The sequence below is a fragment of the Cryptotermes secundus genome, unplaced genomic scaffold (genome assembly GCF_002891405.2).
Source record: "Cryptotermes secundus unplaced genomic scaffold, Csec_1.0 scaffold325, whole genome shotgun sequence".
Taxonomy (NCBI): Eukaryota; Metazoa; Arthropoda; class Insecta; order Blattodea; family Kalotermitidae; genus Cryptotermes; species Cryptotermes secundus.
Window position 1 is genome coordinate 294,701 of NW_019735464.1, and position 128,630 is coordinate 423,330.

Genomic DNA, 128,630 nt, shown 5'->3' on the forward strand with positions numbered 1-128,630 from the left:
ACCGAAACTGAACTCCCAACGAACTACAATTTACGTTATCCTACAATGGGATTAACATTCTGTGTGCGGTAGTAGAAATGAAGGCAGGTGTTCCACAACATCAACAAACGTGAAAACATTTTTCACCTGGTGATGCCTTTTAGTCTGGTACAAGTTCAATGACGTTTCGGAGGAAATTGCTGCCCCCATCTTCTGGGTTTAAAAGTAAGTCACGGAAGCAGCCAGCAAGAATCAAGCAGTTAACTGTTAGTTGTTTGCTTTCTTGGCTTAATGTTCGACCGTGAAAATTGAGGTGGTATTTTCCTCCTAAGTGTCTGTCATTTTCTACCAGACTACACGAAGTCACATCCCAGAAGAGAATACTACCAAGGAAAGGCACTTTCCAACAATTACCCGTAGACTCAAATGGACTGATCGTCTGTATGATTCAGTTTTGTGTATCTGTTGTTGCAGGTGTACTTCCAGAGAGTGTTATCCAGCAAGACTGCAGGCAGAGCCCAGATACTGTCATATGTCGCAGCTTTGGGATGTATCTTCATGGCCATCCCTCCTGTCCTCATTGGTGCGATTGCCAAGGCCACCCGTAAGTTTCCACTTGCATGTCTCTTCGGTCTGCTTCTAGGGCGAGCTGTTTGGCATTCCCATATGAGATACTCTTCAGCATTACAAAATATGGACCGCCTCTGTGGTCTAGTGGTCAGAGTTCCTGGCTACAGATCCAGAGGTCCGGGTTCGACTCCCTGCGCCACCAGATTTTCTGAGAAGTAGTGGGTCTGGAACGGGGTCAACTCAGTCTCGTGAGGATAATTGAGGAGCTATTTCATGGAAATAGCGGCTCCGGTCTAGAAAGCCGAAATTAACGGTCGTGGGGATTCGTTGACGCGACACCCTCTATCCGCTAAAGTGGGGAAAAACTTCGCCGACAAGCGGCGGTCGCTCGGTCGCTATAGTTCGCTTTCGGACTACAGGCCACGGAGTTTGTTTTGTTTATTACAAAATACGGTTGCACAAAGTAACTTGTTCCTTTTTAGTTGAAGAAACGAATGAGTGGTTAAGTTGTGGGAGGGATGGATTCCTGGCGAATTACAAATTGATATGAGAAGCTAATAGATATCGTCACGTATTTAGGAGTGTGTGGCTATAGACGGAGAATGGATTGGATATTACGTTTATTTACAACTTTAACATACAATTTGTAACTAATTAACTATAACGCTGCCGCTAATCTCCACTCTTTACAAATCACTAGGACACGATAAGTCTTCTCAATCTTCACTAGTTGTATCCTGACAATGGGTTTATAAGTCTCACTGTAACTACACCACACATAAAAGTCTTCAAATCACATGCTAAGTCTTCTCGTCATAGGCTGACTTTCATATCCCAACTGACCTCGTTGCGGTCATCTTCGACTGCCGTATGGAAAGACTCCCTCATTTCTTATCTCAGCTGGCCTGGGATACCCGTTATATAGCCTCGAGGAGGACCCAACAGAAAGCACCGTTTCCGTCGTTATAGCTCAACAAAACTTCTATTGTTTCTTATGTATTCGTTGATGCGGGAACGTGTTTACCGAGCAGTTGCCTAGCAATGAATGTTTACTCTAGTTCCACTATTCCGGCCTTCAAGCGTCATGTCACAATATTAAGATTACGAAGTTTAAGATTAAGAAGTTTCTATTATACCCATTTTAAAGTATTTTATCTAGTTTTATCTTGAAAAGAGGACTAAAACGTGTGATTTTAACACGAACTAAGACAGTGTAGCAGTTTCAACACAATTTAATAAAATATTTGTAACATATCAAGACACATGAAGCTGGCCGTTTGGGGCCGAAACATGTAGTGTCAAGGTGTATAATGTTAAACTAAAATTGAGTGGTGAACGGAAGTGTTGCAATATTGACGGACGGTAAATACTGGACGTAAAGTTGAACAATTGCAACGGGAAGCTGAAATACAGAATCTATTGAAGCCTGTTACAAGACGTCCCGGCTTTCGTCTGGACAGGGAGAAGGAAAACAGAAAACCCCACGCAAGATTCGATGTAACATAAAGATAGAATTACTATAATTTAATATTCATCCCCCTTTGACACTAATGACGGAACCGGAACAAATTTCCGAAATGTAAAGGTAAAGTTGAGCCGGTGACGGTAGCCGAGCGGTCTAAGGCATGTACTGTCTTCGCTCGCTTGGAAACCGGGATCTTGGGTTCCAGTCCCACTCAGGGCATGGATGATTAGTTTGTGTGTGCGTTTTTCTGTGTCTGTGTACAGGTAGAGGCTTTGCGACGAGCTGATCACCCGCCCAAGGAGTCTTACCGAATGTGTAAGACTTAGAAAAACCGAAGTGAACGGAGAAGTTCATGGAGGTAGGCCTAGGCCCACTGGGGCTGTAGTGCCAAGGGGAAAAAAATGTAAAGTTCTCCCTGTGCTTAATTAATTAGACACCAGTTAATGAAGATTAATGGAGGCGCATTTCCACCATTCTTGACCTCAGCACTAGGTGGAGGTGAGCGGTCAGCTTCAAGGACCTGCCGTATTATGCCCAGGGAAATCACCCCCGGTTTCCTTTGGATATGAGGCTTGGTAGACTCCAGATTCAGTCTGGACGCTGTGGAAAACTTATTGAAAATTGTGAACAAAAATATACCTGACCCAATGGACAATATCGACCGAAATCTTTGTATAACTATTCAACCGTTGTCACAGATAATTAGATAATGAAGAATGTTACATTATTTGTTAAAACTCGTGTTTCAGCGTGGAACGAGACGGGGTACAAAGGGGTGTACCCTCTGACAACGGAAGAAACCAGCATGATACTCCCTATGGTTCTGCAATACCTCACACCAAGCTTCGTGTCTTTCTTCGGCTTGGGCGCCGTTTCGGCTGCTGTCATGTCGTCAGCGGATTCCAGCGTCCTCTCAGCGAGTTCTATGTTCGCAAGAAACGTCTACAAACTCATCTTTCGGCAGAGGGTTAGTGCTCATTATTCACCCGAAATACACAAATCGTATAAATACTCTTTATCCTCCTCACAGCAGGAAGTGTACACGTCTAGAAAATGTTAATAACTTATGAATAGAAATATTTCGACACGGAGCTTCAGACATCACATGATTTGTGGTCTGTAAGATGCAAAATGACTATTAACTATTATATATTTATACTATATGGGGCACGCGGTGGCGTAGTTGGTTGAGGCATTATGCTACAAGCCGGAAGGTTATGGGTTCGGGTCTCGATAAGATGGATTTATTTTTTTTCAATTTACCGAATCCTTCCAGCCGCAATATGACCCAAACAGAAATGAGCACCAGGAATCTTCCTGGGAGGTAAAGAGCGGCTGGCGTGTAAGGCTGACAACCTCACCGCCATCTGTGAACCGATGGTCTACAGAAGATGTGGGAGCCTCGACGTCTCACAACCCTATGGGCCTTCACGACCAGTTACAGGGATAACTTTACCTACGTATATTATATCTACCATTTCCCAATGTTAAATACTCTAATACATAGCCATCAGAAAGAATACAACAATAACCATACGCAGGGCCAAGTCTGGCATACACATACATACCAGTATGGTTGATATTGACCGCCGTATTCTGTACAAGATGCGACATGTCATATGGATTCCGTAAGGCCTCATAAACATCGTTCTCCATAAAGAAAGCAATCGGTTGGTTCGATGTCCGGCGAACACGGAGGCCAAAACGCAAGAAATTCAGAAGCGCAGCCAATCCAACTTACAGTGCCTTATAGGAGATGTTAGGTGAATTTATTATCGTTTTGTAACCGGCTTTCTTCTTTCCTATTGTTCTCTTGGGGCATTAGGTTACGATGTGATTGCATTCTTTTGCTGAAAAAGGCTGAATAACATATTTTGACAGCTGTGTGCTTCTCCGTAAATATTGTCGGATATATTCAAATGAGCTTCATTTTAATATTCTTGAAAGTAAAATCGGATCTGGCACTGAAATAAGCTGTATGAAGCGCTGTAACAATATAACCGTTAAGAAACAGGAAAAGTTATCGCTATATTTAAGTACCTGACACTGACATGTGTTGTAGCGCGGAGGTAGATATCCATGGATTTCTAACTATAGCCCTAGATTGATTCATATTTCCTGTTGATTCCTCTGGAGCATAGGACATATGTGAAATGCTCAGTCGATATAGTGGCGGGTTGGATATCTGGGGTTCAATTCCCGGCAATGGAAATAAATTTTCTGTTCTCTATAGGATCTTGAGAGGCTCTGTGATCCAGCTAGCCTCCTATATAATGGGTACGGCGGAGTCTTTCCCAAGAGTTAAAGCGGCACGGACGTGAAGCTGACCACTCACCTCCATCTAGTGCCGAAGCCAAATAATGGAACTATACCTCCACTCCTCATATGCCTTCAAGGCGTTTGTTGTTCAATGAATTAAGTATAGGAATATCTTTACCCTTTGGTAGGCGAGGGAGGTGAAACTAAAGTGAGTTTCGAACATTTATTCGTTTTAACTATCATAGACGTAACTTGTTCCTGCGCAAAAGTACCATGGCAAAACTGCGTATGGCACTTTTGCGCAAGAACAAGTTACGTCTGTGAATAGTTAAAATGAATTCCATTTTGACAACGGGCTGGATGCAACCTAGGACCGTTTCGGATGTGTTGCCTATGGCGTGAAGGTGTTCACGATCGCCCATCTCACGTAACTAACTGAGCTATTCCACATTACATTAATACAGAGTAAAGTTAAATTTGACCCTGTGATTAAATTAATTATAACGCCACGAAGATGTAGGGGGGAGTGAATTCATAGCTCCACCATTCTTGACCTCGCACTAGATGGAATTAATGGTCAGTTTCACGTCCTTGCCGCGTTATTCCATTGGATAGGAGGTTGGATGGGCCCCAGAGCCTGTCTGGACGCTATGAAGAAGAGAAAAAACTTGCATCTGCCGGAAATCAAACCCCGGCTGTACAGCTAGTAACATGTAGCTATACTGACTGAACTATTCCTCTATTAATGGAGATCATGAAACAAAAACATGTAGTTCCTAACATATGTAACCAATAGGATGGCATCTTTTAAAAGTTCTCAAATCTAGCAAGTGAAGAGATTTTCGATTAGTCGCACGTGTAAAAGTTTCGTTTCCACGGATAACAGAGTACAAACATTACAGAGTGTAATGAAATTTCTCCTTACAGGCTTCAGAGATGGAGATTATCTGGGTCATGAGGGTTTCAATCGTAATTGTTGGAGTGTTGGCAACAGTGATGGCTCTTACAATCCCTTCAATCTACGGTCTTTGGTATGTATCGTGCGGTATGCGCAAAAAGAATTGTTAATTTCATGTGCTCAGTACAACTCAGAGGTAATTTCTTTCAGAGCGCAAGAACTGAATATTGCAGATAATATTTGAGAAACTTCATAATCTGTACTCTTCATAAAATATTATGAAGGTGATGAAACCGATGACGACTCTGGATATGTAGAAAGAGAGGAGAGTTTTGCATAGATGTGAGAATTATATTAACACGGATCTTAAGAGAATATGTACTTAGATGCTGCCTAGATTCATCTAGTTCACGATAGTGTTCAGTGGGGCTGTTGTGAATACGGCAATGAACTATGGGTTCTATAAATGGAGGGTAATTTGTTGACTAATGAATGACTTACTGGGCAAGCGGTAGTGTAGTTGTTTGAGGTACTATGCTACAAGCAGGAAGGTCGCGGGTTCGATTGCCGATGAGGTTATTGGATTTTTCAATTTACCTTATCCTTCCAACCGCACTATGGCCCTGAGGTCGACTCAGCCTCTAACAGAAATGAGTACCAGGAATCTTCCTGGGTGTAAAGGGCTGCCGGTGCGTATGGCTGACAAGTCTCACAACCCTATGGACCTCCACGGCCCTTTACAGGGATAGCTTTGCCATTTTTACCTGAATGAGTGATTTAGTGTTAAGAAGACTCCAACTGCAACGAATTAGCTCGTACGATTTCAGATCATGAAAAGAATGGTGGGGGAATGTATTAGGAAGAATTTTAAATTACAGGCATCAAGGGGAATGAAATGCTTGTAAGAACATAAATTCTTCTCGAGCTATCAGCCGTTTCAGTGGTTTAAAAATTATCGATGTTTCAGGGGTCATCTCTGTCTCTCACATCATCATTGAAACGTGGGAAATTTTTGAACAACTGATATGACAATTAGCCCGGAAAGATTTTTTCAACTTTAGTTGCCGTGAAGGAGTCAAATCATCAGTTTGGAGAAATCATTAAGGCATCACCGAAGGAGACTTTAAGGGATACAAAGTGCAAACCTTCGTTTAAATTATGGAACGAAATTAAACATCGTACAAACGGAATGATGTAGCCAAAACGTATTCGGCAGCATTGGTGTTACTTTAGATTTCTAACCCCTAAGTAGGATACTTGTGTTGAGGCCAGCTACATAGGCGGCTACTTGATCTTGCGACATAACAATAGAGAAAAGTCCGTAAACATTCTCACGGCAACGAATACAGACAATAGAAACACTGCTTTTTCCATGTGACGGCCGTAAACGTGACAATATAGGGGAAACTGTTTTTTCTATGTGGTCCGCCCAAAGGAAACGCATGAGACAATAGGACGTCTATTTCCAGAAAACGACGCTGTAAACATGCATTCTTAAAAAAAAAGAAGACGGTTTTTTCCGTGGGATCCGTGCATAGTAGTTATCTTGAAGACAATCGGCGCTACGAGTCAGTCAGTTCTCGGTAGGAGATAGCCACGGGAAGTTCGTAGTTGAAGAAGAATTAGAAATCGGCCTGTGAAGGCTTAGCGTGTGATTAGAAGACTGTATGTGTGCTGTGGTACAGTGATATGTGTAGTGTTACAATTATAGTTAAAATCCGTTGCCAGGAAAGAGACAGTGAAAACTTTTGAGACGAATGACCATTGCTTAGATCTGTTACCTAACAACGACCAGTGTAAGCAGATATAGATGACTTCATTTATGTGTTATAATTATAGTCAACTTGAAAGTGTTAAATTATATGTAGTTACGACTAGTGAATATCCAATAAATCGACTTATCGATCCAAACCCGCGTCTCCAGTCACCATTCCCGCTCTCTTTCCATCTCGGTAGAACGCATCAGATTCTAGCTCTACCTTGGTTCTTGGCGGCGGAAACACAAATTGAAAAAGGGAGAATGGTACAAATTAAGCCATACAAAAAAAAAACAGAAAATATTAATACAATGTAATTCATAAGTTCTCCGGAAACCCAGACATATATACAATTTTTCATTGTATTGCAATAATCCTATTTGCTATAGCCTTAAATAATTCAAATTATCTTATTGTTTATAATATATTTAAATGAGTGGAAAAAAGTTTTACTTGTATCCGGTTCAAATCCCGCTCAGGGTACCTTTTGATATTTTCGTAGTTTTCCTCTGTCCCACCAAACCAACCGTCTAATGAACTATGAACGCTTACTTCAATGCTACTTTCTTAACTATTTATCACATATTCACTTCTCATTTGATGCACGATTTACTCGATCTCACGCCCATATCTCTGTCCTCAGGTCCATGTGTTCTGATCTGGTGTACGTTATACTGTTTCCACAACTGCTGATGGTCGTTCACTTCAAGCATCACTGCAATACGTACGGCAGTCTGTCAGCTTACATCATGGCCTTCTTCGTTAGAATGACTGGGGGAGAGCCACTGCTTGGGCTACCTCCCATGATCCACTATCCTGGCTGGGATGGTGAACGTCAGCTGTTTCCATTCCGGACTCTAGCCATGCTCATGTCCCTTGTTACGCTCATCTTAGTCTCCTGGGGCACCAAGTGAGTAGCCGTCTCTTATATTGTCAGTGCCTTATGACGACTGCCTTATGACAGGGCAGTGGCGAACAATATATTTGAAAGGATTGGGAGAGAAACAGTCGTGAAGTGATCGAAGTACCTGTCTGCAATTTGTCTGAAGGGAGTGCATAAAATCATGAAAAGTCTCAATTAGGATTGTAGATGTTTCGACTGAAAATCGAAGGAATCATTACTAGTAACCTGCTTGGTATATAAATGCTGAAAATTGGCATCGCATATATATATATATCGAACACACATACTCGTATATATAACAAAACGCCGGTCACGGTAGCCGAGCGGTCTAAGGCATGTAATGTCTTCGCTCGCTCGGAAGCCGGGATCGTTGATTCTAAACCCACACAAATCATGGATGTTTGGTAGATGTATGCGTTTATTCCGTGTTTGTGTTGTCCTGTGTTTAGGTAGAGGCCTTGCGACGAGCTGATCACTCGTCCAAGGAGTCATACCGTCTGTAATGATCATGAAAGTGAAAAATCAGAGGCCAGGGCCCAAGAGGCTGTAGAGTCAGTGAAAATATATATACAAAACAGAAATTTGAATTAAAGTGGTTGGTCTAGGAAAGGCAGATAAAGCTAACTATATGTACATGTCTCCTCGGATTTTATTTTTCAATGGCTCTTCCAGCCCATTCAGGGCCCAGGCCTCTTATTCAGTTCCATAACAATTTTCACAGACGGTAGGACTCCTTGAACGAGTGTTCAGTCCGTCGCAAGACCTCTACCTAAACACAGGACAACACAAAGATAGGATAAAGACAAACACACACCGAACATCCATGTCGTACTTGGGATTTGAACTCACGATCCCAGTGTCCGAGCGAGCGAAAACAATTCACGTTTTAGACCGCGCGGCTACTGTGACCGGCAGTCAGCTGAATGCAAAACAAAATTATAATATAGAAATAATTAACAATTGTGTCGGAACTCAAATATTTGCGAACGAAAGAAACAAATGAAAACTACAGTTAGGAGAAATTAAGACCAGCTGTAATTTAAGGAATGTTTCCTATCAATCAGAATATTATGTATTCCCTTCCCATACCTAGACCCAAATTTCAAAGGTTAAGATATAAAACGCATAATTTTACATGTTTCTTTTTCTACGTGTATATGGCGAGAAACTTAGTCTCATAACCTAAGAGATGAACACAGGCTGAGAACGTTTGAGACTAATATGCTGAGGAGAGTGTCTCAACCATAGAGAGAGAGGAAGGGCGAGAGAACTGTGTAATTAGGAGCTTCATGATTTGTAATTTCACCACATATTATTACGATCACACAATTTTTCTAGGCTTGTAGAACGCATGGGGGTGATGAGAAATGCAAACGAAATTTTAGACGGAAATTATGAAAGAAACACATCTTACAAACTGAGGCTTCGAGGAAGATTAAAATACAGATTATCTCAAAGAAATAGTTTGTGAGGATGTTACAGTATATGTGTGGTTTAGGGCAGTGTTCAGTGGCGGATCCTTGTGAACACGATAGTGATAATTCAGAGATCCATAATAAACAAACAAACCCTGTTGCCTGTAGTCCTCAAGGGAACTATACCGACAGAGCGACCGCCGCTTTTCGGAGAAGTTAGTGCCAACTTTAGCGGATAGAGGGTGTCACGTGTTACTCTCAGCTTTCTAGAAGGCCGGGACCTATAATAGGCTGCGAGTTGTTAGGACCGTTCTCCTCGGAGTTTGTTAGAATTTCTGTCGTCACAGTTTGTGTCAAGAGCTTGATAACTCGTGAATCTGCACACCTCTGTCTACAGGTGGGTGTTCGAGACAGGGAGACTGGCTCCAGGATACGATTTCTTCCGCTGCGTGGTCAACATTCCGGAAGACGTGGAGCGAGTTGGCGAGCCTGCCGAAAGCGGCAAGCAGATGTCTGTTATGATGAGCGCAATGCGGCAGTATGGTGCAGCAACAATGGTTGGTAAAGACGAGATGAACGGCCGTATCAACCCGGCGCTGGAACCCGACGACGACATGGACATGGCCGAGGTAGAGAAGACACGAGGGGTTCGACAACGAGGCTCCATCGGCATGGGGCCTGGGGGTGGGGGGAGTAGAGGGAACCCTTCAACGGCAATTCCCGTGACTGAAAATAGTAACAACCCTAAACAAGGCCAGACATCGCTCTAACGCTGAACTGACACTTTAGGAATAGTTTGCTTCAAGGCAGTATTCAAAGAATCCCCAATGATCCGTTTGCAAAATGAATTTTTTTGTGGTAAATTACCAGCAAAAACATCTAATCTAAAAAGAGTTATCTAAAAAAAAAGATAAAAGGTGTAGGGATATCTATCGAATGACATAGTGATCGGTAAATTGTCAAAATAAACATTTATAGAAATATATTTATGGACATTATATATATATTTTTTTCAGTTATTAATATGTTTGACGTGAGAATTGAAATTTATGTCGTAATAATTCCTAATTAAGCGGTAATGAGACAATTCGAAGTACTTATTTTCATCCTCAGGATAAGAGGTTTATGACTTCTGAAATTTGAAATAATAAGGCACGGAATCACGATCAGTATAATCGCTAGACCACGAGCTAGATGACCAGGGACTCGCGATTCAATTCCTTCAGGGGAAAGAGGGTTTTCTCTTTTCTGAAACGTTCAGACTGGCACTGGGGCCCACCTACTCTACCCATTGCTTACCAGGGGTAAAGTTACCGAAGCATGAAACTGACGACTCACCTCCATCTAATGCCGCGGCGAAGAATAAATGGAACTACACCTCCACGCATTCATACGTATTCACGGCGTGGCACTTAATTAAGCATACATACAATTTAATCTTTGCTTATAACATGAGTACACTGGATACATACAATATCATCTGGAAGTACATTTGTAATTCTGTAGTCAGAAAATTAATGACATGATATGAGTCAATAGATGATCATTTAAATGAACCGATAAGTGTAGCAGCATGATGGTTTGTGAACAGAAGAAAATTCTTACTAAATGATTTCTTCCGTCCGATTAGTAAAGGAACAAAACTCCGTGGCATGTAGTCTGCAAACGAAATATACCGACCGAGCGACCGCCGCTTGTCGGCGAAGTTAGTGCCAACTTTTGCGGATAGAGTGTGTCGTGTGGTCAGCGAGACGGATCCCCACGGCCGTTAATCTCGGTTTTCTAGAAAAGGAACATGAATGTAAAAGTGTATACTGTACAACTGACAGGAGGGTTCGGTAGAAGGAAATGAATAAGACTACGATAAATTCTTCCCTTATAACAAACAAGCATCGAATTCACAAACACCTGTTCTCTGTATTTGATTTGTTTCATTCTGGTCCGCCACACTAACAATATTATAAAAGATAAAACAACTCCGTCCAGTGTGACTGTTGAAGTTTTTACTACTTCAATTCTTAACACCCTTACATGTTTCGGTCCCTATAGACCATCATCAGAGGGACATCGATACCCTTTGGAAACCGCTATTACAATGGGTGCTCTGAATGTTAAAATATATACACATACAATGTTTGTAATTCACAATATATACAAAATCCAAAGTTTTCACAACTACAGCGGTTGTCTTGGTATATTAAAGGTTTTTAAAACTTTTGTTAAGTTAAAATTTATAAACCAAATGCTTCGTGTCCTTTCTCTTATCGCCTTTCTTGACGGGGGCCGAACTTGTGCCGCCTGTCGTTCTTGAGAAGGAGGTTCTTTGATATCGTCCTGTGTTTGTTCGTGACGTGCCGTGTTGTTTGAAGCAGTAAAAACTTCAACAGTCATACTGTACGGAGTTGTTTTATCTTTTATAACCTGTTCTCTGTCAGCGTATGTTACTAAAATTAGAGGTGGGAGTGCTCTGCCGGAGGAGCAATAGGCTCCGGACTGGATTCTCGTCAGGGGCAAGAATATTTATTTCTCTGGGTCCAGACCGGCTCTGGGGCCCACTCATCCTCCTATAAAATTGTTACTGCGGACTCTTTCCCCGGGGGGTAAATTCGGCGGTGTTTGAAGTTGACCACTCACATCCAATGCCGAGGTTAAGAATGGTGGAGCTATATCTCCACTCCCCATACGTGATTTAAGCACAGGGGAAACTTTACATCTGCTTACTCAAACTGTCGAGGAATCAAGTGTATACAGGACTCATGAATCAATAAAAATCAATATTAAAATTTCTATTTTTTCTTTTATTATGCACTTAAAAAGAAACTTAAGTGTATATAAGTTATTTTATACAGGCCTACGCTTCAAAGCCGTAATGTAATGGAGCACTATATTAACAGAACGAAACAAAGCTTATTTTACGGCAGTTCGAAGTCAATAAGGACTTTCTCTTATTGTTCTATTCTTAAACGCGGCTCTTCTCTGGGAGCCACGGTTGGTTGTTAAGTGCGGAGTTCGAAAATGTATCTATAATATCACATTTCTTCAATTATCCTCCCAAAGAGTAAGACTGTCAAATAAAATGTACTATATATAAATTATCCTGTTCATTCCTGCCAATCACAACAATTCACCGAATAATTCACTCACACTTTATCGCGTTCAATTGAGTTTTATTGGTCCAGAATACGATGTCGCTACATGTTTCGGCTCAAAGGGCCATCCTCAGGCGATAGAATTAACAAATGTTATTACCATTATATATAGCGAAATAGTATTCTGGACTAACAAGACTCAATTGTAGACGATAAAAATGTGAGTTATTTGGTGAATTGTTGTGTTTGACCCGAATTCATAGATAATTTATAACTAGTATAACACACAACAGGATGCATTTCTTAAACAAAATATACTACACACAAAACATGCATATCAATTTTCTCTACAATTGCTGCTGACAACATTTTTCTCTTCGACGAATATTTAGTTAAGATACGAGCAGAAATGCATGATGATTGTAATGTTAATCGTTGTTAAATATGTCCGCTCTAAATTAAATTGAAGAGGTTTAATAATTAATCGTAAAATTCTCCAATATTAAATTTCATTAAAACCCATCTAGTGGTTATAAGATGTTATGGGTATAAATGGACGGACTGAGCGAACCCAACAGGCGAACTTTTCTGAGAGGAGTGTCACTATGAGTTAGAGCGATGACATTGACGAATCTTGAGGGTAGTAAACGAACTTTAAGATTTATGAGGGGTGTATTTTGATATTTCAGAGTTTAGGTTAATAAGAATTTATGCATTTTGTTGTGAGAATTTCCAATGTTGTATTTGTTACAATATTAATTCGGTATTTTTGATTACTAAAAATGAGGACATAAAGAAACCAGTCGATACTGACAGGCACTGATATAGACCTTTACGAGAATCCTTGAATACATTACAATTCTAAGACAACCGAATTCCTGTCTTTTAGTTACGCATTTTCTGTAATATTTAATGATGAAACCTGAGATGAAGCCTCTGTAAAGACAACTACATTTTATCTATCCCGTTTCCGTTTATTGGGAAGTCTAGGAAGGTGGAAAATCAGAAATTACTACATTTAATTATACCTTACGTGGGAAAAATCCAAATTATTGCAATAACTGAATACTATTGTAAACAATAATCTTCCGTTTTTATGAAAGAGCCACAACTTAAATTTATTGAAGTACCAGAACCAAAAGTTAATATCGTAATACTGAAAAAAAAACAGTATTTGATTTGTGTTTAAGGCAATGTCAACATAAAACTAATTGCAGGTGTCGTTATTTCAGGAATAGACGTAAATCACTGAATAATGGAAACTGTATGTGGGTTTGTCTTCTAACGCTCTAATTTAAAAAAAAAGTGGAATCTAGAAATCTGAAACTTGATACGCGTACGTAAGGAAATGTGTTGGACTAAATTTACGTTTTTTTTGTTTACTTTTACATCCCTTATTTACGGTCTGCATTTAAAGCAATTTACAAATAAGCGACATTTTTTGTGCCAAAACAAGATGGCGACGACAATGTGTAGGTAACCATGGGAACTAAATGTGTTCATATTAGATTGTGGGACGTATTTTTATTTTTATACAATTTTTAAAATATTTTTTTTTGTAAGAAAAAACGTTAGATATTGAAGAGACTCCACAAAATATCAATGGCTGGTAAGAATAAATCACAGACAAAAGTTTCAGGGAATTCTACAACAAAAGAAGTGTACAGTATGGACAAATGATACAGGTGCTTATGTGCACTAATGCAGGCAGTTAAATTCACGTGTTCATAATGTACCGAAAAGTGCCGTAACAAAAAGCAGAAGGCTTCAGATTTCCTACGTCACACTGAGGTTCCAGCTAACTTCTTGTCATGACCTTAGACTCGATTCGCTGGAGACAAAATATTACCTAAATGCCTCACTGAATAAGGCAGTGTGCTTCATGCCAAGAATGAGACCGCAAGAGGGCTAAATTACAAAGACAACAAACAAAACTTCGAAGTTGATCGAGGTGTAAGGGTTGGTATAACCCACCCATTTAAGCCTTTGAATCACGAATTCCTTCTAAATAATATCTAAAAATTCAGCTCCTATCATAAAGGAAAGGAACTTCTTTTTCAAATCAGTTACTTAATACGGTTAATGAAATTTTCGCAGATTATTTTGAGAACCATAAGAAGAAAATATAAGCTGTGGGAAAAAATGTAGCTTCTTTAATGTTCAAACATGCTTAATTGGTATGGATTGGTTAATAATTTTATTGGCCACTTACAGGTAGTAACTACAAATAATTATTACACTATTGCTGATTTTTACACTACAAATCACTACATACTAAGTATTCTCAGTTTATTTCCACTATTCTTAGTAACAGCTGTCCACATTGGCTATTCCTCTGTCGTGTCTTCACTAGACATTTCCTGCTGACGAATCTTAGAGATGGAGATTCTTCCGCTTCCGGTGCCCGATTATTAACACTCCATAGCCGAATCCTCAACTCTCAACTCCTCGTAGCGTAGACTGTTTTCAAGACAACTCCTCGGCACGGACCCATCAGAAAACACAGCGTCTATTGTTGAAGTCTCTATTAGGGTTCCAACATGATCGCTACCCAGCCAATCCACTGGCGCAGTAGCTGCTGCCTAGCAACGGTCACGGGGTGAACCACATAGGAAACACTGTTCCCGGATTGTTGGTCGCGTGTTTGCTTGAACGTGTTTACCTAGCAACGGGGTTTTCTGGCTGTATAGCTTAATGCTTTGAGCAAATTCTTCACATTGTAGACACCCCTGTACTTCATACGGTTAATCTACAATCTTCGGATCCATCTTGTGATAAAATCCAGTGACTGCTCTTTGTATACATGGTATATATCAGGGATTTCCTGAGCTACTTTAGCAATCATCAGGTTTTCTAGGAATATGCTCCACGTATTTGCGACATTACGAACTTGAAATTGGTGATAAAGAGAACGTTAAGTTTGTTTTACAGAGGTTTCAGTCATCCGAAGAACTTTAGAAAGTTTCGCAGATATTTCTAAATTTGTTAAAAAATTCCTTCATTACCTACAGTTCCACCGTCTCCCCTCGCTAGCACAAGTAGTTAGCGATTATTTGTAGCGGCAATGTAAAGTATGTATTACAAATATAATTTATGTGTAGTACAATTCAACTGTTACGTCTTTACGATGTAAGAATACAGGCATAAACATTATTACATTTGCAAAGACGTTGGAATCGGCAACGTTATTTTGTAAACTTAGGCCTTGGTGTTGAAATATTTTTTTAAATTTAGTGTAGCGGTACAAATTAGTAATACTATTCTTGGTTAAATGTTTGGCAGGCTATAGACGTGCCAATATCCCGTGGCGAATCCATGCAAATGAAAACATTCCCCATCGTTTACTGATGATGACACACGGATCTAAAGCTCAACCCTTCACAGGAGGTTTTGAGAACCACCGGAAGCTGAGTTCGGCTTCAACTGGCTTTTAATTTTATTTACAGGGACTCAGAAGTCTTTATAATGTACACAAATAAACGTAGTGTTCAGCAAGTTTGTACTGTAAAGAACATATCACTGAAGTATTAGACAGAGAAACGCATAATACAAATTCCACCGTCAACGCAACTGTAATGTTTTAATTTATGTTCCACTGAATGGTGATTTGCCGGTCACGGTAGCCGAGCGGTCTAAGGCATGCACTGTCTTCGCTCGCTCGGAAGGCGGAATCGTGGGTTCGAACCCCACTCAGGGCATGGATGTTTGTGTGCGTTTTTCTGTGTTTGTCTACAGGTAGAGGCCTTGCGACGAGCTGATCACTCGCCCAAGGAGTCCTACCGAATGTGTAAGATCTAGAAAAACCGAAGTGAACGGAGTTCATGGAGGTAGGCCTAGGCCCACTGGGGCTGTAGTGCCAAAGAAAAAAAATGGTGATTTACACATTTTCATTCACAATTACACACATAAGCTTAAAATTACTATTTTATATGTACATTTATATTCTTACTGCTAGACGATTTACATTTCTACTAATTTTTAATTTTTAACTTTTAGTTTCATATATATATATATTGTATTTAAATCAACATGTAGCAGTTAAAATGTAAATGTACATAGAAAGTAGTCATTTCAAGCCCATGTATGAAATATGAATACATGCTTTACAATTCAGTAATGAATATGTGTAAATGACAACACATGAGGATGACCATATAAGAGTCGAAACATGCAGTGGAACATAATTTAATAAATTACAGTTGCGTTGACGGTGGAATCTGTATTATTAGTTATACTCAAGCAACAGGATGCAAATATTAAAAATAGAGAAATGCATTATTACAACCACGATACTATCCACTGGGAATGCTCATTGGTGTTCTGTTATTTGGGATTTGTTAAGTACATATATATAGAATTATCGGTGTATATTCTCATGTCACAAATGTGATATTCTAACATATCATCACATGTTTCTGATCTGTACATTGTTTTGAACAATCATAAAATCTGTTAAGGGGTCTCAGCTTCGGTTCACAAATATCAATGTTGATAAGAGCGATTTTTACAAACTTATATATGTAATGCTACTGTGAGGTGGCTTGTTACAGTCACTGATATAATATAATGTATAAAAAATACACTGTGCGAAGTGTGTTTCAATTAATATTTCATTTAAATTATAAAACAATTTTATACAAATATATTTATTCGCTGAATAATATTTGGATTTCGTTAATATAAGTAGAAAACACAGTGTTAAATTTTTATGTTTATTATGTGTGATACTTAAACTTGATTTACTCCCAATGTGTAACACAGTCATGTGCATTGCAATATTAAACATTAGAAGATTTTGTCTCATTAGGGTAGGTCGACACAGTACTGATCACTGATTCTCATGGCAGGAGGGCATTACATGACCAAATGCTGTGGCTGCATATGCAAATGTTCTCTCCACTATTAGAATAAAGTGAAATTACTTTATAAATCGGAATATATTTTGTGTTATATATTATAAAATAAACGTTGATATTATTGACACGCAATGCCACTGTTGTTACTCTTGTTGTTGTTGTTGTTGTAATGCTAGCACGCAGAAAGTAGACAATTGGTGATGTCACGGTAAGAGCAAACTGAGGATTTTATTTTAGTGGTTCTTGAACTGTCTAAGAAGAGGAGCGTTTCACATTTTTTTGGCGTCTTCCAAATTCTTAATTTGAGACACAATATCCACTGTATATCTACTACTATCTACTTACAGTTATTATGTTGGTAATATTAGTTTTAATTTTATACATTCTATTGCCATTCTTCTTTTATATTATAATGTATTTGACTCGAAAAAATTAAGATCATTTTTTAAGTTGTAATTTACTCAAATTAGAATATGCATACCGTATAGTAAAAATGTCTTAAAAGTTCTTCATAAAATAAAAATATCTCTCTGTTCAAGTGGTAGAATTACATGCAAAAATCTCCGTAATACTCAAATGGTTCAATGGTCGTAAAATTAATGTTATTTGCAAGGATATTGTATAAAGGTTCATTTATCTTTAATCTTGAATTTTCTATGGAGTACGTAAGCTACAGTTTAAGAATCGCTCAGGTACACGAAAATGACTAAAATACTTAAAGAAATAAATGAATATGATTATATATGCTATGTGCTAGGCTATAATTCGAAATGGTACGCGAGACATGAAGTAAGTAGAGCTAAGAGCAGGTAATAACAGACTGATACATTCTGATACAGGTGTGACATTACTGTTATGGTTTACTTGTAATAAGTATTACCTAAAGATAGGATTAAATAAAAATATATCTAGGTGGCATATATCTGTTACTGAAATTGACTGTCCTTGAGAGCTTCTGCATAGTATTATAGTTAACATTATAAATGGCATATAACCTTAAATGTTGATATATTATGATCGATTGGAACGTGTATATTTACCCAATAATTTCAAATGCCAATTTTTTGGAAGTGTATTAGCTGTCAGTACACCGAAATATTTTTTTCTTGAATGACAAGTGATTCCAAAGCAATTGTTACATGATGTACCCCGCCACCGATATTACAAATATAGCCTTACATATCAATATATCTACAGAGTAGTATAATAGCTTGTTATGTTGTTTGTGGACGTTATTATCACGTGCGTGAATTTTCTGTGTTAAGCTAAGTTTTGTTTTAAAAGAATTATCAAATGTTATAAACATAGTTAAGTAATGTTAAAATTTTATTCGCATAGTTTATAAAGTAATTTAATCCGTAAAATAATTGAAATGTTATAGGTTATATCATTCATATTAAAAATTACGTTCATCTATTGTAATGTTATAATAGGATATTAAAATATTTTATTTTTTCCATTATTCTGCACGCACACTATTCTGGTTCGCCATTTGTTTCTTCCTTCACAAGGATTACTATAAGCCTGAGTTACTTTTCCACTTAATACACGTATGTTCTTCAAGTTTCAACACTGTAATGACATTATTTATGTAAACATACACACAGACACACAACACACAACAAATAAACATTTAAAAAAAATGTGTCATCTTTCTGAGAAGTGTATTAGTTTCTTGTTCAGAATAGGGTAGCTAAGTCTCTACAGCGACCGGCTAAGACCTGAGAAACTGTGATTCGATTCCCAATAGGGGCTTGATTTGTTCTCCTTTCCATTGCGTTCAGAGAGGCTGGGGAACTCACCCAGTCTCATATACATTTGCTGATGTGAGGAGAGAAGAGCACAGAACATAAATCCCACTATTCAGCTCCGTCTAGTACGAGGTTAAGAATGCGACTTGAAGGCGGAGTGCTTCATTAAGCAAAGGGACAATTTTACATGTATCAAATTTTATGACTAAAACACCAGGTTTTCAGTTCTGATCCTTCATTATACTTATGGTAATCCCACAGTTGTGGAATGAAGTATTGTTTATTTATCTGTTAACAGTGTGTAAGTTGTAAAACAGATTTATCATTATTGACTTGATGTTATTCTCTCTCCGTTGCCCACACGAAAATCTTGTCGCTCGACCTACGCACCACGTCAGAGAATGTTCTAGTTAGCGTTGAGACAACTTCAAATGTAGCCAGTCCTGGAGGGAATAAAGTGAAACTTGAAGAAAGCAGTCTTCTGTGATTTGGCACCGTGTATATGTGGTGTTAACCGACGTTTCGGAGGAACGTATCGCCTCCATCTTCAGGGTAGAAGGAAAAATATAAGAAATCCGCAAGCGAAGAGACCGTGAGAACGGGTAAAAGCAGACTTGTCTGCTTTTACCGGATTTCTTATATTTTTCCTTCTACCCTGAAGATGGAGGCGATACGTTCCTCCGAAACGTCGGTTAACACCACATATACACGGTGCCAAATCACAGAAGACTGCTTTCTTCAAGATTCACTTTATTCCCTCCAGGACTGGCTACATTTGAAGTTGNAACTTCAGTTAATAATTTTTTATTCTGGTCCTAGTAAGAATTAATGTTTACGCGCTGACAAAAATATTTCCGATATTTCTCATGTTTTTAACTAGCTATTTGAACAGAAAATAAGTATAAAATATTAATGATGCGATTTTACTATAATTCAAATATCCCTGTTTTCAATTCAGAAACAAGAAAATGCATTATACTGCCACAATTTTATACAAAGTATGTATACAAGAGATTGCGTCAATAAAAATAACAGAATCATAATATCATCATTAAGTGTTAAGCCTTCACTTCCGCTAGACACTACGTTCCAAAAATGTCATGACGTTCGACGAGTAATTTATATCATACAGAGAAACTGTGTGTATAATACTAGTAGCTTAAACTGTCATATAACCATTTTGAGTATATACTNGCGACTTGAAGGCGGAGTGCTTCATTAAGCAAAGGGACAATTTTACATGTATCAAATTTTATGACTAAAACACCAGGTTTTCAGTTCTGATCCTTCATTATACTTATGGTAATCCCACAGTTGTGGAATGAAGTATTGTTTATTTATCTGTTAACAGTGTGTAAGTTGTAAAACAGATTTCTCCTTATTGACTTGATGTTATTCTCTCTCCGTTGCCCACACGAAAATCTTGTCGCTCGACCTACGCACCACGTCAGAGAATGTTCTAGTTAGCGTTGAGACAACTTCAAATGTAGCCAGTCCTGGAGGGAATAAAGTGAATCTTGAAGAAAGCAGTCTTCTGTGATTTGGCACCGTGTATATGTGGTGTTAACCGACGTTTCGGAGGAACGTATCGCCTCCATCTTCAGGGTAGAAGGAAAAATATAAGAAACCCGCAAGCGAAGAGACCGTGAGAACGGGTAAAAGCAGACTGNATATTTTTCCTTCTACCCTGAAGATGGAGGCGATACGTTCCTCCGAAACGTCGGTTAACACCACATATACACGGTGCCAAATCCCAGAAGACTGCTTTCTTCATAGTCACCGCCGTGAAAGCCTCAAATCTTACAAGGTGAAACTTCAGTTAATAATTTTTTATTCTGGTCCTAGTAAGAATTAATGTTTACGCGCTGACAAAAATATTTCCGATATTTGTCATGTTTTTAACTAGCTATTTGAACAGAAAATAAGTATAAAATATTAATGATGCGATTTTACTATAATTCAAATATCCCTGTTTTCAATTCAGAAACAAGAAAATGCATTATACTGCCACAATTTTATACAAAGTATGTATACAAGAGATTGCGCCAATAAAAATAACAGAATCATAATATCATCATTAAGTGTTAAGCCTTCACTTCCGCTAGACACTACGTTCCAAAAATGTCATGACGTTCGACGAGTAATTTATATCATACAGAGAAACTGTGTGTATAATACTAGTAGCTTAAACTGTCATATAACCATTTTGAGTATATACTGAATACTCGCGCATCCCTCACCTACGCACCCACACATACATACATATACACACATATAAATGACCACAGAAAAGCTAGAGTTGTGGCAGTAAATTGGTTCTGTTGCCTTACATTACATTCTAATTTTACGCGGGTGTCTAAATCATACGAAACCCATTTGTTACTAAGAATGACTTTCATTTGAAAAGGATTTGAGGTTCTCATGTCGATCAAGATTGACAATGGATTTTCTGGGTTATGACATCACTTAATCATGCTGGTTGTTATCAATTTTATAAATTCTACCCTGAAAAGGAGGCAGTAAATTACTCCAAATTTGGTAACCACATACCACACTACACATGAGTATAACCCACAAGACCACACAATGAATTTTGAAACGAATGTCTTATAAGGTTATCAGCTTCAAGAATTCGAGAAATACTATGTAACATTATAGAAGAAAATGTAAAGTTGTTCCTGTGCTTAACTGATTAAGCACTATGCCATGAAGGCGTATGGGGAATGGGTGCATGAATCCAAATTTTCTTGACCTCGGTACTACGCGGGAGCGTTGTTGGTTGAGGCACTATGCTACAAGCCGGAAGGTCGCGGGATCGAATCCCGATGAGGTCATTGGATTTTTTCAATTTACCTAATCCTTCCAGCCGCACTATGGCCCTGGGGTCGACTCAGCCTCTAACAAAAATGAGTACCAGGAATATTCTTGGGGGTAAAGGGCGGCCGGCGCGTAGGGCTGACAACCTTACCGCCATCTATTAGCCGACTGTGGGAACCTCAACATCTCACAACCCTATGGGCCTCCACGGCCTGGTACAGGGATACCGTTACTTTTTTTTACATTACGATACTATCTGGAGGTGGTCAGCTTCACGCCCCTGTCGAATTACCCCAGGGGAAATAGCCCCCGGTACCCCTTGGATACGAGACTGGATGCCCCAGAGCCGGTCTGAACGACGTGGAGAAGAAAACGTCTTGACCCTACTGGGCCTTAAACTCCGACCCCTAGGTCGTCCAACCCGTAGCCAGTCGCTATACTGACTTCGCTACCACGGCTCCTAACATAACAGAATATTAAATACTTGTATCCATGAGATATTCCTATTGTGACAATGCATCCTTCCTTTCTAGAGAAATCATTGAATAAACATAACAACTTATTCCATTGATTGGATAATACATCTTGAGCTCCAAAGTGCAATTTTGAATTTAAAATTTCCAAAAACATTGCAACATGTTCAGTGTCATAATACACAAGCAGACGTATATTACAATAACGTAAGAATATGTATTTTTTTCTAAATGATTTAAATTTAATCATAATGGCGGACCAGATGAAACATACTTTAATATAACTTGATATTTCTGTAATTTAATTACAATTATATTGTTGTATATTTATTGTGTTTTTATTATTTATGTTTCTTGTTAGCTTGACAAATTGATGTATACTGAAATTTCGATGCATATCATGTTGAACATATCATGCTAATATTCAAAGTGTTACTTATGAAATGAAATCTCGGTGTGATTTTTTGAAGTGATCTCTTTATCGGTAACGTTGGCGCAATGTACTGTTTATATGTTACCCAAAGTTTCTCTGAGATATGTACTTGAGAATTATGACGATATTGTAAAGTTTCACGAAGTAGAAGAAAATATATAAACATATCATATAGGGGCCTAAATCGAATCTCAGATTAAAAATGAAGATGATAATATTAAAAAGGATGAAAGTTGGCATATGTAAGAATAAACATGTGAAAGGAAGAAAACTGTGGATGTAGAATGCAATAAGTCATACCGACTCTATTTTATTTCGCTGTATAGGACAAGACAGAAAAAAAACATCCCTGCTAATAATTCTTAAGAAGCGAAGACAAATAATTAGAGGTTTACCACTTAATGATTGAAGTAGAAAATCAACAAATGTAACAATGTGAAAGTAGTCTGTGTACCATACTGTAACAATAAACTGTAAACATGTGTTTTAGAACTGGGCTGTTTGTTATAAACAGAAGAAATACAGAAATGATAATAAATCGTGGAGTGCATAGTTCATTTTTGGCGTCATTATTAATGACCTTGAAAAAGCATAACAGTTTATTTTGGAAGTCTGAAGATTTATTGGCCTTTCCACAAGATCTCACCATTGGTTTCTATCCTGAGCAAGCTGAATCCCAGTCCATATTCAAAGTCTAGTTCTTTAAATTGTAAAAGCTTTCGTAAAAACTATAGGCCTAACTGAAATGTAGTTGTCACTTGTAGGGTATTCCTGGTCTCATTTCATGCAAATGCACTTCGGTGTAGACCTCAACACCTGGCAGCAAAAGTATGGAGCCACAGAGGGTGGGGGTGGTGGGTGACATGATTAGTTATCAAGGAGGATGACGTAACGGTAACTTTCTATACGAGGAACTGAGAAGCACAAGTTCCTTTTCTGGTCCGGATTATCAGCCAACTTCACAGAGGTTTGTTACTATGTCTCAGTATTCTATGCAGCCATTTCAAGTTTTGGACCAGTCATGGTAGCCGAGCTCGCTCGCTTGCTCGGAAACCGGGATCGTGGGTTCGTATCCCACATAAGACATGGATGTTTGGTATGTGTATGTGTTTATTCTGTTAGTGTTGTCCTGTGTTTAGCTAGAGAACTTGTGCCGAGCTGATCACGCGCCCAAGGAGTCCTACCATCTCTAAAATGAACATGAAACTAAAAAAATCAGAGGCCAGGGCCCAAGGGGTGCTGTAGACCCAGTGAAAAATATTTAAATATTACTATCGCCTATTCCTATACTATGTTACACATTCACATTAACATCTGTTCATTCATTGTTTATCGCTACAGTACAGTTATGTTACATTATACACATAAATACCTCACTTGAAATGCGTAGGTTTCGAAACACTATTGTGACTTGTTCTGAATTTTAAAATAGATTTAAACAGCGTTCGAATCTCAGTAGTGTATACTGCAGTCATATTGGAAATGAAACCATGTGTGCAAATAAACCTTACTAACTTCCTCTCAACTTTACTGGCGATATGTATGTATATGGCACATTTCGGCAAGTTAGCTAACTACATCAAGAGTTATTAAGGGTAAAACACACACTTAATGACGTAAGGGTACAATAAACTTCACTTTACTTGTAAAATAAAGGGGAAAAGGAAAAATTACCCCTGTTTTTAAGCACCACACAAAGACGAGATATAGGGCATGGGAGGTAAAACTCTGTGAATTTTTAACTTCGGTATCATGTGAAGATTAATGGTGAAATTCATGTTCTGGTCGATTTTACTATAGAAAAAGAACATTGCTTATGAGACCATATCGGTCTCGGTGTCAGTTCGAGCATGGAGAAGAGAAATTCCTGTCCCTGCTGGGGATCAAACCATGGCTGTCCAAAACTTAGTCTTATCATTTTACTGATTCAGCTATGGATAATTATAGAATGATGAGAGAAAGGGTGCTTACACCAATAATAATAATAATAATAATAATAATAAAATAATTCACTTATTAAAATAATAAAGTCATTAAACCAAGAAAGAAGTAGAGATACAAATATATAAAAATGTTTATTGGGTTCACAATACATATGAAATATGACACAGTTAATACACTTTATTTACATACATATGAGAATGATAATTTATTATACAGAGAGATATTCTGATTATCCCGAGAATATACAAAAAAGTGAAAGTAGCTTGACACGTAAGTGTCTGAAATGAGCAATTCGTGTTCTTATGAACCTAATACCATGATATGCTCATCATGGAGAAGAGTAACATCTGCAGTTTGGAGATAAATATTTCGATGTTACAATTCCGTTTCGATGCTTAGTAAGTGCCTTCATGCACGACAGAAGAGTCTGGAGAAAAACATAAGAAATTTACGTGTATAAAAGTAAAACAAATTTAAGACCATACCTAGATATGAAAAGCGAACAAAACAAAACAAACTCTGTGGCCTGTAGTCCGCAAGCTAACTATACCGACCGAGCGACCGCCGCTTGTCGGCGAAGCTAGTGCCAACTTTAGCGGATAGAGGTTGTCACGTGGTTAGCACAACGGATCCCTATGGCCATTAATTTCGGTTTTTTAGACCGGAGTTGCTATTTCCTTGAAACAGCTCCTCAATTATCCTCACGAGGCTGAGTAGCCTTAGGTTCGTGCCAAGCACCTCTCAATGCACTACAGGAGCGTTAAGCCAGACTATCCTGCTTCGTGGTAATACTGTTGAAGATTGTAATACTGTATTTGGCGAAGCCTGCATTCTGCGAAGAAGGAAAAGAAAGTTATTATACGAACAGGATTTTGAGGTTAGGATGGACACTACATTGGCTAATTCGTAAAGACAAGATGACAGAGAAGATAAACTTGCTTAAGATTTACAGCCATCTTTAACTGCCACTAATAATATTAAAAATAGAAAGGTAATAAATTCTGTTACTAGAATAACAACCAATTACTTTAAGATGGGAGTAAAACCAACTTCTACGCGACGAAGAATGCCGTCTTCTGGGATGTGGCGCCGTGTAGATATTTCGTTAACCGACGTTTCGGAGGAACGTATCGCCTCCATTACAAAGACAAAACAACTACGTCCAGTGTGACTATTGGAGTTTTTTTACTTCTTGAAAACTCAACGCCTTTATATGTTTCGGTCCTTATAGACCATCATCAGCGGGAACATCGATACTTTTTTGGAAATCACTATCACAATGGGTGTTTTGAGTGTTAAAATACAAATACATACAATGCTTGTAATGCATCGCCTCCATCTTCAGGGTATAAATAATCCGAGAGAGATGAACAAGCGTGAGCAGGTGTCTACACACACCTGATATGATCCTCCGAAACGTCGGTTAACAAACTATCTATACGGCGCCACATCACAGAAGAAGGCATTCTTCAAAGTCACCGCTGTGGAAACCTCAGATTTTACAGCTTCTAGACAGTCGTGTAGACCTGTATCAAATGTACCTCTGATAGTTTGCAACGTCCAAAAAGACATTAGCAAAATAGAAAATAAGTAATTTAAATCAATATCCATTAACCAGTAGAACAAAACTCTTCATTCTTACTTATGTGCAGATGCATGCTTGTATCCACTCTGAAACGTGCATTAAACTATTTCATACATACTGCAAGTGAATGAGTAGCGGCATGTGCTTAGGGACTTCATATCAAATATCTCTTAGAAAATCTGCTTTTAAGAATTTTTGATAGCAACACACTCGAAGTTACGAGCTGAATTACAGAAAAGTCGGCTTTATTAATAAATAATTTAAGACAGAAACATCTTATCGTAATGTGTGTTTGAGTTCACATAAATACAGTGAATATGATCATATTTTAATAAACTCTGACAGTATTACATATTTCTTGCAGTTAATTTAAGGGGGGGTCATGATGATTAAATAGTAGATTAGTTTCCTATGCAAGTGTAAGAAAATGTCCCTGTGGACTGAACCACACGATTGCTCGAAGTACAATACTTGAGTTCATAAATTAAATAACAGAAATTAAGACATCAGTATTTAGTGATGTCCTTGCCTTGGTTACGATATTATAGTGTGAGGACTGTAACTGCTTAAAAATATGAGTTTTGCACATAAATTGTTATGGTCATTCTTAAATAAAGATAAAATCATATTCGTGCAGTCATAACGTGAATAGAAAACTGCGATCAATTACTGGACATATTAAACTTTCGAGATTCTAAATATATATATATATATGTGATTTAGTTAATATCTATGAAAGCGGCCTCCGTAGTCTAGGGGTAACGTTCCCACCTCATGACTCAAGGTACGCGGGTTCAAACCCGGCGGAGGTCGTGGAATTTTTAAGGGCGGAAAAATTCAGGGAACAAGTCCTCCGGGAGGGACTTTAAGCCGTGGGTCCCGTGTCGTAGATTTACGGCACGTAAAAGAACCTCATGTCTCTAGGAGGCCTCCGAGCTAAATTAGGCTAAACGTTTCCCGCCCAAATAGTTTCCAATGCCTCCGATAGATGGGGAAGTATTAGGTACCACTGCCAGAGGAGGGACGACCTCGCTGACAGAAAGGGACTAATTATTAGATACCACTGCCAAGTAGAGGGTAGAAACCTTGCTGGCAGAAAGGGGCTGATAGCGAGCACCAGTATCGGTAGGGGATGGAGACAGTAGATTTTAAAAGGGGGATGTACAATAGACTATCAGTCGCGGTGCATGGGGAAACCCACCCCCTCAATACTGAATCACTGACTGAATATATATGAAGAAAATATTTTAGTTATCTGCATGTAAATAAGAAATGATATTATCTGTAATGATATGGAACGTTCAGGTGCCACATATAACTTATACGTTAATAAGTTATGTACGTAGATTCTGTAATACTGAAAGGATAAAACACCAAATTCAGACCTTCATTCTATGAAATAGGACATTTATTTCAAATATGATATTACGGAAGCTGAGATAAACGTAACTTTGGATTCCAAGTCTGGAAAATACTGCCAATTCAATGGAAATTTATACCTACAAAATTAATATACATAACCCCCATTACTTGAGTAGCTTTGTCCTATGGTTGCTGGTACACCGTAACTCCTTGACGGTGCACTTCCTTGAGAAAATTTATTTGAAGAGCTGGAAACCCCCGCTGATCTTGATGACCCACGTGATTGTGCAGCCGATGGAGCCCCATAAATTTGAGACTGAGCTCCGAAAGATCCAGATGAAGCACTCGGTGCGCCGTAACTTGATGAAAGCAACGAAGGAACACCGTGTGTAGCAGCTGGCCCTGAAGGGGCCCCGTAACTCTGGGATAGCGAACCAGAAGAAAGGCTGGAAGCACCGAAAGTTGACGCAGGTGCAGCGTAACTACCGGATGCAGCAACTCCACTGCTGAAAGAACCTGCGCTCGGAGCTCCATAACTGCCTGATGGTCTGGAAGGTGCACCACCTCCGAACGATCCAGTTCCTCCAGGGGCGCCATGTATTTGTGAAGAATATCCTCCACCGAAAGAACCGGCCGAAGTAGGTGCACCATAGCCTGGTGAAGGCGCCGCAGGGGCTGCGTAACGATTTGATGTTGCTGAGGGATTTGAAGGCGCTCCATAATTTTGGGATGGTTCTCCCCCACCAAAGGATCCAGAGGAAAAGCTCGGAGAGGGTGCTCCATAACTTGTAGATGGAGGGGCCCCGTAATTTCCGGATGGATTAGATGGTCTCCCTGATGGCGCTCCAAGTCCGCTGTAGCTGGGAGATGGTGCTCCAAAGCTTGCAATTCCGGGCCTGTTCGATGACCCGAATGATGCTGACGGGGTTCCAAATGACGAGGACGGCGCACCGTAGCTCGACGAAGGAGCAGAAGGAGCGCGGTTACTGGTCGAAGGAATTATACCACCGCCTTCTTGTCCAACGCTTGGAGTTCCATAACTGGATGAAGGTGTCGCTGACGCGCCGAAACTCGAAGACGATACTCCAACACCGAATCCATTACTAGGAGCTCCATAACTGGATGAAGGTGTCGCTGATGCACCGAAACTCGAAGACGAAACACCAACACCGAGTCCACTACTAGGAGCTCCATAACTAGACGAAGGTGTCGCCTGTGCGCCGAAACTCGAAGTTGCACTTACACCGAATCCACTGTTAGGAGCTCCATAACCTGATGAAGGTGCCGCCTGTGCGCCGAATCTTGAAGTGGAGGTAGCTCCACCAAATCCACTACTAGGCGCTCCATAACTCGACGAAGGTGTCACTGACGCGCCGAAACTCGAAGATGCACTTACACCGAATCCACTGTTAGGAGCTCCATACCTCGACGACGGAGTTCCACCGTCTCCAAATCCACCACTAGGAGCACTGTAGCTAGACAAGACAGCACCACCTCTACTTCCAAATCCTCCATTGGCAGCCTTGTGACTGGATGAAGAACTGCTTCCTACAAAGGCACTACTAGGAGCACCACCTGCACCAAATCCGCCACCAGGAGCTCCATAACTCGACGAAAGTGTTCCGCCTCCTCCAAATCCTCCATTAGGAGCTCCATAACTCGACGAGGGAGTACCACCTCCACCAACTCCTCCTCTAGGAGATCCATTAATTGACGAAATAGTACCGCTTTGTCCAAATCCTCCATTAGGAGCTCCATAACTCGACGAGGGAGTACCACCTCCTCCAAATCCTCCACTAGGAGCTCCATTAATTGACGAAAGAGTACCGCTTTGACCAAATCCTCCATTAGGAGCTCCATAACTCGATGAGGGAGCACCACTTCCTCCAAATCCGCCACCAGGAGCTACATAACTCGAAGAGGGAGTACCACCTCCTCCAAATCCGCTACTAGGAGCTCCATAACTCAACGAGGGAGTACCACTTCCTCCAAAACCGCCACCAGAAGCTCCATGACTCGACACGGGAGTACCCCTTCCTCCAAATCCGCCACTAGGAGCTAAATAACTCGAAGAGGGGATACCACCTCCTCCAAATCCGCCACTAGGAGCTCCAGAACTCGACGAGGGAGCACCACCTCCTCCAAATCCGCCACTAGGAGCTCCATAACTCGAAGAGGGAGTACCACCTCCTCCAAATCCGCCACTAGGAGCTCCATAACTGGACGAAGGACTACCACCTCCTCCAAATCCGCCACTAGGAGCTCCATAACTCGACGAGGGAGCACCACCTCCTCCAAATCCGCCCACACCAGCAAGTGATACAGGACCTCCTGGAGTTCCGTTACTTGAAGGCGATGATGGTGCTCCGTAGCTACCGGAAAGACCAACTCCTCCGGCTGCCAAATCAGTAATGCAGTATATAACTTAACATGAAAACAATCTGACCGTTGTAAACATTAATCGTCATTGCTGGTGTCTGTTTTTTCGCGTTTACTTTCCTAGCAGCTTGAGAAGCAACAGAATTTATCCGTGTTTTGTAGTCGATTACACAGTGGTAACAGCGGCACTGCAGCTACTGATTTACAGTGACTTACCGTCTTCTTGGGCCGCGCCATAGCTCAAGCGGTTAGTCGTTGGCGTCCCACCGTGGCGGTCAGGGTTCGATCCTGGGTCTGGTCAAGTGGGATTCGTGGTGGACAAAGTGGCACTGGTGCAGGTTTGCTCCGAGTACTTCGCTTTCCCCTGGCAATCTTCATTCCACCAATTGCTCCATAATCACCCTCACCTATCATCTGGGGCTGGTACAATAGGCCAGAAGTGGCCACAGTACAAGGGCCTTAGTCCCGCCCTACTAGCAATAAAAAAATACCGTCTTCTTATGACAAGCTGGGGTCGTTGAAAATACAATTATCAACACATTTAACTTTGTTGAATTTAGTCTATCGGTCTAGACAGCCGCGCTGACCACGAGACACACTCTATCCGCAAAAGTTGGCACTAACTTCGCCGACAAGCGGCGGTCGCTCGGTCGGTATAGTTCGTTTGCGGACTACAGGCCACCGAGTTTGAAAAGTTAGCCTATGTTGAAAGGAACCAGCGTTCCACGGGCGATATTTCGTTTAGTCTCCATGATTATATTGCTGATGAATGGGAGTTTAAGGATAATAATATGAAATACATATTATTCTTATCAAGTTCATTAAAATTTGATTCTAGGTTTCTTCCATTTTTTGCATTGATTTTCATGAACTTGGTTTTGTTGGCTAGATTTGTAGGACAAACTTCTACCTCCTTTTCGATCCTAGTTCCGCCCATGTGCGTGCTTTATCACAATTTTTATTTCATATTTTCTTGTTATCTCCCTCTGAATTAGCCTGGTCTCAGGTGTGTAAATATTTGTAATGAATCTGACAGGGATTGTCCAGTGATTGAGGTTTGCTCATTCTAAGGGACTCTACAGAATAGGTGTCTTCCTCCCTCTCATCTGAGGACGGAAACGTTGTGTTTTCTAGTTTCTAGAATACCGGACGATGTACAAAGTCCAAACACCCAGTTATTTTGAGTAATTAAAAGTTATCAATAAAGAACTGAGTATACATTCAATTAATTATGTTCTCATTTTGATAACAGGATTAATAATGTACAGGTAGGTGTAGCATAAACTTTCTTGGTTCTCGGTTTGAATCTCGGCAAAGAATTAAATTGATTGTGTGTTTTCCGCTACTGAAAACCGTTCTGTAATATTACGTAAAAAATTTAAAAGATTAAAAAAATAAAATTTTTGAAATAAGATTTTAATAATACACAGGTCTAAAATAACATTGAATAAACAATTGGAAGTAACAAATCGTCTAAACAATGCTTAGAATTTAGTTTATATTTTACAAAAAACGTCGTGTCACCATTACAAAGACCAGTCAATCAACTTGTTTAGGGAAGTAGTCTCTGCTCATTCTGAGAATGATTCGAAAACTATATATGTACTTTGTGAGCAAAATGCATTGTGCATTAAAGGGTTAAATATTTACAGATGACTTATCCACTATTTCTAAAGAGTCACAGTTGTCACTGTTACTGTATCATTTACTTTTAGTATGGTTTGTTGTACGGATGCTGTTATGTTCTCTGGTACTGCAACACGTCACAGAAAGCAGCTGCCGCAATGCGAAGTTCTCTTTATAATTTCTTGCGAAATAAATATATAACTCTGTTCAGGACCAGAGAAAGATAACATGTAGCTCTGGCTTGAGCGCGAGAAGCTAAAGAATTTCCACTGTTAGATGCCATTTCCAGGAAACGGCTGATGAAGACACAGCACACAGGAAAAAGGCTTAGCGATTGCTGTGGTGATTTGTAAAGTGTGGAGTTCAGCGATAGCGCTCTAATTACGTGCAGTTCCGAGTGGTGTGTATAAGGGGTCAATTAATCCATTTGCCAATCCAAACCCCGTCTATAGTCATCCCTAAATCGTGTCAATGTTATCTACTAATAAACACCCAGGAGAATTTTAATGCCTTGGTTTTCTGTACCACCGGCTCGGTATAGAAGAATGTTTATACTCGTATACCGTGTACTGACGGGAAACACGAGACAACGAGTAGGAAATGTTAATTATACAGGCAACCTGCATTTATCTCAAATATATTTCTGTAATGATAGCACTTGTTAGTTACTGCCGCGTATGCACTTTTCTACAGAACAGATAATATCAAGGTTTCATGTTTACTTTATATTTTCAATTATTTTTACACCAGTAACTTATTCTGATATGGGGATACATGTGAAATGTTAAATATTATCATCATTTTCCTTATTATTATTATTATTATTACTACCGTAAGCATGTTACGTAGCACGCAAATTCATGTTTCGTGCAGCCATGAAGCGTGTGAAGCATAGAAACAAAGAGGTTTGTAAAAGCGTATATTTTACGAGCGCGTTGGGCAGGAGGAATCATAAATTAAATAATGACGACTACGAATATAATGAAGACATTAAATTCGCATAACCTACTCACTGATGGCCGCTAATATTCCAACTGGCGAGATCTTGCAACTATATAGGACTACTGGATGAAAAATCAAACAGTATTAAAAATTAAATATCTATAGTTATAAACAGGAGCCGGGATAGCACAGTCGTTATAGCGACTGGCTACTGGCTGGACGACCGAGGGGTCGGAATTCGAATCCCAGTACGGTCAAGGGTTTTCTGTTTTCCACGTAGTCCAGACCGACTCTGAGGTCCACTCAGTCTCGTAAACAAAGGGTACTGGGGGCTCTTTTCCTGGGGGTAACTTTACCATTACTCTTATAAACACTTTATTTTTTTTTCACTGGCGCTACAGTCCCAATTTGGGCCTTGGCCTACCTCCATGAAACTCTCCGTTTCACTTCGGTTTACTAGATCTTAGACATATGGTAGGACTCCTTGGGCGAGTGATCAGCTCGTCGCAAGGCCCCTCTACCTGTACACAAACACAGAAAAACGCACACAAACATCCATGCCCTGAGTGAGATTCGAACCCAAGATCCCGCCTTCCGAGCGAGTGAAGACAGATAAACACTTTATACCAAAACTAAATAGGAGTGTATACAAACTGTACAATGTGCCTTTAAGTGTCACCTAGTAACAGAAAGCCGCATTATAAAATACACCAAATTTTATTTTAAAGACATATATTTAAATTTAATAAAACTTTCTTTTTATTTACTGCAATTGTCTTTCCATAGGGGTAAAGCGGCTGGGGCGTGAAGCTGACCATTAATGTCCATCTAGTCCCGAGGCTAAGAATGATGGAACTATACCTCCACTCCCCCATAAGTCTTCATGGCGTAGTGCTTAATTAGTGAAGTAGAGGGACAACTTTACTTCACTTACTACAAACAATTTTTGATACACTATAAATGTATATTAGACTGGTTCAAGACAACAAACCTCCATATGGGAATTATTTATTCCAACGGATTAAACTCTTGATTTTAGTCAATTGAAAGCATATTCTTACCCTCTCGCTTGACTAGAGCAGTCGACTTATCAGCTAGTGTAGTTCCCAGGAGCCACCATGTTATCAGTGCACTCTGAAACAAAAGAAACAGACTTTTCTTAAGCGACTGATGACAGTCGCAAACAGATATTCCTACATTAAAACACCTTCATTATCAAGATGGCGAACATAAATGTTGAGATGGTCTACAAATAGTACTCTTGGGAGGAACGCCGTTTTATACATAAAGAGTAGCTTTAAACATTCCTGGAAATATACTTCTTAGGGGAACACGTCGAAAATTGGCGGGAAATATACGTATAAATGATAGGTTGCAGGGATATGGACTGTAAACGGATTCGGGATGCAGTTCAATGGCTAGCCTTTATGGTGACAGTATGGCCGCGCCATAGCTCAGGCGGTTAGTCGCTGGTTTCCCATCGTGGCGGCCCGGGTTCGAGCCCGGGTCTGGTCAAGTGGCATTTGTGGTGGACAAAGTGGCGCTGGGGCAGGTTTTCTCCGAGTACTTCGGTTTCCCCTGCCAATTTTCATTCCACCAATTGCTCCACAATCACCCTCACCTATCATCTGGGGCTGGTACAATAGGCCAGAAGTGGCCGCAGTACAAGGGACTTAGTCCCACCCCACTAGCAATAAAAAAAAATAAGGTGACAGTAAAGTGAAATGATCATTGTTTCGTGTAAAATTGAAGATTTACTTCGCGCTTCTCGAGTACTATGTTTTTAAGCATTCTTTCTAACCAGTCGAGAATTAAGCTGCATCTCTTAATGCTTATAATTAAATATGTCATTTAATTACGAGTCATCAGTTTGATGGTCACTCATAAACCGAATGAACTTTCGTGATTTTCTTATTGTGTTATGTTAACTTTCTCGGCAAAGACTTGTACACACTTAGGTGTCGGCTCTTACGAATGCATATAAATGACTCTGAAGCGCATTGTTTGGACAGACTTGCGTTTTCCTTCCGCTCACGACTGTGTGGTACTCTCATTCATGTCTAGAGAGGAAAATGAATGGTGGGGGTGCTGGGACAAAGCGCTGAGGAGTTTCTCTTGCAAGGCCATGCTCTCTCTGTTTTCCAAGCCCATATTTCTGCAATGAACGGGACTGTTTGCAGGGTATTCAAAAATCATATGCACCATATTCATTTATCATAGTCTGTGGCTCGAAAATAAATAAATAAATAAATAGCCTTCTGGTGCAGATTTCTTCTTGGGACACTAACAGTCACTCAGTCGAAAATTACTTCCTCTTTTACGGAATAAAGATTCGGCCACACAGAGCGCTACGCTATGTTCGCTACGTACGCTGTGTACACTCTGCGACGCAGCTAACATAGGGAACATAGCGTACGTAGCGTACGGAAGTCTGTGTGGCCAGTCACATTGGCAATAAAGGGAGATATTTTTCTGTTCGTATAGCGCACATAGCGTACGTAGCGCTCTGTGTGGCCGAGCCTTAAGAAAGTCATTTACCATGTTCGTAAGAACAGAGGAAGTAAATCAACAGCAACGTGTGTTACACTTACATTGCTATATAAAAATTAGAATTCAAATAGTTTACGGTCGGAAAATTTATTTAATTTTAATTAATTTAATTTACATATCTCTTAACGATTTTATTAAACGAATTTCTGACGTACATGCACTGCGTCACACAGTATGTTACTCAGGGTAATTAAGTCTGAAGCTAATTATCTGTTACAGGGCAATGAGTTTCAATGGCGTAGTGCTCAAACATTTGTTACTTTCCCTTTCACTTGTGCGTACAATGCGTAAACTTCTCCGACAATGCAGATATCCATTTCTTGACATTTATCATAAATTTACTTTAGTAATTCGTACAGAGAGCTTCGGGCCCAAATATTATTATTATGGCTCTACAGCCCTTTGTTGGGCCTTGACCGCTTTTACGTATAATTTCTTGATCCTATACACAGTCGGTAGGACTCCTTGGACGGGAGATCAGCCCGTCTCAAGGCCGCTACCTACACATAGAATAAACGCACACAGACATCCATGCCTCAAGTGGGATGTGAATCCACGATCCCAGCTTTCGAGCGGGCAAAGACAGTTGAGGCCTAGACCGCGGGACCAAAACGGATATCATACGAAATTAAACTGATTTCACAAGAATTTTCCATTATTTATCTCTATCATAAGGAAAACCACTTTAAAGTATTCACATTTTTGTAATTTTGTTCGGTTTTGTCACTCGATGATATGTTAGTGACAAAGTATACGGTGTTATATCCCAGGAGATAGGATTCTTTGAGAAATAGAGTTCTTAATGCACACTACTTGAGGTTCTTATCTTGCTCTAAAATATTTAAACTTTCCTTCATTTATGCAATCCAAATTTTTTTAACATATTCACAAGATCCTGCTACTGGTCCCTATCCTGACACAGAAGGATCAAGTCCACATCCCCACCACACGTATGATCAACTTTAATATTCCTCCTGTCCACACCCACGTCCTGGAGATGGGGTCTTTCCTTTCAGAGTTACACATTGAAATTCTCTAAGCATTTCTCATCTTCCTCATGCATGGTACATGTTCCATTCATCTCATCTTTCTTGATGTTATCCCCTCATAGCATTTGTTAACATACGCGGCTGTTACAGAATGCAAGATGAAACAGTTACCGATGCAATGCTTGACAACAGATTTCGTACATTTACCGATAATAATTTGAGAGGTATGTATTGAAACCATTGAATCAAATTCCACATTCATTACATATTCATTACACAGGTAAACGTAAATTTATCCCTGTAACAGACCGTGGAGGCTCATAGGTTTTTGTGAGACATCGAGACTCCCACATTTTCTAGATAATCGGCCCACGGTTGGCGGTGAGGTTGTTAGTCTTACGCGCCGGCAGCCCTTTACCCCGCAGGAAGATTCCTGGTATTCATTTCTGTTACGGGCTGAGTCGACCTCAGGGTCATAATGAGGCCGGAAGGATCAGATAAATCGAAAAATTCAACTACCGCATCGGGAATCGAACCCACGACTTTGCGGCTCGTAGCATAATGCCTGAACCAATTACGCTACCGCGTGTCCCCTTTCGTTACACAGAATAAAGCTAAGATAGCGGAAGTACTTACTAAGCGAATCAAATATGAAAAATATGAAAGCTATTGCATCAGCTTCGTATGCTCACAATCCAGTCACAGTATTTAGATTCGTAAAAAGTATAGTTAAGAAGAGGTTTTTTTTTTCTAAATCAGTATCTTTCATGAAAATGAGGATAGGTGAAGACAGAGAGACTACTGTTGGCATATCCACCAACAGAAAGAAACGGTACCATCTGCAACCGGCGTGTGAACACGTAACCTCAATCAGCACAATTACGATATTACCATGCAGACAAGTATGCCTTATAGTGTGTAAATATAGGTTTCATACCTTCAAATGTAGCAGCAATTTATTCACGCAAGGCATCAGTCAAAATTTACTAAAAATCATATTTTTTTTCTAAGCTTCAATAACTAAAGTAAAACTCCACAGAAAATTCAAGAGTTGAAAGACGTCTTAGACAGGAACACAGATATATATTTAAATGAATTATAAATGTTTCCACTTCTCGAACAAATGCATCCGAGCAATAATTTGAAATTACAAAATTTATTAAAATTTAAATTATTTTTTTGCGTTTTACAACTCACCACTTTGCAGTATGACACCATATTTAACGACGGGTCCCGAAAAGAACCTGAAAATACAAACAATTACTAATATACAACAGAAAATAAAAGACAATTTCTTCTTCGTGAGAGTAGGCACACTTCAAACCGACCACAACAAAATCTTTGCAGCTCCTGTCTGGTATATATCCGGTGATGTTGTGTTGATCGCTCTCTCTGCCACCTCGCACTTTATATATACTGGCAGACATCTTGAAAATGAGAATGTACGCATAGAACATTACGTTAGAGTCGGGCTGCAGTTTGGTTTACGTTCAAGAGAAAGTGTCGCTACTGCCACTGATAGTGACTCGGTGGAAGTGGAGATGGAAACTTGAGTAAGCCCACACACTGCTTGCAAGTGTTTGCTGATGGTTTGTGTTGCTGGCACTGCTGGAACCAATGAAGCTATCCATGTTACAGAAAGCTTAGCATGTCAACATCGTCTACTGCCTCACAAACATTATACTGACAGATATTTACAGGTCACAAACTTCATGAGAATATTCGGAAGTAAGAGAAGGCCAGGCCGGTCACGGTAGCCGAGCGGTCTAAGGCATGCACTGTCTTCGCTCGCTCGGAAGCCGAGATCGTGGGTTCCAATCCCACTCAGGGCATGGATGTTTGTGCGTTTTTCTGTGTTTGTCTACAGGTAGAGATCTTGCGACGGGCTGATCACTCGCCCAAGGAGTCCTACCGCATGTGTAAGATCTAGAAAAACCGAAGTGAACGAAGAAGTCGATGGAGGTAGGCCTAGGCCCACTGGGGCTGTAGTGCCAAGAAAAAAAAAAAGAAGAGAGGGCCAGAGTAAATTACGTGAGACTAACCAGGAGCTTCCAAATTTTTACACATCAACCGAATAAGCTAACTTAAGCGGCAAAAATTCTGTTATGATTTCAGGAGATGACTGATTCGAATCTCGGTTAGGGAGCCGGATATTTTGGCTGAAATATTTTGTGATTTAGTCCCATCAGGCAAATGAAAGGATCGTTCCTTAAACTAGTTCACGACAACTTCCTCACATATTACGTCATATTCAGTGCCACCATCATCCAATAATCCGAGCACAATAGATCACTGTAGGTGGCGATGCATGGGCCGAGAAGGCCCACCCATTATACGTTCATTATACATCATCCAATAATCAGATGTTACGTAACGTGAGCTATTGACAGTGTCGCTTAATAAGCAATAAAGTATTTTACATTTGTCAGGGCTCCTCTTTCCGTCTTGTATCTGAATAATATTGATTAAAACACAACAAAAATTACATAATTTTACTCGTTGTTTTGTATGGGACGTAACATGGTCTCTCTTCTCTCTTCGCAATACGGCACATTAAGGGTGCTTAAAGGCGGTGAGCCGAGGAGAATATTTTGACCTACGAGAGAAGAGCAAATGGGCGTGACACGTACCATCGTGAAGGTGAGAAATACACGGGATCAATACAGGGGCCGTGGCCTCTGTCGTGAACACGATAATGTTCCTTCTGGTTACATAAAGGACTGGACATTACTTGAATATATGAGCAACAACTCAGGTTGTCAGTGGGACTAAATAAAGGAAGATGAGATGGGATAGATGTGTAACACAAATGAAACAAATAAGGAATACGCAAACAACTCCAGCATCAGAGAACTGCAAAAGAAGGAAGCACTTGGAGACCTATTAGGGGCAATATTGCAATGGCTTTTGAAGAAGCAGAGCCTGACCTTGCTGCTCATTTGCTAGTGACAGAGTTATTTAATTTTACATTAACTGGCTGCAGCATTATGCGAAACAACTGGATTAATTAATGAATAATAAATACAATAAATAAAAAGAGATATCCCTGCAAGAGGACGTGAAGGCCTACAGTGTTGTAACACGTCGAGGTTTCCACATTTTCTAGAAAATCGGCTCACAAATGGCGGTGAGATTGTCAGTCTTACGAGCCGGCCGCCTTTTAATCTCCAGGAAGATTCCTGGTACTCATTTCTGCCAGAGGCTGAGTCGACCCTAGGGCCAGAGTGTGGCTGGAAGGATTAGGTCAATCTAAAAATCTAATGACCTCATCGGGAATCGAATCCGCGACCTTCCGGCTTGTAGCATAGTACTTCAATTAATTAGGTTACCGCGTGCCCGTAAATCGTTTAATTGGTATGCTGCACAATGACATGTCATTTGTCAAAGGGTGAAAAATGATGATGATTATGGTTGCTGGAACATACAGAACATTCCTAATGACACTGAATTAATAGTACAGTATTAGTTAGGAACGTGGCTGTCCAGCGGGTAGCAAACATGCTCCGCATTCGGGGGCTCCCAATGTTTACATTTTATCCTGTATTATTGGATGCAGTCGGTGTCTCAGATTGTACAGGACCGAATGGCAGGGCGATCGGTGAGTATGGAACTAGAACCGGTTTGGAAGGACACCTTTATGGTCTACTCGAGATGTGTATGCAAGGAGAGCCTGAAGAATACCATAGAAATGAGTCAGGATAGCCGATGTCGAGGCTGAGTACTGAATCGATTACATCCCAAATAAAAATCTACAGCTTTACCTAATATCTCGGATTTAGACCTGGCTTGGTGGCGGTTTGAGGTCCTCCTCGGTCCCTTCAGGCAAATGCTGCTATAGCAGCTCAAGTAAAGCAACGTACGCTTCGTATCGTTTCATAATCCGACCCTATAAAATCAGAATAATTGAAATCGTCGTAAAATAAACCAAGAATATGTAAAATATATATACACATAGACCTATCTGTATGAAGACATGTCAGTCACAGTGGCCGCGCGGTCTAACGGTCTTCGACCGCTCAAACACTAGGATCGTGGGTTCGAATACTACTCGAGGCATGAATGTCTGTGTGCGTTTATTCTGTGTATAGGTAGAGGCCTTTTGACGGGCTGATCCCCCGTCAAAGAGTCTTACCAACAGTGTATAGGATTAAGAAACTGAAAAGCAGCCAATATCCAAATGGCCGTATAGCCATAGACAGATATATATCATGAAGACATGTTTTGGCGTGGTCGTGGTTTTTTGTCTTTTACATAACAGACGATGGATGAAGTCCAAAACAAGCTAAAAGAAGTACAGTATACACCATCGTCAGAATCCTTTCAAGTCTATGTTCTGGCGAAGTAACTCAATGTTACGGCAAAACTAAATATTTGGTAATTATGAACAACAATTAATAATTACACAGAATTATGGGAAATATTAATACATGTGATGCTATCACTTTTATCGGTAACCATTACAATTATCCGTAATTTCCCCCATTCGCAAGTTGGTTAGAATAACTCCATCGTAACCCTGCGAGTCACAGAAGGCGAGGAATATGGAACCCAGCAACTGGGGGCATAACTGGACCACTCGGGGACATAAATAAACAGACGTGGTCTTCCAGGTTGGGGGTTGGAGGCAAGGCATAACTCAAAAACTGTTGTTGTGCCAATGATGATGATGTTGATGATTCATAATTATCGGTAAAAGTAATTATTAACATGATATTTATAACATTACTGGTAATTATGTATAATTACCGGTTTATTCGCATTCTTTTTCCTTGGCACTACAGCCCCAGTGGACCTAGGCCTACCTCCATGAACTTCTCCGTTCACTTCGGTTTTTCTAGATATTAAACATTCGGTAGGACCCCTTGGGCGGGTGATCAGCTCGTCGCAAGGCCTCTACCTGTACACAAACACAGAAAAACGCATACACACAAACTAAACATCCATACTCTGAGTGGGATTCGAACCCACAATCCCGGTTTCTAAACGAGCGAAGACAGTACATGTCTTAGACCGCTCGGCTACCGTGACCGGCTTATTCGCATTTACCGGAATATATATGTTACGACGGCAAAATTATTTATACAAACAAGCGATTTAAATTCTCCATGACGATTGTAAAACATATATTTAAGTATTCATATATGCGTCGTGCACTTGCAGGCATGTTCAACAACAGAACTTACATTCACATTTGCAATGCAAGGAAATAAACTGGAAAACAGGTCTGACTTAACAGTCCGGTAGGGAATATTTTCCACCTTCATCTGCGCCGTCTACAGTATCAACAGTTACGTAAGCTGTAACATTTGCCGTAAGACTACTGCGGTCCTCATTGGTATGGTCAGCGCCATATTTCTTGAGCATAAACTTTCTTCAGTAATGCAATGTGGAGAGTCAATTGTAGACTCTGTGTAGACACTTCCGTAATTACTGAAACAGTACTTATATAGATGGCATTATCTAAATATAGAAGCGCTATGTCGCATTTATTAAAACAAATTTCTGTATTAATTATCTTTACTTCTGGTGATAAGAAATTGAAAATTTTCCCACATTTCTGTATGTTAAATTTTCATTTAAATAATTGTATTCTGTTGGATTTGAGGTTCTCACCGTTCCATCTTACCAAGATATAACGCCGGGTAGTCTGATAAAAGTCACCGAACGTTTCGGAGGAGTATTTTGTTTCCGTCTTCAGGTTTGAAGATTGAGTCATGAGAAGAACCAGCATGAAGAAGACAGCCGATTTCTTGCTTTCCTGATATTCCAAACAGGAAGACGGACATATGTTCCTCCGAAAAGTCGGTTGACCTTCAGGACTACACGGCGTTACGTCCTATAATAGAGAACTCTTCAGTCGTGTCCTAAGTTGTTTTCGTTTTTTAGAATATCTTTTCTGGAATGTGTAATAAACACGCTTCCAGAATTAATATTTTCAATTTTTCGGTAATTTCAAACGGCTACTGACACGAGGTTAGAGAAAACTCCATAATGAGGCGTTCCATAACTTGTACTTTCCTTCAAATATAATTAGAAAGATCAAGTCAAGAAAGATGAGATGGGCAGGGCATGTAGCACGAATCGGGGAGAAAATGAATGCATATAGGACAATGATGGGAAAGCCAGAGGGAAAGAGACCACTGGGAAGACCAAGATGTAGGTGGGTGGGCAATATTAAAATGAATCTTAGAGAGTTAGGATGGTATGGATTGGATTGATTTGACTCAGGATAGGGACAAGTTGCGGGCTCTTGTGAACACGGTAATGAACCTTCTGCTTCCATAAAATGCTGGGAAGTTCTTGAGTAGCAGCACTATTCGCGGCTTCTAGAGAAGGGCTCAGCTCCATGAGCGAGTGAGTGATTATGCTAATTATGCTACACAGCATCTGGAAATCGAAGTTTGGTTTACTTAGCAACTTCCCATGCATATGGGTTATATAGGGACGGACACTAGGATGGGATGTGGGATTTTCATCTGTGAATATTACTATTACAGCCCTTTGGGATTTGACGTCGTGTAGTCTGGTAGATAAGCACCAATATTTGAGTAAAACCTGACCTCTTATTTTTAATGCAAAGACATGACTCCTCTGAATACCAAATGACAGGGAGTCACACCTCATAAGACCGTAATCTGGAGAACAGGATTATTGTGACATATGTAAAAGTGTGCGGCCAAGCCTAATACCAAGGTAATGCCCCAGGATTTGCCTGTATGAACAAAGGATTATTAAAAATGTTTTGGAATAACTGATGAAAGGATCTAAATTCGAGAACTGAAACCCCCGAACATGAAGCAGGAGTCCCGAATGCTAACCGTGACATTTCACTGCGCGGACATGTTTGCTGATTTTTGTAATGAATTAAAAAAAAATCTAATGGGACAGAATTTTTTCGGGCAATTCATAATCCTGCCGATCACGGTGGTCGCGTGGTCTAAGCCTTTAAGTGTCTTCGATCGCTCGTAAGCTGGGATCGTGAGTTCGAATCCCATTCGAAAGCATGGTTGTTTATGGGTATGTGTAATTTATTTGTGTTGTCCTGTGTGCAGACAGCGGCCTTGAAAAGGCTTATCACACGTCGAAGGAGTCCTACCATCTGTTTAAAAAAATTACGAAATTGAAAAAGAGGCCAGGGCCGAACAAAGAGCTGTAGAGCCATTGATGAATGAATGAATTAAATGAAATTTATGTTCCTAATAGGTCACGTCTGGATAATAGGTTTCTGCTGAATATGAAAATAGCATGGGATAATTGAAAGGACCATGAATGCCTTAAAGACTCTTATATTTGTTAATCTCTCTCTCGTTTAAGATTTCATAGCAGCGTTGCGATTTAATGGCTAGCAATACGAGTAGATGAATCATAATTTGTTAGGTAATGGAGCTCAGGTAGGACGCGGTCATGGTTGTTCTGAAGGTAACAGAACAGCGCTTGGCCAGAGAGATCGATAAAAACTGCAAGAACAATGAATATGGGATAAAAAAAGGGGAAAACGGTTCTACAAATTCAGGTATTTACTTTTTTTCAGAATTATTATCAAGATTTATCGGCATAATCTGGTTTCCATTTACAGTTGGTCTGTATTTTATCACTTATTTTTGGAATCCGCTTCTCTGCTTTCAGTAAAAGTAAAAAAAAAAAATCTGTTTTTCCTTTTGAGATTTGAGATTCTCACAACTACGAAGCTGGAGATTGTACTATCTTCTGATATGTGATGTTGTACAGTCTATTAGACTATTACATGTTGCCTCCGTAATCAAAGTAAATCTTCTACCGTGAAGATTGAGATAATGGGCTCTTCAGAAACGCCGGTAACGATCTATAAGAACAAACAGCCGAAATACCAGAAGAGAACGAATTCGATTTGTTTCTCAGTCTAACAATTATGTTACATGTTTTGTTCTTTTTGCATTGCTTTCATTCATATTTTGCTGCATGTCTCACGAAGTGAATCTCAGGTTGACGTGGTTCATGATATATTCGGCCAATACTGTCCATGTTTCACTATTATGGACTAAGAGGACTAAGAATTGACGTGTTAGAGATTTATTTTTTGTATTTTTCTCAAATTTTAATCGATAATATATGTTCAGATCGTGATCTTTCTAGGTTATGACACCTTTTAATTTTGACGTAAATACTAGCGTTTACGAGGAACATGCTGCCTCCATATTCAAGGATAATGATGGACATAGATCCATGTATTAAACCGTTATAGTCTCCTATTAACATCGAGGCAGACAGGACGGAAGGAAAGAGGAAGATAGAAGAATTCTGTATTAGAGATAATTCATATTAATTCTAGTATGAAATCTGTGCTTGGTGTAACTCAGTGCTGTCAAAAGTAACGCGGGCGTTAGGTAGTCGAGAATTTCCACCTGTCGCAGCGGCTCTCGCTTCCGTATTTACATCTACTTCAAAGTCATCGTGACTAAAGCACACTGAAATGAAAGTAGAACAACAGAGGAACCCAGTGCTCCAACAGTAAGATTTATGATACCGTGTTGATAACAGTTCTTCAGTTCATATTAACAGTATTCCTGTGCTCACGGACTCGGAATAAAGGCGTGCAAAAGTTACGGAGGGAGACCTTCAGTTATCCATAATTTCAATTCGCTTTCCACTGACTGACTACATATAGTACAGTGCCTCTATAGAAGTTACTATTCTCTTAGTCCGGATATTCTCCGCCTTGTATGGAATCCGATGGTCCACTATTATGCTCAAGAAAACTCTCAAATACACCCTAATAAATCGAGTCCATGACGTCAGTTTTCTAGGTCGGGTGAGACTGGGTCCACTCGGTACGCCCCCCACTATTTGGCCTATTGTACCAACCAAGGGCCTGTCACGGTAGCCGAGCGGTCTGAGGCATGAACTGTCTTCGCTCGCTCTGAAGCCGGGATCGTGGGTTCGAATCCCACACAAGGCATGGATATTTGGTGTGTGTATGCGTTTATTCTGTTTGTGTTGTCCTTTATTTAGGTAGAGGTCTTGCGACGGGCTGATCACCCGGCCAAGGAGTCCTACCGTCTGTAAAAATGATCACTGAAACTGATATATCAGCCTTATGCTCCAAAGTGGGAGCCAAGATGAAAATACAAACCAAACCAAAGATGACAGATGATGATGAGTGTGGAACAGTCGGTGGAACGAGAATTTGCAGGGGAAACGGAAGTACTCGGAGTAAACCTGCCCCAGTGTCGCGTTGTCCATCACAAATCCCACATGACATGACTTGTGATCGAACATGAGTCGCCGCGGTGGAAAGCCGGCAATTAACCGCCTGAGCTATGGCACGGCATTCCATACCGTATTACTTTAATACCTATTTTAATATTATCCTCCAATACATATGTACATCTCCAAAGTGACAGATCCTTTCGCGATTGTTCAAGTAAACTGCATGAATGTTGCATCTCCCCACACTTCCTGCATGTCCTACCTCCTTCATTTCAACAACACAATGATATTTTTCATTCTGTGTAAATTACGAAACTCCTCGTTTCGCTATTTTCTCCAACTTCCTGTTACTTTCCTTTTTTAAGGTATAAATTTTTCTCAATCGTTTCGTTCTTAAACAACCTCAAAATACGTTGTCCCCTTAAGGTCAGACATCAGGCCTCACATTGCGTATTTCGTGCTTTATGTCTTCTTATAACACCAATTTTTAAAATCACGTAAGAGGAGATTTCGAATTGTAGAAAGTTGTCATCCTTTAAAAATATCTGTGTGCATCGTTCTTATATAACAATTACTGGACCTGGATATTAAAAAAACCTTTTAATTTGAACTCCAGGTCAGGCCGACAGGTCTATGCCACATGTTGCAACTGCTGTGACATCTGAAACTGACATTAGTCAGCTGAGTTTCACAAAACATTATTTCGCTTTGCAGAGTAAAGATAATTAGGAAGAGGAAAGTTCAAACATTTACAGGAATGTAAAGATTTGGGACATCAAGATTGACTTTGAGAGAAAATAAGCACAGCTTAAATTTGCTACATAGCAGGGATCCAACGGAAATGAAATATAGATCGGTTTTTCAGTCATTTGATGACGTGTTTCAGCTGCACAAGTTTCGTAGGATGGTTTTTAAATGACGAATTGGAAAGGATGTGAATGAAAGTGGTCGTAATTTAATTTACGGTAACAGCCAAACATATGCCTGGATGGACTGAGGAAAACTACGAAAATTCTTAGTCATAATAAAGGATATCAAAATCGGGCGAGGTCGAGAGCTCCTGAGTAAAAGCTTTAGATGAAGAGTGTTTTAGATTTCGGCATTATGTGGTAACAAGTAAGTTCAACATATGTTTCGACCGCATTTTCAGTCGATTCACCAGAAAACTGAAAGATTTTTAGAATAGAACAATGTGGTAAAATTCAGGTGTAAAATGGTAAAGTTGTTCCTGTGCTTAATTAATTAAGCACTACGCCATGAAGGTGCACCGGGAAGTGGATGTATAGATCCACATTTTCTTGACCTCGGCACTAGCTGGAGGTGAGTGGTCACCTTCACGCCCCGGCCACTTTACCCCGGGGAAAGGGCCCCCGGCATCCATTGAATAGGAGGTTGGGTGGACCCAAGGGCTTGTCTGGACTACGTGGAGAAATGAAAATTCTTGACCCTATCGGGATTCGAATTCCGACCCTTCGGCCGTCCAGCCTGTAGCCAGTCGCTATACCGACTGCGCTATCCCAGCTCCGAAAATTCATACAATCGCGTTTTCGATCAGCAAATGCAAAATAGAGTCGAGTTCGGAGACAGGAAGTCCGAGAGAGTCCGACTATGAAAAAGGAGGTCCAGGGAGGCCCTAGGAGGCCAGCGGCAGACATGCAGCCTTAAGTCGGCGATTAGGAAGTGCAGTCCTCGAGCAGCAAGGGCATGAGGAAAAACCATTGTTAGAAGACTGTAACCAGGAAACGCATAACTGAGTTGTGAGATAGGCGACAGCCAGCGAGGATCGGAGCCGTGCAACAAGAAAGCTGAGGAACCTACAGCGTGGGCAGCCGTTACCATGCGACCACCAGTGAAGGCATATCAGACTGAGAAGACTTGGTGCGTCCTGTAGTGTGTGTAGATTCGTGAAACTGTTAATTGGAATTACGAGTTTCCAGATTGCAACAAATCCGCTCACCTATGCAAACCCCATGTATAATCATTAATTTTGGAATTTATTTTGCATTTATAGACTGGATTTCTTCTGAATAAAACGAACTCCATGGCCTGTAGTCCGCAAGGCTGCTGAATAATATTTAAAAATTAAATTCGTACCTCACAGGAAACACATTACGCCTCCGCTACAAAGATCATCCGATTAATGCTGTTAGAGAAAGAATCGCTGTTTATAACAAGAACCATAGGAAACAAATAAATACACCCTCTGCGTAGAATGCAGATGGTATATATAGTAACCACTGGGATTTGAAGGGTTATCACAGTGTGGATCCCATGTGGCGAACAATACGAAATTCATAGCCAGACTCATAAACATCCAGCAGTTGGGCCACATGCTATTAGGAAGACACACACACACGGACAACATGTGTCGTGGTATAAAGCTATTGTTTCCTGTTAGAAATTAAAAACAGGCTTTCATGATACCGGGAAGCAGATTTCGGATCGCGATGCAGGGAATTCCTCTTGGTCCAGTTACAAAAGCAACAGTCCACTATTTCAAGCACGGTTTTGTATGCAAGCTTCAGGCTATATGAGTATGCAGGTTAGTTTTACTGGGAACATAGCTAAAAGGAAATTACTTGAGGGGGGGGGGATTGAGCCCGCAGCTCAACATATTTACATGACAGAAATGTTCTCTCTATTGTACATAATTTGTTAACAGCTGCAGTGTCCCACACACGAGCCTATAAAAGGTCTGAATGTATCCAAATATAGAAAACTAGTTTAATGAAATATCTGTATGGGTGTGAAACTTGGTCTCTAACATTAAAGCAGGAACACAGACAGGGTGTTGAAGAGAACATTTGGACCGAAGAGGGCTGAAGTGAGAGGAGGTTGGAGAAAACGGCATAATGAGGAGTTTCATAACTTGTACTCTTCTCCAAGTAAGATTAGAATGATCAGGTCAAGGAGGATAAGTTTGGTAGGGCATGTAGCACGAATGGGGGCATTTCGTACACGGCGAATAACGTTTTGACTGTCTGGAATAGTGATATTTTTAATAAGAGTTCAGCTCCATGGAGTTAGTTCTTTGAAGTTTAATGGGAAAGAAAAAGCGCTGAAGTGAAATATTCAGTATTCCCAGAACTAACTCTCATTCTAGGGCCGCGCCATAGCTCAAGCGGTTAGTCGCTGGCTTCCCACCGCGGCGGCCCGGGTTCGATGCCGGGTCTGGTAAAGTGGGATTTGTGGTGGACAAAGTGGCGCTGGAGCAGGTTTTCTCCGAGTACTTCGGTTTCCCCTCCAATCTTCATTCTACCAATTGCTCCACAATCACCCTCACCTATCATCTGGGGCTGGTACAATAGGCCAGAAGTGGCCGCAGTACAAGGGACTTAGTCCCACCCCACTAGAAATAAACAAAAATCTTATTCTAAATGTTATATTCAAGCACCCTGTTACACTGCGTAGATCTGACTTTGCGTTTTACTTTTATGCCGTCTATGTGCAACGTCGGTTACTGTTCATTCGTCGTTTCTCTGTATTGACCCTAAACCTTTCTGCCTAACCGGCACAACAAACGATAGTGACAGCGGATCAACACAAAAAAAAAATCCTGCCTCAACAAGAAAATTCAAGACAGCCACAGCAAAGCAAAAAACAAGCAAACCATAAGACAAACACGTCCAACCCAAGGACACCAAAATTATAGCAGATGGTTAACCCACATAACCAGAATTAATCCGAGACAACCACAAAAGAAAAGCGGAACGGCATCACAGCAAAGCAGCGGATTCTTTCGTCACAACCTGCACACCTGATGATGGCCGGTTAGGCCGAAACATGTAGTGACAATGAAGAAGACCTACGAGTGATAGTAACCGGCCGGCCACGGTAGCCGAGCGGTCTAAGGCACGTACTGTCTTCGCTCGCTTGGAAACCGGGATCATGGGTTCGAATCCCACTCAGGGCATGGATGTCTAGTTTGTGTGTGTGTGTACAGGTAGAGGCCTTGCGACGAGCTGATCACCTGCCCAAGAAGTCCTACCTAATGTGTAAGATCTAGAAAAACCGAAGTGAACGGAGAAGTTCATGGAGGTAGGCCTAGGCCCACTGACGCTGTAGTGCCAAGGGGGGAAAAAATAGTAACCGACGTTGCATGTAGAAGGAAAAAAGTGGGTACGCAAAGTCAGATAACTCTTATTCACTGAACACAGAGAAAGGATGCTTTTCTCAGCGCGTTATGTGTAAGCTTATGGACTGGAATCCGAACAGCTTAGGAAATATTACTTTCAGACCTTGTCTATAGGTAAAGTAGCCCTATGCTTAACTAATTAAGACGTATGGGGGAGTGGATATATATAGATCCACATTTTCCTGACCTTGGCACTAGATGGAGTTAGACATCTGAATAAGACATTACCATTCAGGATATATGAAAGTACTTAAAATAAATGGAAAATATTTGTGTGTATTCTCTTTTTGTACAAATGATTCAGCTACTCAATCAATTCTTTTTCCACAAATTGCGCCACCTTCATCATCACCAACATCCAGGTCTGGTACAACAGACACAGTCCTGGGCGACCTACAAAGCGGATTCGGTCTCACCCCAACCCTCGAATAAAAAATGCATAAAAAGAAGGAAGACGGGAGAACTAAGCATAGATAGGAGTGTAATGTTAAAATGTATGCTATATATCCAAAAGTGTGAGGCTGTGGACTGGGTTTATGTGGTTCAGAACAGGGTCTCGTGAACACGGCTCAGAACCCTCGGTAGATAATTTCTTGATTAACTCAGAGACTGCTAGCTCTTCAAGAAGGTTTCTGCTCCGTGCACTTACTTGTTAGTTTTGTATTCTTGCTTCTGTAATCTGATGAAAGTAAGCGGAAGCATTGCCTTTTCCATAGCTCCATGCTTAATGGATTGTTCTGGGAGTTACTTAACACCTTCCTGTCGATTGTAGGTCTTAAGTAGATGCTAAAGAGATGAGAAGAAGATTATGAATAATATATCTAAGAGAATAGGGAAGGAATTTGCTGTAACCCACTTCCAAGCAAAATTAAGCTGGCGAAATGGAGGAAACATTTGAACACCTATGATTAGTTTACCAGCTCCTTAGGTTGAGATTCAAATATTTTATCTTCCATGAACAAATTTTCCGATCAAAGTGGCCGCGCGATATTACACTGGGACTGCGGGTTCGAATCCCACTCAAGGCATGAATGTTTGTCTGCGTTTCTTTTGTGTTTGTGTGTACGAAGCGACCTTGCGACGGGCTGATGACTCGTCCAAGGAGTCCTACAGACTGTTTTAGATTAAGGAACTGAAGTGAAACGAAGCGTTTCATGGAGGCTCTATGTTCGAAGTGGGAGCAACAGGAATATAGACAGATAGATAGATATATGCATAGAGTTAGACGTGCTACCGCTGAGACAGGATAAAGATGAACATGTTTATCCAAAAGAGAGCGTAGATTGGAAAGAAGCGTCTAGCCATATAAGGCTGACGTATTTTCCATTGACCTACAATGCCAAATACACTTACTCCGGTCACTGTCGTTCACGTCATCGTAGGATACGTCAGAGCGTTACGTCCCAATGCAGTCGTTTAGCATGGTGTATGACGACTGGCGAGTGACCTTTCAACTTTATCTTTCAAAGTTTTCCTTTCATCTTTTAATGAGTGATGGTTTTCAAGGTGATAAGACCTTTCGAAAGGACTCCCTAAAGAGCACACAGAGAAAGGTAAATGGAAGCATGATGCCATCAGCACACTAAATCGAATCACACACTTCAGGGATTGATTCCTTCTCTGGTTCTAGAAGGGGCGTGTGTCTGAGTGACCGAGTGTCCAGTCTGTTACCTTCGGTTTTTTTTATCCACCTCATGACATTTCGCTATGCACTGGATTCATGAGTAATGGAGGTATTACAAAATATGTACGTAATTCATTGAAGTTAACACAAATACAAAAACGGCATCTGCTCTTTCCACAGTGTGCATCCTGTTGTGTGCCACAAGCCTACGTTTATCCTAAGGTTATCCGTCAATATATATTTTTTTTCCCTTTTGGCGCTACAGCCCCAATTTCGGCCTTGGCCTACCTCCATGAAACTCTCCGTTTCACTTCGGTTTACTAGATCTTGGACATTCGGTAGGATTCCTTGGGATGGTGATCAGCTTGTCGCAAGGCCTCTATCTGTATACAAACACTAAACATTGATGACCTGAGTGGGATTCGAACCCAAGATCCCGGTTTTTGAGCGAGCGAAGACAGTACATGTCTCAGACCGCTCGGCTACAGTGACCGGCATTCGTCAATATATTACTCGGACTGAATTTATTTTCTTACCGCTAAATGTTTCGGTCCTCACGGAACCATCATCAGGCAGTGTTATATAATACGACTAAGGTTAACTGAACTCCCAATTTGGATCCATATTTTGGTGCAACGCGTCTATATTAAGGCATACATTTTATAATATGGACGCTTGCACCAAAATATGGATCCATATTGGGAGTTCAATAAACCTTAGTCGTAAGGTAAGGTTGTCTCTGTGCTTAACTAATTAAGCACTAAGCCATGAAGGTTTATGGTCAGCTTCACGCCCCGGCCGCTTTATCCCCGGGGAAAGAACCACCGATGTCCATTGGATAGGAGGTTGGGTGGACCCCAGAGCCGGTCTACACGATAAGGAGAAGTGAAAACTCTTGCTCCTACCGGGAATACAACCCCGAACTCTTGGTCGGTAAGCATGTAGCCAGTCTCTATACCGACTGAGCTATCATGGTTCATGTGATAAGTAGAAGAAGAATATTTAATGAGGCCTGTATATTACGTATCATTGGCTTCTCAAAAGCTTCGGCATAAGAGAACTTTGCTAATACAAATCAATGAACTAAGGTACTTTCCATTGCATGTATACACAAAACTAAACAAAGAACGTAAATCCCACAGCGAAATATATTGTCACGTAACAATTGTGACTATAGACGGCGGTATGGATTGATGACCGGATTTATTGGACTGTTATACATCTCGTGACTACACGTTAGATTACTGTCACACACAGACTAGGGTCCACAGTCATGTCTTTACTAGCCGTTGCTTGATAGAGGCTCCCAAAGACGGACGTTTCCCTTCTTCTGGCTTACCGAAATATTACCGGACTCAGCTACCAGCTTCTCACATCAACACCTCACAGCGACTGAACCCCAGCAGTCCTCTAACTCACTAACTCACCAAGCAACTCACTTCCTGATCCACTAACTCACCAACCAACTCCTCACTGGCTGACTGACTCCTCACCTTTCCCGCTTATAACGTCACGGAAAGGAACGCGTAGAAAACAGCGTTCCTCTATTTCAGTGTAATTGTTTCCATGGAATTAGTGCGATCGTTTCTAATGTGGAGCCGTTACCTAGCAACGTATGTTGTATAGTTGTTTATTTCACGGCCGTTTTATAGCAAACGCTTCACGTGCTACAGACGGATATACTGGTCTCTCGACTTTTTTTTATTATTGCTAGTGGGGTGGGACTAAGTCCCTTGTACTGCGGCCACTTCTGGCCTATTGTACAAGCCCCAGATGATAGGTGAAGGTGATTGTGGAGCAATTGGTGGAATGAAGATTGGCAGGGGAAACCGAAGTACTAGGAGGAAACCTGCCAGAGCGCCACTTTGTCCACCACAAATCCCAATTGTCCAGACCCGGGATCGAACCCGGGCCGCCGCAGTGGGAAGCCAGCGACTAACCGCTTGAGCTATGACGCGGCCCGGTCTCTAGACTTACTAACCTGACAGGCCGCGACGTCTAGAAGCTGAAATATATATTCTATTGTGTAATCCATTACGTTATGCTTTATGCTAATTATGCTAATAGCTCAGTCCTATTTCATTTATTTTAACCTGACTCATCAGTAATGAATAAAGGAGTGAAAGTAGAGACTCTCCAATTTACTGAACAGTATCTTGACTCGGAAACTACTTCTCCGACCGTAAAGTGGACAGACAGGCAGCGTGATATGGCAGCTCTCAGCTTTCAATTGTTCGTATAGTTTGCTTACTTGACGCTGAAAGTCAAAGTTTCTGGATGGAAATATGACATGCAAATATTACACTGGGACACCGTAATACATTTTTTTTAAAGTGGTGTATTATTACTACAATAGGAGCCAGGATGGCTCAGTCGGTATAGCGATGGACTATGGGCTCGCCGGCCGGAGTTCGGTTCCCTGAAGTGGAAACAGATTTTCTCTTCTCCACAGTGTGCAGATCGACTTTGGGATCCATCCAGCTTCTATCCAATGGGTACCGGGGGGCTTCATCTCCTAGGGATAAGCGGCTGGAGCATGAAGCTGACCACTCACATGTCTCCGAGGTAAAAAAAATGGTGGAGCTGTACGTCCATTTCTCCAATACGTCTTCATGGCGTGATGTTTAATTAACTGATTACAGGTACAACTATAACCTTCAAGACGGTTGGTTTCTACCTCCCCACTAAGCAAATTAGTTCTTTTTTCATATTTTTAATATGGGTATTGTTTCATGACTTAGTCATTCACAAACGCATGCCATCGCTACGAACAGTATCAGCTGATTTCTAGATGTTTCTAGTAAACATACTAGTTCCACTGAGGATCATTTTTCCTCTCCTAGTAACACTCAGTTGCAGAGCATGTAGCACGAATGGGGGAGACGAGGAATGCATATAGGATATTGGTGGGATAGCCAGAAGGAAAGAGACCACTGGGAAGACCAAGGCGTAGATGGGTGGACAATATTAAAATGGATCTTAGATATCGATTGGATTGATCTCAGAATAGGGACCAGTGTAGGGCTCTTGTGAACACGGCAATGAACCTTCGGGTTCCATAAAATGCTGGGAAATTCTTGAGTAGCTGCAGAATTGGTAGGTTCTCCAGAAGGGCTCAGCTCCATGAGTATTTTATTATTGCTTGTGGGGTGGGACTAAGTCCTTTGTACTGCGGCCACTTCTGGCCTATTGTACCAGCCCCAGATGATAGGTGAGGGTGATTGTGGAGCAATTGGTGGAATGAGATTGGCAGGGGAAACCGAAGTACTCGGAGAAAACCTGCCCCAGCGCCACTTTGTCCCTCACAAATCTCACTTGATCAGACTCGGGTTTGAACCCGGCCCGCCGCGGTGGGAAGCCAGCGACTAACCGCTTGAGCTATGGCGCGGCCTACTCCATGAGTAAGTAAGTAAGTACCACTCAGTTACCCTTGCTATTAATTTCTTTTAATTCGCATAGTGGGGGGTGGAGTCCAGTTGGGTCCACTCGGCACCGCGACCACTTCTCTCATTCTGTTGGTTGTTGGCAGGCACCAGTTAAATTAAGTTATTCTACTGATAAAGATTAACTTTATCCAATTAACCATAGTAACTTAGTGAAGTGAGTGGATGCAGGATAGACAATCAGGTTCGATACCCAGTTAGGGGGCGGGAATTAGCTCTGAGCACTCCTTTAAAGTAATGCTGACGTACGAAACGATGGAGAAACAACCACAAGAATAGTGAATTCGTGGGAAATTAGAAATTTTCGTTTCTCTTAATTCCGAACCATCAAATTGCGGACTGCTGCAAGCTATACTTGGTCACCCTCCCGGAAGACACGCATGTTATACTGTCACGTGACTCTGATTGCCAGGCTCGTGCCTCCTCTTAACCTGCAGCGACACACGCGGCCGGATTATGACTCCAAGGTCAATCGCCGCAGCAGAACACGCAATTGTATGCGTTCCCCACTTTCTCCTGCGTTGCTGACTCTTAGGAGCCATTTCCACTGTTGTTAGCTCACTTCACAGTTGTGTAACAGTTTGTCTATCGACTGTGCGTATAGTACAAATGTCAGTTTCCTCTTGTCGGTATAGTCTGCAATCTCTTTACTGACAACGACTGACACACTTCTTTCTTACTTCCTTTCCTGCTTCCTTCTGCAAGCTACTTTCCTCTCATTGACTTTCTTTCTTTCTTTCCATTTTCTGCCTTTCCTTCTTTCTTTATTAATTTATTCCTTGTTCTTACTCTGCCTCCTTTGATTCTTCCTTGCTTCTATCGTCATTCTTTGCCACTATCTTCATTCCTACCGCCTTCTCTGTTCTTTTCTCTTTTTATTCGTTTCCTCCTACCCCTATTTTTCTCTTCAGCTTTGGTTCTCTCCTTCGTCTTTATCTTTCATTATTTCATTCCTTCTTCTTTCCCTGTCTTTCTCACTTTCTTCATTCCTGCGCCCATTCTTTTAATTTTATTTTGCCTTTCAGTCTCTCGTCATTTCTTCCTACCCTCCTTATTCTGTTTCTCTTAGCTTCCCTTCACTTCTTTCTTCCTTGCCTTATTTTATTCCTTCCTGCTAGTATTTAATTTGTTGCTCTCTTTAATATTTGATTCTCTCTTAATTTTCTTTCACGTTCCTCTTTTTCCATCTTATACTTTTTTTCGCTCCCTCCTTCCTTGCCTCTCTTCATTATAACGCGTCTTTGTCTTACTCTATCATTTCCTCTCTTGCCTTTCCCTTCACATTCCTTTCCTTGTTCTGAAGAGGACGTATGAATAGTATCGACTACACGCGAGTGTCCACATATCGATCCCAGGATACAACATAACACATGGCTGTCCAGGGGACACTTATTCTGGGCATTTTCATTGCCGTCTTTCCCTTGTCAGGCGGATGTCATGACGTGAGACAGACCACGGCTGCATATTCTTTGCGGGCCAGTGTCTTCGGGGATGTGAAACCGCTTTCGTTTGTAGAAAGATATAAAGTTTCATAGGGCGCTTCTTCTCTCAGAATAATACTCACAATTCACCCGATCCTGACGTACTCTGCAGTAAGCACAGAGTGGTTAACTGAAACACGAATTGTTAAAACCAATCACAAGTAGCAAATTAGGAGAGCTGTATTTAGCCCTGCGTATCTCCACTATTTGAGGGTCGCAGATCGTCATGTGTTTACTGCAACAACAGTGCAAGAATGGCGAAACATAAAGATTATAACAAGAGAATAAGTGGAATGAAAGGAACTTCCGTTATGTCCGCCTGATTTCCCTCGAAATCAAAACCAAATAACTCAGAAGAAACAACTGTCCTTGAATTTGTTAATTTATATTTTCCATCGAAATGGAAATTAATTTAATCCATTAGAAACTTATATTTTTATCTTGTACGTCAAGAGATAAATATTTCATTCTGGTCAATGTCTGACACAATCTTCAGAACTCCTTGTCATTCCGTATCTCGCGAATTATTCAGCGCTGCAATAAAACGCACAAGAGCTCATGGAAAGTTACTGACTGTGTGGCTTCATGCCTTTTATTGTGTACACTAATGCGGAACTCCATTAAAACGTTGAAATATGCCAAGAGGAATATTTCGACCGATGAAATGTGATCCATGAACGAAACTGAAAGGAAAAGAAAGGAGTTACATGGCTTTATGTTCGTGTCCTCGTTTAATTAACGATGCTTTATCAACAGCATAGCTTAAGTAGTTTCAAATTACGTTATAATTGTTAATAAACCAGATATTAAACGTTACATCACAACACTCTGGGCAAAAGTTTCAAAACACTCAAACAAAATTATTTTTTTTAGAAGAAACACGTGTCCTACCCGAGCACTACATCAAGAAGATGTGTGGTGGCGTGGAGGTAAAGCTTCGAGTATTCTCCATTTCGGTACTGGACGGTTCTGAGAGGTTAACCTCGGTTTTCAGTCAGTTTTACATCTGTGAAAACTCCCAACGAAACGCGTTAAATAGACGCTAATTTGTCCAGACAGCATTTCTGCGCATGCTCGTTCCTTAATATATTTACAATCCCTTTTTTTTTTAATTCGCTTAGTGGAGGGTGGAGTCCAACTGGTTTCACTCGGCACGGCGGCCACTGATTGGCCTATTGTAGCCTGCCCCGGGTGAATTTGGTGGAATAAGATTGGCCGGGGAAACCAAAGTACTCGGAGAAAACCTACCCTAGAGCCACTTTGTCCACCACAAATCCCACTTGACCAGGCCCGGGATCGAACCCAGGCCGCCGAGGTGGGAAGCCAGCGACTAACCGCTTGAGCTATGGCGCGGCCTGGTTCAACATCCCTTTATCGACGGTTAAGGTTTTACAGTGCATAGTGGCCTACTGATTTGGGACAATGAGTAGGGAATTATTTGAAAATATATTCTCATAGCTCATTGTTAAGCGGGAATCAAGCAATTTTCTGGAAGGGCTCCAGAAGAACGTGAAGCGCGTGTCAGAATCACCGGCCCAGGCAAATCAAACCTGGAAACTTCGAATAAAAAGCAGCACTACTCATCACTCAATCACGACCTTGGATTGACCCGGACGGTGACTCGAAACAGTCTCTTCCGAGGATACAACACCGATTTTCGGCTTAAATATAACCACCATGGTTTCTATCTCCTGCAGGAAAAGAATATTAGCTAACAGTATGTCTTCGTGTTAGAGAGAATTTCAATTTAATTCATTCTCCTTGTAATAGGGGGCACACGGTAGCGTAGTTGGTTGAGGCACTATGCTACAAGCCGGAAGGTGGCGGGTTCAAGTCCCGATGAGGTCATTGCATTTTTCAATTGACCTAATCCTTCCGGCCGCATCATGGCCCTGGGGTCGACTCAGCCTCTAACAGAAATGAGTACCAGGAATTAATTAAATAATTTTCCTGTGGCGTAAAGCGCGGCCGGCGGGTAAGGCTGACAACCTTACCGCCATATTTGAGCCGATTGTCTAGATAATGTGGGAGCCTCAACGTCTCACAACCCTATGGGCCTTCACGGTCTGTAACAGGGATAGCTTTACTCTTTTTTTTTACTCCTTGTAATAGGATATTTTCATTCGGGTTGATTTCTCAACGGTTTCGAAATTCGGAGTTTAATGACATGCAGTAAGAACACAGGAGGATGAAACATGCAGGAATTTCTTAACTTTGCTAATAATCTTTATAATTTTTGGTCAAGATTCCCACAGTGAATTAAAGCCTCTATTTATGCTGTGTTTATTATTCAACTGCGTTCAGCTTTCCAGTCTTGATAGAACGCCAGTTACGTTTGGCAGGTACCTTAGATCTCATTCAACCAGTGTCGTGACATGAGGGTTACGTAACTCAAGATTCTCCCAGGAATTCTCTCAACTTTCGAACATGTTACTGTACTGTGCCCAATAACTGCTCTGTGACCAACGCATCGCAATGCCTTGGGAGGAAATGCTGTCATTACGTAAGCCAATAGACCGCATCCAGTGGAGTCCTGATAAGCAGGTGAATGCTAAAACAGCGGTTGCTACAGTGTGGTCTGCGTACAGAAAATGACTCCCAGAACACTTAAGAATAACCATAGAACTATCGTGTGAGAATCTCAAGTCCTGCAGTCATGATTTCAGATCATAATGATCCCGAAACCTGGTAAACCGCTAGAGAAAGCCAGCTCATACATGCCGATCAGCCTACTCCCAATAATGAGGAAAAACTTCGAAAAAAAGCTATGCTCAAGGGCTCATGCCAGGCACTAGAAGAAAACCGAACCCTCCCGGACCAGCAGTCTGGGATTCGACACAAACACTCTACCACAGAACAAGTATACCGAATTACAGAGATAATAAGAGGAAATACAATTGACAATTTTTCTTCACATTACTAATTAACGACGCTGTCAGTATGGAGACTTGTACGCCTCTCCGAGTATAATTAGAATGATCAAGTCAAGGAGTAACAGATGGGCAGGGCATATAGCACGAACGGGGGAGAACAGAAAAGTATATAGGATATTGGTGGGAAAGCCGGAAGGAAGGAGGCCACTTGAAAGACCAAGACGTAGGTAGGCGGACAATATTAAAATGGATCATACAGAGATAGGATGGGATGGTATCGAATGGCCTGATCTGGCTCAGGATAGGGACCAGTGGAGGGCTCTTGTGAACACAGTAATGAACCAACCGGTTCCGTAAAATGCTGGGAAGTTCTTGAGTAGCTGCACAATTGGCGGCTTCTCAAGAAGGGCCCAGCTCCATGAGTGAGTGAGTCATTATCGAGACGATACAGAGCAGACTGTGGCTTTCACGAATCAACAAGAGTCGTGGGTCGGAAAACTGTGGGTCACGGGTCCCGCGGGGTCAGGAATCAAGAAATGACTGAGCTGGCGAAAACTAGCATCAATTTATCCGAAACCCTAAACCGAGACTATATAACGTAAATGATGGGATAATTAATCGATGAGTAGCAGTTGATGGAATGAGAATTGGCAGGGGTAACAGAAAGGCTTAGAAGAAATCCTTTGTCCGTCACAGATCCCACGTGATCTGATCTGCAACTGAACACAGACCGTTGCGATGACAACCTGGCGACTTAGCTCCTGAGCCACGGATGGCCGGGCCAAGGGTTCACATTGTAACTAGCAATTGCCGACTGTACGTCAAATATATTTCAGGAAGCGGCGAATTACATCGGAAATGACCTCGATTTGCTAACATGAATCAATATGCAAGGAAGCGGTCACGGTGTGGCCACGCCATAGCTCAAGCGGTTAGTCGCTGGCTTCCCATCGCGGCGGCCCGGGTTCGATCTCGGGTCTGGTCAAGTGGGATTTGTGGTGGACAAAGTGGCGCTGGGGTAGGTTTCCTCCGAGTACTTCTGTTTCCCTGCCAATCTTCATTCCACCAAATTCTCCATCATCATAATAACCCGTGGCAGGTACAATAGGCCAATCAGGGGTCTCCGTGCCGAGCGGACCCAGCTGGATTCCACCTCCCACTAAGCGAATTAAAAGAAAGCGGCCATGGTCCATCTGATTGCACATTTCAGGTGTTCATTAATTAGTAACATGGTGACTATAAGAAACATTTAACTTATATGTGGGAAGTTAAAGAGTGCAGAAATATCGTGCAATGGAAATTATACTAAGAACTAGATCACACAATTACATATTATGGGGTCCACTCAGCCTCGTGATGATAACTGAGGAGCTATTTCAAGGAAATAGCGGTTCCGGTCTAGAAAACCGAAATTAACGGCCGTGAGGATTCGTTGCGCTGATCACGTGACACCCTCTATCCGCTAAAGTTGGCACTAACTTCTCCGACAAGCGGCGGTCGCTCGGTCGGTATAGTTCGCTTGCGGACTAAAACCACGGAGTTCTTTTTATTCATAGTTCCTAACAGTCTCGTCATACCGATTCAAGTACTTGAAAGAAAAGTATGCGCCCTCAGTTCTTCAAAGAAATTCTTGTCCTCTTTCAGAGAAGAAAACAAATAAACAGAAGAAATAATTTTCTTTTTCTTAAAAACCCAGTGGTAATGCAAGGTACTGAACTTGAATACTTCGATTTAGCATGAAACAAATCCTCAAATTTTCCCGAGGATTCCAAATGTTTATTACAGGACACAAACCCTGTCTTCTTTTTCGCATGTACATATATTTCGAGTCAGAGGCTCAACATATGTTCGACTAATAGATCACTGTAGGTCGCGGTGCAAGGGCCGAGAAGGCCTACCCCTCATACATTCATTCATACAAGGTAAAGGTAAATTTATCCCTGTAGTAGGCCGTGGAGGCCCACATGGTTGTGAGACTTCGAGGTTCCCACATTTTCTACACAATCAGCTCACAGATGACAGTAGGTTGTGAGGCTTACGCGCCGACCGGGCGCCCTTTACCACCAGGAAGATCTCTGGTACTCATTTTTGTTAGCGGGTGAGTCGGACCCAGGACCATAGTGCAGCTGGAAAGATTAAGTCGATTTGAAAAACAAATGGCTTCATCGGAATTCGAACCCGCGACCTTCCGGTCTGTAGCATAGTGCCTCAACAACTATGCTACCGCGTTGTCTCATGTTCCAGTAAGGGGAACAAAATCTGTTAGAGTTAGGAGCACAAGACGTGTTCCGTGTGTGAAGAGTGGAAAGGTGTGATTATTAATTTTAATGTATCAACGCAGAAGAAAGGTTTCTACTAGCAATTTTCTTTCCAAGAAAGCAGCGGAGGAAGTGCAGTCATCGAAAGTTAATAGAGTCCATCTCTTTTTAATGGCATCAAAAAAGTTCACAAATTGTAAAACTATCTTACAATATATGAGTACGCCCCCTTCCACTCCGCTAGTGCATTTACTAGTTTATGGCATGAAAAATGATCTTGTCGGATGAAAGTGAACGTACCACTTAATTGTGAAAATATGAGAGGTATTCCATAAGCCTTGGCGTTTAACATTGATTTATGTGTAGTATATATGACAAACCAGTTTGAAACAACGTGAATGTGTATATTGACTTGCAGGGAAGACCAGTGGAAATGACGTCAGGTTTCGGAAGTAAGAACACATTCATCTCATTGTTACCCCATTTAAAGTAGCCTCCCCTAAGGCTATGAGCTCATATCTGTCCTTCCTTCATATTCCTCTTTGCTTCGGTCTTCATACAGTTCTACGTTTCCCTCCCTTACGTCCCTTCAGAAAGACTTTATGTATACCATATTATTATTATTATTATTATTATTATTATTATCCTCTCTGAAAATCTATACTTTACATTTCTCAATTAAATATTTATACGTTTCATTTCTCAGTTCTCAATAACACNAAGGATCTTGGAGTACTTATCGATTCAAAGCTTCACTTTCATCAACATGTAGATATTTTATTTTCACAAACTATGAAATTACTAGGATTAATTCGCACCATTACGTTTTCCTTCTCTACCTTAGACAGTCTTTTGATGCTGTATACTGCTTTAATCAGATCCAAACTGGAGTACGCTTCTGTTGTTTGGAATTCGATAACGAATACTGACTCCAGCAAACTTGAGCGTATACAAAGAAAATTTGCAGCTCTCTGTCATAATAGATTTTTTAAAGATATAGATTATCATTATTTTAGTATTTTGGATAAACTAAATCTGCAAACCTTGGATGTCAGACGGCGTCATATTGATGCTTTGTTTTTAATAAATGTTTTTAGAGGCACAACATATTGCTCCTCTGTCCTTGATGCGGTCGGTTTGCGGGTTCCTTCTCGGAACATTCGAAATTTTTCTACATTTAGCTGTTCTTTCAGTCGCTGTCCCACAGCTAGATGTGTTGTTGCTGCAAATTTTGTTTGCGAACTTGTAGACATTTTTAGTAAATCTAGTTTAAGTTTGAATTGTTTAGTTTGATAATTTTTGTACTTTTGGTTGTTTTTTACTATTTGCACTGTCTTTTTAACTTGTCACTGGCTTTTGAGCTAAGTATGCAATTAGTTTTTTGCTGTAAATTGTTTTAATTTTCCAAATACTTAACGTTTTTGACCTGTTATTATCTATGTGTGTATTGTCTTGATTTTTATCATTGTCTGTTGTTTGTTGTTTTATATTTTCCGTGCTGACTCTGTAATTGGCCTCCGCTGTTGAGCTCGGCACGTAAATAAATAAAGCATTGAATTGAATTGAATTGAATTATTATTATTAATGTTGTTGTTTGTTTACTTGTCTGCATTATTGTGTTTTCCTCCAGTGCTTGCCTGTAATTTGTCTTTGACTTTATGTAGTGTTTGTCCATAACGTAATTACTTGTATCTACCCTGTGCTCTGTCTGTAATTGGCCTTGCGGCTGTTGACTTGGCACATAAATAATAAAGAACTGAACTGAATTGAATTTAACTGAATTATTATTACAGACGTGGTAGCGAAGATAGAAGTCCATGCAAGCACCTACATGGAATTACCTCTTCGTTGTCCATCATGTAATCAACAATTATGTTGTGGCGTACTTGCTCAAAGCAAGAGCAGTGGATCCAGAGAAACAGCCGTTACTAGGTAATGCTCGCATGCAACAATAGAGGAATTGTATTTGCTCAAAAACAAGAATTGTGGAACCAGAGAAACAGCCGTTGCTAAGTAATTCCTGCACGCAACAATAGAATTGTCACGATATGAGATGTGACGTGTACAGCCGTTGCTATGGAACAACTGAGTAAACATGTTTCCGCGTAGAAGAATTCACTCAACAATAGAAGCTATTTTCAGCGCGGTCCGTGCCGAGGGGTCTTAAAAGGGACAAAAATATCGTTTGAGTCAGTTGAGTTTCGAGACGCCAGCCTACCAGGATATGAGCTTGGGAGCGGAGGAGTTGAATTGAGGGAAAGAGGCATCATAATTATTGAGTGCAGTTCAGTGGAGTTGAAAGTCTGGCTGTGAAGAGCAGACTTTGTGTGTGTTATAGTACCGCCATATTGGGAATGTGTAACTCAATGAGACTGTTAAAATCCGTTGCCTGGAAACGGATAGTGGAAACTGCAATAGACTGAGGAAATTACTGTTTGAAGCAGCGAACTGTGAAGTGCGCATATCAGCGATAGCGCTGTATTACTTCCAGTTACGACTTGAGTGTATAGGGTGTCAACAAATCCAATCATCCAATCCATACCCCGTCTGTGGTTACACCTCTGAAACGTAAAAATATTAATTAAGTTTAATATTTAAACTTGGTCTCTGACATTAAGGGAGGAAGATACACGTAGACTGAGGGTGTTTTAGAACAGGGTGTTGATGATAATATTTGGACCTAATAGGGATGAAGTGACAGGAGTTTGGAGAAAACTGCATAATGAGGAGCTTCATAACTTGTACTCTTCTCCAAGTATAATTAGAATGATCAAGTCAAGGAGGATGAGGTGGGCAGGGCATGTAGCAGGAATGGGGGAGAAAAGACATGTATATAGGATATTGGTGGGAAAGCCAGAAAGAAAGACCACTGGGAAGACAAAGGCGTAGGTGAGTGAACAATATTAAAATGGATCTTAGAGAAATAGGATGGGACGGTATTGATTCGATTGATCTGGCTCAGGATATGAACCAGTGGAGAGCTCTTGTGAACACGGTAATGAGCCTTCGGGTTCCATAAAATGCTGGGAAATTCTTGAGTAGCTGCAGATTTGGCTTCTCCTCAAGAATGGCTCAGCTCCATACGTAAGTAGGTAAGTATTACATCTTTAGGTCTGGAAGCTTGTCTTGATGTCGTATTTGAATGTTTCCTAGAGAGAGAGATTGTCGATAATCTTCAAGTTATAAATGTTCAGTTACAACACTGTACCAAACAAGTAATGATAATGTAGGAAGAGCGAGAGTTCGCACCGGTACAATTAACACGAAAGGAGAGGCTGTTTCTTCGTATTGTAACAAGTGGCACAAGGCTCTGATTTAGAAGCAGCCTGCAGTGACAAGTAAATGACGACAAGCAAGAATGTTATTGGATATTTAATACCATCATAAAAGGCAAACGAATAGGTTTCTAATTCGAAGTAATTTTGCTGTTAATAAGACAGACAGTTTTGAAGAGCGGAGAGGAAAACTTGAAAGGAAACAGTAAGTTCAGAGCTATTCACTGAGATGCATGGAGACGTACGAGGAAGTGGAGGGAATAGCTCCCCCATTCTTGACCTCGGCACTATACGGAGGTGAGTGGACAGGTTTACGCCCCACCTGCTTTACCTCCATAGAAAGAGCTCCTGAAATAGGAGGCAGGGTGGTCCCAAAGCCGGTCTGGTCGCTGTGTAGTACAGAAAACATTTAAATAAGTATGAAATCGAAAAGAATATGGAATTGGTAAATACTCAATATCATTTGGGGCACGCGGTAGCATAGTTGGTTCAGGCACTACGCTACAAGCCGGAAGGTTGCGGGTTCGATTCCCGATGAAGTGGATTTTTTTAATTGACCTAACGCTTCCAGCCGCATTGTGGCCCTGGGATCGACTCAACCTCTAACAGAAATGAATACCAGGAATCGTCCTGGGGGGGGGGGGTACAGGGCGGCTGGCGCGTGAGGCTGACAACCTCAACGCCACCTGTGAGCCGATTGTCTGAAGAAAATGTGGGAGCCTCGACGTCTTACAACTCTATGGACCTTTACAGGCTGTTACAGGGATAACTTTATATTTTACATTTTACCTTTACAATTTGATATATATACGGTCCCTAGTTTAACGGCTCCTATATCATGTTCCTCTTCCGCTACTACGAGACATTTTTCAGTCTCATAAAGATAATCATCAGGTGTGTTTTTGAACGTAAAATTTACACTGTTGGCACACTGATCGTGCTGTATGACATTATTTCTTTACTACTTGCACAAAATTAATTCATTTTATTGTGTTCAAAACGTAAATATTGCCTGTTGCCTATTGCAATAGGCCACAGTAAACATATACATGCAAGAAACAGAACCGCGTGTACCCAGACGTATGCAGTTGCACGGCATCAAGAAACATGCGACATGAAGTTGAGAGGCGCCACGTCACAGGAACTTCGAACTCTTTAATTTTTAAATTTTGAGCACAATAACAATAATTAGTAGTAAAGAAATAATTTAATACGTAGCGCATAATCAGTGTGCCAACAGTGTGAATTCTACGTTCAAAAACACACACCTGATGATGGTTTTTGTGAGACCGAAACATGTCTCGTAGTAGCGGAAGAGGAACATGATATAGGAGCCGTTAAAAATTGGAAACTCACGGAAATATGCAGTGAAGACTGACTGTGTACATGTATATCAAGTGATGACAGCGTAGCAGGATGCTAAAATACAACACAATGTCATGTTTATACACTGTTATGACATCCTACGGCAGGCATCGCCTAATTGCAGTGTAAGTGTAAGTTTCCCTACTTCTTTATTATCTGCTGCTACAGGAATACAGAAACATAAAAGAAAGACAAAGGGGGGAAAAGGGAGAAAGTTGAAGGAAGAGAGAAACTAAGAGCAAAAAGAAACAAAACAAGGGAAGCCATATCTAAGAAAGCCAAACTGAAAGTGCAATACGGAGGGATGGGGAAGACCCGAAAGAAAAATAAAGAAAGAGAGAACTAAATAAGGAAAGAAAGGGATGCCATATTCAAAATGTTCATGCAGTCAAAAAGCAGTATGATATTTAGCTGTCATGGAACACCTCAGGCGGTTAGTCGTTTGAGGCCCGAGTTCGACTTCAGGTCATGTGGGATTTGTGGTGAACAAAGTGGTAGTGGGGCAGGTTTACTCCGAATACTTCGGTTTCCCCTGTCAATCTTCATTTCACCAACTGCTACACAATCGCCATCATCTATCATCCGGGGCTGGTACAGTAGACCAATTATGGCCAACGTACTAAGTGGACTCAGTCTCATTCAACTCAAGCAACTAAAAAAATTAGTAGCTGTCAGGGAAGGGATACGACGTCGAAGTATTTCCTGCAGGCATCCTATAGTGTAAGTCACGTTACATGTCCATTGTCATCCCGCTTCTGAAGACTGTAACAAGTTGAGCTGTGAAAGTATGGCGGGCTGCCACCGCAGTGAGGAGCAATGTCATGTCTGTCTCTCACCCACAATTGTATTGAACTCTGCTAATCATTCTGCTGTTCTCTCTCTCTTAGTCTCTCATTTAATGTTCGCACTTCCTTGCAAGCGTCTGACCTCTTTTCCCATAAGCCACTTACGCACCTTTCGTCACAGTTAACAGATAATTTACTGCAGGAAGGAGCTATCTCCCTGTGAAAGTAAAGCAGACGGCAAACGAAACCGACTGCTAATGAGAAGCAAACTAATCACTTCAAGTTACGTGATGCCCATTGACAAGTTATTAACGTCTGTGAAACGCGGCAGTAGTGGTTCTTCTGATGTATGAGTTAATTATTGTATGCACCATAGCTCAAGCGGTTAGTCGCTGGCTTCCCACTGCGGCGGCCCGGGTTCGATCCCGGGTCTGGTCAAGTGGGATTTGTGTTGGCCAAAGTGGCGCTGAGGCAGGTTTTCTCCGAGTATTTAGGTTTCCCCTGCCAATCTTCGTTCCACCAATTGCTCCACAATCACCCTCACCTATCATCTGGGACTGGTAAAACAGGCCAGAAGTGGCCGCAGTAGAAGAGACTTAGTCCCACCCCACTAGCAATAAAAAATAATTATTGTATGTTTATATACTTTCATTAATTCTGAAATCATGGTTCTCAGTTAAACAAATTCAGGGAGCTGTTCTATTACTTGACAGTCGATACAAAGGTACGCCTACATAATCTCACATCTACATGTGATGCTCTAGTTTGGTTTTTTAGGCTATAAAACTGTTCTTTTTTTCAGAAGTGCAGCAATATGAGGCTCTCAAGTATCTCTAACGTCATTCTTAAATTTTATTGAGTACACTATGGGGAGATGAGTTGGAGGTTGGAGAAAACTGCATAACGAGGAGCTTCATAACTTGTACTCTTCCCCAAGTACAATTAGAATAATCAAGTCAAGGAGGATGAGATGGGTAGGGCACGTAGCACGAATGGGGGAGAGGAGAAATGCATATAGGATATTGGTGGGAAAGCCAGAAGGAAAGAGACAACTGGGAAGACCAAGGCGTAGTGCGTTGACAATATTAAAATGGATCTCAGAGAGACAGGATAGGATGGTATGGATTGGATTAATTTGGCTCAGGATAGGAACCGGTGGAGGGCTCTTGTGAACGCGGTAATCAACTTTCGGGTTCCATAAAACGCTGGAAAGTTCTTGAGTAGCTGTACAATTGGTGGCTTCTCAAGAAGGGCTCAGCTCCATTAGTGAGTGACACTATGGGGAAGGGGTACGCGGTAGCGTAGTTGGTTGAAGGACTATGTTACAAGTCGGAAGGTCGCGGGTTCGAGTCCCGATGAAGTGGATTTTTTTGCAATTTACCTAATCCTTCCAGCCACACTATGGCCTTTGGGTCGACAGTAACCTTCCAGGGGGGTAAAGGGCGGCCGGTGCGTAGGGCTGTCAACCTTACCGCCATCTTTGAGCCGATTGTCTAGATAATGTGGGACCCTCAACGTCTCACAACCCTATGGGGCTTCACGGCCTGTTACAGGGATAGCTTAACTTTTAAGTATGGGGGAAGTAAATTCATTTGCGTATGAGATACGTTATATTCTGAAGGATATAACAAAAGGATTGGATAAACAAGAAACATTTTTGTCTGCTATTAAGCAAACCAAATTTTTCAATTCTTTCCTTTTAATGTCACCCAGAAACATTTTTTTGTTACAAAATCGTCTCCTTCTTCATCCCCACTAAGTCTATATTTGGGGAAATGCCGTCCAAAAAGACCGGGTAACATTTCACACATAAATTAAGAAGAAAGTAGGAAGATCTGTCCTCAAAGGCACTACGAACGTTTCTTCCGGTTCCTGCAGTATCATATTCAAGTTTCAGAAGGTGTACAGATAATTAGCAAAATGCGTCAATGTGCTATAAAATCGCCAATCATGTTTCAGTCTGACTCGTTTCAGGAAATGCATAAGCGTTTTCGGAATGAGCAGTGTCAGTCTTACAGTACTGTTGTAAAAAGTGAAGTAAAAACCGACATATTTCGTGACACAGGTTACTTATTCAACCTATCGCAGCTCCTCACAAAATTCTGCCATAAGCATTAAAATAAATACATTTATACACTACAACACTCTTTTTCCCATTCCAATATTATCCTCTACGTAGTCCTAGCTTCACTGACATTTTCCAACCAGAATTTTTTAAGAATTTCTCATCTCGTCCAATCATGCTACATATCCCTGTCATATTTCTTGGCGATTTAATCATCATAACAGTATTAGGTGAACAATATATGTAATTATGCATGTTTTCATTGCGTAATTACCTGAAGTTATATCTTCGTGTCGAAACTTGTTCCTAAAATACAGGGTTTGCCTAAAAGAAATAGACATTTCCAAAGTTTCACAGAGAGAAGAGTTTTAATAGCACGGCCCTGAAGTTTACATGGGCTCACCATTTTACGGGATACAGCATAAAAAACGTTCATTTTAAGTGAATTCCTCACATGCTCTACTACAGCTCTCGGGTTTTCAGTTCCCCACATACGGACGTTGTGTTTGTTCACCGTACCGCTAATGTGGAACGTTGATTCGTCACCGAAAACTGCCGGTTACAGAAATCTTTACTTCATTTCGTTGCTTCATGTCCATACAGAATGAGTGACGGAGGGTCCTGGAGTTTTCAGTGAGGTTCTGCAATAATTGCAGCCGGTAAGGGAACATCCGTAAACGTTTACGCAAGATATTCCACATAGCCTTTTGTGGAACTTGAAGTTCTAACTTGCACGTGCTGTCGTCTTTTTTGGCCTGTGCGTGTAAGTTTCACGAACATGAATCACTTAAACTGTCTATTTCTTTTAAGCTAACCCTGTACTGAGGTCTTCGACATTTACGGAACATAAAGAAAACTCACTGCCGTCTTCATAAAAAAATGCAATTTACATATTATACAAGGGACTGCCACAAACATAAAATAAAAGGTACCGATAAATTTGTCCCTGTTCCTGATTAATTAAGCATCACGCCATGAAGACGTATTTGGGACTGAATATATAGTCCCTCCATTCTCACTCTCGGCACTGGATGGATGTGAGTAGTCAGCTTCACGCCTCGACCACCTCACTCTCGGGGAAAGAGCTCCCGGTACCCCTTAGGATACTGGGTACATCCAAGCGCAGGTATGGACGCCGTGGAGTAGAAAAATTTCTTACCTCTGCGGGGAATCTAAACCCGTCTCTCAAGCCCTTAGTCCTTTGTTATATCAACTGCGATATCCCAGATGTGAGAAATATAAAGTAGGACCAGAATATTTGATACTGCATCTGTCATAGTGATCTACCTACCTACCAACCAACCTACCTACCTACTACCCATCCACCTACCTACCTACACGACTCTCTGTCTGTCTGTCAGCCGTAGCAAGGCCGCTACCTACACACAGAACAACACAAAAACAGAATCAACGCACACAGACATCCATGCCTCGAGTGGGATTCAAACCCACGATCTCAGTGTTCAAGCGAGGGAAGAGAGTTCATGCCTTATATGACGCATCCACTGAGATCGGCTTCCAGCCTTCTGTGAGTACCCAGAGTGTGGGTTTAGGCGAAGATGAATCCAGAGACACTTATGTCACAGATAATTAGTGCGGTACTCCGGACACTGGGAAAATACAGATACCTTTGCTTTCGCTGCGCTACGTACAGTCCATAAGTTTGTGACAACACAAAAGAAAACTGATTTCTAAATTAATTATGGTACGAGAAATGCTAATTTTGTCAGAATAGCTTTCCATAACTTGAGAGTTNGTTATAGAAAAAAGTGAAAATCGGTGTTGTTAGCCGTTTAAAGCTGAGCGGTTACCATAAGCACCACTTCCTTTAAAACACTAAAACTCTGCATCTGCTCACAGAGTGTATTTGTGTGTGCCACACGGTTATCACAACAAATCAAGATTTTCCCCGCAAAGGGCATTAACCGGTTGGCCTTAATAAACATCGGGGCATATTAGGCTGAATTTTGACGGCCGCATTTTACAGGACTTTGATCTAACAGGAACTCCTTTATTTAAATGACATTGAGTAACAGATTAACAGTTCTTAGCGCGCCCAACTTTGTTTTGCACATCATGCTTTCTCCTTGACATTCAGAATGCCCGACAAGCAAACAATGCTCACTCAAGAACACCACATGCTACTTGAGTGAGACGATTCTCTTGTCTTTCGCATATTAAAGAAGGGTGTCACCAAAGAAAGCGTTATTATTGTTATTGCAGAGTAACTGATAAAAGATGACAGACAAAGGATATGGGCGCGTATCTGTGAAACTGGTAGTCGTCAAACATTGTGTACTTTAACAAGAACTCTCGGGAAGAACTAGGAAAATAACTGACTGACCGACCGACCAACTAACCAACTAAGTAACTAACTAAGTAATTTCATGAAGCTAAGCCATTCTTGAGAAGCCGCCAGTTGTGTAATTATTCAAATCCCTAATATTTATGGAACCGAAGATTCATTAGCGTGTTCGCAAGAGCCCTCCACTGGTCCCTATCCTGAGCGTGATCACTCCAGTCCACACCACTCCTAGATTTAGGAAAGCATATGCAGTTATCTAAAACTGACTTCCGGAACAGGAAGTGTTGAAGTTCTTAGCACGTGGCCTGAGCTCAGGTCATCGACAGCACTTAAATTGGTGACTTGTCCACCTCACTAACTTTTCTTATCTTCTAGGCCGAAGAGGCTTAGCTGCAATACTTTTGATTTGCATTCGTTAGAAGTTCCGTTCAACACTCGGCCTGGACTCCGTCTGTTCTGACTGAGATTTTTCGTGGTTATCCTCAGTCTCTCGAGGTAAATGCCATGATGGTAAAGATAAAAAGGCAAAGCCATCCCTGTAAGAGGCCGTGAAGGCCATAGGTTTGAGAGACGTCGAGGTTCCCACCATATACGGCGGTAAGGTTGTCAGCACGCGTCGGCCGCTCTTTACCCACCAGGAAGATTGCTGGTACCCATTTCTGTTAGAGGGTGAATGGACCCCAGGGCCATAGTGCGGCCGGAAGGATTAGGTTAATTGAAAAATCCAATGACCTCTTCGTATATCGAACCCGCGACCTTTTAGCTTTTAGCATAGTCTCTCAACCAACTACACTACCGGGTGGCCCCAAATGTCAGAACAGTAACTCGATTAGACCATGCTGCTACCTTCAGAATATTTTCAAATTCATCTACCATCGTACTTTTCGACGATAAACAATCCAGCTGCTTACAGCGTCGTGAGAACGGTGTTAGTGGGGAACTCGGCGCCTTGCGTATGGCACTCACTGTTACAAACACGACAATGCAGGATGTCAGACATGAATGTGACATTTTAGGAAATTCTCAGTAGAATTTCACGAACACGCCTGTTTTGGTAATGTGCTGCCATGTCCTCCGGACATCATAATCGTTGCGTAATCCCACTGGGGAGTTGAACCTCCATGTCAAGGCAATAAATATGACAGAACGTTTTATGACAACTCGTGTCACCTGGGAACAGGCTTTGAACACACCAGCACGTGTCATGCGTGGGACACATGACACATGTGTACAGTTCTGGACACACAAAGTGACTGGATGGTACAGCACTGTCCGATGAAAAGAAACCCATTTTGATACTCCGTAATGAACTTATCGGAAACGGCGTGTTGCATGCGTGTGAGATGAGCTGTGATCGAAACCACAGGGTGCGCAGTTCGAAACTTTATGTCATAGCAGTGCAACCAAAAATTATTTATCTGCACTGTGATCATTTCAGCCTTACGTATTTTCTAGTTACACACAGAGTGGTCCATAAGTCAATTAAATATTTAGTAAAATGGAATACGTTACAATAACTTTATTATTTTCTGAATTTATAAAAATCGTTCGCAATTAAACTCTCCGTCTTCAATGCATAAATCAAACGTTGCGATTGAAAACTTGAAAATCAACTGGAACGTTTGAATCCGAGCATTCCCGTTAATAAGCGGCCTCCGTAGTCTAGGGGTAACGTTCTCATCTCATGACTCAAGGTACGCGGGTTCAAATCCGGCGGAGGTCGTGGAATTTTTAAGGGCAGAAAAATTCAGGGAACAAGTCCTCCGGGATGGACTTTAAGCCGTGGGTCCCGTGTCGTAGATTTACGGCACGTAAAATAACCTCATGTCTCTAGGAGACCTCTGAGCTAAATTTGGCCAAAAAGTTTCCCGCCCAAAGTAGTTTCCAACGCCTCCGGTATATGGGGGAAGTATTAGGTACCACTGCCAGAGGAGGGGGGACCTATCTGACAGAAGGGACTAACTATTAGATACCACTGCCAGTAGAAGGTTGGAACCTCGCTGGCAGAAAGGGCCTGATAGTAAGAACCAGTACCGGTAGGGTATGGAGAGAGTAGAAATTAAAAGGGGGACGCACAATGGACCAATGACTGGTCTAAGTGCATGGGGAAGCCCAACCCCTCAATACTGAATACTGAATCCCCGTTAATATGGACGAATGTTTTAGGTTAATGTACTTTTGGGTCCCTCTGTATACTTCAAACAGACTCAGTGATTGTGTAAGAATATATGTCACCTTAAACCGTAGCTTAAAGACTAAAAAAGGGAAAGAAACACGGTTGAAATTTATCAAGTATCAGCACTGACAACTTCGTCTTGTGGACGTAAAACTTTGACAAGACACGTAAACGAAATGAGCTCAGTATATTTTTAAAAAGGACAGCTAAGGGTGTCACAGAGTAGATCACATTAGGAACAAAGATAATAGGAATTAACTAAAAATACAGTAATTACAGAATAAAGTAGATGAACACAGACAGAACTGGACAAACCGTTTAGATAGAATGACTGGTGAAAGATTAAAGGAACAGATTCTACAGAAGAAACAAAATGGACGTCGAGACAGAGGAAGACACTGAAGACAGAACGACCATGTGAAGTCGAAACATAGTTTATTGCTTTATTTCCACTTCAATTACGGAGTGAATCGTTCTTACAGGCAGCGGAAAATTGACCTTTAACTATGTGTCTGTATGGAGTAGTCTTTTTTTAGAAGCTCAGCAAATCAAGAAATTTTTCGAATTTCAGCTTAATTTTATGATTGTTCAATGCAACTTATGTAAAGAGTATATTTTGTGGCATGTAGACCCGTTGCCATGGTTACGATGTGTGAATATCTAATAAATCGACTCACCAATCCAAACCCCGTCTACAAGTCACTAAAAGACGTGACAATATGTACATGTCCAGGACTTTGTTTTATATCATATAATGTACACAAGACGTCGTCATTCAACGGTACAGTGTAAATGATTTAGGAGAAAATATTTGTGAAGTTTTCACTTTCACACATGAAATTACATCCTCTCCTCTTATGCATAAATGTCAAACCTCTTTTCCATCTCCGACGAAGCTCTTAATTAGGTTCCACCGTCTGCGGCTCTGTCAGACCTGACTTTTGTAAAAGTTTATATTTTTCTACGGAAACAATAGGACTATCCCCATAGCAGCGGCTGTTCGTGATGAGTCGAAACTTCATTTCGATTTTCGGTTACTTAAACCAAAAGCTATAAAGTTATTCCTGTAACAGGCGGTGAAAACCCATAGGGTTGCGAGACGAGGCTCCCATAATCGGCTCAAAGATGGCGGTAATGTTGTCAGTCTTAGGCGCCGCCCGCCCTTTACCCCCCAGGAATATTCCTGATAATCATTTCTCTCAGAGGCTGAGTCGACCCCAGGGCCATATGCAGCTGGAAGGATTAGGTCGATTGTCACCTCATCAGGACTCCATCTGTGAGCCGACTGTCTAGAAAATATGGGAGCTTCGACTTCTCACGACCCTACGGGCCTTCGCGGCCTGTTACAGGGATAGATTTACGTAAACCAAAGGATCAGCTAAATTCTTAAGAGCTCTGTGACTTTGTGACTGACGGTATATTAGGACCAAGCTCAACACTAAAGCTGTAGAACCACCCACTCTCTGCTGCCCGCGATTCTTTATTCAGCAAATTCACGGTTATCATCCACTTCTCGAGATCGTTCCCTCGAAATTTAACACTAACAACGCCTTCATGATTAGGCAACCCACGCCTTCATAATATTTTATATTACGATGAAAACATCTGAGTCGGGATAGCGACGGTCTACTAGCTGGACGGCCGGGGTTCGATTCCCAGCAGAAGCAAATGATTTTCTCTTCTTCACAGCGTCTAGACTGGATCTCAGGTCCATCCAGCCTCCCTTTCTCAGAAGGTAAGGAGGTCAGGGACTGAAGCTGACCAGTAACCTCCATCCGGTGTCGAGGTCAAGAATGGTGGATCTTCACCTCCACACGTCTTTAAGGCGTAGTGCTTAATTAACAAAGCACAGGGATAACTCTAACTTTTTTATCTTTAACTTTATGAAAGACTTGGAACACAGGTAATAGTTTCCGATAAGCCCTGTCGCTTTACATGAATGTATCTACTCCCCGCTTGAGCCGTTGCTCAATAACAGACGATGAGAACGCTATGAGAAGCTGCTCGTTCCTTTCTCTTAACTCCACGGTTACACAAACTTTATCTAAAGGAAATACAAGGCAAAAGAAACGAGAACAAAAGACTTACAAGTCCCGAAACGAATGGCTGTTTCTGCTGAAGAAAGCAGTTTCTTAATTTTTGGTGCAAAATGCCAAGGGGCTTCGTCTCATGAAGAAGGCGAGACACAAAGTGTTTTGGCCTTTGTCTCATTCAGAGGATAAAAAATGCGGCAATTATCACATACTTTTGTGCTCGTGCTCGGGGAAGGGGCGGGGAGTCTGGTCCGAGATGCATTGAATTTGATGTGAGAAAGAAAGAGTCTAGCAATACGAACTGAATTTGCAAAAGTGTCCTGCATTCCGGCCGTATTAAAATTCACAGACCTGGATAATCACTGATGTAGTAGGCAAATGAGAGTCGTGACGTATTCTATTAATTTATTTTTACATTATTTAATGACGATGTTTCAATATAGAGTTTATACAGCTTCGAATGTCATTGAGAAATGAACATGAATTATGAATATATAAGGATTTGGAAGCAAGACCTCGTGGTCAAACAGGATTCTCCTCTGAAGGCCGAGAAGAACCAGAAAAAATGTCAGCTACTTATCCGATAATTCGGCCAGATTTCTAATCGGAAACCTCTCGAATGACTTCGACCCCAGTTTCTGGTAGTAATTTATTTTGTGATGGCATATTTCAAGAGCCGTTCACAGTAGTCGGGCGGTCTAACGCATGAACTGTCTTTACCCCCTCAAACACTGGGACTATGGGTTCGAATCCCACTTGAGGGATGGATGTCTGTGTATTTATTTTGTATTTGTGTTGTTATCTGTGCAGGTAGCGGCCTTGCGTCGGGCTGATCGCCCGTCCAAGGAATCCTACCGACTGTGTAGAAGATCGAGAAACTGAAAAAGGTGCCAAGGTCCAACAAAGAGCTACAGAGCCATTGGTAGATATTTAAAGAAATGTTATCATCCACATTGGCTGTCTAGCTTTGAACAAGAGGACAAGATGAACAAGTATGTATACAGTCAGACGCGTGTCGGTAGAAACTATCGTAGTCCCTTCTGAAATACATCCTGGAATTACGGGAGGATGGTCACAAGACAGTCACTGAGAATAGTCTGTATCGCCCGCCCCTGGGCCTCTAAGGAGATTCGAATTAGGTGCAACTCCAGAGCTGAATCTGCACCACACATATGTAATATATGTGTCAATTAATTAATGTTAATAACAAATGAATCGATTCATATACATATAATAACTGGTAGAAAGACAGTTTTATTTTTTTCAATGGGGTTTCCAGCCCATTCAGGGCCCTGGCCTGAGGTTCTTACGCTTTATTATTTCTAAAAAATATTTGTTATTTACCTCAGCCTACGCCTATTCCTTGCATGTCATCTATTCTTTTGAGGCTTTCCACATGCATTTTGCAAATAATTTTTCATTTCCCCCGATGCTTCTCCTACATTAATCATTTAATGAGTCTTAAAATAATACATGAACAAGGCTAACTACGGGAAGTCATTTTGGCTATTTTCTTTTCGTTATAAAAGTAAGCAGTCAAAATTACTGATTTTTTTAACTTTGTCCATCGTCCGGTATTCTAGAAAATAGAAAATGTAATGTTGCAGAAACTGGATCAGTTTCCGTCTTCGGATAAGAGAGGGGGAGAGGGCAGACATCTACTCTGTTGGGTCCCTTAGGAAGAGCTAATCCAACAGAGTAGGTGTCTTCCCCCCCCTTATCTGAGGATGCAAACAGATCCAGTTTCTGCAACACCGGACGATGGACAAAGTCCAAACCCCAGTAATTTTGACCGCTTACTTTTCTTAGGAAAGGGAAGTAGCCAAAATGTCTTCCCGAAGTTAGCCTTGTTCAGGTATTATTTTAAGACTCATTAGATTATGAGATAATTAATGCTTGCTTATCCTCATTTCAGCTTTTTAATTATTTGTCCGATTTTTACAAATCTGGTATACACACTCGAGCCCTTCGCTCGAGTGTGTATAATTCCTTACGATCGGTAATTACAAAAATGGTGGACGCGCGAATACATGATGGCGGAACGAAGCTAGCACAAATTAGTAAAGGGTCTCAAATGATAATTGTAATAATGATAATTCAATTTGATGTCGGTGACCAATGGATCAGTGAAGCTAGGTATATGAAATGTGCTAAGGAGACAGGTCATAAATATTCCTACACATTATATGTATGTAGTTTTATATGCCAACAGTTACATACTTGGTAATTAGGAGAAAGTTTGAGGTTATAACCCATACATTTACCGAAACTTATACAGAATCAATATGTACGTTCTTCATAATAATGAAATAAATTAATAATAGCAATTATTTGACGAGCTTTATAACTTTTACTCTTCTCCAAGTATAATTAGATAGATCAAGTCAAGGACGATGAGATGGGAAGGGCATGTAGCACGAATGGGGAGAGGAGGAATGCATATAGGATATTGGTGGGAAAGCCAGAAGGAAAGAGACCACTGGGAAGACCAAGACGTAGGTGGAACAATATTAAAATGAATCTTAGAGAGACAGGATGGATTGGATTGATCTGGCTCAGGATACGGACCAATGGAGGGCTCCTGTGAACACGGTAATGAACCTTGGGCTTCCATAAAATGCTGGGAATTTCTTGAGTGGCTGCACAATTGGCAGCTTCTCAAGAAGGGCTCAGCTCCATGAGTAAGTGAATGATAACAATTATATGCAGCACAAAAAACCTCGTGTGGGAGAATGGGCTTTGTGAGTGATGGTCGCAATTCTTTCTTATATAATTATTTCGTTACGGCATAAAACTCGCCTACATAACAGACAATCTAAGAGTCCTGAAGACACATCAATAAGACGGTAACGAGACAAGAGTTTCTCTAAGCAATTGCTTGGTTAAACACACAGAGATGCAAGTAAGACTGTCCATGATCTCACTGGAATCTGGAGGGGCCCAAACAAAAGAGTAAACAAATTCTCAACACACGTGCGTAACAATGCGGAATTATACGTTGAATTACACGCATATTTATGCGAGAAAGATAATTGTCAAATTTAAGTACATGTTAAAGCCGAAGACCACAGGCGGATGTTTCAACTTTCACTCCCACGTTTAATCACCTCTCCCCAATTTGATACATGTAATGTTGCCATAATGCTTAAAGCCATTGTTACAGTCCTGCTTGCAGCATTCATTCTGTGGGTTACGTTCACTATGGAACAAGAGAAAGCTCTATACTTTTGTTTATTTAACGTTTATTTTTTATCTCGTTTCTTTTCAAGTTCCTTCTTTTAAGTGGGAACCTATACTTAAACTGCATCTCATACAAAAAAGAGGAAACTTTGTAATTCGAAAGCCAAACATATTTGTACACGTTTTGCCATTCATTCGGCTGCAATTACGTAATGAAGTTGTTAAAGAATTCACAAAATATGGAAGTAAATAACCATTCTTGCCATAACCTTGGCGGTACAACTCACTAACGATGACTCAGCAACCTGCAACATAGACTGGGACTTATTTCGTCTCGTTGTCTATGTCAAATTCGAACAAAATCTTGTGGTCAATCGCTCGTTTGTCACGTGACTGACAGCATAAATGCAACACTTCATACCAGCTGCAACTACATCATGTTGGACAACGTCCATTGCATGAGGTATATGCAATATAGGCAAAATTTGTAGAGTTGGATCCACCCTCGTTTCCTTTCGTTGATAGACACATGATCTCAATGCAAAAATCTCAGGCAGCACATCTGTACATTTTGCAAGAATGTGGCAGCACATATTTAAACAGTTCTTTGTGACCTAGTTTCTTTTATTTTAGTGGGGTGGGGAGAGAATTAGTCCACTTGGTAGGTCGGCCACTAAGTGGGCTGTCGTACCAGACCCGGGTTAGAGACGGATATGGAGTTTTGGTGGAATGAAAACGGGCAGGAGAAACAGAATACTCGGAGTAAACCTACCTCAGTGCAACTTTGTCTAACACAGATTTCATCTGTCGCCTAATGACATACGATGGGGTACCCAAAAGAAACCGAACTATTTTTTTGTGGGCAGAGCTTTTGTAGTACCGCGTTTTGCCGCTATGAACGCATAGAGCTAACATTCCTGAGTTGATAAGCCGACTACCGTTGCTTCAGAAGGTAAGGACTAGTTTCGGCAGAGTTTATAGTGACAGCTCTTCTGTATGATCGTCGTTTTTGCAATGGCCCGAACACATGAAAATGTTGAAAAAATTCGTGAAATCATCAAGGAAGATCGACGACGGACCATTGAAGAAATTGTGGAGCTGTCGGGAGTGACTTGGAGCTCAGTTCAGCGAATTTTGACAGAAGATTTGGGAATGAAAAGGGTGGCTGCGAAATTCGTGCCACGACTGCTGACTGCTGAACAAAAACAAGGTCGCGTGGAAGCATGCTGTGCTTTGAAAGAAGAGTCCCGAAATGATCAAAACTTTTTTTCAGCGTTTTGCTGATGTTGCTGAGGTGAAGGAAAAAAACGACGGAGGCGCTGTCAAGCATCTCAAAAGATGAATTTAGACAATGTTTTGAAAAATGGAATAAAAGACTAGACATGTGTATTAGTGTAAGTGGAGAGTATTTTGAAGGGGATTGAAGGTTTGTGCTTAAAATTTGAATAAATAAGTTTAAAAAAAATAAGTTCGGTTTCTTTTGGGTACCCCCTCGTATATGAGTGTATGCCATTCATTACGATAATGGATTCAAGAAGTGCTGTTTCAGTCTGGCACTTTAATTACGGGGAGATGGGCGGGGCATGAAGCACGCGTAGGAGCAACAGGTTATGCATAGGAATGATATTGAAGAACAGCAGATGAAGGAGCTAAGATTAGGTGACAGTGTAATAAGTGAATTTTAGAGACACGAATTTTTGAGATAGACTTGAAAGGATTCTGACGATGGTGTAAACTGTACTTCTTTTGGACTTTATGCATCGTCTAGTCTTGTCTTTTACATACGAGACGATGGATAAAGTCCAAAACAAGCCCAAAGAAGTACACGAATTTCTGAGAATATGAAGTTGAACGAACAGGGTATGCAAATTGTTAAAATTGGTGTTCTTTACGGTAGAAATGATAATCCGTCAAGTTAGGGAGTAAGGAAGCTTTTCGAAATCAGGAAGAGTTTGCAACGGAGGCTATGTGCCGTGAAGTCTGCTTCTAGATTCTATAACAGATTTATGATCCAGTACTGACACTCTGGTTAAAAACTGGCGGCAAGTGAAGTGTCACTGACAAATGACAGAATATCTCTGCAGCCATGTATGATGCACTGTTTCACCAACTCTTTCCACACGTGCCTGAACAATTCATGAGCTTCTATGGGGCCATGCAGAACAGTAAGCAGATTAAAATAACTGGACGAATTTGAAATGCCGCCACAATTTAGGTTATATGCACTTTATTTATTATTCATTCTGAAATTATTATTTATATTTAAATAAGCTACCATTAAGGGTTAGGGAATCGCTGAGAAGATACAACTTTCAGCTTTAAAAGTTTCACACATGTTAACAGCAATAAAATATCATAATTTTAAAATAAAAAAACAAGGCAAAATTGTCCCTGTGCTTAACTAATTAAGCACTACGCTATGAAGACGTATGGGGGAGTGGGTGTATAGATCCACATTTTCATGACCTCGGCACTACTTGGAGGTGAGTGGCCAGCTTCAAGCCCCGGCCGCTTTACCCCCGGAAGAGGTCCCGATACGGACTGGATGTGGGGCTTGGTGGGCCCCAGAGCTTGTCTGGACAACATGGAGAAAAGAAAATTATTATCCCTACCGGAAATCAGTTTCTAACCTCTCGGTCCTCCATCCCGTAGCTAGTCGCTATACCGACTACACTATCCCGCCTACCCATAATTTCTTGACGGGGAAACGCCACTATCGTACAGTCAGTCCTCTTCCTCGTTTCATTCAATGGCGCTGTCAGGGCAGTAACTCAGACTACAAGGCGTCTAATGGATAGCATCTATAGTCCGTTATTCTAGAATCTAGAAAACACAACGTTTCGGAAACTGGATCTGCATCCGTGTTCAGGTGAGGGAGGAGACACATACTCTGTTGGGTCCCTTAGAGAGAGCCAAACAACACCGAGGGATGGACAAAGTCCGAAAACCCAATAATTCTGAGTGTTATACATCATCGTCAGAACCCGTTAGAACCAACAATGAAAATTGATTACAAAGGACCTGTACTACCGACATTATTGAATATAGTCACTAACCAAGAATTTACCTGGAGAGACTTGGGGAAAGCGTGATAACCTCAGACAGAGGGGTCGGTATCCCAGCCGAGATTTGAACCGTGTATCTACGGAACATGCAGACAAAATTATACTCACACGACTGAGGCGTCCTATTGCTGGATTCTTCAAGGGGTCTTACGTGAGCAGGATAATAATTATTTTCTGTAAAAGGCCATGAATTTCTCTATAAAATTAACGACTATCAGCTTCTCAATAAGGATTCTATTCCATGCTGTTACTGTTACACAAAACGGGAAGTTCTTACATGAAGGGTTTTGCACCAAAATCTTATATTTTAAGTCACACACAGAGAGGATGATTGATTAAACCTATGTCCCCTTATAAAAGAGAAACATTTGTAAAATGGATGGGCCGGGATAACTCAGCTCGTACAGCAACGGGCTACGGACTGACGGTCTGGGCTTGATTACCGGTGGAAATAAAATATTTTTCTTTTCCATAACGTCCAGATCAGCTCTGGGGCGCACACAGCCTCCTATTCAATGTGTGCCAGGGGGTCTTTACTCCATGGGTGAAGCTGACCACTAACTTCCATCTAGTGCCAAGGTCAAGAATGGTAGAACTATATCTTCACTTCCGCACACGTCTTTATGGTGTAGTGATTGATTGAGCGCAGGGACAACTTTACCTTTAGCTAGACTAAGACTGAACGTTAGCCATTCTAGGGATAATCATATGTAAATATTTTCACCTTTATTTCGATTCAACAGGACAAATCTCTCATTACCATAAATTTTGGCTATGAGAAGTGCATTCACAGCGTTCAGCCATAAAGCAAGCGATACGAGTCTACCCGACTTGATGGCATGAGCGTCTGACTTCCGCAAGAGCGCATGGTCACTAGCATGGTGCATATCGTCCACATACATGCCTGTGATCGCGTCACAGCAATGCATGTCATGGGCTGCGAGTTTCGTCGCTCATCTGTAGTCATCACTAACACGTTTCCATGCGTGACGCAAGTGACAAGTAGTCACAAAGGTAACTGAGATTAATCAGCAATACCCAACTTGTCCAAAATACATTAGGGTATAGAAATATAACCATGGCGTGCAAGGGTTAGAACAGAACGGAAGTGAAAGTTGCGGAGTGTGCAATTATATAACAAATCCTCACTGCTGCGTCCTATTTTCATTATGGGCTACAACCATATTGCTAATTCATCGTAACCATCATGACTCATGCATATTTTACCTTCATTCGTTATACAAAGAGAAGTAAAACGTACATTCCAATTTCCATTGAGCCTGCATAAGTTTACTGGCTCTGTTATTCGCAATTTTTCATAGTCACTGTCCTTGAGGTTCATGTATATATAAGATGCAAGTTTATTGTTATAAAATTAAAGACGTTACAAGTATGAAAATACTGTGACGAAATAAAGTATTCATAGATAATGCTTCAGTAAACATATTCTAGAGGTAACGCAGTCAACAGTAGGCTGCAACGGACAAAACAAATAATAACACAATGAGCGAAACGTTTGAGTTGGTGAGCTCTATTCAGTCCGCCTCGAAAATATTTCAGTCCAGGAGATTTCAGTCAGAGAAGGCGGACTATTCAGCCATGAAATCCTACTCGGAGAAACATAATCCTCAGTGCTTTACCTACTTTCCAAATTCCGAGAAGCCTATCAAGGCAGTGATCCGACACCTTCTCCCAGACAAGCCAGCAGAAGATATTTCCATCAACCTTGAGGACTTAGGCTTGAACGTCATCAACGTGAGGAAAATGACAGACAATCGAAGAGCAGTCCACGGACAAGCATACGTGGAAACCCTCCCGCTATTCCTAGTTACCTTAACAAGAAACAAAATCAGATGATATATTCAAGATGAATAGCCTGAAACATATTATCGAGATAGAACCATATAGAGCTCAGAGTGGCCTCATGCAGTGCTACAACTGCCAAACTTTGGCCATGTCAGGGCTAACAGCAAGCAACCCCCTCGATGTTTCTGGTGCGGTGGTGGCTACCTGCATAGGGAATGTCCCGAAAAGACGAGTTGCTACAATTGCACCATAGTAGAAGGAGAGAAACCTCATCCAGCGTCATACCGAGGCCGCAGCCATGCGAAAGGAGAACCGCACAACGAGCTCCCGAGGGATTATCTAGAAGAACGTCATTCTCTAAGTTCACCTTATTCGAACAGTCCTATGCACCTTCTTTGCGTCAAGACACTAAGAAACAGCAAGCATAGACACTGCAGGCAGATAGGAAAATCGTGCAGCACCCCGTTCAGCAGCATCTGCCACAATAGGAAATTCAGGAAACAGGTTTGTCAGTACAGGCTGCCTGTTCGTCTGACAATAACAAGGTAAATTAGCCACTGTAGTACGACAGATCATGAAAGATCTCAGTGAAGCTGTTGCAGAGGAGCACAAAGTAATGATCGTTACAATGATGGTACTTGACTTAGTGCAACGAAATGGCTGCTAGAGTTCATATGCCGCTCAGAGTCATAGCATTTTATTCAAATGGCTCTATGCGCTCATTAAACAGCTGCAAGACTTACATATAGATGTGACTCTGCTTTCAGAGACTCATCTCGAACCCCATAAGAAGTTGTATACAGTTGTATATAGTGCAAAATGAAGAATTTTAATACATGCTATAAGATCAAGCATATTCATAAGAGACAAACACATCTTCTCTTAGAGAGGATGTTGCATAAGGACTATTACCGCAAGTGTTCGGTTGGAAAAGATTCTGGCCATGAGTCTCAAGGGGCTTGGCGCCAAAACGAACTGATTGGCGGTAAACCACCAGTCGTAAAGTAATTCTGACTCTGACTCGCGAGTGATTCGTCAGACAGACGTTTCAATGCAGTTCAATGTGTGAGAAGTTACTCGTCGTTCGTCATATATCACTGTGGAAGAAAAGATGCTCGTGGTCCAGCAAGGAATGAAGCGAGTCGTAATAGGCATTGATTGTGAGCTGTCATAATTGATTGTAATTGTAAAGAAGTGTCAATAAAAACAATAATCGAATCCAGAACCCATTATGATTAGTCACGAAAATTCCAATACGTGACAATAAGAACAGTTACAAGCTACCTGCGGTTGGATTTCGTTAAACAAATGAGAATGGGAACAATACTCTACATAGAGTTTTGGTAGTTACTAAACACGCGGTCGTGAATCTCTTAAAGAGAAACTATGGAAGAATGCTACAAGATAGGTCTTGGTTAAGTCAGTAAAGATCAACACTAAATTCACTTGATAAAATTTTACTGCAGACCACAAACATCAAATTTAAACGAAACTCGTTGAATATTTTCGAAGATGAAACGTGAAGAAGGATGGATATTTGACCAGATACTTCTTCATTATGCGTTCATTTTATATGGTTTATCAAATAAAGGCATGAGGACAAAACATTAAATTTTCATTTCTCAGTTGGACCGATTATGTGAGAAATGAAGAACTGTTAATTAGAGTCAGTGAGCAGAGGAATATCCTACACGAAATAAGAAAACGGAAGGCTAATTGGATTTGTCATGGTTTACGCAGAAACTGCCTTCTAAAAGAAGTTATTGAAGGAAAGATAGAGGGGCGGATAGAAGTGACAAGAAGACGAAGAAGAAGATGTAAGAAGATGCTGGATGACCTTGGGGACAGAAGAGGATATTTTCATTTGAAGGAGAAAGCTCTAGATCGCATTAAGTGGAGGAATTGTTTTGGAAGAGACTGTGGACCTGTCGTCAGACAGATTACTGATGATGATGATGATTATCTACTGCAATATTTTGTTCTTTTAAACATATGTAGCTGTCAATGTCTTCATCCGGTAAAATAGTTAAGATGAGTTAGATATGCATCATGCGTTATGAACAGAAAATTGCGTAAGATTTTTTTCCGGAATTTCATAAAAAGAGATTCCTTGAGACAGCGACAGGTGGATGAGATGATAATAACAACATGAATACTACGAGGATACGAACTGGACTGAGTTGGTTCAAGAAAGGTTCGAAAGATGGATACATTTATTAAAGTTATTACACAGTAACAGGAATATATTGAATCCCTGCTGACCGCGCAGGAATATGGAGCGTCAAGGTTGTGCTCAATTCAGTTGAAAACATACAAAGTAACAGGAATATATTGAATCCCTGCTGACCGCGCAGGAATATGGAGCGTCAAGGTTGTGCTCAATTCAGTTGCAAACATACAAAATTTAATACACAAAAAATACAGAACAGGGGGGAGGTAAAGCTATCCCTGAACAGGCCGTGGAGGTCCATAGGTTTGTGAGACGTCTTAGGCCATCACATTTTCTAGAAAATCGGCTCACAGATGGCGCAGCGGTTGTCAGATTTACACGCCGGCCGCTTTTTACCCCCAGGAAAATTCCTGATACTGATTTCTGTTAGAGGCAGAGTCGACCCCAGGGCCATAGTGCGGCAGGAAGGATTAGGTGAATTGAAAAATCCGATGATCACACTGGGAATCGAACCCGCGACCTTTCGGCTTGTAGCATAGTGTCTCAATCAACTATGCTACCATGTAATTTTGTACCATTAAATTTTATAAACATATCAAAAAATGTTTTACTGAAAAATCTGTCTGTGTAGAGAAGTATTAACTCGAGGAATTCATGACGTTATTTCTCCTTAAGAAATGGAATGATTTTACTAAGTCGGACCTAATACAATGGATTTATTTTCTAGTGTGATATTATATGTAAATGTGAGGAAACGTACATGTACTTTCCTCCTCGTTGTTTGAGTTTGTTAACGGAAGCGTTTCCAGTTTCCTAGCAACAGAGTTGAATGATAAAGCGAGTATTTTCCATGCGTTATGATAGGGCTGCAGGAGGATTTCCTCTTTGACATCCGCGCGCAGGCGTAAAAATGATGGTCATAGGATGAATTCTTCACGTTCCTGTGCTGTTAATTTCTTGCCATAGAACAAAACCCCCACAAGATGGATGTAGGTTTCGCAGAAAAATTTATTTATCGTAACTTTTACGTTGAATAACAAACGAAATATAACGTGGAGGCTTCAGCCTTTAATTAAACTTACATACAGTTCATGTTTAACTAAAGTTTTTCCATGGAAAATACTTCTTGTTCTACCGAATTCCCATCAGTTCGCTTATCAATACTTCGCTGTGTGTAAAATTCTTGATATTAAGACGAATTGTCCAGGCAGTCTACCGATTTGAAAATCTGAAGCCGGCGTAAGCAGAGGGCAGCCTATTATCATGCCAGTCCGAGGAATAAAAAGAATAATTAAATTGGGGCAGGATGTGGTCGACTGCGAAGAGCTTGATAAAGCAGCGTTGTTAGAAACACGTTTGAGATGTTCACGTCCGCCTGGCCACACGCTGTGATCTCTGTGTGTTGCATTCGCCATGCCATTCTCTTGTCGGTGTGCTGTCGGTAAAGAGAAAATCTGCAGCGCGGCCTTAACCTAGAAAGGACGTGGAAAGAAGCAACGAAGGTGCTGATATCCGCATACTCGATTGAGAACATAGGAAATTTGGAAAACCCTGGGTTACAATAGGCACTTACGCGGTAAAATTTAGAGTCGGGTACCTTTGAAATAGAAGTTTATATCAGGCATTCTTAAACCTGTCTCACTGAATTCTCCTTCTGAAGTAAGTTACTACAAGCGGATCTTCTCCAGGCTTTTGCTTTGGGAGATCATGATCATGAAAACAAAGCACGAATATGTGTTTCTTACTTTTGCCTGATTAAAACCGGACGTCAATTCGGCTTACTAAGAACGCTGAAACACGTGAAGTTACAAATAAATATTAACGTTGCTAATTTACATATATGAAACCTGTAAGCTAGGTAATGGCACGATAAACACCTCGCTTAAGGTCACGCAACAACAGAACGAATATTTATAGATCGTTGCTAGGCAACAATCAGCGCGCCAATGGGCTGGTGACATAGTTAGAACGTGACTTGTTTTCAATGTGGTCGGCGCCGGGCAACAGCAGAGCAACGAGGTTATGCAATCCGTTTCTAAGAAACAGAACTGTAAACACGTCTACAATAATAGATGTTCTGTATTGAATCCGTACCGAAGGTTTATAGGGGATAGTGAAGGTCGTCCACAGTCAGTCGTAGCTAGTCGTAGTCGAGAATCCGTGAGTCGACACGAAGCCGTCATGGAAAGAGGTTGTGAGGATTCAACTGTGAAGTGTTAATGGACGATTAAGACTATGTGTGTTGTAATGCAGTGATTTGAAGCGCTAGTTTCTGCGTTCAATTGCGTTACTAGGAGAGGACTAGCGTTTGTGTAACAGTGAATTATAAAGCGTAGAAACAATGACAAAACTGTTATTAATTGCAGTTAGGAGAGAGACTAACCGAAATGCTAATAAATCTAATCATCCGAACTAGAACCCGTCATTTTCGTCACGCGTACCCCTTTCACGTGTCAATATTATGCATGACTAGCGATAAAGTTGATTCTCCTCATAATTTATCAGTTACGAAATTTTTTAAATTGAATGAAAATGAAAAGAAATGACTAAATACTCGTAATTTATACCTGTTTCCCTAACCACTTAGCCACTTACCCACACATGGTTCATGTTTAGTTTATGATACACGTATTTTTCTGACCAATGTCTCTCAGCCCTGTTTAGGGGTCCTAGTTCACAGCTTTACTGCTATGGTAACCTGATTCATTGAATCAAAATCTACGTTAGTCAGGTTAGTCAATCGCTATATAACACGAAGCATCAATGCTACCAATATACAAACAAAGAAGGTACAGGAAAACATGTGCAACTCCATACATTCTTAACTGTGGCACTGGGTGAAAGTGAGCGGTCTGCTTCACAGCGCGGTCTGTTTACCCCTGGCGAAAAATGCTCTAGTGACCATCAGATGGGGGGGACACCGCAGCTGGTTTAGATGCCATGACGAAAAGAGAAACCTATTTCCTATAGGGGTTGAAACCCCATTTCAGCCCAGTTTCTAGTCTAGTTGTTACTATACTGACTGATCAACAAATAAACAAAACAAAAAATTTGCCTATCTAACAATACTCACGTGATTTGTCGCTGTGAGGGAGGCATTTAGCGGGCTGAAGGAAGCTTTGTATTGTATCGTATGTCTCTCTCTATGGCTTTACAGCCCTTTAGACCTTGGCCATTCTTGGATGGGGAATTAGCCTGTCGTAAGGCCGCTACCTACACACAGAACAACATAAACACAGAATAAACGCACACAGACATACGAGCCTAGAGTGGTATTAGAACCCACGATCCCAGTGTTCGAGCGGGCGAAGACTGTTCATGCCTTAGACCGCGCGGCCACAATGATCACCTTCGTACTGACTCAGTAACATTTATTTGTGTTAGCACCTGATGTCGCAATTACGGTCTCAAAACGACGTAACGTGTGTTCGATTGCGATACTCTTGGACGATCGGTTTCTGCTTGTCGTTGTTCATTTTGTTCCTCCTCTGCACAATGTCCAGCAAACAATGTCTGCGAAAGGATGTATATTTCGATACGTCAGGCGCCTGGAGTTGCGCAGTGCCACATTTCCAGACCCTTAATCTTATTTAGGAGACATTAAAAACGGAAAGAAACCATTACAACTGCAGGTTACGAAATGAGACGACACGCTTTGCTATGCTCTCACGACATAACGACTGAAATCAAATTACGCCAACAAAATTAATTACATTAAGGATGACAACAGCGTAAAGGCGAGAATGAAGAAAATGACAGCATTAAAATCTTGATTTATGAAGGCTGCTTCCTTAATGACAAACCAGCAATATAATTCCCCGTTTGCCTTCCATTAATCAACTGAAACGAGTACATTTATTGAGTCATTTCGCTGGCTCAGGTTACGTTAATTTAAACTTGCGTCAAAGCTGAGAACTCAGAGTAAGAAAAGAAGATGGGCCGCGCCATAGCTCAAGCGGTTAGTCGCTGGCTTCCCACCGCGGCGGCCAGGGTTCGCTCCCGGGTCTGCTCAAGTGGGATTTGTGGTGGACAAAGTGGCGCTGGGGCAGGTTTTCTCCGAGTACTTTGGTTTCCCCTGCTAATCTTCATTCCACCAAATTCTCCATCATCATAATTATCGGGGTCAGGTACAAGAGGTCAATCAGTGGCCGCCGTGCCACTGTCCAAAAAAAATACTGTCACGATTTGGTGTGTGACAATAGAAGGGGTATTGATTGGTGAATTGATTTATTGACCACTTATATCACCACTCGGGATTACAAGTAATTACTACGCTTTCGCTAATCTCCACACTTTACAAATCACCACGGCAACAGTTAAGACTTCTTCCAGTCTGTTGTATCTTCAATAGTAATTCCCTAGCAACGGCTTTAACAGTGGAGATTTTTCGCCTTCCCGCACTCACGTCGTTACTGTCCGGGGAATATCCCTTAACTGAACTCTTGTCACCTCAACTATAGCTTCCCTTGAAGAGCTCGACTCAAAAGCCAGCCCCCAACTGAACTCTCTCGCTCACCAACCAACTATCTTCACTTCACTTCACTTCACTCAACTGAAATGCACTCAGAGAGAGTTACTTTACAACTGGAAATTTACCGCCCATCAGTTAATCTTTTGGCCAGGTCCCTTGAGTCCGATGGCCAGTATTTTTTTGAACTAAATATTTGGAGTTATAATCCTTATGTAACATCCCGTCGGACGAGACAATTGCTGCTGGTCGTCGTTAGTGCAGCCACTCTCAGGTCCGAGTCCCATGGGACTCGTGACCATATTTGACTCTCTCAGACTCGAGACTTCTCCAACCTGGAGGGCCAGGTCCCAGTAACCATATTTTAGATTCATTTTTACAAATATGCGCATGGCGTAAGTATGTCTCTCTGCATAAAAACATTCCTCTATGGATCAAAGAACTTCATTATATTTGAAAATTTAAGGGCAGTTATACAACGCTAAACAAGTTCATTTACGTCACAGCTGGGCAACATCAATCATCGAATGATGTTACGGTTCTCCTGACGGTAACTGCGAAGATTGCTGTCTTAGGGGATGTTTCGTGTAGTCTGATGGACATGTATCGAAGTTTGGAGGAACTTGTTGCTTCAGTTTTAAGGAATGAACGTGCCCTGAAGGTGGATGGAAAAGGTTCCTCCAAATCTACCAAAACGCACAGTCAATCGTGGAAGATATTAATCAACATAGTCAACATCATATAAAGAGCTACATACACTTTTAATTATATCTAAATCAATATTTTGTACATCAAATGTATTTCAGAACAAGTATGGACAATAATGAAATATATACTGTTACGTGTACAGAGTGCGCGTGACTTACGATGTATAAGACGAGATTTGGATTGGATGATTGGATTTATGGACACCTTATTCACACAAGTCGGGACTACAGATAATACAGCGCTACCGCTGATCTACACACTTTACAGTTCACCGTTACACAAACACTAGGGTCTTCAATCTTTACTAGTCTTATCCTGGCAACGGATTTATAACAGTCTCACTGTTACTACAAATAACAAATTAAGTCTTTTCACTGCCTAATTCTTTTCTTGCCATTTAGTCTCAATCACCTTGGACTGCCACCTCCAAAACTAGACCCAATTCTGGACAAAGACTAACTCAAATGAACTCTTCTTTAATTAAACTCTCAACTTCTGACAATTAAATCTTCCCAACTGAACGCTTTTTATAACCACTTTGCATGGAACACAAAGAAGATAGCCTCTAATGTCAAGGAGGCGTGCTTACTGATCCGTTGCCTAGTAATGGACGTCATATTGTTGCGCTCGTTTGCTTCCGCTAGAAAATGTTTACTGAATCGTTGCCTAGCAATGCATATACACGTCACAATACTTATACTAACTTATAGCTATTCCTTTGCCAATAGAAACTGAGGAAAACCATTATAAATTTGAATTAGCATAGACGGCAACACGGTTGAGATTCTAATCGATTCCCTCCCGAATATAATTCCACAAGGCAAATGTTGGTACAGCGGCAGCGCTGCAGACCTGCATTCAGGATGTATACAGTTCGAATCCTGGCCCGTGTTACCTATGTGCTGACTGGGGTTTATCATTGTTTACAGAACCGGATTAAGTTTAGCAGAATATAAAGGAAACAAATTTCTGACTTGTGCAGTATACTGTATCTATATATCTGCTCTAACAAATTTGCATTTGCAACACGTAACTATCAAGTGAATGAAGTGCGCAAAATGCGGAAACAAACGCGTTCAGAAAACATTCCGATGCAATGAAACTTGCCGTACTCTTTTCAAAACAAATTTAGTACAAAGTGACTCAAGGCAGAGAGAGAGAGAGAGAATTCCTGTTTGCTCTCAAAGTATACATGCTTTCATATTTGTTTCCTTATTTATATTTGCACTTTCGAATGGAGCCAGGGTACCTCAGACAGTTGACTACGGTAACTCGCTAGGAGCTGGAAGACCAGAGATCGATTCACGGTGGGTGATAAATCTATGTCTTCGCCATCACGTCCTGTTCAGCCTGGGGGGGGGGAGCAACCTGACGTCATACTGAATAGATTACGGGGCTCTTTCCACTCTGTCACACGTCCTCATAGCGAGATATTTCAAGCACAGGGATGTACACCTATCTATGGCTCTACAGCCTTTTTGGACCTTGACCGCGTTTTCATTTTTCTTTATTGCTAGTGGGGTGGGACTAAGTCCATTGTACTGAGGCCATTTCTGGCCTATTGTACCAGCTCCAGATGATAGGTGAGGGTGATTGTGGAGCAATTGGTGGAATGAAGATTGGCAGGGGAAATCGAAGTACTCGGAGAAAACCTGCCCCAGCGCCACTTTGCGACCACAAATCTCACTTAACCAGACCCGGGATCGAACCCTGGCCGCCGCGGTGGGAAGCCAGCGACTAACCGCTTGAGCTATGGCGCGGCCCTTTCATTTTCTTAATCCTGTACATAGTCGGTAGGACTCCTTGGAGTCCCGTCGCAAGGCCGCTACCTATAGACAGAACAATAAACGCAGAATAAACGCACAGAGACATACATGCCTCGAATGGGGTTTGAACCCACGATCCCAGGGTTCGAGGGAGCGAAGATGGTTCACGCTTCAGACCGCACTGCCACTGTGATCGGCTTAAGCATGGCGATAACTTTACTTTTACCTTCGGAATCGATTTGAGCCGGACCACTTTTCTCTTTTCAGAAATTCTGAAAGCATATCTTGTCTCGCTCTGTCACTCTTCCCTTTTTTCTATTTCCATCTCTCTCTCTATAAAGGGCGGCCGCCGCGTAGGGCTGACAACCTTACCGCCATCTATGAGCCGATTGTCTACAAATGTGGGAACCTGAACGACTCACAAGCCTATGGGCCTCCACGGCCTGTTACAGGGATACCTTCACTTACTTTTACTTTTCTTTTTAAATTCCCTTAGTGAGGGGTGGGGTCGAACTGGGTCCACTCGGCACGGCGGCCACTGTTTGGCCTATTGCAGCCTGCCCCGGGTGATTATGATGATGGAGAATTTGGTGGAATGAAGCTTGGAAGGGGGAAAACGAAGTATTCGGAGAAAACCCGCCCCAGCGCCATTTTGTCCACCACAAATCCTACTTTACCAGACCCGGGATCGAACCCGGGCCGCCGCGGTGGGAAACCAGCGACTAACAGCTTGAGCTACGGCGCGGCCTTACTTTTACTTTACTTACTCTCTGTATAAATGGTATAGAGTATTTTACACTTCTAGACTTCTTTCTTTTAAGAGATTCGAACTATCAACTTCTGGAACAAAGAACGTATTCTACTATAATTATAACTTATTACTGATTCGCTGTTGTATATCATTTGCATTTGTAAAATATCTAATTCTGTAGAAATGCCTTGTTTCCAGAAGTTCCTTTACTTCATGGGAACATTCTCTCTGAGAGATCCACTTTAAACCCCCTGTAATCAGTACGGCTGAAGCCAGAGAGAATTCCACGCTCGCAATACCTGGTTTAATTCACAGTCAGACCAAAGCGTTGAAATATCTCGGTAAGAAGGAATTTAGTGACTTAAATGTCAGAATCTGAGTAAGTCGTTGGTAAGCACAAATGTGTTATGAGATGCTCGTGGGAGGTAGTGTGGAGGTCGAATTAATGCACTTTACAGGACTAAACAAATATATTTGCTTTTTAAACATACAGCGTTTAAATGTCGCTAGAAATATCATCATAAAATAAAATATATTTTTATATCAAAATTATATCGAAAGTTAAATAGTTGTGTTTATGGTATCATATTGTATTTCCATTTGTAATGTGAGGCACTATACTGCAAGCAGGAAGGTCGCGGGTTCGATTTCCCGATGATGGAATTAGATTTTCCATTGATCTAATTCTTCCAACCACACTATGGCCCTGGGTTCGACTCAGCCTCTAACAAAAATGAGTACGAGGAACCTTCCTTGGGGGGTAAAGAGCGGCCGGTGCGTAACGCTGACAACCTCACTACCGTCTGTGAGCAGACTGTCTAGAGAAAATGTGGGAGCCTCGACGTTTCACAACCCTATGGGCCTTAACGACCTGTTACAGGGATAAACTCCGTGGCCTGTAGTCCGCAAGCGAAGTATACCGACCGAGGGACCGCCGCTTGTCGACGAAGTTAGTGCCATCTTTTGCGGATAGAGGGTGTCAAGTGGTTAGCACAACGGATCCCCACGGCCGTTAATCTCGGTTTTCTAGACCATATGAAATGTATTTTATTTCATGTGTGGGGCCAACACCCAAAACGTAGTGTGTATTAAGTACTTCTTCTCCTGAAGACGCTAGTATATCGAAGTCCGAAAGGCAGTTTATGTCAGACATTGGACGGTCTAATAAGTTGCAATATTTGTAAAATTATTGTTATATGAAACAGAACAAAAAGGAAAACGACAGGAAATAAATGGAGAAAGAAGGCTGAATTTAAATAACAGACAGGAAGACGTAAGTAAAGGAGAGCATTAAAGAAAGAGGAGCCCAGATAGCTCACTCGGTATGGAGACGAGCTACCGACTGGACTACCGGAGTTAAGATTCCCGACAGGGGGAAGAGATTTCTCTGTATTCCTCAAACAGGTTCTGACGCCAACACAGTTTCCTATCTACTGGATAAAGGAGCCTCTTCCCCAGAGTGTAAGCCGGCCGGGATGTCAAGCTGACCACTCACCTCCATCTAGTGCCGAAGTCAAGAATATGTGGATCTATAGATATAATCCTCCATACGTTTTCATGATGTAGTGTTTAATTAATTAAGCACAGGGACTATATTACTAAAAAAAATGAAAAAATAAAAGAATACAAATGGGAGTAGAGTATTGATTTGCTTTATTGCCTTATTTATTTCCGTCTATGTTTGTATATTATAACGCGGAATGTACAGTGTCCTGGTATGTATTCTTTTTTCCTTGGCACTACAGCCCCAGTGGGCCTAGACCTACCCCCATGAACTCCGTTCACTTCGGTTTTTCTCGATCTTACACATACGGTAGGACTCCTTGGGCGAGTGATCAGCTCGTCGCAAGGCCTCTACCTGTAGACAAACACAGAAAAACGCACACACACACACATCCATGCCCTGAGTTGGATTCGAACCCACGATCCCGGCTTCCGAGCGAGCGAAGACAGTGCATGCCTTAGACCGCTCGGCTACCGTGACCGGCCCTGGTATGTATAGGGCTATGTTTTTTATTGCTAGTGGTGTGGAACTAAGTCCCTTGTACTGCGGCCACTTCTGGCCTATTGTACCAGCCCCAGATGATAGGTGAGGGTGATTGTGGAGCAGTTGGTGGAATGAAGATTGGCAGGGGAAACCGAAGTACTCGGAGAAAACCTGCCCCATCGCTACTTTGTCCACCACAAATCCCACTTGACCAGACCCGGGATCGAACCCGGGCCGCCGCGGTGGGAAGCCAGCGACTAACCGTTTGAGCTATGGCGCGGTCCATGTATAGGGCTAAGTACATCGCACGACAGAGGAAACTGCAGTTAACAAGGTTCTACACAATGTGACTTGTAGCGATATGCCTGTGCCACGTCCATCTTTCCCCCAACATATCGACGCGACGCGACGCGAGGCGAAGCGACTCAGCAGCTCTCCATGTAAACTTTAATATTTCAGTGAATTCTCTTCAGATCGATCCAGCTACCTATATTTAGCCAGCGATAAAGGTGAACCGCACGTACAGGTGTAGTGCAGAAGCGACATTATGCAGAACTTCGTAACTTGACAACACTCCAAATGATTCTACGATTCTATCTTCGGAATTACCTTTTCGATCCCTAAATGAATACCCATCTATTCATCATTTGATCTGTTAGCGCTATAAATCTGTATTCTTGGAGGTACTCCGTTCGAATCTCGGGCAGATTACCAATAATCCTGACTGAGAGGCTCTGCGGGTTTCCTTTCTTTCGATCGAACGTCAAAGCGGTAATGACTAATTACGTACTTTATAATTGTTTTCGTTATTCTTGTCCATAATCCAGCCATACGAATCACAGTGGTCGCGCGGTCTAGGGCATGAACAGTTTTCGTCCGCTCAAACATTGTGGTCGTGTGTTCGAATCGTACTCTATGTATGGATGTCTTTGTACGTTTATTCTATGTTTGTGCTCTCCTGTGTATAGGTAGAAGAATGAAGATATGAAAGAAATTATTCCAAGATTTATTTGAAGAAAAATATATCCATTTAGTTAGTATACTGAAATTTTGAACTCCGTGTAGTATGGCCGGTTATACAGTGTGTCGCCAGCAGCGGTGTTCACCAAGAGCTCTGGGACCCATCTAGCCCTTTTCTAATGGGGGGGGGGGTGGTAACCTTATTCCTCTCGTTCTACAGAAATGTCGGCAGTTTACAAGAGTAAAATATTTCCTGTTTACTTTATATACGTAGTCTATATATTGTCAAAAGTCGGACATCTGCCTGTATAGTGGGTGTCCGGACCCTGCGGCTAAACTCGCAAGTGAAAGTATGGGCAGACATATTTATTTTTGAAGAAAAACGCTGCCTGCACTATATTTCCAATGTTCAGCATCGATACTGTCGCTAGGCCATCTACTGAAATGTAGTCCTGAAAGAGAAACTACCGAGATGAACAAAAGAAACTTCAACTCGAGTGTGTTTTATAACAATTTACAACTGTTCTTCAGTGTTGATAGAGGCGTCCTGTGGGAAATCTACGAAATTTCATATCAAGCAGAAATATACAAGTCTAGGCATTAACAGAATTCTTCTTTCACAAAAGAAAAAACCTGTTCCTTAAGTACATAGAATAGTGTACATCGAGAATGCATAAGATCAGTTCTTTCCTGAGTTCGGATGACGAATTTTTCATAGGTCCAAAGCTAATAACTTTACATCTTTTCTGTTGGTTCCGCCTCTCGCCATGAAGAAAGAAAATTGATCGAGGCTGTTTTAGAGTAGGTTTCTGGGAGAACATGTGGTTTCACAGAAATGGGAATCAACACAGAAGCAGGGAGCACTGCATCATGACGAGGTTTATAATTTGTGTTCATCATTCATTCATTCCTTCATTCATTCATCAATGGCTCTACAGTCCTTTGTTGGGCTTTGTCCGCTTTTTCAGTTTCGTATTCCGATACAGTCGGTAGGACTCCTTGGACGGGGGATCAGCCCGTCGTAAGGCCGCCACCTACACACAGAATAAACGCACACAGATATCCATACCTAGAGCGAAATTCGAAACCATAACCCCAGTGTTCGAGAGGACGAAGACAGTTCATGCTTTAGACCGGGCGACAACTGTGATCGGTAATTTCTATTAATTACCAAATACCTCGGCACTAGCTGGAGGTGAGTGGTCAGCTTCACGCCCCGGCCGCTGCACCCCCGGAGAAAGAGCCGCCGATACCCATTGATTAGGAGGCTGTGTGGGCCCCAGAGCCGATCTGGACGCTGTGGAGAAGAGAAAATTCTTGATGCTACCGGGACTTGAACTCCGATTCCTCGGGGAAGGGAAGTCTCAAATATGAGAGAGTAAAATATGGTCGCGAGTCTCAAGGGACTCGGACCCGAGAAAGACTACACTGGTAAGGCCCAGCAGCATATACACAAGACAGACCCGCCCTCTCCCAAGAGAGGGCGCCCCACAAAAACTAGACCGTAACTGTCAAACTGTAATAAATATCTGGTCATGAGCTCCAGATGTGTCTCAACACCAAGACTTACTTACTGACTAATCGTCAGTCGCGATGTGACTGGCTTCTGAGTCTCACTTTTTCACGCACTCCCAATATCACTGTACTATAGCTCACATAGTCTTTAAAACACCCGTTAACTCTTCACTGGACGACTTCTAATTTTTCTTCCACTATGAAATTGCCGTGGCTGACTTCAACTCTCCAGTCCAGTTCTCTCAACTGCACTGCACACTACTCAAACTTACTGCTGTACTCCTCTAACCTACTACTATACTCCGGCAGCTTACTACTCAGCTTAGGAACTCTGCTCACTTATATAGACATGGCACGGACCTACAGAAAACACATATTACGTGATCGCTATCCAGCCAGTCCATTAGAGTGCTGGCTGAACCTAGAGAAGACATATCACGTGATTGCTAAGGACTGTTGTGACGTAATTGCGCATGCGCAAGCTGCACGGACACAAAGAGAACACTGTTGCCGGATTGCTAACCGTGTGTGTGTGTTGCGGGCTTTGTCTGGCAATGGATTTACATACCACAATATTAACAACATAAACAACAAGAAAATACATCGGTTTCCTCGCCCAATAGCTTTAACACCTGATAATGACCATATTGGTCGAAACATGTAGGGATAAACTTTTAAAGTGAAGGATTTCTAATAAATTTTATAAAACATGGTGTTGCACGTCAGACTGTAAACCTAATCGACATTATCTGTTATAACAGTATGTAAAGTATACCGGAATCTGATCTCACAACCATACGGATTCAATTACACCGATGCAAATAAACTCAGGCTATGGTTTTTCTCCCCAATAGAAAGGTTTTCTTGTAGATTCAATACACTGGTTTGTTACTGCACTGGTCAGTTTCAGTTACCTTTTGTTTGGAGGTCAATACAGCAGCGTATCCTGTTTTGTTAGCCATTTATTGAAAATGCAGGCATGACGTACCCAGATTTCTCGTCGTGCAAACAATTTAATTAGCATGAACGTTTCACATACAGGAGTCAGCGCAGCGATAGTAGCACTGCAGGTGCAGGTGGTTAGGTATTATTAATTAGTGCTATACTCGTATATATTTAAAATAAGACTTCTAATTTATATGCCGGAAAACAATTGCCTGCAATAAACCAGTATTTTTTTTCTACCCGTTCCTCCTGTGATGTAAAGTAGGAAAGAATTATATTCATGATATTTTCTCTTTATCTGCACTGCAAATTTTCATTTCCGAAATTATCTGCATGCATAGAATCCGTCCGTCCATCCATCCATCTATGGATCTACAGTCCTTTTGTTGGACCTTGGGCAATTTTTAAGTTTCTTAATCCTATACACATTCGGTACGACTCCTTGGATGGGAGATCAGCCAGTCGCAAGGCCGCTACCTGCACAGAATAAACGCACACAGACATCCAATCTTTGAGTGGGATTCGAACGAACAATCCCAGCTTTCAAGCGAGCAAAGACAGTTCATGCCTCAGACAGCGCGGCCACTATGTTCGGAAGAATTTGTTTAGGGAGGTTATTTCAGAAATATCGGCTATGGGAATCGACGTTTGAATACATAACCAAGTAAAGAATCGGGATGGCTCAGTCGGTATTGGGACTAGGCTCCGGTAAGATCTAGAAATTTGTGACGATGTAATATTAATATAATTATTAACTTTGGCTGCTATCCATCGTCCTATTTTTATTTAAAAGCAACGTTTCGGAGACTGGAGATAGGGACCAGCTCTTTCGATTGGGTTCAACTAAGTAGGCTTATACTTGAGGACGGAGACAGAATCCATTTTCCGACAAGTTTTTAAATGCAAAACACGACGATGGATAAAGTCCAAACAGACAATAACTGCATCAAGGATACGGAGTTCAATTCCCGGCAGTAGGAACAGGGTTTTTATTCCTCCACAGCATCCACACCGGCTTTGGGAACCACTGAATACATCGTGTGTGTGTACCGCGGGTAAAGCTGCCGGGTTGTGAAACTGACCACTTTTCTCGAACTACCAAGGTTACGCATGCGTGGGTCTATACATCCAGTCTTCTGCATATCTTCAAGGCATGGTGCTTAATTTTAATTAGAAACAACTTCACTTAACCTTCATTAAATAATGTGACTTTGCGTTCCGAAACGTCGGTTACTATTCTCTCTGTTGCCACTACATGTTTCGGCCTAACTGGCTATCATCAGGTGTACAGGTTCTTGTGATGAAGGAATCTGCTGCTCACTGTAATGTTGTTCTGTTCTCGGATAAATTCGAGGTTATGGTGGGCTAACAAGTTATCGCTATGCACGTGTTTGCTTTATCTGTAACACGTGACGGGCTATATTACATTTTTATTTTAAGGTACATATGTACGTGGTATATTCAGTTTCTGTATATGTTGTTACTTACGGTTTCGTCGGTTTCTTGGTTTGTCTTGGGTTTGTTGTGTGCTTGTTCTAAATATTTTTGTTGGCGTCATCATGGTCGTTCACTGTAGCTGTTCAGTGATATCAGCTGTGTTGATACCTATGGTGCAGTGTGTGTTCTGTGCTGCTATCTGGTGTTCGTTTTCTGTAATGATTTGAATACTGGGTTATGTGAGACAGTGTCCGTGTCATTCAAGCAGTGCACTAAATACCTGAGTTCGTAAAGAATACAGCGGTAGCAGAATCCCGTTCTCTGCCAACGAGATTCTCACTTTATTCAGTGTGATGTACTTCGAGTGATTCCCGAATCGCCTAAGGAGTTCAGACCAATCACAATACAAGAGAACAATGGACATCCCACATCACAGCCGTGCAGGGGAACCTGCTTCTCATCCTGTCTGTTGCCTGAGGCACACTTGACACACACGAAGTTTCAAGAGTTAGCCAAACCTGTCTTCATGCAGCTGGATAGCGCTACAGAGAAATGACATCCTGGAGATGCAATTGTCAAGGTGTAACTCTGCTAGTCGAAGGATTTTGAGCTTGTTTCCGAACGTTATCGAATTCTATAAAGTAAAGGAAATTAAAAATTGTTCAGCATAAGAACAAATGGGCAGAGGAGAGCCAATTATAGAAAAAAATTGTAAAGATATCCCTGTAACAGGCCGTGGAGACCCATAGATTTGTGAGGCGTATGGGCTCCCACATTTTCTAGACAATCGTCTCACAGATGGCGATGAGGTTGTCAGTTTTACGCGCCGGCCGCTTTTTACCCCCAGGAATGGTCCTGGTACTAGTTTCTGTTATAAGCTGAGTCGACCCCAGGGTCAAAGTGCTGCTGGAAGGACTAGGCCAATTGAAATATCACATGAACTCATCAGGAAAGGATCCCGCGACCTTCCGGCGTGTAGCATAGTGCCTCAACTACGCCACAGCGCGCCAATTCTCGAAACAGCGTGTTTATTACATTTAGCGTGCCTCAGCTCTGTGAGATTTGAGGTTGTTACAAGTCTAAATGTTAAGACTGAGTTTTTAAGTGATGTGACGTCGATGTGACGTGCCAGAAGATCGTAGTCTCAGAGCATGCGCAGTATCCGACATAGCGGTGAAGGAGTGACTGAATAAGATTCGTAAACTTGAAGAGAACCATTAATCAGCTCAAAGCAAATTACCTCACCACAGTAAACGGTTGAGATAGATCTGTATCTATGTTTACAAGACTGTGAAATCTCTTCTTAGTGTAGTCCGCTGAACCTGACAGACGTTTCGGAGGAACATGTCGCCTCCATCTTCAGGGTTAAAGAGTAAGCCAAGCAAGATACGAATATGAAGTAGGGTAGTACGATGTGTGAGTTATATTTCATGTTGGCCTATAAGTATTTCTGAGAATTGATTTACCCAGCAAATCAATTATCATTACAGTGATTACTGTATACTTTCATTTATATTTGTTAAATGAACTATCATCATCATCATCATCATCATCATTGTGGCGTATAGACCGTTGCTAAGCGGTGATTATGTAAACAGAGGCCGTTTTTAGGTAACGCCCGTAACATACACGCACGCAACAATATAAGAACGGGATTATGCAACCCGTTTCTAAGCAACGTTTCGATAAACACGTTTCCACGGCAAAGGGCAAAATTGCAACAATAGAATGTAGTCAGTGCCGAGATGTTTCAAGAAGGACGGTTTGAAGCTATGAGTTAGTTGTTGAATTTTCCGCAGTTCATTTGACATGAAGTAGCTGGTTGTTGAGTGAGAGAGTTCAGTTGTCAGTTGTCAGCAGTTCATTTGAGTGAAGTGACATGAAGCAGCTTGTTGTTGAGTGAGGGAGTTCAGTTGTCAATTGCCAGTTGGTAGTCAGCCTGTGAAGAGAAGACTAGGACGTTGGTGTGAAATGTCCGCCAGCCTGGGACCCAGTTAGTAGAGTTGTCAGTGGAAAAGAGTTCTGCACGGGAGACTTAAGAATCTCTCTCGATAGAAGCCGTTGCCAGGAAACGACTAGTGTTGACTGTAATAGACTGAGGACGCTAGTCTGCATATGTCAGTAATGTGTGAAGTGTAGTTCTGAGTGGAGCAATTAAGTGGTCAATAAATCCATTCCACTCAATCCATACCCCGTCTATAGTCACGCCTAAATATGCGACATTATCGTCATCACTACCATCATCAAGTAGCCACTCGTTCCGGTCTCATTCTTCAGCAGTGTCTTCCAAAATCTTCCTCCTCCCTTAATTCATGCGGTTCGTAATACTTTAACAGTTTCGGAAGCCCGTCCCTTGCAGTCTACCAACACACTGAGTCCAGCTGACTTTATATTTCGAAACTTTGTCGCACTGTTTTCTGTTTTAATCTTCTTTACGTGTATTTTGTTGTCCAGCCTGACATTCGTCTCATAAATATTATTTTGCAATTCTCTGACACATAACCATTGTAATTTGGAAGAAATAGAAAACAAATTAATTTATAATCAGCAATTTGTAATTATATTTTTTTTTTTCCGTGGCCGCAATGCAATCTAAACCGATAAAAAGGACCATTAAATAAATTAACCGTCACGCCCATTGTAATGTAAGTACTTACATTAGCGAGAGTTCTTTAGGCCCAAATGCTCCGAATGAAAAATTTATGGGTGAAGTAGGAGGAGCGTGAAATTGTTTAATCCGGTTCTGTCTATACCGTGACCTCCTGGGTTATGACAGCTTCCATTTTGATGAGTAATAACGTTTTTGAAGAACACACTGCCTCCATATTCAGGCTAGAAGCGTCATTTCTAAGACCACAACCGCCTTCATGATGTGGTACATACATAGGAACAACGTTGCCATGCTGTGCGTTCCGGTTTCCCATGTCCCTCACTGTAATAAGAGGGAGCTCATAAAAATGTATATTAACATGATTTTCAGAGAGAGAACAAAGAGAAACACTGAGAGAGTGGAAAGGAACATGTCAAATGAAGAGAAAGGATATGTAACTCCAGTAATTCTGGCTGTCAGCTGCAGGACTAAGGGCTGCGGGAACGTTGGGAATAGTTAATATGAGGCCACGTACAGCTCTACCGCGATCTAAGGATCCCTGCCCCAGCCTCAACCTGACACAGCATGCTTCAGTTTTCCTCGGAAACATATAGCGCTGTTGTCAGATCATGGCACGTATTTGCAAATTTGCATCGGTCAGTTTGTCTAGCCTTGGAAAAAATTTTCAAGCAATTCACTTTTAAGAGAGTCTGTTTTGCGTGTCTGAGATTGCTGAGGGCGAGAAAAGGGAGAATGGGGGGTGTTGTTATTCATCTTGTACGAGTTGCAGTGAATGGCAGACGTTGTGGACATCAGCATAACATCAGTGAAGATAATCACAAAGAGAACGTAGTGGGATACTGGAGCTAAGGACGGTAAAGAAGTAACTCCAGTGATAAACCATGAGAAGTCAGGAGAGTGGCAGTAATTGATTATTTTGACCAAGACGCTACGCAATCGATCACTCGCACTGACGCTATTCGAGGTTTTCCTCAGTTTAATTAATTAAGTACAGGGACAAATTCGCCTCACTGTACCTTCGGGTAAGTACTGGGATAAAGGTAAAGCTATTCCTCCAACAGACCGTGGAGGCCCCTAGGGTTGTGAGACGTCGAGACTCCCACATTTTCTAGACAATCGGTTCACAGATGGCGGTGAGGTTGTCAGCCTTACGCTCCTGCAGCCTTTTAGCCCCAGGAAGATTCCTGGTACTCATTTATTTTAGAGGCTGAGTCGATCTCAGGACCATAGTGTGCTGTAAGGATTAAATAAATTGAAAAATCCAATGACCTCATAGAGAATCGAAACCGTGACCTTCCGGATATGTGACTGCAGGCCAATGCTGCGTGTAGGCGGACAGCGCTGATACGAGGGATCATTAAATAGCGGCGAGGCTGTACTACCTTTAGTATTTAGAGAGAGCGCATAATGACAGAGGGGGTTGCAGGGATTTATAATAGAAAAAGACGCGTGGCAAAAGAATTCCAATGTATAACAGAACGGACCTTGTGCCAGAGTTCAGTGTCATCCCAACAGGAACAGACGTAAGCAACTTTCTACCTAGTCTTGTATTGTTTAAGAAAGCAAAGGAAGGAAAACAAGTAATATCCGTTTGTGATGAAAGCAGTTGTATACCTCACTCGTGAAATGGCCTGCTTTCGAGTCACGGTTTGTCTACAAAACCGTGAGTGTATTGAAATGATAGATGAACAGGACACTAACATGGAAAGAATAGGTTTCCCAGATGCGTTATTTTTAATTTTTCATACACCACTGGCCTTGGTGTCATTTTATTGCAGGTTCAATACAACTGTTGAAAATTGATCACACTCGATAAATCACAATGCGGAACTCTTTAGACACAATGGTTATCACATGTAACATACAATTTAACATTCCAAAAGCTGTGCAGTTGTTACTGCAGAGATGCTTATATTTGCTGTGATGTTGGTAATAAGCAGCGATTGTTTTCCTAAACAGAATTAATGGGTTAGTTTAAGTAACAGAAAAACAGAAACGCAGCAGGAACTAAATTTTTAATATTACTACATGAAGTTTATATTTTAAAGGCTTGGATAATAGATTATATTTCCTTAGAGATTTATAAACATGCATAACATTGAAGAAAATATTATAGACGAAAGCTAAAGATATTAATTGGGTCTCTTTTATGTAAAATTCTTAGGTACAATGAACCATAGTTTAGAAAAATTATTAAGCTTGATTGTAACCCCATGTAAATTAGGTCGATAAATAAAACTGAAGCTATCCCTGTAACAGGCCGTGAAGGCCCATAGGCTTGTGAGACGTTGAGGGTCCCACAATATCTAGACAATCGGCTCAAAGATGGCGGTAAGGTTGTCAGCCTTACGCGCCGGCCGTGCTTCAATCCCCATGAGAATTATATCGATAGGAAATGAAAATATATCTGCTTCCACAATATTTTAAAATTCAGCCATTAAAATAATAATAATAATAATAATAAATCCAGAGAGTAATTTCGGAGATAAAAGACAGGCGATATTGCTTAACAAGTAAGTTTTTTTTTAAATTTACTTTCCGAAAGCGCCAAAAATTAAATCGAAACTTTCATAAAGTAAATGGGAGATGGCCACGATGTAATAAATCCTGGGTCAGATTTTGAAAAAACATGTCTAGAATTTCACTGCATTCTGCTCAAAAATTCTGTCCAAAACACAGAGCCCGGAGGACAACGATGTTTCTAAAGTTGTTTTTTATTTTTAAATCACAGTTGGAAAATATTCGTTAAGGGAGGAACACTGACTGAGAACGCGGCGCTGAGGAGAATATTTGGACCGAAGAGACAAAAAGTGACGGGAGATTGAAGAAAACTGCATAATGAGGAGTTTCGTAACTTGTACTCTTCTCCAAGTATAATTAGAATAATCAAGTCAAGGAGGATGAGGTTGGCAGGACATGTAGCACGAGTGGAGGAGAAGCTGAATGCATATAGGATACTGGTTGGAAAGCCAGAAGGAAAGAGACCACTAGGAAGATTAAGACGTAAGCGGATGGACAATATTAAAATGTATCTTAGAGATGTAGAATGGGATGGTATGGACTGGAACAATCTGGCTCAGGATAGGGACCAGTGGAAGGCTCTTGTGAACACGGTAATGAACCTCCGGGTTTCATAAAATGCTGGGAAATTCTTGAGTAGCTGCAGAATTGGCGGCTCCTCCAGAAGGGCTCAGCTCCGTGAAGATAGTTATTTGGGAAATATTTTGTATTTGAAAAGGGTTACATAATCTGATGATTAAAGAAGGAGAAATTAAATATTTCATGATATTATGAGGTTACGGGCTTGTATAATGTATACAAATTAGGGGAAAATGAAGACTACAGGTTTGGGGACGAAAATAACTACAAAGAAAAAATTAACCGGAAATTGTTGACTGTAATACTTGTACTAAAAATTACGAAAAATATGTTTTAGGATAGAAATGAATAGGAGACATAGGGAAATAAAATACAAAGTGGTTTGTTTAGAATGGCTGCGGTTGAATTCAGCGGATAAACAAAAGAATTGTATTTAAAATTGAAAAATGAAACTGATAAAGAGAAAGGTTCATCCCACGAGGAAACTTGGATTTACGAGGAACAGTGTCACTGTACGACTCACACAAATTAATAATAAACGGAACTAAAACAAACTTTCTACAAACAACGGTTTCCAGGAGATTTTAAAATCCTCCTTCCTACTGCACGAATTGATAGTTTAAGAAACGAGTTATTCTACTATTCTTTAAGTTCAGCATTCTGACTGTGTTTACAAATATTCGTAGAAATGACGAGGTTACCCTCACACAAACAAATGCTTCTTATTTATTATTTGAAAAAAGTTCCGGCCTAGATACGTCATCATCAGGCGATTCTTGAAGAAATGCAAAAATAATGACGGACTACATATTGTCACGTGTATGAGTAACTCATGACGGGATTTTGGAGTCGAGATTGGATTTATTGACCACTTTAACACACAACTCGTAGCTATACTTAATTATAGCGCCAACTTCGATCTCCACGCTTTACAGATCACTACAGCACACGGACTAGTGTTCTCAGCCTGTTATAGTCTGCACTAGTCGTTTCCCGGTAACGGCTTCTAACAATGGAGATTCTTCAACTACACCAATCAAGTCTTCTCTTCACAGATTCCCGTTCAACTGATTGCCTTCCTTAAAAATTACTAACTTCTAGCGTTGTCCATTGTTTATAACATCTCGGCACGGACCAACAGAAGACAAAGCTCTTCTATTGTTGCGCCAGTCATTTCCATGGGAACGTGTTTCTTTGCGAAGGTGTTATCCAGTAACAGCCGGTACAATTGCTTATTAAAAATTTGTTGCCTAGCAACGAATTCTGATTCGTTGTTTGTTTCGATGTCGTTACCCAGTAACAGCTGTACACGCTACAATATGAAATATAATGCCAATATAATTCATTTTCCCCCTAGTCACAGCTCGTAGGACCCGAAATAATACGTACTAAATATACTTAGATTTTAAATTATGGTTTCAAACTTATAAGAGTATTGAAACAATGCAAGGCGAAAATGCCCTTGAGATGTGGTTTTGAGACTACTCTGGTGGTTCTTGGACCTTCATGCTATCGTTTGAGGTGGGCGCTTCTGTGCGCCTCTGTGGTCTAGTGGTCAGCGTTCCTGGCTACAGATTCAGAGGTCCGGGTTCGATTCTGAGAAGTAGTGTGTCTGGAACGGGGTCCACTCACCCTCGTGAGGATAATTGAGAACCTATTTCATGGAAATAGCGGCTCCGGTCTAGAAAACCGAAATTAACGGCCGTGGGGATTCGGTGCGCTGACCACGCGACACCCTCTATCCGCTAAATTTGGCACTAACTTCGCCGACAATCGGCGAACCCTCGGTCGGTATAGTTCGCTTGTGGACTGAAATCACGGAGTTTGTTTCGTTTTTGTTTTTTTGCTCTAAGGAAATTTCTGAAATTTGTTTAACGAAAATGCGTTTCTTTTTATTTTACTTTTTTAATACTGTGTTCTGTTTCTGTGAAAAATTTATTGCTTAAGCGTGGATAGAGTTTATTGTCCACGTTAAATTCGTCGGATATAAATTCAAAGAATCGCGCTGTCATATTTGTAAGTGTTCACTTGCTAATAGTATGTATACGTAATACATTTATAAACTATCACTCTACCAAATTTCGCACATCTAGCTACAGTGGGTCATCAGATATCGCCGTCATACCCAAAGCTAAATGTCTTTTGTTGCATGGCTGCCTTGTTACATTACTCGTACATTCTAAAAGAAAGCTACCTTACGCAAGTTGTGTGTTCTTCCAAGCTCTATCATACAACTTTTCAGGACCATAATGAAAGTGAAGGTGATATTTCTCACACTTCATAAGTTGGCGTAGTTGCCATATCTTCGTTATCTGGAATACACAGCAAAAAAAAAAAAAATACAGGACTAATCTCGAACGAAATTCACTGGAAACAAAAGGCAAAAATTCTGGAGTTTACTGCCTGGAATTTATTTATTTTTCCATATCTTAAAATCACGAACACTAGTCTGAATACGGAGGTAACACTTTCCCCCGAAACGTCGATAACGGCTGATTAGATTACGTGACGTGTATGTTACAAGAAAGTAATATTCATAGCCACCAAAGCGAGAACTTCGAATCTTGAATGGCCACTCGGTCTTCCTCAGACGCTTCCAAAATATTTCTCTTTGATTTATACTGAGGGGTCTTCCTTTGCTGTGAAACCAGTTGAAGCAAGAAAGTGAAATGCCAATATGCACGGATTCGACTTTTTGGTTGTCATGATGGAGTGTGAGAAGTATCGTCAACCTTTACTTACTTACTTACTCATGGAGCTGAGCCCTTCTTGAGGAGCCGCCAATTCTGCAGCTACTCAAGAATTTTCCAGCATTTTATGGAACCCGAAGGTTCATCACCGTGTTTATAAGAGCCCTCCACTGGTCCCTATCCTGAGCCAGATCTATCCAATCCATACCATCCCATCCTATCTTTCTAAGATCCATTCTAATATTGTCCACCCACCTACGCCTTGGTCTTCTCTGTGGTCTCTTTCCTTATGGCTTTCCCACCAATATCCTACACGCATTCCTCGTCTCTAATTCTAATTATACTCGGAGAAGAGTACAAGTTATGAATCGTCAACCTTTACGAAATTTAAAAAGGCAAGCGCCGTGCCTATGCGGCAACTTCTCCGACTCGCCTGTCGTGTCTGTGGTATCACCGCCCCTTGGCAGGTGACACCCATATACATTTCGCCCAAGTTGTTTGTCGGACAGTAAGGAAACATCTTGGCTTCTGGGAGGGGGGGGGTGGGAGGACTGCAGAACTTATTTCACAATCAGTTGACGGCTATGGCGAACGTAATGGGAAATTCTGATCGCTATTTTCGCAGCTAAGGACCAATCAATGTCCTAATATCAACCGAGAGGCGTAGCGGTAATTATATTAAAAACCCGTATTCGAGAGGTTCTGGATTGGAATCTCGGCTGGGCCACTGGCTCTCCTGGTTGAAGTTTTCGCTGTTTTCTCAGTTCCTCCAGGCAAACACTACGATTATATATACGGATTGGACCACGATTGTTTCTTTCCAGATTACTTCTAACTAATCTCACATCCTGCCGGTGACTCTATACAATCTATATAAAAAGGTAAAGCTATCCCTGTAACCGGTCGTGAAGGCCCATAGGTTTGTGAAACTTGGAGGTTCCCACACCTTACCCTCCGGCCGTACTTTACCCCCGGGAAGATTCTTGGTACTCATTTCTGTTAGAGACTGAGTAGACACCAAGGAATCGAACCCGCGATCTTCCGGCTTGTAGGATAGTGTCTCAACCAACTACGTTACCGAGTATCCCTGTGGTCTGAATACTGTCAACAGGATAAAGTAGTCTCACAGGACGTTTCTAATGATATTAAGTGCTGCAAAATATAAATTGCGTAATTTACATCTTTATTAACTTTCCGACTGTCTATTGTTTTAATATAAGAACGTGCTGAGTGAACAGTGATGATGGCAGAGTTTCAGCCGATGAGGTACAACGTTATGTACAACTCTTCATAAGTACCGCTGTGAGAACCTTAATTCCTATATAATATCTTCGGTAGTTCACCCTGATGATAACCAACAGAATGCTGATATTTCAGTTGTTTCCTCGCCCTAATATTTAATTACTATGCAGACATCGCAAGAGAAGCAGATTATAATGGCTCTGATGATGGTTTATGACGCACGGGATTGCTGGCACTTACACTTTGTCCAGTGATTGAGATTAGCTCTTAGCAACAGACACAACAGATCAAAACTCTGAAACGTTGTGTTTTCTAGAATACAAGACATAAGACAGAGTCCAAAAACCCACCAATTCCGATTGAAATGGTTTTCCATTTTGTCACAGAGTGTACTATGGGATCTGTACGATTATCCGAATAAATAGCGATCATATCCATATGTGTTTGTTGTTAAAGGTAGAAATGCTTTTAGTTATGATATTGCAAACCTATAGGAATGGAATAAATAATATTATATAATTATCAGAAAATTAATTGTTACACATTTTTCATTTTTTTCATTGGCGCTACAGCCCTCACTTGGGCCTTGGCCTACCTCCATGAAACTCTCAGTTTCACTTCGATTAACTGTTACACATTACAGTACTTAATTACACACAGCATATAAATATTTCTGTGTTAAAATATTTATTGTAAGCAGAAAACAGTAAATGAAACTCAATTGTAAATTCAGTTACTACAGGTGCACAATGACTGTTCGACCGCTCTGTAAAACACTACCAGCTAAGAGTGAAAACAATGAGAGTCTATTCACAAAGTTATATTAATTACATTGTTACTTCAGTTCTGATAAGGTTTAAATATAAACATGGTAATTTATTTCGAAACATTTTTTATTTTTATTGTTCGTTCATAGGCAAAATTTTCCGACGATATAAAGCAAATACCTTGACCAAATTTTCGACAAAATTGACAATGATTGAATATCTTGCTTTAGAACTCAAGAATGGAATGAACTATACTCGAAATTCCTCTTAGCTGCTGCAGCAAAAAAGATAAAATTAGCAGTTCAGTACCATTTGATCAATACAAATTATGCACGAAACTGTTTGAGGTGACTTCCTGATAACTTTGGTCCAGTTGTATGAAACTACCAACTGTAAACATGAACCAACAAATATTCCTAGAACGAACATGGCGGATTCATCGTGGGCGTGTCAATGAGTGGGTCGATGGGCGTGGCTTATTCTGATATTTGGATGGAGGGAGGCTCAGTGCGGGGTAGAGTTCCTGGTGCTGGTAATATTGAGATCAATATTACACAATGACGAGCAAGCAGACTGCTTGTTCTCTGTGTGTGGGCAGGTAGTCAGGTACTGCTCTAAGTACGTATGCTCAGTCGGAAAACAGTATTTGCCTACATGAAGAACAAGACAGACTTCGTAAAGAAAATGTTCCAGGCTAACATCTCCAGTTGCATTGAACTGCTATTAAGCTTGAAGATTAAACGACCAGAATAGGACGAATCATTGGCTCCACTGCTGACATCTGTAAATTAAATAATTTCTACGCTGTAAACACATCCATCTCTAGTTCTTAAAATGTGTTCAATTTTTCTGACTCTATCAGTAATAATATGACTCATAAATGAGCAGCTTGACCAGTACAGTAGCGCGAGTTATTTAATGACGCTGCCTCAATTGCAGGGATTATTTGGCGTAGAATGCAAGTGTAATTAATCTGTTCAAATATTCCTCAAGATAAACGGATTTGAAGAGGTTATGACACGTGGCCATCCACATCCACTCTAAAACTACTAAAGAGATATTGATGGAATTTTGTATGTGTGGCCTACACTAAAAGCTTCAATAGGTATTTCATCTTGGCTGTTTGTTTGTGCGATAGGATACTTACTTTACTCGAAGATGAGACTGAGTTCGCTTATTTTCTTCAAGCCGAATTATAATACGAAAATGTAAGATTGGAGGATTTCACAGAGGTGACTATGAAGAAAGTCGTCTTCTGAGATTTGGCGCCGTGTAGATACTGTGTACACCAAAGTTTCGGAGGAACGTATCGCCTCCATCTTCAGGGTATGAAAATACGGAAGAGAGGACCCTGAAGATGGAGGCGATACGTTCCTCCAAAACTTCGGTTTACACAATATCTACATGGCGCCACATCCCAGAAGACGACATTCTTCATGAGAGAATATATTTGTGAGGAACTTCAATAGCAGGCTGAAACAAGTTGTGATTGTTGTGTCCGTCTAAAACAAGTAGCCACTTTTCTTGTGGCATCGGTTTCACGTCAGGGATGAAATGGCTTTTCCATTCACAGGACATTTCAGAATCCATCCGGCTTCTTTTCTTGACAACGGAGAATAGTGGCTGGGGGTGCACCATACTTACGGCCCTATATCATCCTTCTCCGTGCATAAATCAGCACTGGAGGAGCATATGAACCATTCGCACTTACTGCGTGTATACCAGTTACATTCTGTCCTTGTTTGCATGATCAGATGGCTGCAACCTGATGTTTGCCTTTTTGTGCTACGATTTTCTCAGGAAGCTTCAAGACTGTTACAGATTTCGACCATATTGATAATCCTCGAATCTATAATTTTATTTCCATCGACAATATTCTCCAGCACATAAAAATCGCATGCACCTCCACTTTATTGAAAAGGGGAACCCCAGCCAACGATGTTAATTCTGTCTGCCGCAAATTCAGTTTCTGCTGAAGCTTCGTAAAGCCCGCAAACCACACTTTGCCAGCTAAATTGGCGTTCTGGGGACTTTGTCGGTCCGGTCTGCTTCATTAATGTAGCCCTGTCTTTCGCCGCTTGTTGTTAATCCCCTGCCTTCGTTGTATACAGATACATTTCGATTTCCTTGTGGTCAGCTGGAAAATGAAATCACTCGTAATTCTCCTCTTAAGTTTGACCGCTGATCCGAATTACACTCTCCCCGGTGGTCCAAATTACACAACAGGGTACAAGGGCAGACGTGTTTAACGGCCATAAAAGGAATTTACAATGAACACACAACATTTTCACACAATTAACCATGATATATTTTGGGGTGTTTTTTTTTTTCAACGGTAGCGTAAAATACTGTGACGAATATGACCATTTGCTAGGCAACGACTCGCTAGCATGCGTTCCCGCTGCAACAGATATTAACAAAGACATCCCAGTGACAACGGGAGAGTGACAATTAACTGTTCGGTGTGGTGGTCACTATTCGATCCTTCAGAAGCTGTAAAAGACAGTAAATTGTAAAAGACAATTCAAGAGATTCAGAAGGCAGTTCAATAGTTCAGTGTTCAGCTGTGGAGTGTAAACCAGCGGACAACGGAGGCTGAAGAAGTGACCGATTCGTAAATCAGAACCAAGTCAGTTACATTGGAAGAGAAGACACTCGTAGTCCAATACGGAATGGAGCGAGTCCTAGACAGTCATGGTTTGTGAGCTGTTATATTGGTGTTAATTGTAAAGAAGTGTTAATATATCCAGTCACCTAATCCAGAACCCGTTAGTATTAGTCACGCAAAACCCTCATACGTGACAATACTATTCAGACCACAGTGTTTTATAACAGGGTAAAATTATGAAGAAAACTAGAAATAAATGTTTGTCCTTCTTTCGGCCGCAACTGCAAGAACCAAAACAGAGATAATTGGGAGGAAAATGTGTTCTTCAGAGGATCTTTCCCCAGGGGAAGACCGGCTGAGGCGTGAAGCTGACCACTCACCTCCAACTAATGCTGAGGTCAAGAAAGTATGAATCTGTACTTCCACTCCCTCATACGCCTTCCTGGCGTAGTGCTTAATTAGTTAAGCACAAGGACAACTTTACTTTTATATTTGCACTTTGTTTCAAATATGCAAAGATTATATTTCTTTATACAATATTTGCCTTTGTCGACCTAACTTTCTTAATTATTTAGAGTTGGAATAAATTTCAATTGGGTGTATAACCACTGCATTCTCATCGTTTTGATGCAGTGTTCCATTAGCACCGTTAACTTCCATAACAAATATAGCACAGTTTGCGTCTATACAACGGGAAGCTCATGCATGCCACACGAAACTGCGTTCGCATGGTTCCAGTTCGTGACCAGAGGAAAGAAACCTTACGTGGATTTGAAGTTCTCACACCGGCGACTATGAAGATTTATATCTTGTAGGATGTAACGCCTCGTAGAACTAAGAAATACAACCGACGTTTCGGAGAAAATTCACCCTTTTCTTCAGGGTTGGCGAGTGAGACACGAAAGTCACTAGTCTTGTTTGCTTCCTGGTTCATACTTTTCCTTGCTTAGCCTACTCTTCAATTCTGAATATGGTGGTGATATGATCCTCCGAAACGTCGGTTTACTTTCCCTGGACTACACGGCCTTGTATGTGAAAGCCTCTTGAATGCGTATAGTACCGACGTTTTTATTAATCTCCAATTGAATTCTTAAAAGCTATCCCTGTAAGAGTTCGTGAAGGCCCATAGGGTTGTGAGACGTCGAAGCACCCTCATCTTCTCTAGAAAATCACCTCACAGATGGCGGTAAGGTTGTCAGCCTTAGCTCCGGCCGCCCTTTACACCCCAGGAAGATTCCTGGTACCCCAGGGCCATAGTGCGGCTGGAAGGAATAGATCAATTGAAAAAATCCATCTCAAAGGAACTCGAACTCGCGACTTTTCGGCTTGTAGCACCGCGTTCATATTTTGTTGTTTGCTTTTTCCTTGGGTTTCATATTGTGAGTACCTGGGTTCCGCCTGTTGGTGTAGGTAGTTTTGTTTAGCCCTGTGAACATCTGAGTGATGTCTATGTGCCCCAGTAGTGTGTGTCACTGTTGTATTGTCATGCTGCTCCTACCTTTCCACAGCACGCATCGAATGCAGCCTTTAGGTGTCAGGCTTTTCAAGACATTTAGCACATCGCACCAGCGACCATTACGGAGCTCAACGAGAGTCGACTGGTACGCATAGCGTTCCCAACGGCTCCAACGATGGAAATGGGTCCAGAAACAATGGACAGTGGGTCGTAGATCGCTGTGTGCTTAACACTCCTCCTATGGTAACCGATCGGCCTGAGACAAACCAACTAAAAGGTAACAGTAAATGTATCCCTGTAACAGGCTCTGAAGGCCCATAATGTTGTGAGACGTTGAGGTTCCCACATTATCTAGACAATCGGTTCAGAGATGGCGGTAAGGTTGTCACCCTTACGATCCGGCCGCCCTTTACACCCCCAGGAAGATTCCTGGTACTCACTTCTGTTAGAGGTTGAGTCGACCCCATGGCCCTAGTGCGGCTGGAAGGATTAGGTTAATTGAAAAATAAAAAATTTAACTATAGAAACCAACTGCAGAAGGGATTGAAAAGTTTTAGTCAGAGTTCTGCACATGCAGCAAAGCCAGGGACCCCCCCCCCCAAATGGATATATTCCTGTGGAAAATTTTAAGTCCAATATCCGAGCTTCCAATGTCAAATTCAAGAAAGAAACACGTTGCATCTGATGTGGTGTTAACTAGCGCATCACATTGTCTTTATTGTTTAATTATTCCCTCGTATAAGGCGGCAAACACTGGTCTTCTGTGGAGCAGAATAACGTCGAGGGTTTAACAAGGGCAGATATGGAAACAAACTAATTGTAATAACAAAGAGATTCTCATATCAGTTACCAATGTATTTCGTGATCGATATATAATAGAGATATCGATAAAGCAAGAGTACATGCGATATTGAAATTTCGGGGAATTTCTACATTCTTTTGTTTGCCGTGCTGCTGGTTAGGAAGCAGAATGTATCGGGAAGGACACGCCCCCAGCAAACTCGACACAGGTTTTCATCATTCGCGTCTGTCTTCAAGCGCATTCTGAGGTGGTTGTCATCTCTCGCTTCTTCCATATCAATCATTTTTCATCTACCTTTCTATTAAGGGGCACGCGGTAGTGCAGTTGGTTGAGGCACTATGCTACAAGCCGAAAGGTCGCGGGTTCAAGTCCCGATGAGGTCATTGGAGTTGTTTCAATTGACCTAATCCTTCCGGCCTCACTATGGCCCTGGGGTTCACTCAGCCTCTAACAGAAATGAGTAATTAATTAAATAATTTTCCTGGGGAGTAAAGCGCGGCCGGCGCGAAAGGCTGACAACCTTACCCCCATCTTTGAGCCGATTGTCTAGAGAAAATATGAGAGACTCGACGTCTCACAACCCTACAGGATTGTTACAGGATAGCTTTACTTTTTACCCTTCTACTGTCCTTTCTCACATTTTTCTCTTCAGCATGTGGACCAAATACAGACAGAATCATTAGTTGCAATGCCACAAACACGTAACGACGCAAAATGGCAGAGCTCAACGAAGGGCGAGCCCTTGTTCTGGTCACAAGTAGTGTTCTCATATTATTATTTAGGTCATAATAAACTCTATAGTCGTGTTATATATCCAAATGATGTCAAATCCGCTCTCCTTGTTTGTGTCGTGAAAATACCAGTTTCTACATCTCTCGTGATTATTCAAGGTGAACGAGAGTCGTGAATATACTAATTTTTATCGTCTCTCGAATTTCTCCCACATACGTAGCGTGTACAGCGTCGAATGCGATGCGGAAAGAATCATGAATATATTGAGCACCTTCCCTTTCATGCTTTCCGCCTCACTTCCATTCGCCGTCTTGCACATATGCCACGCTACAAGCCCATATTCCTTGTTAGTTCCCTCCCTACTTTGTTGCTTCTCGTCTCTCTTACATTCTAACTTTATATCCTTCCTTTTGTATCTATATTCTTCTGTTCTTCAAACATTCTTTCAGTCGTTCTTTCCTCTTCATATTTTGTTCTCTACCCTTCTCTTTTTTCTCTCCTTCTCTTTAATTTCTCCCTTTATTCTTTCTGTCCTTTCTTTCCTTATTACTCTCCTACTTTTCTCTCATTTCTTCGCCTCCTTCGCTTTTCCTTGCCCTACCTTTGTTCTCTGTTTTTCTTGCTACTTTTCTTTCTCCGTCTACTTCTTTCTACATTTCTTCCTATAGCCCTCTCTTCATTCCCTGTATTTTATTTTGTCCTCTTTCCAGTTTTATTTTCCCCTCCATTCCCTCCAATTCTTATTTCTCTCTCTGCTTTCATATCTTCCCTTCGTTTTATTTCTTATTTCTAGTCATCCATTCTTTCTCTTCTCCTTTCTTCCGTAGATTTTTTCTCTCTTTCTGTCCTTCTGTATCCTTTCAACGTGCCTTTCCATCAGCCAAATTAACCTCCACGAATTGGCAATTCAGCAACCCCTCTTCGCTATGACCACTTACAATTTGACTAGTTAACCCAGCTCTCCCCTTCAGTTTCTGCACTGTATCTCCTTGCCAATCTGTACTCACGGCACGGGCGGTGTGGCTCGCATAGCTGAATCATCAGAGAAGTTTCGGGGAGCACAGGCGGTGCATGTAAGGGTAATTACACATGATCACGGAACCGAGTTGCCGTGCTGGGAGTTTTATGTGTGTTCAGGGACACGCTCTTTACATCTCGACACATAGCGGACCAATTCAGGGTTAACGCTACTTTGGAAGGTAAGGTATGCAGTTTATAGGCAATTGTCTTAACCAAGAGACAAAATATTGCGAGATCTACCTATGACATAACATCCCTCGCTTCGAAAACTTTGCCTCCACCTTTCCTACCTTCATCATACTCATGTTTTTAAAACATAAAGGTTTACATACATTTGCAGATATATTTCTGTCTCTCGAAATACTAAATGTCATATATCTAATTACATGCAAATACAACCTCAAACAAAGTAACACGGTTTGAAGTGGCTGTAATTTTACGAACGCTTAAGGCCATACATAAACACTGCTTATACAATGTGACGAAGAGAATATGAGAAACTATACAAAGCAAAGAAAAAAACATGAGGATGAAGAAGTTTATGTATGACTTTCTTCAAAATTAGTACTGTTTGCCAATTAATAAAGATGATACAATTCAGTAGGATTTACTGGGCCGGGCACATAGTGGACATGGAAGGAAAATTTTATTTAGAAAATATGAAAAGATGATAGATTTTGAGATATCTACAAGTATATAAGAATATAATATTAAAGCGGATTTTAAACAATTAGATTTGCGTGGTCAGAATTGAACTAGCTCAGGATAGGCCCCATGTCAAACTCCTGTGAACAGAGTAATGAAAACTGAGGTTCTATTAAAGGGGGGAGGGAATTTCCTTATTAGCTAAGCAATTTTAATCTTTTTAATTAATTTGTTCCTTGGAATGAATGTATAACTTCTGTTCCTCACTTTTCGTTCTGAGACCCGTCAATTAGAATGGACATCGTGAGGAGATGTGAGTAACATTTGGCAATTATATAAATATATATATATATATCGATTTTTGGACCGTTTCTATAGAAGAAGTTGACATGTAGACATTAGAATGCCATGCCAACAGCCCGTTAGGAGTAAACATTTTATAACTTATTTATTAAACCAATTTATATCCTTTCTTTCAGAGAGGTATCTGAATTCTTGCCTGAGAAATCCAAGTCTCTGGATAGTTCTGACTTACGTGAATGGGACTTTGCCGATGACTATTCTTAACAGCGTAAAGAAGAACTTTCTCTGTAATCAGAATTTTGTTTTCAAACTGGATGAATATAAAAGAATGGGAACATATCTTCTTTGTGTCCAAATTTTTGTCGAAATATTAATTTACATAATATTTAAAGTGCAGTAAATTATAAAAAATTATAAGCTAGAGCGAGATCGTTATTAATAAATCATTCTTTTATCAGAAAATTTTAAAGTTTAAATTCTTTGTGAAAGTAAATATTGTAACGAATTTGATCAATGCGTTATCAGGCAACAGATCTGGAAAACCACTGAACCTTCAGCCAGGAAAGTGAGTTTCCGAGAGAGATTTGAACACTGAACTTCCCAAATATGAAGCAGGAGTAGAAGCCAGGCAATCGAGACGTTTTATTCTATACAATTAAAAATGGGGAGAAGAATATTCTTGAAACAACAACGGAGTATACTTATAGTGTAACTACGAGTATGCTACGTAGTGTGCTTCATAATAAGATGGCTTCCTTGAACCATTTAATTAACAAATTTCAATATTTCAACGGAACCAGAAGGCTCAATATTTCTGTCCCACCGATTTCAGCCTTCGTTCACAAAAGTATGCAATTTCAATCGACTACACAACTTCACGACCTCTTGTAATATTATTTTCTCATTTATGCCTTAGAGAGCCGAATGGTCTCTTTTCCTGTGATTTATATATCCATGCATTTCCTTACAAAGAAACGTGGCATGTTCTTCCAGTCTTATTCTTCTTGATGCAAGTAACAAGAAAATAAGAAAGTTTTAACTATATTTACAATACTTCTAGCATATAAATGTAAATAAAATTCTCATCTGCGTCTCAGTAACGTTAAATTTCACTGCATTTCCTTCTCCTAATTTAAATCTTTAAAGTACCATGGTTATTATATTGTGATATGACGCCCGAAAATCGGAATATTGAAAACGTTCATTGTTAGGCAACGGCTCGGTAAACAGATACCCACGGCAACGAATACGTAAGAAACAATTGAGAAACTCCCCGTTGCTATGCAACGACACTGTAAATAAGCCTTTCCAACAAAATAGAGGTTGTGTTTTCTGCGTGGTCAGTACAAAGGAGTTATAAGAAAGAATTAATTTCAGAAGTTGTAGGCAAATAGATTTGAGCTTCGACAGACCAGCCCGTCAGTATATGAGCTTGGGAGTAGAGGAATTGAATTGAGTCGAGTCTTTGGAGTTGGCAGTTGCAGAATAATGGCAAGAAAGGAATTAGACCCTGATAAAAATACTCCATGTGTGATTTGAAGTGACAGTAAGACTTATAAATCCGTTGCCAGGATACGACTGGTGAAGACTGAGAACCCTAGTGCGTGTGTAACGGTGAACTGTGATGTGTGTAGAATAGCGATAGCTTTACAATTGCCTGTAGCTCCAAGCTGTGTGAATAAGATGCCAATAAATCCAATCATTCAATCCAGAACCCGTCTATAAGTCACGCGCTCACTACACGTGGCAATACATATCAGGTGATTTAACATGAGAACATAAGGTAGGTTTTTTATTCTTCGCGATATAAATGATAATTATGTTCCTAAACAGCGTGAACCGACCGGTCTATGAAGATACAATGTTTCTTATGACACAGGGACTGAATTTTTAAATTTTACTTGGCTTACTTTTAAACTACGTGGGGTTAAATCGATTCGTTTCACTAGATCAATGTGACTGCATGAGATATGCATTAGGTCACATGTCTTTCCCTGATGCCGAACACCCCAACGCATTATTTGTGTTGACAACCAGATGGCGGGCGGGTCGTTCTGTATGCAAGCCGTGCGCGTTCAGACGTCATCTCAGCCAATTTCCCAAGAGGACTTCCAAATTCCGTTAGGCCGAGCCGCTGATCCAACACGAATCGCTGCAACGTGTCTTGTACTAAAGAGCAAAAGAAAGATTGATTCTTCCTTTAAAGAAGAAAATGTGAAGTTTCCCCAATACCACAGCATTGATTTGGGAATTACATTTCTTTTTATGTGCTCATTGAACCAACTGCCGAAAACGAATGCGTGATGGGGAGATCGCCTCTGCCCATTCTTTTCACCTTTCAATATCAAAAATCTTGGGACGGATTTCTTACAAAGTTTAAAACAACGCTGAGATATCTTAGCAGAGTCAGTGGATAGTCAAGCGTCTAACGTACATGTCTAGTGGTTGGTGTACTAGTCTAGTGGTTGATGTGCTAGTCTAGAGGCTGATGTGCTAGCCTAGCGATTGATGCAGCAGTGTAGCTATTGGTGTATTGGTCTAGTGGCTGGTGTGCTAGTCTAGAGGCTGATGTGCTAGCCTAGCGATTGGTGCAGCAGTGTAGCCGTTGGTGTATTAGTCTAGTGGTTGGCATACTTGTCTAGCGGATGAGGTACTAGTGACTGGTTACCGTATTTAACTAACGGTCGTTAAAGCAGTCTAGTGGTTGGTATAGAGAGAGAGGGGGGGGGGAGTGAGAGAGACTACATTAGGGGGTAAGAAAATATATCTCCGATTTTGAAGGTTCCTAGGCAGTGCCCACTTGTCCTTCTGATATAGGTAACGCATATGATTGGATTTTTATTATTATTATTATTATGACGCCGGAAGGGTTTGAATTATAGTAAAATTCAAGCTAAAGTTAGGAGGGCTATATTAGGGTGACGTTATCAACACGAGGGCTGCATGTGAAGCATGCAGAGGAACGTGAAATTTGGGTACCAACTCAGCATTTGCTATAGAGTCGAGGAGAACCACGGAAAACCTTAATCTAGGTGGCCGTGGTTGGTAAACATATCTAGCGGATGAGGTACTAATTTTGTGGTTGGCGCATTCAACTAGCGGTTGCTATAGCATTTTAGCGATTAGTGTTCTAGTATATAGGCTTGTGTACAAACCCAGCGGTTTACTAACCTAATGCTTAGTTACTGGTATGGTCAGCTCTCATGAGCCAGCTGAATCCAACCTACATACCTGAAACTTATTTCTTTAAAATTTATTTGACCATTACCCTTCTACCTTTCCTGACCCACTACTACTCACGAAATCTGGCAGCGCCGGGAATGGAACCCGGTACCTCTGGATCTGTAGCTAGGAACTCTGACCACTAGACAACAGAGGCGGTCAATGACATCGACGAAGCAGTGGTAAAACGAATCAACCACTGCCGCATTCCTTTAGAGAATCATCAATATATTTTTTTTTTTACTTAGAGCGATGCAATTTCATGCCTACGGATGGAGAGATGGATTTGACTATCACGCATTTTCCCGGAAGATATGCAGTGAGATTATTCATAGCGGATGTTAATACCAGAACGGGCTAGGATTGGTATCTTGATTAGAAAGAGTGGCAGGAAGGGAGGGGCGAAGGGTGTCTGAGGGAACACTGCTCGAGGAGACTAGGGTGCACGATAACCCCCATTAGACATTCATGAATTCGTACACAAAAGGGACGATTGGATATCGCGAACTAATTTGGTGGACGCATCAGCAAGCTTCATGAATCCCTAAGCGGGAGGGCTTGCACATCCATGAGTGATGTAAAGGTGAACTGTGACTCAAAATACATGGCTCATTCACATTCGACGAGATAACCCGTCTTGAATTGTGTCACTGTATGATGAGATGTAGGTGGGTTTCACATATTCAAAACTGGGTTATGGAGCACTCTTATGTGCATATGGGAACGGAAGTCAGAGGAGACTGCATTATGAAGTATAGTTCGCTTGCCGACTGAAACCACGGAGTGATAAAAGTTACAGCTGGCATGTACTGTCTTCGCTCGCTGGAAACCGGGATAGTGGGTTCGAATCCCACTCAGGGCATAGATGTTTAGTTTGTGTGTGTGCGTTTTTCTGTGTTTATGTACAGGTAGAGGCCTTGCGACGAGCTGATCACCCGCCCAAGGAGGCCTACCGTATGTGTAAGATCTAGAAAAAGCGAAGTGAACGGAGAAGTTCATGGAGGGAGGCCTAGGTCCACTGGGGCTGTAGTGCCAAGGAAAAAAAGAAAGTTACAGCTAACTTCCCCACTCCGTAGCCATCCACGTACGGGTCAGAAATGAAGCCTCTAACTTAAAGACCAAGGTTGGTGTCTTCTCAAGTGCCATTTTGTTCACCACGAATATTACGTGCACTCCCCTGGGAACGAACTCCAGCATCCGCTGTAAGAAGCCAGCACCTCACCGCCTAAGGTAGGGCACACGCTATGAGAATTAATTTTAAATGCCGAAATGGAACTTATCATTTTTCGGTAGGAATTAATGTGATTTAGCGCGATTTTTTCCGTGGACATAACTAACTTCATGAAGCTGAGTCCTTCTTGCGAATCCGCCACTCGCTGAGCCACATAACAACTTACCAATATTTTATAGAAACTGAAGTTTCATTACCGTATTCACAAGAGCCCTCCATTTGTCCCAATCCTAAGCCAGATGAATCCAAGAACCCAGTCAATATCATGAAATCTTATTTCTCATAGATCCATTTTAATGTCTTCCTCCCACTTACGTCCAGGCGTTCCTACTCGTTTTACGAGTATTCCCTTTAGCTTTCCCTCCAAAACCCTACATGCATTCCGCTTTTCCACCATGTGCGCTACGTGCCCTGCCCATTACATCCTCCTTGACTTGAACAGTCTAATTATATTTGACGCAGAGTACAAGTTATCAAGCTCCTCATTAAGCAGTTTTCTGCAACCTTCTGTCATTTTATCTCTCTTTAGTCCAGATATTTTCCTCAGCACCCTGTTCTCAAATATTGTATTTTCAGTCTGTATTCTTCGCCAAATGTGAGACCACGCAAAAATAAATTTAATAGGATTTAGTGCATTAGCAAATTAGTTGTGGCTGTGTGAAACGCAAGAAGAACCCTACAGAGCTCTTTGGCACGTCAGTTCAGTGAACACTCAATCTGAAATGGGAAGAATTGAAGTGTTCCTTGCGCCACTATTGGTTTTCGCGTTCGGATCTGGGATTCCCTGAGCGCCCGGAGAGGTGTTAGCTTTCATTAGTTGTATCAATCCGCTGCTTTCGGGGTGTCAGACTGGGTAACGGGGGTTGACGCGTGGTGGTCGTGAGGATCACAGGGGGGGATGAAGATGCTGCAGCGCAGAATGGGGATGATTGTGACAGCGGAATAATTTCAGGCCGCAGATATTTCTATATGACAAGATAAAAAGAAAAACAAAATTGAAGTATTCACGTTGTCCTACTTCACAAAGCGTGTGTTTTCGCCAAGAAAATGTAGTCCATCGACAGGCTGTTGTGATCACGGTAATGAAACTCCGGATTCCTTAAGAGAGGACAAGCTCCTTGGCTGCCTGGGCGACTATTGGCTTCAAAAGTAGCTAATTTAGTTCGGTGTTGTGGATCTAACAGTACTTATATGAAGCACTTCTAGATAAGGGTCATATATGCAGAAACAAGGTGAATGTTGAAGAAAGTCGTCTTCTGGGTTTAGGCGCCGTGTATTCTTCGTTTTGGCCGACGTTTCGGAGGTTCATGTCGCCTCCATCTTCAGAGCAGTTGAATGGCTTGGAATGCAGAGAGCAGTAGCTGTAGTGATAGGAAGCGCTGTAGCTGTAGCCATTCAACTGCTCTGAAGATGGAGGCGACACGATCCTCCGAAACGTCGGCCAAAACGAAGAATACACGGCGCCTAAACCCAGAAGACGACTTTCTTCATAGTCATCGCCGTGAAAATCTCAAAACTTACAAGGTGAATGTTCATCATAACTTCATGCTCTGTGAGATCTGTAATTTTATTACGTTCATAAGTGACCTTGTGAGTTGGCTGGAGCGGTAACGTTTCTATCTTGTATTCGGGAGGTCTTCGCCTTCTTCTTCCGCCTCCTCTTTTTCCTTCTTCTTCTTCTTCCTCCTCCTTCCTCCTCCTCCACCTTCCTCTTCTGCCTCCTCATCCTACTCCTCCTCCCCCCTTCCTTCTCATTTTTCCATGCTTGTCGCTTCCACTTGGAACACAGGGCATCCGTGAAACGCTTTGCTTCAATTCAGTTTCTTAATCTCAGACATTCGGTAGGACTCCTTGGACGAGGTATTAGCCCGTCGCAAAACCGACACCTAATACAAACACAGAATAAATGTTAACAGACATCCATGCCTTGAGTGCGATTCGAACCCACATTCCAGTGTTCGAGCGGAAAAAGACATCTCGTGCCTTAGACTGCGCGGCCTCTGTGATCGGCATTCGGGAGGTGCAGGTCTCGAATATCGGTGGGCGTACATTGTATCCTGAGGTCTTCATTGTTCTCCTCTGTTTTTACAGGCATATTCTGGGATAGTAGCTGGAATTAGGTCACCACTGCTTCCTTTCCTGTCTTCCTGTTTCTTTAGTCACTACAATTCGGTCATTCGACTTTATGTACTTCGACAAGGCCGCTAAACAGCCTATACTCAGTTCTTCGCTGCTGCAGAACTGCACCCATAGCAAATGAATGGAATACAGAAACCTCTAACGAAGTATTCTTGGAAATGAATAGCCCTTTCTCCAAACTGAAGTACTCCTTCCCACACTTCCTAATCACGGTAGGCGTGGAATAAATTCTGCTCCCAGAACGCAAGAATTGGCTAACACCCCACATCGCTCGCCTGTCTGGAGAAATGCTGCTTGTCCCGCGCTGCTTAGCAAGCCTAATCCCTGTGATCCAGCCAAAGTAAAACTGGGATTAGAGGAGCATTACTCCTTGCAAAGCAAGAAAGTTTCTATCAAACAAAGTCGTTTTTTTTTCAGTAGGTTCAGCGGTTAAATTTATCGCACGGATATATCAGCGTAAAAGAACATTTGTAATATTTTGTGTTACCATTAATGTTTATTTTTATATTAAGGGAGCTGTCTATATAAGTTGGAAGGATATCTTAGCGAACAATAATTTATTAAAAGTACAATGATATGGAATGTGATGCCGTGTAGTCTTGTCATTTACTGACGTTTCGGAAGGACGGACTACAACTATTTTTACGTTTGAAAATTATGTCAAAAAATCAACCTACTTCTGGATGCTTGTTTGGCTTCCTCTTCGACCCTGAAGATGCAGGCTGTACGTTCCTCCGAAACATCTAAAAATTCTGCCATGATACATGGCGTCACATCCCAGATGATAATACTTTTCACAGTGACCGTTGTGAGTACTTAAACTCCGACAGTGATAATATACGTGTCCCTTTGTATAAATTGTCTGACAGCGCCAAAATCCTATTGTTTTTTACAGTGAATAACGAATTGGAGGGGATGTGGAAGGAAGGAATTATGGCCTAATTTAAGGTAATATCTAGGCATTTATCTGGGTTGATTGAAGAAAACCACAAAATATCCCAGGCACGATAGGCAGTGTGCCGTCAAAGATTAGAACCAAGCATATCCCAAATACAAGTCAAAAGCTTTTACTGCCTGAGCCAAAAATTCGGTGACTCTCGACGAGGTTTTCGATTGGAGATTGGATTTACTGACCACTTTAGCACACAACTCTTGACTAAAAATCACTAATAACCCTATTGCTCATTTCCACATTTTACAGATCACTACAGCACACATGAAGCCTTTTAATTCTGTTGTGTCTTCACCAGTCGTTCCTGGTAACGGCTTCCAACAATGGAGATTCTTCAACTGCACAGACCAAGTCTTTTCTTCACAGGCTTCTTTACAGTTTATTGCCTTCCTTACAAATGACTAGCTTCTAACCTTATCCCTTGTTTATAACATCTCGGCACGGACCAATATAAAACACAGCTCTTCTATTGTTGCTCCAGTCATTACCATGGTAACGTGTTTGTTTGCGACGGCTTTATCCAGTATTGGCTGGGTATACTTCTTTATTAAGAATCTGTTGCCTAGCAGTGAATGTTGTTGCCTTGTTTGTTTCGTGATCCTTACTCAGTAACGGGACTACACGCGACAATATATTGAAATCAAGCGAGTTTATGAGGCTACCGTTAGCACTAAGTTTCTCAAATAATGAACGTAAAGAGATACATTAACCAATAAGCGAATAATAGAAAATCAAGAAAGCAGTCTTCTGGGATTTGGCACCGTGTATATCTGGTGTTAACCGACGTTTCGGATGAACGTATCGCCTCCATCTTCAGGGTAGAAGAAAAAATATAAGAAATCTGCAAGCGAAGAGACCACGAGAACCGGTAAAAGCAGACTGCTTTTACACCACATATACACGGTGCCAAATCCCAGAAGGCTGCTTTCTTCATAGTCACCGCCGTGAAAGCCTCAAATCTTACAATAGAAAATCAGTTCTCTAATTGTTCATAAAATCAAGACAAATGTTACATAGACAATATTAGTGAAGTGATTTGTATAGGCGTTTGTATAGGCCACATAATGTAGCTTAACAGTGCTCGATATTACTAAATAACATGTGTAAGTGCTGTATATTTTGCTGGCCAGAGAGCTGACGAAATTTGCTAACATACGTACATACATACACACAGTCACACAATTATGCAGGGCGAAGGGAGAGGTGAGGTTCCCTCTGGATTTGCAATATTGATTCCGCGAGCAAACTCTGCCTGCCCCTGTTATCCGGCAACCGAGAGCTATGGCCTGCATGCTCGTGCTACATACGACATTTTACTTTCAGTAAAACTCTTAATCTAGTAGTACTCATGTGTTTTGTCACGTCTACGCGTGATTATAGACGGGGTTTGGATTGATGATTGGATTTATTTGACTCTTTTATACAGCGCGTGACTACACTTCATCATTCACTATTACATATACACACTTAGAGTCCACAATCATATCTTCATTAGCTGTTGCTGGGTAGCGGCTTTAACGGTGTACGTTCCCCTTCCTCTGGTTTCCCGAACTGACGCCGCCCTCAGCTACTACTTTCTCAAAGCAACAGCTCACAACGACCTAACTTCAGCAGTTCTCTAACTCACTGACTGACTAAATAACTCAGTCACTCACAAGCCAACTAAATCAACTCAACGAATTCTCACTAACATCTCGGCACGGACCGCACAGAAAATGTCGCCCTATTACTGTGCAATTGCCGTAGAAATGTGCTTGGTTGCGAAGCCGTTACTTAGCAGAGACTCTCATATAGCTGTTTCTTTCGCGGTCGTTGCTTAGCGACAGATGTACATATCACAGTATGCAGTTATTACAAGAAAAGTGGTTACTGCGGCAATATTCATATATTGAAATCAGAGTGCATTGGAGTTTCTAAGTATAGAGCTTCTACATAACCCCAATGCATTTTTCTAAGGTGCAATCGAATGCATTTAAAATTATTTCTTCTGTGCAGCTAACTAAATAACTAACTACGACATGCTTTTTTCAGTTCCTTATATCTTCTACTCTTTAAAGATTAAAATTCTTCTAACTAACATACAAAAAGCCAGTTCATACCTCACAGGAAACGTACACGTATTATACTCGTATGTCGCTACAGAGATAACCTGTCAATATCATTTAGGAGAAAATCCCTCTTTATTTTTAGAATCGTATGAAGCACATAAATACACTGTGTGGGCAGAAAACAGAGTTTTTTTTTACGTTAAAATATGTGTTATATGTGATAATCACTGAGCTGTTAAAGGTAAATATGTTGTCACGTGTAGGAGTTTGCGTGTGACTTATAACACGTGTTTTGGATTGGATGACTGGATTTATTGACACCTTATTAACACAACTCGGGACTACAGGCAATTACAGCGCTATAGCTCAACTACACACTTTATAGTTCACCGTTACACACGCGCTAGGGGATTCTCAGTTTTCACTAATCGTATCCCGGCAACGGATTTATAACAGTCTCACTGTCACTTCAAATCACACATTAAGTCTTCTTTTCACAGACTGATTCATTTCTTGCCATTTCTTCTCAATCACCTTCGACTGCCGACTCTCTCATTTGTATCTCCGGCTACTCGCAGCTCCTGGCAGGCTGGAGTCTCGAAACTCAACTAACTCTTCTCAAATGAAATCTTCTTTAGAACAATTTTGCACGGACCGCGCAGAAAACAGAGCCTCTCAATTGTTGAGAAGGCGTGTTTACAGTGCAGTTGCATAGCAACGGAGGTTATTCGATTGCATATTCGTCGACGCGAGAATGTGTTTACCAAGCAGTTGCCCAGCAATGGACATCTCTGATTTCATTATTCCAGCTTTCGGGTGTTATGTCAAAATATTTTAGGTAACGTATTCTTATTCGTAGCATTTTGATGACGCTGCCAGAATTTCAGACTATACAGCTTCCAATGGTAGGCTGAAAGAGGGAAATGAATTGAATACAATGGGGAACGAAGTCGTCGTTACCAAATCTGGGGCACTAATCAAGAACTTACGTGGAGGGAAAACCATGACAAACCTCTATCAGGATAGTCGGACTCCGGCGAAATCTGAACCTAGGAAAAATCGATAGGAGGCAGGAATCCTGCTCACTCGAACCTTTACGTCTGCTCTTATCCAGCACTGGGCAGATTTCCAAACAATTCTAGTAGCCAGTTACATTGTATAGGAACCGGGAAAAAGTCAGAATTACTGGGTTTTCGGACTTTGTCCATCGCCCGGTATTCTAAAAGCTAGAAAACACAACGTTTCGGAAACTGGGTCT

General features: G+C 41.3%; 2 protein-coding genes across 3 annotated transcripts in view; one reads left to right on the top strand and one right to left on the bottom strand.

Moving 5' to 3' along the window:
* Positions 1-15,956, top strand: part of LOC111869322 (high-affinity choline transporter 1) — a 40,273-nt gene extending 24,317 nt beyond the window's left edge. For both annotated transcript variants that reach the window (XM_023860767.2, XM_023860768.2), the window contains exons 8-13: positions 454-583; positions 2,764-2,981; positions 5,201-5,304; positions 7,572-7,838; positions 9,645-9,876; positions 15,619-15,956. In XM_023860767.2, the coding sequence (XP_023716535.1) occupies positions 454-583; positions 2,764-2,981; positions 5,201-5,304; positions 7,572-7,838; positions 9,645-9,876; positions 15,619-15,684 (1,017 nt within the window). In that variant the 3' untranslated portion in view covers positions 15,685-15,956. The remainder of the gene's footprint in view (positions 1-453; positions 584-2,763; positions 2,982-5,200; positions 5,305-7,571; positions 7,839-9,644; positions 9,877-15,618) is intronic.
* An 11,477-nt stretch (positions 15,957-27,433) lies between these two features.
* LOC111869332 (pro-resilin) lies at positions 27,434-99,928 on the bottom strand. The gene is made up of 4 exons (XM_033753381.1): positions 99,857-99,928; positions 37,241-37,287; positions 33,566-33,638; positions 27,434-29,954 (listed from the first exon to the last, which is right to left on the bottom strand). The coding sequence occupies exons 1-4, from the start codon at positions 99,924-99,926 to the stop codon at positions 27,703-27,705; spliced, it is 2,442 nt and encodes an 813-aa protein (XP_033609272.1). The 5' UTR covers positions 99,927-99,928; the 3' UTR covers positions 27,434-27,702.
* Positions 99,929-128,630: the final 28,702 nt, after the last annotated feature.

Coding starts and splice junctions, on each gene's coding strand:
- LOC111869332 (XM_033753381.1), bottom strand. CDS start 99,926: ATGACGCCAACAAAAATATTTAGAACAAGCACACAACAAACCCAAGAC. Junction 33,639..37,240: donor TGGTGTCATACTGCAAAGTG/GTGAGTTGTAAA, acceptor CTTTTGTTTCAG/AGTGCACTGATAACATGGTG. Junction 29,955..33,565: donor TGCTCTAGTCAAGCGAGAGG/GTAAGAATATGC, acceptor CTGATTTGGCAG/CCGGAGGAGTTGGTCTTTCC.